The following is a 144,179-nucleotide window of genomic DNA, read 5'->3' as shown; positions in this document are numbered from 1 at the left end:
ATTCTATTGGTTAAAAGTAGGTCACAGGTCTCAATAACATCCAAGGGAGGGCATTGAATAGCAGAAGGAAGGGATCACTGGAGGTCACCTTAGGGTCTAGCCACCACTATTGTCATCTGGGTACAAACATTCTATGTTGCCACATCTCAAAGAGTATCTGCCAAGAAGTTTCTCACTAACTCCAGTCCAGAGTGCTGACTGCTGTACGTCTCACCTTTGGCATCCTGCTACTAAGATTAGCCCTATAACCACAGCTATGGTTGGGGAATGCAAGATACACACAAATTAATTTGTGTATTTTATGAAAGTATTCTATAGTTATGGAAATATTTCAAATAGTACACAAGTACAGATTCTCTATCATTCACAAACCCAACCCTACTCTTCAGAAATAATCTTTAGAAATAGTTTCTGGATAGTACATTTTTTTAAAAGACTATCATTATTTCAGTAAAATAAGAGTAACATCTGTCCAAAGAAAAGCAAAAATTGTCCTGAGGCAAGTAATGTATTTGGTTTTCTGAGGTACCCAAGATGAAGATGAAAGGAAAGAGAATGATTAAAGGATTAAAAAAAAAAAAGCAAAATCAGAATAGCTGTGTGAAGCCAGCCTGCCTGTTGTGCTATGGTTCACCAATAGGTTAAGAAGAGATTAAGAGCAAAGGATAATTTTAAAGTAAGAAAAAGGGAATAAAATACACATATATGGAAAAATCCAACAGATTATTTAGGAGTAAAGAGGAAAAGTATCACCATGAAAAATATAAAAATAAATAAAAGTTAAAAGTTATAAAAGTCACATTGAAAGCTAAAATTAAATGTCAAAGCAAAAAACTACATTACCAATTAGGCTTTTTTTTTTTTATAAAATAAGATGGTGATGAGAGCTGACAATTCATAAGAAACAGGTGTTCTATATATATGAAAATACTATAGACAAAACACCCTTATAACTGAATAGATAAATGTAGATTTCACAAGATGCTGTCTTACCTATTAGTTTGACAAAGGCATCCAGGATAAATATGAGGAAAATAGTCTCATGGATTGTTAGCAGGAATATAAATTTCTCTAGCCTGTTTAAATGACAATTTGACAATATCTATAAAAATTTTATAAGCTACTTGAACTAGTCATTCCCTTTTAAAGAATGTGTCTTATATTTGCATAGTGTATGCATGTGTATATAAATGTGCCATATATCTTTATATGTGAGCTAGCCAACTACATAGATATATAAATCAGAACTGATTGTAACAGAAAATGTAGAATAACCAACATGTTCATCATTTGGGAACTGGTTACATAAATGATGGTATTTCCAGTAAATATGACTTATTCCCAGAATTTCTTTCTCTCACTTAAGATTGCTTTCCCTTCATTTTCTTCCTTCAGGAATCTTTTTGGGATATTCTATATCTACATGAATATTTCTTTAGTAGTTGCTAAGCTATTCCCACCATATCAATTTTCACTCACTTGCAGTGGTAGATTGATCCATATTTGGTTTTAGTTAATGACCTCTCTATCTGAATATGGGCTTGGCCACGTGCCTTTGGCCAATAGAAAAATAGCAAACTACACACACACACACACATTAACACACACGCTTGAAGAAAGAGTTTGCAACTCTACTTCCTTTTTCATACCTCTGCGATTGCCACAAGAACATGCCTATGCTAGCCTCCTGGAAGACGAGATTGTGGAGTGGAGCTCAGGCACCCCAGCTGAAGCCACAACTGTCAGCTAGTCATCAAGCTGTGAGTGAGCCCAGCTAAGACCAAAGCACTACCCCGTCAAACCCAGTGAACATCAGCAGACCACCCAAACGACATGTAAATTCATGAGAAATTATAGGTAGTTGTTTTTAAGATACCACATTTTAGAGTAGCTTGCTGCATAACTATTGCTAACTCACATACCTTCCAATTTACTTTTTTCAAAATATGCACATACTTTTCAGCAACTTCTTTTTATTAATTGCACTATCTTCAAAATATGTAAAAAAAAATACAACCTACCATTAAGTACAGGATACTCTACTGTTTTTACACTGGTTTAATTATTATATTTTCTATAGACCTGATGTGTTTTGGAAAGGGATTTTTCATTTTTTTAACCTATTCCCACATTTGCAGCTGAGAATCAAATATATTTTTATACATGCAAATATATATATTTTTGAAATTTTTCTTCTTCAGAATGATACATATGACATATATTATATATATATATATTATATAATATATGATGATATATATAATTTTATATATATGATATATATATATATATCATTCTGAAGAAGAAAAAATTCAAAAATTACATGTTTCATGAAATGACTGTTTTGAGAATTTGATGTTTTTAAAGTCAAGCTACATATTTTTCAACAGTATGGCAAACCAGAGGATAGTGATTATCAGCAAAGTAAAGAAAAAACCTTTATTGAGAGGGTTTCCTAAAGTCAATTGTAAATCGTTTTTTCTCCTATCCTATTCTAGTTTCTTCAGTGTCTCAGATTTCAGTTGACATATAACTGCTTTAAAGGGAGAGTGTGTACCCTCAATTATCCATAGTAAAATATTTTTTAATGGTATAATATTTTTTAGATGTAGATGAATATGCCTTTTTAATCTTGGAAAAAAAACTTCAGGCATTTTCAGAGTGCTGTAAGAGGCAAATTAAGTTAATGCATTGTCCTCACACATTTTAAAGGCCTATGGAAAATATATATTTAAAAGGAGGAAATACAAATATCAATACTTGAAATCCTTAACTTCTAAATCCTGCAGCTTTTCTTTTTGCTTAGTGCTTCTTCTAGAAACTGTCTTCTCCTTGTATTTCTTTCCTTTTTAAAACAGTCTTCAAATTTCCAAAACAAAGGGATGAATTAAGACCTCACCCATGCTTCAGTTACTCCATTTTTGGAAGATAGAAGGCTTCTTCAAAAATCCTTTGCAAACAAACTGTCAAATCAGTTACTCTCTTATTTTTGGTAATGCAAAACAAATTGTACCATTAGTCATTTAACTCATCTCCGTTTGTGGAATTCACCAAGCCATTTGGTTAAAAATAAAGGATAAAAAACATTTACCTAATAGATGGAACTTGATAATTTTTCCATATGTTTTCATTAAAGTTGACATGGCAGAAGTTGCCAAGAGGAAGCACTAAGCAAATAAATAAAGAAAAGTAGTTCTTAAACCCTCATTAAATGAGAGTTTTAAAGTTTTTTTTTAAAAAAAACTTTTAAAAATTTTAAAATTTGGTTTTGTTTCCACCAAGAAATTAATTGCCATTGTCACTTATGTCTTTGCCTAAAATTAAACAACTTCAAGAGAACTGCCTTCAGAATTACTATTTCCAAAGTCAGTCTATGGAAAAGGCAACATCCCTAAGTAAATTTTTATGATACTTAGGACACTAATGAATGTAATGTGAGTATGACTTTTTTATGCTGAACAAAGCAATAAAAAGATACTCATATCTTCCAGGCATGGTGGTACACACCTGTGATCCCAGCAACTTGGGTGTTTAAGGCAGGAGGATTGCAAGTTCAAGGCCAGCCTCAGCAACTTAAAGAGACCCTCCTTTAGTGAGACCCTGTTTCAAAATAAAAAATAAAAAGGACTGGGGATGTGGCTCAGTGGTGAAATATCCCTGAGTTCAATCCTCAGTACCAAAAAGCAAAACAAAAAAACAAAAAGTTAATCACATTCTCATCACTTTTTTTCTAAGACTTTGACACTGTCACCATTAGTTGGTTTAGAAATTGGAAACTTCTAGAGCAAAATGATCTAAGTTGAAATTACTTTCTTTAAATCCAACCTGGATTTCCTATGGTCATACCCCATGTTCTAAATCTATACTCAAACCTCCTGGCAATTATACTGTATACCAAAGGAGTTTCCAGTAAGAAGACAAAAATATACTAATTTCACTCAATTTCCTTTTTTTTTTTTTTTTTTTTGATAATAGTTTCCCCCCAAAAATTAACTGGACAGTGCAATAATGGCAGCCAAAAATCACATTACTCAAGGGCAGAATGCCACTATTAATATATGAATTTCTGTCTCACTAGACTCCTTTGTTTTAATTTTAAAATAGTTATTCTTACTGTCTTGGCATGTCATGGCAAGAGACTTGTTTCTTTTATAATAAAATTACGTTCATGTTGTGATTCTTTTAATTGTTAAAAATGTCTCTTTCCATATCTGTTAAAGAGAGGAAGGATTCAAAGAGAGGGAAATATAAGTTAATTTACTATGAGCCAAGTGTTGTACATGTGTTACCTTATTTAGCTGTCATGACCACTCTGTAATTCAGATATTACAACCCCAGTTTTATAGCTGAGGACATCAAGGCTCTAAAAAACGATTAAGTAACTTGCCTAAGGCCACATGTGAAAACAGAATATGGTGTCACATAGGTCTTCTGATGTATCCACTTCTTACCTAAGTTTAATAAAACCCATTTGAATAACATTTAAAATTTACCAAGATTTATCTAATTTAATTTCTGTATTTAGGATTATTTCCTCATCTTTTCTATTTAGTCTACAAGTTGCTTATTTTTTGCCCTTTTTAGTTGCCCCAAATGCCAAGTAATACCAGTAAAATATGGTCTCCTATTAGCAGAAAAAGCTTCTGTGGCCAACAGTGTGGCAAACCAGAGGATAGTGATTATCAGCAAAGTAAAGAAAAAAAAATCTTTGGAGAGGGTTTCCTAAAGTCAATTTTAAGTTGTTTTTTCTCCCAACCTATTCCAGTTTCTTCAGTGTCTCAGACCTCAGTTGACACATAACTGCCTTCAAACATAGGCAAAGGCAGTGTGTGCTCCCTCCATGGTAATATATATATATATATATATAAAATGGTAGGATATTTTTAGACATAGATGAATATAGGGAAGACAAGTTCTTTGCACATGTGCAGGGGAAGCACTGTCAATGAAATTCCTGACTCTGTCATCAGGCAGACCAGGGTTCAAACCTCAGGGGATTGTTTGAGAACTAAATAAGGTTGTGTATGTAAACAGCCGATACATGGTACAATAAGCAGTAGCTTAATTTAACAAATGTTTACAAAGTGGCGGGGAAAGCTGACCCGATTCCTGCCCCAGTCAATGACTGGACCCTGGAAGAAGAGAGAGGGAATGAAAAGTGAAGGGCAGGGTAAAGGTTAAAAGAAAGGTTGCAAAATGAAACTAAAAGCACACAGATCCTAAACCCTCCACTGTACAAAATCAAGGGCTGTGGCTTTTCATTGTATCTGGGGCTCCATAAAGCTTTCTCCTCCTGTTAGAGAACCTCCTGATTTCCACTTGAGAGGGAAACAATCAAGCTTGGCAGATAACAAGCAGCTCTGTGATGCCAACAATGCTCAGACATCACGCCTGTTGACAGAACATGCTGACAGGTTCATACCCTCCGTTCAGGATTACGAATTCTCAAACGTGTTTTGCCACCTTTAAGTGTGGACAGATGTATTTGGAAGAAAGTGATCTTATTGCAAATTAGATTTTTCATATGTTGCCGAGCAGCCCCTGCAGTTTTGACAGGTGCAAGAGAGGCGGTGGAGGTAGGTTTGCAAATGTAGCCACGATGCCTCCCCCAACTGTGAGAGGTGGGTGATCAGCAGGATGTGCGGATTCAGTTTCTGTTGGCATTTGTTCCATCAGGATGTAAATGACAAGTGCTGCTTGGAGGAAGCTTCCTAACAAAGCACACCCCATCTCCATGCTTCCTTCATGGGGAATTCCTTTAGGGAGCTAACTGTGTGCTGAGCCCCGTTTTAAGTGCTGTATGTGTAATAAGTCACCTTATCTTCATATCAGCCAATGAGGTAGCCACTAAATTATCCCCATTCACAAAGGAAGACCCAAGGCACAGAGCCGTCAAGTAACGTGCCCATGGTCATGCTTGTACGTAAGTGACTAAGCCATGTTTGTAACCTAAGCAAAGAATCTCTGGATTCCATATGACATGAAGGGTCTTGTAATTTCCAGGCAGGAGACTCCAGAAAGGACTGTGTTCATTGAGTGAACTGTTTTCTCAGCCCTGTGCTAAATACCTTCAATACATTTCTCATTTAATGCAATACCTGGAGGAAGTAAATATCACTTTTCTCCTGGCAAATGGGGAAAACAAGGCTTAAAAGGAGTAATAAACTTGCTAGAGTTTACAGTATAAATATTATTTGGAGCCAAAATTTTAAAACTGACCCTAGAGCCCACGTTCTTAACTGTTAAAGGGTCCTGCTCCTGCTTCTTACTAGCTGCACTGGGTATTTGATGTCTCTTAGTTTTCTGATCTATACAATGGGGATGATATCAATACCTAGTCCAAAGACCCATGTGAAAAAAGAAAGGTATGTGAAATGATCTACAATGCTCCATACAATCTGAGTTACTATTATTTTTTTTTCACTAAATTGCTTTAAATTTGCATCTTAGTTCTCTCCCTTTTTCATAGATGAGGGAATTAAGGCATTTAAAGAGATTAAATGCCCAAGACAGCTAGTAAGGAGCAGAAGCAGGACCCCAGAGTAGTTAAGAGCATGGACTCTGGGCCCGACAGAGTTTTAAAATTATTCCTACCTAAATGCAAGTTTCTCAAGGGTAGAAACAACAATTTCTCTGCTTTATAATTTTATCTCCTGTAGAATATAGCCTTTTATGGATACATAGACAGTGCTTGGTAAATCCTTCTTAAATAAGCCCAGACATGAGGCACAGCAATCCCAGAGGAAACTTTGTTAAACCATTGTACAAAATTTAATTTAGGCTTTTATCCAATAGTTGTTCTATTTATAATAATCATGAAGTGCATATACATTCTTTTAGTTTAAAATAATACACAGACTAATGTAAATCAACCTGAAATCAATATAAGAAAAGACTCAAAGAAGAAAGCAATTATCATGTCACTAAACCCCTTAACCTGAGGTGTCCTCCACTGCACCTGTGTTCTAAAGGATGTGCTGATTCAGTTCCTGTCAGGACAAGAAAAGTCCTCTTCATGGAAAATCTGTGATCTACGATTTGTGCATCAAGACTCATGGAAATGACTCCCCTTTTCTTGGATTTTCTAACCTATTCTCTACAAAAATAAAATCTCTAAGTTTTGTTAAAAATATTATCCCTATTACCAGTTTGCTGATGTGTGACCATTATATTATCAATAGACAATTTCTACAGTACATGTTGTAAGTTCATATTCTTCTCTAAGAGAATTCATTGAATTCTTCACAAAGCTGAAGGTTTGGGCCCCTTGCTGACTTACTGGCACAAGACAGTAAGCGGGTGGAGGGGAGAAAAAAGAAGGCAAATCACTCATTTCTATTTCTCCCACCAACTGGGTTTGTGCAGAAAAACTGATCCCCAGTCACTGAACCATACTTTTCCTCCCAACATGGTGGGTCCTTATATATCAGAGTCTTTGCATTTGTTCCTTCCCCTGTCTGGGATGCTTGTCCCCATACTTTCCCATAGCTGCCTCCTTTCCATTTTTCAGGTCCTTTTCTTAGATGAGTTTCCATTCCTGGCTAGAGTAGCTCCCTCACTCAGTCCAACCTAGCCACCTTCTTTAAGCATCTCCACAGCATTTCGCTGGGCCTGAAGTTATCTTATTTGTTTATGTGTTGACTTCCTGCCTCCTTCCACTTGACTATAAGCTCCTTGAGAGGAGGGAACTCAGTTTTGTTTATTGTTGCATCCCCAGATTCTTGTCACAGAGTAGGTGCTTGTTATATATTTGTGGACTCTGTTACAGGATGACAAGCCAACATCTCCAAGCCAGGAAATCTGTATTGAGGTCAAATCCAAGGAAGCAATACTTCCATGTCCTTGGTGGTGCCCTGCAGCTTCACAGTGATTGGAGCACCACATCTTTGCCTGTGGCAACTGCATCTCAAAACCTAATCCACATATTCAGTGTATTATTTCAAAACATCTATGTGATGGCTTCTAGGATTCAAATCCCTGCTCTGGCTTTCTAGATGGGTGACCTTGGACTGGTTATTTAAGCCCATGGTGCCAAGTTTCTTTTTCCTTACCAGTAGGGTTATTTAGCCCCTATCCTGTAGAGCTGAAAAATTAGCTGAATTATTGCAGTTTCCAGTCTTAGCCCAATTCCTGGCACAATGTAAGTTTGCTATAAATTGTAACTCTGAATTTATTACTGATGAAACATACGTTTATGCTTCTGCCATTAGTCCTTCTTCCATGGCAGACCTCACTAATTGATTATGGCACTCTTTCTTTAAAAAGAAAAAAAAATGGTCTTACAACCTTCTCAAGACTGACCTTGCCTAGACAGTCACGACAAATCAATCATTTGGAGTTGGCTTGCAAATGGAAACCTATTAGCTCTTCCTGACTCAGAGCCCCTTAACAGGCTGTCAAGCAGGATTATTAACATTGAGCATGGTGTCCAAAAGTAAATTAGTAGTTAATTTTGTCTCTGGACAAATGACAAATTCAGCAGTGTGCACCCATGGACAAACTTACTGGCACTGGAAAAGAAAATGTATCAAAAGAAATGGCCTTTTGATAGATGAGGATGGAGGGAAGGTCCTGCTTCCTCCATTAGTTTTGGCTCCCAAGAGATTGTAGAAATAAGGACTCTCAGAAGGCAGGATATGAACAGTTCTCTGATTTTCTTGCTGATGTACTCCTTTAGATGGAACAGCCATGATGGAAATTGGGAGTTCACCAGAAAAAAAAAAATCATCCCTGATGTTGATTGGCCTCCTGTGAATTCTTGATAAACATTCCAATACCCTCTGGCAATTTTTGGATTTCATTCTATATCAAAAGAGGTCTATAATTTTTTAACAATTTATTTTTAAATGGGAGAGAACCTAGCAGGTTACTTTTTTCTTTCTTCCTCTTTTTTTTTTTTTTTTTTGTTATTTAGAATTGACAATGGGATTTTGCTAAGGAGCTTTTCCAAGAGCTGAGGAGCCTGCCAGTTTGGTTGGATAGCAATGATGCTTTCAGAACAAAAATGAAAAGAAGCTAGAAAAGATGAAATATAGAAGCAAAAATAGAAGGACACTTGTGTTGAATTTAGTTCCAGAAATTTGACTGTATCAAAAATAGCAAATTAGGAGATTCTGGTCCTAAGCATCCACAGGTTCTCTTTCTTGTTTCCAACTTTGATGGCTTCTCTTCATTCCTTAAATAACCCAAAGCTTCCAACATTCTTCATCAGTTTCATCACCAAACTTTTCCTGCAGAAAATGTGTTGGGAAAAAATTAATTTATACCAGGGTGGAAATGGCTAGATGACCTGGTATTTCCTCTTATTGGCAATACACAAATTTCATGGTTTAAGGACTATTAAATTGTGTCTGAATTGTGTCACTCCAAACCCTGCCCCCAATTCATATGTCAATATCATAACTCCCAGTACCTCAGAATATGACTGTTTATAGAGTCAGGGTCTTTAAAGAGGTAATTGGGATTAAATGAGTTCATGGAGCTAGGCCTTAATCAATATGACTGGTGTTATTATAATAAAAGGAGATTAAGACACAGCCAGGCAGTGGGAAGACCATGTGAAGACAGCCATCTACAAGCTAAGGAGAGAGCCCCTTCAAAAGGAACCAATTATACCTTGATCTTGGACTGTTAACCTCCAGAATCGTAAGGAAATAAATTTCTGTTTTTTAAGCCTCCCAGTGTATGGAATTTTATTATGGCAGCCTGAGAAAACTAATGCAAGTAGAATCAGTCAAACTTATGTTAGAATCTCAACTCTTCCATTTAGTAACCATGAAACCCACATAGTTAACCAACCCTCAGTGTTTCAGTTTCCTCTACTATATTTCATGAGGTGGCTGTGAGGATAAAATGAGATGGTGCACATTATTAGTTAGCATGGTGCCTGGAACTTAGCATCTCATAAAATAATATTATCACCACTATGATTGTTATTATGTTGGAATTTTAACTGGATACAATTGGGTGAAATAAGTACTTATGGACTATCATTTCTTCAAAAGATATTCATTAAGAGAACATACTGTACTGATGTCTTCTTACTCCTAAAGAGACTTCAATTCCCATAAAGGTGCCATCAGAGGCCACAAGCACGGCTTTGGTCTTCAAAATGCAGGTAAGAATTGTGGAAAATAAACCAGGTGCAGTGCACCCACTTAGATACCAGCAACACAGGAGAGAATCAGGAAGATCACAAGTTCAAGGCCTGCCTGAGCAACTTAGTAAGACCCTGACTCAAAATAAAATTAAAAAGGTTGAGGATGTAGTTAAATGGTAGAGTTATGTCTAACATGTACAAGACCCTGAGCGAATCCCCAGTACTGAAAAAGAAAAAAAAAAGAACGTGGAAAATAAAGCAGAGTCTATCCTATAGTAGACAGAGATAAGACTGATCTGTGAGAATATAAATTCTAAACTCATAGAACTATGAGTGGCTGTGGTTAGACAAATCGTTTATTAAAGCATTAAGACTAATAATAAGCAACTTGTTTCTAATTAATTTCCTAGGAAGTTGAATCATTTAAGCATATATCAAAATATAAAACTGAAGGTAGACTTCTTTCTGAATCTTGTCCCTGATGTGCAGTCTGTGCCTGGTCATTCCTTCCCAGCAGCATTGGGCTCACTCCTCTGTCACTTTACCCAAACCTTAGCACAAGATCTCTTTATTCACTAATCCTGAGGGTGTAATGTTACCCATCCTACAGCTTTGTGTTCTATTCTCCCCCTTGTTCCCCTAGCTAGGCCCCCCACCATTCTTTGGTACTCAAAGTCTACTAAACCCTTCTTCTGAAGAATCTCTTACCTATTTCCCTGTGCAATACAACTAGGATCATTGTGCAACAGACTCAAGAAATCCGAAGCAGAGAGGCTGAGAGGAAAGGAGAACTGGATCCCATTCACTTATCAGGCTTCTGAAAGTTCCTAGAACATAACTATTAAGAGTATACCATTAACTTAATTGTTTAATATCTCCCCAGATTCAGAATTGACACAAACATTAGAAATGGTTTAACAAAATAAACAAAGGTAATGTTTTCTAGACTTATAGTTTTTTCTTCAAGAAGAGTGTGAACAAGACAAATTTCTTTGAACTGAAATGAAATCTTCCATTGTAAATGGTTATTTACATGAGCCTTACAGAAAATCATTTCTCAATATCTCTACCAGAAAAATGACAAACATGACATGTTCACAAAGCGTCTGTTAGTCTGACATTCCCACTCCCACCCCACTGTCCAGCAGAAGGGAATAAAGACAGACTAGTGTTTCTAAATGATGTAACTAAATTTTTATTGCACATATATCTTTGCTCATTAAATTTCTAAACTTAGTAAAGATGTTAGCTTTGTTTTCCACTTTTCTTAACTAATGACAAATCAATTAATTTATTCGCCTTAGCCTCTCAACTTTTAGACCTCATGGTAAATAATGAGAGCAGAAAAAAGGGCCTTACTTAAATTCCTTTGTATTGCATCCAAGAACCTTCTTTGACTGTTCATGTGGACTCACTCCCTTAGCTCCTTAGCTAGTCACAGGTAGACTTGGTTTGCAAGTGCACATCCAATGTCTTCCATGCACTGATTGCCAACATCACTGATTTGATTTTGCATCTGACCTGACTATGCTGTATCTTTTTCATCTCCTTGTAATGTTTCAGTCTTAATGACAAGTCAGTGTGTTCTGACTTTTTAAATTGTTTTAGTCTATACTGATGAAAGAAAACAAGTGTTGATAATGTTGTAATCCTCTGATTTTTTTTCTTCCCCTAAGTTCATGGAGGAATTTGGATTAATACCTCTGGATGTAATAGTTTCTGTGAACGATTTGTGATATCTCTTGAAGGCCTGATAAAATCTTCATGTCTTCTTACAAGCAGATCTACATATTATACAGACAAAAGAACATACCAGAGCATGCAATTATGACTAGCTTAATCACAGGCTTCCCTAAGAATAGTAAAGGAATAAAAATAGTCATTAAAAATGAAATTAAAAGCAGCAAATATAATGCAGTGTTCCCCATAAGCATTAAGTAGATACTCATTAGCAAACTAAAAGACAAAGAAGATACCAAAATGTGACTCAGGTCTGCACTGTCAGAGATGTGCAGTCACTGACACGATGGTCTCAGCAGTCCTGCAACAGGTGATGGGGAGGCTTGGATAGGGGAAGTATCACTTAAAAGTGAAGTTGTTCATAATAAGGCAGGGGGCACTAGGGAAGAACAGTGTTACCTTAGATTAGGTAGAGGGAAGTGATGGGAGGCAAGGGGAAGGGATGTGGGAATAGGAAAGATAGTAGAATGAAACAGACATTATTACTGTATGTATATATGTGACTACATGACCAATATAATTCTGTCACATTTACATTCAGAAAAATGAGAAATTATATCCCATCTATGTATGATATATCAAAGTGCATAAATGCATTCTACTGTCATGTATAACTAATTAAAACAAATTTAAAAAATTATTTTAAAGTGAAGTTGTTTTGTTTTTAGTAATGATGGCATCAATAGAAGAGTTTTCATTTGTTTAGTGAAACTCGTCTGACTAAGCAAATTCTCACCTATTGTTTAGCAGAAAAACTGTCTGGTCAGCATCATCCAGAATACACATGCTTCCAATTGAGATAGTCAGTGTTCTGTTTCATAATTTATTGGATCTTTGCCCTTAGTAGAAGAAAATTTTAAACTAAGTTTATCTCCAGAATGTACTGTCTTTGAAAAGTGTATTTTATTCTATTATCTGTTAAAAACTAAATAAGCCATATTTTTAGGGAAGATATCATCAACTATCTGGACTATATAGACCAGACCAGAAGTTCTGATATGAATTCACTCTTGACAGGAATGTCAACTTCTGGGGACAGGAAAGGACAGCCCACTGCTTATCATTTCCAAATAAGAATTGAGGTGGATCTCACAAGGAAAATGAAGGAGAAGCTTTCCCTTTCTCTAGTGCCAGATATATAAGCCATCTAAGTTATACAAATGCTTAGATATTTTTATTTATTTATTTGTTTGTTTGTTTGTTTATTGGTGGTGCTGTGTATTGAACCCAGGGAATTTGTGCATGCTAGGTAAGCACTCTACCAACTGAGCTATATCCACAGCTCCCTAAAGATTTTATTTCTTGAGGTTGAGCTGACCTGTACTACTTAGAGGCCTAGGCAGTTATCAATGCCTAGGATAAGAGTAATCATTTTTCATAGCATATCTAAGATATTCTCAAAGACCAAGTGATCTATGCAAGGCAAAGCCTCAAAATATTTTCATTATTCCTTGCAAATATTATCCTAAATCTGAAAACGGAATGAAGTTTCTTACTTGTCTTTGTATCTTTAGCATCTAGCATAGGTCTTGGCACATTTTATTGGATTGGACTTTTATAAAATTCAACAGATAACTAAATACATTGAATAAAGATAACTAGCCCTTAGATGACTTTTGTCTAACTCAAAATGCATCTATAGACAATCTAGTTCAACTGCCTTGCTTCACTTTGTAAAACTGAATAGGTTGGTCAAGTCACTGAGAACAGGTGAAATCACAGGTGTCCCTTGACAGACCCAAGGGAGAGTCACTGATTCATCTCACTGTTCATTCCCTGTTTCCATTTCACTCAGGCCAGACTTTCACTGAGTCAGCAAAAAGCATCAAAGCTAATGTTGGTTTGTTTTTCCAATCCATGTGTTCACACTTTCATAGTGTCCTTGAACCTATAGATATTAGATCACATGTTTTTTGAAAGCCTAATGTATAGTCATAAAACTAAAAAAGTAACGTATTGCTAAAACACATAGCATAGTTAAGTAAAATCTTGATCTAAGAATGAAAAGAAAGGCATGTTTTTAGAAACCTATGTGAAAGGTATTGTGTTCAGACACTTTCGCTGACATTTTTAAAAATTTCTTAACACACTCTTTGAACTGAGTATTAGATTTCCCTCTTTATTAAGGAGAAAATCGGGGTTCAAAATGGAGCGTTAATATTTAATTTCATTAAACAAATATTTATTCATTATGTGTTAGTTGTGTTTCAAGCACTGTTCTAGAGGCTAAGAACACAGCAGCAAATAGAACAAAACTTTCATGGGCTGTGTGCCTGTGTTCATGTGACCAGTAGGTGGGTTTCCCTCCAGATTTGTCAAATCCCTATATTCATGCTCTTTTCACTACACATGGTGGTTGGAATGGAGGAACTTGGAGAGAGAAGGCTGCAGTATTTGAGTAGCCTAAATAAGTGCCATGAAGTCCTGCCTGAAGTCCCCTCTGTACTAGACACAACATCCCAAAATTAAAAGGCTTCAATTGACTCTAAAATTGTCTTAAAAAACAATGAATGTGTGTGTGTATACACACACACACACACACACACATATACATATATATATATATATCACTAGAAAGTATATTGCTAGAGATTCTTTTCCCTATTTAAATTCTGGAAAGTATCATTTTCACCAGTTAGCAAGGAGTGATTCTGAGATTTTTCAGCAGATACTAAGGTTCATTGACCTATTTCTGACCTTTTGGGAAAAAAATCCAGTTCCTTCATCCATTCATTCCTATGTTCTCATGTCTTGCATGACCAAAATAATAACTCAGGACTGACTCCTCTTCATTATAAGCTATATCTTCAAAAGCTCTGCATGCTAACTTCTCTGCTTACTGTGTTTTTCTAAACATTCTTCCCCTACCTGTGTTACAGTTGGGTTTTTTTGTTGTTGTTGTTGCTGTGACCAAAAGACCTGAAAAGAACCACTTAAGAGTAGGAAAAATTTATTTTGGCTAGAGATTTCAAGGGGTTAGTCCATGGTAGGCAGACTCCATTGCTCTGGGCCCAAGCTGAGGCAGAACACCAGAGATGAAGGGCATGGATGAGGAGAAGATATTCATTTTCACCTTAAGGTAGCCAGGAAGCAAAGAGAGGGAATGGGACTGAAGAAAAGATGCTCCCTTCCAGGGCACATCCCCAGTGACCCATCTCTTCCAGCCATGTCTCACCTGCCTACAGTTACCACCCAGTACGTCCATTCAAACTAGGATGGGCTTATTAGCTTATAGCTCTCATAATCCAATCATTTTACCTCTGAATATTCCTATATTAACACAGGAGCATTGGGCGGGGGGCAACTCATATCCAAACCTTAATACTACCCTAGCTCTTTCTTTTGAAATCTGACCCATAAAAGCTTCATAACTTCACTCATGAGTCTTGCTTATGACCCCAAAACACTCAGGATCCTTTTCCTAGAATTTCAAAGACTCTGATCACAGTGGCTTTGGTCTTTTCCTCACAAATAAAACATTGAAAGGGTAAGGGTGGCTTTCTCAAGTATCTCATGATCAATAAGGGAGGAATAAATATTTTTAATCAAATCATGTAATTGAATTTGTGAAGAATTATAAAATAATTTAATAGCTAATTTAGAAAGAAATTAAGAGAAATTTAAACTGGTTTGGGGGCAAGAAAAACAAACTGGTTCATTCAGTCTCTTGTCAGAAGTAAAAATGCTAGGGCTTACAAACCAGCAATGAAGTGAAATTGTTCAAAACATCCACGTAAGGCTTTTTAATATAGAGTCCATTACAAACATGAAGGAAAAGAAACATGGAACAGTAAATATTCACCATCTTATAAAATTTGGCATCTTGATTTACTATTTAACTACCCAATAAATATCAATGAACCTACATCATAGCATGCTACTTCCAAAATTATGACAACAAAATGTTCCCTTGCACAGTTGATTTGGCTACCCCTGTGTATGACCTGAGCTCTACTTCACCCGACCAGGGATGACCCTGGACACACCATGCCACTTTTCAGAGCCTTCATTTCTCTAGAGTCACCTACTCACTAGGGTTGTGAAAACTAAATGAGACCAAATACATAAAAGAGGTAGAGACAAATAAGGTACTATATCAAAGGTTATTATGTTTTTTCTCTGCTTAAATTATCAAATTAATATTATATTACATTAAATTTGGATTGTATTTAAGGTATGAGTAGATATTTTCTGCTTGACAAGCTGGACAAAAATTCATAGCAAGGAGAATAAATTAATAGAACGGCTAGTAATTCTACAACCATGTCTCAGAAATTTTTCTCCTCTGAATTAGCTTAGCTCTATTTTATCCTGTTAGATGTCATTTAGCAAGTAGTTCTGACCTTCCATTTATTGTAAGAACGTGTACAGGATGCTTTAAGCCCTAATGGACTCCAGAGCCCATCTTCTTTCTCAGTATGCTGGGAGAAAAATAACCTGAAACATTTTCTCCTTGGAAACCACAAGGCAGAATCTCTTCCTCCTTCTCCTCCCCTTCATTCTCTCTTGTTCCTCATATTTCTCAGACTGTATTTCTAAAAAGGAAATACACTTTATGTACTAAAGTCAGAGATTGGCAGAACTACAGGGGACTAAAGAAGCTATCTTGGAATTCTCAGGTTTTGGAAACTTAGGCCCATGTGAGGTACCTGCACAAGAATATAAATCATGAAAGCCTGAGAAACCTAATTCTGGAACTGTAGTCTATACTTTCTCTCTTTAAGGAACAATCAAGTATGAAGAATCTGTCTATTGAAGATCTTATATTGAGGTCCAGGGCCTTTTCAAAATCTCTTACCTTGTCCTTTCCCTCATAAATATTTTTTAAAAATTAAAACATGATAATCTTATGGGGGGGGGCTGGGGATTGAACCCAGAAGGGTTTTACTGAGCCACATTCCCAGCCCTTTTAATTTTGACATAGTGTCTCACTAAGTTGCTTTGGGTTTTGCTTAGTTGCAGAGGCTGACCTCCTTGTAACCCTCCTGCCTCAGCCTTCCAAGTTGCAGGGATTACAGGTGTGCACCACCACACCCAGATTATTCTTGCTTTTTCCTCTCAGTGGAAAGAGAACTGAATTACATGTTAGAACTCATATTTTAAAGTGCTGGATCTGCTCATTGCTATGTCACCTTAGAGAGGTCACAAGATTTGAGTTCTAGGTCTTGTACGTAAAACACTAACATGCCTACCCTGATTACCTGCCAGAGTTGAAGCAGATAAGATGATAAATGTGAATATTTCCATACATTATAAAACCCCCAATACAGGGATTATTGTTAAATATCTTGTGACTACCAGAAAAGCTTTTAAAGATTAAATTGAAAAAATTATATTATATGGGGTAGAAATACAAATTAACTAATTCTATTTTGAAATGAAAGATAAGAGTGACATCAGAGCCAGGCATGGTGGTGCATGCTTGTAATCCCAGCAGCTCTGGAGGCTGAGACAGAAGGATAGCAAGTTCAAAGCCAGCCTCAGCAATGGCAAGGTGCTAATCAACTCAGTGAGACCCTGTCTCTAAATAAAATACATAATAGAAGGATAGTAGAATGAATCAGACATTATTACCCTATGTACATATACAAATACATGACTGGTGTGATTCTACATCATAAATAACCAGAAGAATGAGAATTTATACTCCATTATATATGATGTATCGAAGTGCATTCTACTGTCATGTATAACTAATTAAAACAAATAAAAAAATTTTAAAAATAAAATACAAAATAGGGCTGGGGATGTGGCTTAGTGGTTGAGTGCCTATGAGTTCAATCCCTAATACCAAAAAAAAAAAAAAAGAGTGATATCAGCAAGTTAGTGCAATTGGAGTCTTTAGTCCTCACAGAGACACAACCTTAACAACAACAAGTGGGCCAAAATGCCCTGTGGGAATTCAAGAAAATAGTTAGAAAGTTGCAGTGCTACAGGTGAACAAGCTGAAAAAAGTCACACTAAAACAAAACAAAACAAAAAGTCATTGTTCTCCACCTGCAATTTCCCCTCACCCAAGTTGGCACGGCTCAGCACAGGAAGAAAACACCCAACTCTTGACTTGAAAGGGAAGAGAGGAGTTCCAGTGAGGGGCTGAGTTGGGGCACTGCTTGAGGGACTAATTTCTGTCTGAGCTGCTAAGAGTCTTGAAGAACTAGTATTCCCTGCACGGCTGAGGGCTGTGGAAAGCAAAAGGGAGCTTAGCAATATCACTATGCCAAGAACCTGCAGTACAACAAACATAAGAAAGAGCAGTTGATTGTAAACTCCTAAAAAAGAAACAGATAACCCTTATGCACACAGGCTCAAAGAGGACATATAGACCTAAAATTTTGATCCAGACTGATTTGGGATGGTCTCCCAGGTACAAAGCCTGCTCACTCAGGACAGTGAGAAGTAGCTATTTTTTCAAGTGCCTAAGTTTTGACAATCAGGAAGCATATGAAGAAACAGGGAAACATGGCTCAAATAAAGGAAGAAAATTAATCTCCAGAAACCGATCATAGGGAAACAGAGATCTATAAATTATCTGACAAAGGATTCAAATTAGCTGATTTAAATAAGGCCAGTAAGCATAAACACAACACAGAGAGACAACCAGATTAAATTGGGAAAACAATATATAAATAAAGTGAGAATATCAACAAAGAGAAACTACTAAAATGAAACACAGAAATTCTGGAACCGAAAAATAGAATAACTGAATTGAAAAATTCACTATAGGGGTACAACAGCAGACTTAACCAAACTAAACAAGTGATCAGCATACTGAAAGATAGGTGATTGAAATGATCAAGACAAAGAAGTAAAAAGAAAAATGTGTTATAACTATAAAATATCTTATATAAGCCTCATGATAACCACAAAGAAAGTATTTACAGATACCAAAAGAAAAAAATTAAAACAGGAATCAAAACATCACTATACAAAAATCAACAAAATACAAAGAAATACAAGAAAGGAAAGAGGAACAAAATGACTACAACACAGAAAACAATCAACAAAATTACAATAGTAAATTCTTCCCTGTCAATAATTACTTGAAATGTAAAGGATTAAACTACTCAATCAATTGAGAGAGAGTAGCTAAATTGATACAAAACAAGACTCAACTATATGCTGTCTACAGAGACTCACTTTACACTTAAGGACATACATAGGTTAATAGTGAAGGGTTAGAAAAATATATTCCATGTAAATGGTAAACAAAAGAGAGCAAACTGGCTATATCATATTAAATAGATTTTAAGTCAGAAACTCACAATGAACAAGGATTTTTATATTGATCAAAGGGGCAATTCATTAAGAAGATATAATGTTATAAATATGTATTTCACTCAACATCAAAGCACTTAAATATGTAAATCAAACATTAAGAAGTCTGAAAGAATAGATTGTAATTCAATAATAGTAAGAGGCTTCAATACTCCCACTATCAATAAAATAGAGATCATCCAGACAGAAATAAGAAAATAAATAAGGAATTAGAACATCAAACATTATAGAATAAATGGACCTAACATAAAAACATAGAATCATCTTGACCACATAGGAGAATACTCATTATTTTTAAGCACATAGGGAACATTTTCCAAAAGAAATCACATTAAGTCACAAAAAAGTCTTAATAGTTTTACAAAGACTGAATTCCACCAAACATATTTTCCAACAACAATGAAATGAAATTACAAATAAAATCAAAAGGAAGACTGGAAAATTCAAAAATATATTTTAACACACTCTTGAACAAACAATGGGCCAAAGAACCAGTCATAAGGAAAGTCATAAAATAATTTGAGACAAATGAAATTGAAAACATGCTAAAATTTATTAAATGCAACAAATCAACATTAAAAAGGAAGTTTAATCCTACATTTAAAGAGAAAAAGTTGCAAATAAAAAACCTAATTCTATACCTCAATGAACTAGAAAATTTAAAAAGGAGCAAACTGAATCCATAGTTAGCATGAAGTAATAAGATAAGGAAGATTAAAACAGAAATAACACAGAGAACAGAAAAACAACTCACTCAAAAAAAAAAAACAAGAAAACTAAAGAGTAGTTTTTAAGAATATGATCTACAATATTGACAAAACTTTAGCTAGACCAACTTTATACACATTAACACTCCCTTTTACTAACAAGTTTAAGAAACTGAAACCATATATGTATCCCTATCTTATAGAAAGATAAAATGAATCTGAATTAATTCAAGCAACTTGCTCAAGGCCCCATACAACTCATTAAGAGAAGAACTAAGACTGCAATCTATGTTTGTCTGGCACCAAAACCAGTGGACATAATGTTGTATAGTTGCAATCATAGTCTTTGTAGCCTTTTTAGAATGGCTACGTTCACTTAGCAATATGCACCGAAAAGGTTCCTTCATATATTCCTATGGTTTGATAGTTCATTTCTTTTGAATCAATGAATAATATTCTGTTGTATGATCCATTCACCTATTGAAGGATATACAATTATAAATAAAGCAGCTAAAAACATTTATACTGTGGTCTGAATGTTTGTGGCCTCCCAATATTTTAGGGTTGATCTAACCCAAAGGTGATGATATTAAGAGGTGAACCTTGGGAAATGATTAGGACATAGGATTGGAGCCCTCATAAATGGGACTAGTAACCTTATGTAAAAGACTTAAGAGTTTTCATTTTTCTCTTCCACTACATTAGAACACTGCTAGAAGGTACTATCTATAAACTGCAAAGCAAACCCCCACCAAACACTGAATCCACTATGTTATAGCAAGGCACACCCTTACATCTCTGGCTTTATTACACCAAAAGTTAATTTCTCCTCTGTTCTTCTTTAGACAGTGACTCGATGATTCTGATAATTGCTTTCTATGTGGAGATTTGACTATCTAAGCAGCTTTGGCATCATGGGTCAGGAGAATCTCAATATATTCTCCATAACAGTGTGTTGGGGCTTTTTACTAACTCAGTTTGGAACAATACCCATCACTTCTAAATGTATCTTTTAATATAACTTGTTAGAAAATCTTGCTTTAAAATAATGGATTGGGATGTGATGTCTCTCCCATATGCCCAGGAAATAAATTAGATATTGCTAAGCATGGGTAATGTCTACCATCTTTCAAACTTTACCTTCCATATAATGATCTTGGCTAAGTTGATCTCCAGTATATTCATGAATTATTTGTCTAGCCCCCTAACTAACATATTCAATCTTTCAGTTTCTAATTTCAAAACTCAAGAGAAGAGTTCCTATACTCATTGTCTTCTAGCATTACCCAAAGCAGGAATATCTCAATTTAAAAGAAACTGTGGTATGAATAACTTCTGACTTTGAGACTTGAATATTACAGAAGACCTGGGGCAGCATTTACTAAACACCTAAAGAAAAGGGATTCTGCTAACCAATTTATTTTTCTAGCAGACTCTTCATTTTAAAATCAGGAGAGAATATTTGAAAATTTGCAGAATGTAGAGAAATTTACCAAGCATCATGGGAACATTATAAGGAATAATGGCCTTGGATTTGTATTGGAAATCTTAAGAAGAAAAGGACTATAATTTCTGAGGACACAGTTGGTAGAGCATTTTGCCTAGTGTTATGGTTTGGATGTGAGGTGTCCCCTAGAAGCTCATGAGTGAGACAATGCAAAATGGTTCAGAGAGGAAACGATTGAGTTGTGAGAGCCTTAACACAATCAGTGAATTAACCGCTTCATGGGATTAACTGATTGGTACTTGGAGGCAGGTGGGGTATGGCTGAAGAAGGTGGAGCATTGGGAGTATGGCTTTGGGGTACATATGTTGTATCTGGCCAGTGGTATTTCTCTCTCTGTTTTCTGATCATTGTGAGCTGCTTCTCTCGGCTGCACTCTTCTACCATGATGTTCAGTCTCAACTGGTGCCCTGAGAATGGAGCTGGCTGGACTGAGAACTCTGAAATCCCTTCTTAAAGCACTGTCTTCATTCTCCCTCTCTCTATATACGTATGATTTGCATATGATTATATGAACATGTAGAAACTTACAAAAGCATGAAAAGCAATTTGTAAATCATGGCTACCTGGAAAGGCCAGGAATTGGAGGCCTTTAGGTGGAGATGGAGGAAGACAGTGGAAGCCTATTGTATGTTTCCAGCATACAGAATTTAAGATACTCTACTTAAGTAAACTCAGTTTATGAGTGGCAATGTTTTATACACGCGCGCGCGGTAAAAGGAAAATACCTAGATCTACAGATACTTACACTTACTTGCATGGTTATCTTAAAATTCTGTCAAATGAAAATATTTAAGTCAGCCTACTAAAAACAAAATTATCTTGTATATACTCATATGTATCTTATTTTTCTCAGTGACTTCATCATATTCTATGGTATGGATGCAATATAATTTATTCAACGATGACAGTTTCAGTGAAAGCTATTGGATTTCTTTTAATCTAGCTTGAAGACAACATAAACATCTTTCTACAGTTATTCTTACATGTTGATATTTTTAATAACATAGTTTCCTATCAATAAAACTGCTGAATTGAAAGCAGGTATATTTTAAACTTTAATAATTGTATCCATATAGCTCAGAATTTTCTGAGGTCATCTTCAATTTCTTCCTTCATTGTTGTATACTTTTCATTATAGAGGTCTTTCACTTCCTGGGATAGATTTATTCCTAGGTATTTTTTTAAAGCTATCGTGAATGATTGTTTTCCTGATTTCTTTTTTCAGCAGATTTTTTGTCTGTATCTAGGAAAGCTATTGATTTTTGTATGTTGACTTTATAGTCTACTATTTTGCTGAATTTGTTTATTAGCTCTGAGCAGTCTTTTGCTGGGCTTTTGGATCTTCCAAGTATAGGATCATATTATCTGCAAATGGTGATAATTTGACTTCTTTGTTTCCTATTTTATCCTTTCTATTTCCTTCTCTTGCCTAATTACTCTGGTTAGAATTCTAGTACTATATTAAATGGAAGCAGTGAGAACAGACATCATTGTCTTATTCCAGATTTTAAAGGGAATGCTTTCAGTTTTTCCCCATTCATTCTGAAGTTGGCTTTGGGTTTTTGTAGATAGCCTTTCTTATGTTAAGGTAAGTGCCCCCTATACCTAGTTTTTTCAATGACTTTATCATAAATGGATGCTAAATTTTGTTGAAGGCTTTCTCTGTATCTTTTGAAATGACTAAGAGATTTTTGTCTTTAATTCTATTTATGTGATGAATTGCATTTTTTTGACTTGTGTATGTTAAACCTTCCTTGCATTCCTGGAATAAAACCAACTTGGTCATGGTGTACAATCTTCTTAATATGTTGTTGAACGTGATTTGCTAATATTTTATTAAGGATTTTTGCATCTAAGTTTATCAGGGATATTGGTCTGTAGTTTTCTTTCCTTGATGACCTTTTCCTAATGACCTTATCTGGTTTTGGTATGAGTGTGATACTGGCTTCATAGTATGAATTTTCAAGTATTCCCTCCCTTTCTATTTCATTAAATAATCTGAGGAGTATTGGCATTAGTTCTTCTTTAAAAGTCTGATAGAATTCAACTGAGAATCCATCTGATCCCAGACATTTTTTTTGTTGGATGAATTTTTATTATTGCATCTGATTACTAGTTATTGATTTGTTTAGGTTTTCTGTATCCTCTTGATTCAATTTTGGAAGATCCTATGTGTTTAGAAATGTATCCATTTCTTCTGGGTTGTCCAATTTATTGTATAAGTTTTCAATATATTCTTAATGACCCTTTGGATTTCTATGATGAATGTGATGATTTCCCTTTTTCATCTCTAATTATTGTAATTTGGTCTTATCTCTTTTTCTTTGGTCAGTTTAGATAAGGGCTTGTCAATCTTGTTTGTCTTTTCAAAACAACAATTCTTTATGTTATCAATCCTTTGTATTTTTTTGTCTTAATTTCATTAATTTTGGTTCTGATTTTACCTCCTTTCTTCTACTGGTTTTAGAATAGATTTTTTTTCTTCTTTTTCAAAGGGCTTGAGATATATCATTAGTTTGTTTTGTAGGCTCTTTCTTTTTTCTTTATGTAAGCACTCACAGCTATAAGCTTTTCTCTTAGAACTGCCTTCATCATGTCCAAAAGGTTCTGGGATATTGTATTACTATTCTCCTTTGAATCTAAGAATTTTTAAATTTCTCCTGATTATTCTATTGCCCATTCATCATTCAAAATATTTTGTTCAATTTCCATCTGTTTATACAGTTTCTGTAGGGTTTCTTGGTTTTGATTTCCAATTTCATTCCATTATGATCTGATAAGATGCAAGAAATTATATCATGCTTGCTAAGAGTTGCTTTGTGGCCTAAAATGTGGTCTCTTTTGGAGAATGTTCCATGAGCCTTTATTAGGTGAAATATTCTATAGCTCTTATTGGGTGAAATATTCTATAGATGTCTGTTAAGATCACTTGATTTATAATATTTTTAGGTACAAAGAGTCTTCACCGAATCACTCCTGCAAGGTAGGCGGGTCTGCGACCCACCGGCAGAAGAGGAGCAGCGGCCTGCTGAGAGGCAGAGCCGCCCCCTCCCCCTGCACCGGCAAGGTAGAGGGAACTGTGACTACGCACAGAGCAGGCCCAGCAGCCTGCTGAGGGGCAGAGCCGCCCCCCACCCCCCGCGCCTGCCAGGTAGGTGGAACGGTGACCACCGACAGAAAAGGCTCAGTGACCCGCGGCGGGACAGAGCTTCCAATCACTCCTGCAAGGTAGGCGGGCCTGCGACCCACCGGCAGAAGAGGAGCAGCGGCCTGCTGAGAGGCTGAGCCGCCCCCTCCCCCTGCGCCGGCAAAGTAGAGGGAACTGTGACCACCCACAGAGCAGGCCCAGCGGCCTGCTGAGGGGCAGAGCCGCCCCCCACCCCCAGCGCCTGCCAGGTAGGGGAACTGTGACCACCGACAGAAAAGGCCCAGTGGCCCGCGGCGGGACAGAGCTTCCAATCACTCCTGCAAGGTAGGTGGGCCTGCGACCCACCGGCAGAAGAGGAGCAGCGGCCTGCTGAGAGGCAGAGCCGCCCCCTCCCCCTGCACCGGCAAGGTAGAGGGAACTGTGACCACGCACAGAGCAGGCCCAGCGGCCTGCTGAGGGGCAGAGCTGCCCCCCACCCCCCGCGCCTGCCAGGTAGGTGGAACTGTGACCACCGACAGAAAAGGCCCAGTAGCCCGCGGCGGGACAGAACTTCCAATCACTCCTGCAAGGTAGGCGGGCCTGCGACCCACCGGCAGAAGAGGAGCAGCGGCCTGCTGAGAGGCAGAGCCGCCCCCTCCCACTGCGCCGGCAAGGTAGAGGGAACTGTGACCACCCACAGAACAGGCCCAGCGGCCTGCTGAGGGGCAGAGCTACCCCCCACCCCCCGCGCCTGCCAGGTAGGCGGAACTGTGACCACTGACAGAAAAGGCCCAGTGGCCCGCGGCGGGACAGAGCTTCCAATCACTCCTGCAAGGTAGGCGGGCCTGCGACCCACCGGCAGAAGAGGAGCAGCGGCCTGCTGAGAGGCAGAGCCGCCCCCTCCCCCCCGCGCCTGCAAGGTAGACGGAACTGTGACCACCATCAGAACAGGCCAGACCTGCAACTGAGAGACAGAACAGGCCCAGTGGCCTGAGGAAGGGTAGAGCCGCCCCCCCCCGCGCTTGCAAGGTAGGCGGACCTGCGACCCACTGGCACTACAGCCCCAGAGGCCTGCAGAGGGGCAGTGCCGCTGCCTGCGCCTGCAAAGTAGACAGAACTGCGACCACCGACAGAACAAGCCTAGCGGCCCGCAGAGGGACAGAGCCGCCGCCCGCGCCTGCAAGGTCGGCGGACCTGCTACCGACCGGCAGAGCAGGCCCAGCGGCCTGCCAGCGTGGTAGGCACATTGCCCCAATTGGAGGAGGGGCAGAGCTGCCGCCCGCGCCTGCGAGGGAGACTTTGCAACTATACAAGACCAATATAAATATATAGGGGGAAAATTCAATAGCACAACAGTTTCACCAAGTAGAAAGGAACGCGAACAGTATGAAGAGACAAGGAAAGAAAGGACCACAAGCATTGCAGGTCAACTCAACGTTAGAAGAGGTAATAGCTGCAGCAGATGGAATGTCAGATAAAGAATTCAGGATATACATCCTTCAGATGATCTGGAGTCTCAAGGAAGACATCAGACAGCAAAATCAGACAATGAAAGATCACTTCAACAATGAATTACATAAACAAATCCAAGAAGCAAAAGATCAACTATACAGGGAAATAGAGGTTATAAAAAACAAACAAACAGAAATCCTAGAAATGCAGGAAGCAATAAGCCAACTTAAAAACTCAATAGAGAATACTACCAGCAGAGTAGAACACTTAGAAGACAGAACATCAGACAATGAAGATAAAGTATTTCAACTTGAAAAGAACATAGACAGCTCAGCAAGACTGTTAAGAAACCATGAGCAGAACATCCAAGAAATATGGGATAACATCAAGAGACCAAATTTAAGAGTCATTGGGATACAGGAAGGGACAGAGTTTCAAACCAAAGGAATGAGCAATCTATTCAATGAAATAATACGAGAAAACTTCCCAGACTTGAAGAATGAGACAGAACCCCAAATCCTAGAAGCCTACAGGACGCCGAATGTGCAAAATCATAAGAGACCCACACCTAGACACATTATAATGAAGATGCCCAACATACAGAATAAGGAGAGAATTTTAAAAGCTACAAGAGAAAGGAAGCAGATCACATTTAGGGGTAAGCCAATCAGGATAACAGCTGATCTTTCAACACAGACTCTGAAAGCTAGAAGATCCTGGAATAACATATTTCAAACACTGAAAGAAAATGGGTTCCAACCAAGAATTGTGTTTCCAGCGAAATTAAGCTTCAGGATGGAAGATGAAATTAAAACCTTCCACGATAAACAAAAGTTAAAAGAATTTGCAGCTAGAAAACCATCTCTTCAAAACATCCTTGGCAAAACATTACAGGAAGAGGAAATGGAAAATAACAATGAAAACCAACAGTGGGAGGTAGGACACTAAAGGGGGGAAAATAATCAAAGAGGAAAACAAACCATGTTTAGTAACATAAATAAACAAATATGGCTGGAAGAACAACCCATATCTCAATAATAACCCTAAATGTTAATGGCTTAAACTCACCAATCAAGAGACACAGGCTAGTAGAATGGATCACAAAACAAGACCCAACAATATGCTGCCTACAGGAGACGCATTTGATAGGAAAAGACATACATAGGCTGAAGGTGAAAGGTTGGGAAAAATCATATCACTCATATGGACTTCGGAAACAAGCAGGAGTATCCATACTCATATCAAATAAAATAGATTTCAAGCCAAAGTTAATCAAAAGGGATAAAGAGGGACACTACATACTGCTCAAGGGAACCATACACCAACAAGACATAACAATCATAAATATATATGCCCCAAACAATGGTGCAGCTATGTTCATCAAACAAACTCTTCTCAAGTTCAAGAGTCTAATAGACCACCATACAATAATCATGGGAGACTTCAACACACCTCTATCACCACTGGACAGATCTTCCAAACAAAAGTTGAATAAGGAAACTATAGAACTCAATAACACAATTAATAACCTAGACTTAATTGACATATATAGAATATACCACCCAACATCAAGCAGTTACACTTTTTTCTCAGCAGCACATGGATCCTTCTCAAAAATAGATCATATATTATGTCACAGGGAAACTCTTAGACAATATAAAGGAGTAGAGATAATACCATGCATCCTATCTGATCATAATGGAATGGAACTGAAAATCAACGATAAAAGAAGGAAGGGAAAAGAATACATCACTTGGAGAATGGACAATAGGTTACTGAATGATCAATGGGTTATAGAAGACATCAAGGAAGAAATTAAAAAATTCTTAGAGATTAATGAAAACACAGACACAACATATCGGAATCTATGGGACACATTGAAAGCAGTTCTAAGAGGAAAATTCATTGCTTGGAGTTCATTCCTTAAAAAAAGAAAAAACCAACAAATAAATGATCTCATACTTCATCTCAAAATCCTAGAAAAAGAAGAGCAAAACAACAGCAAAAGAAGTAGAAGGCAAGAAATAATTAAAATCAGAGCTGAAATTAATGAAATCGAAACAAAAGAAACAATTGAAAAAATTGACAAAACTAAAAGTTGGTTCTTTGAAAAAATAAACAAAATCGACAGACCCTTAGCCATGCTAGCGAAGAGAAGAAGAGAGAGAACTCAAATTACTAACATACAGGATGAAAGAGGCAATATCACAACAGACACTTCAGAAATACAGAAGATAATCAAAAATTATTTTGAATCCTTATACTCCAATAAATTAGAAGATAGTGAAGGCATAGATAAATTTCTTAAGTCATATGATCTGCCCAGATTGAGTCAGGAGGATATAGACAACGTAAACAGACCAATATCAATTGAGGAAATAGAAGAAACCATCAAAAGACTACCAACTAAGAAAAGCCCAGGACCGGATGGGTATACAGCAGAGTTTTACAAAACCTTTAAAGAGGAACTAATACCAATACTTTTCAAGCTACTTCGGGAAATAGAAAAAGAGGGAGAACTTCCAAATTCATTCTACGAGGCCAACATCACCCTGATACCTAAACCAGACAAAGACACTTCAAAGAAAGAAAACTACAGACCAATATCTCTAATGAACCTAGATGCAAAAATCCTCAATAAAATTCTGGCCACTTGGATACAAAAACATATCAAAAAAATTGTGCACTATGATCAAGTAGGATTCATCCCTGGGATGCAAGGCTGGTTCAATATACGGAAATCAATAAATGTTATTCACCACATCAATAGACTTAAAATTAAGAACCATATGATCATCTTGATAGATGCGGAAAAAGCATTCGACAAAGTACAGCATCCCTTTATGTTCAAAACTCTAGAAAAACTAGGGATAACAGGAACATACCTCAATATTGTAAAAGCAATCTATGCTAAGCCTCAGGCTAGCATCATTCTGAATGGAGAAAAATTGAAGGCATTCCCTCTAAAATCTGGAACAAGACAGGGATGCCCTCTCTCACCACTTCTGTTCAACATAGTTCTGGAAACACTGGCCAGAGCAATTAGACAGACGAAAGAAATTAAAGGCATCAAAATAGGAAAAGAAGAACTTAAATTATCACTATTTGCAGATGACATGATTCTATACCTAGCAGACCCAAAAGGGTCTACAAAGAAACTATTAGAGCTAATAAATGAATTCAGCAAAGTGGCAGCATATAAAATCAACACGCATAAATCAAAGGCATTCCTGTATATCAGCGACAAATCCTCTGAAATGGAAATGAGGACAAACACTCCATTCACAATATCTTCAAAAAAAATAAAATACTTGGGAATCAACCTAACAAAAGAGGTGAAAGACTTATACAATGAAAACTACAGAACCCTAAAGAGAGAAATAGAAGAAGATCTTAGAAGATGGAAAAATATACCCTGTTCATGGATAGGCAGAACTAACATCATCAAAATGGCGATATTACCAAAAGTTCTCTATAGGTTTAATGCAATGCCAATCAAAATCCCAACGGCATTTCTTGTAGAAATAGAGAAAGCAATCATGAAATTCATATGGAAAAATAAAAGACCCAGAATAGCAAAAACAATGCTAAGCAGGAAGTGTGAATCAGGCGGTATAGCGATACCAGACTTCAAACTATACTACAGAGCAATAGTAACAAAAACAGCATGGTACTGGTACCAAAACAGGCGGGTGGACCAATGGTACAGAATAGAGGACACAGAAACCAATCCACAAAACTACAACTACCTTATATTTGATAAAGGGGCTAAAAGCATGCAATGGAGGAAGGATAGCATCTTCAACAAATGGTGCTGGGAAAACTGGAAATCCATATGCAACAAAATGAAACTGAATCCCTTTCTCTCGCCATGCACAAAAGTGAATTCAAAATGGATCAAGAAGCTTGATATCAAATCAGAGACACGCCGTCTGATAGAAGAAAAAGTTGGCTACGATCTACATTCGGTGGGGTCGGGCTCCAAATTCCTCAATAGGACGCCCATAGCACAAAAGTTAATAACTAGAATCAACAAATGGGACTTACTCAAACTAAAAAGTTTTTTCTCAGCAAAAGATACAATAAGAGAGGTAAATAGAGAGCCTACATCCTGGGAACAAATCTTTACTCCTCACACTTCAGATAGAGCCCTAATATCCAGAGTATACAAAGAACTCAAAAAATTAGACAATAAGAGAACAAACAACCCAATCAACAAATGGGCCAAGGACCTGAACAGACACTTCTCAGAGGAGGACATACAATCAATCAACAAGTACATGAGAAAATGCTCACCGTCTCTAGCAGTCAGAGAAATGCAAATCAAAACCACCCTAAGATACCATCTCACTCCAGTTAGATTGGCAGCCATTATGAAGTCAAACAACAACAAGTGCTGGCGAGGATGTGGGGAAAAGGGTACACTTGTACATTGCTGGTGGGACTGCAAATTGGTGCAGCCAATTTGGAAAGCAGTACGGAGATTTCTTGGAAAGCTGGGAATGGAGCCACCATTTGACCCAGCTATTCCCCTTCTCGGTCTATTCCCTAAAGACCTAAAAAGAGCATGCTACAGGGACACTGCTACATCGATGTTCATAGCAGCACAATTCACAATAGCTAGACTGTGGAACCAACCTAGATGCCCTTCAATGGATGAATGGATTAAAAAAATGTGGCATTTATACACAATGGAGTATTACTCTGCATTAAAAAATGACAAAATCATAGAATTTACAGGGAAATGGATGGCATTAGAGCAGATTATGCTAAGTGAAGCTAGCCAATCCCTAAAAAACAAATGCCAAATGTCTTCTTTGATATAAGGAGAGTAACTAAGAACAGAGTAGGGTCGAAGAGCATGAGAAGAAGATTAACATTAAACAGGGATGAGAGGTGGGAGGGAAAGGGAGAGAGAAGGGAAATTGCATGGAAATGGAAGGAGACCCTCAGGGTTATACAAAAGTACATACAAGAGGAAGTGAGGGGAAAGGGAAAAATAACATAAGGGGGACAAACCAATGTCAGTAGAGGGGGCAGAGAGAGAAGAGGGGAGGGGAGGGGAGGGGAGGGGAGGGGAGGAGAGGGGAGGGGAGGGGAGGGGAGGGGGGATAGTAGAGGATAGGAAAGGCAGCAGAATACAACAGACACTAGTATGGCAATATGTAAATCAATGGATGTGTAACTGATGTGATTCTGCAATCTGTATATGGGGTAAAAATGGGAGCTCATAACCCACTTGAATCAAATTGTGAAATATGATATATCAAGAACTATGTAATGTTTTGAACAGCCAACAATAAAAAATTAAAAAAAAAAAAAGAAACCCCCCCCCAAAAAAAACCAGTGGGAACCTTTAATGAAGTCAAGAGGAGCTCTTCATAAATAATCCTTAAGATTCTTAATGAATGCTCTTATAATTATCCTCATTTCTTCTTCTTATGTATTTGCATCTTTTTTCTTCCCGTGTTCAGGGTTATAAGAAGAATTTCTCTCGCCATTTCTGTTTCCTGCTCTGTTGTATCCATGGCATTTTAGCAGTTGAGGAATATTCATTAAAGTTCAAATCACATCTTAGGAAATGTGCAAAGATAAAACCAATTGAAAGGCATATGTAAAGAATGTTCCTATTCATATGGTCAAATTGCTACAAATAGAACACAGAACTAACATTATATTTGCCAGGAAACTAGAACCAGCATTATATTTGCGAGAACCTTTGGTTCCAGCCTGGGGGGGTCTGATATTTTGGAGCTTTGTTACTGACTGAGTAACAATTCTGAAGTCCAGGTGACAGTGATGCTCAACAGAAATGGGAAGGATATACATCAGAATGTAATACATTTCTCCTCTGCTTGTTTCTTGTTGATTTGCTGCTGTAGATCACATCTTTTCTGGAAAGAAATATTCATTAAAATAAAAATTAGACTGACAAAAAAAAAAAGAGTCTTCACCAAGTTTATATCTGGTAACCTGTCTATTGATGAGACATGTATGTTGAAATCACACACTATTATTGTAGTGGGGTCTATCTGAGGTTTTGAGTAGTGTCTGTTTTATGAAATTAGATGCACTAATGTTTGGGGCATAAATATTTATTATTGTTATATCTTATTGTTGGATTGTTCCCTTTACCAGTATGAAATGATTGCTTTTGTCTCTTCTGATTTTGGCTTGAATTCTTCTTTGTCAGCTATAAGAGTAGCTACTCCTGCTTTTTTTCCTTTTTTTTTTTTCTTGGATCCACTTACATGTTACATCAATTTTTATCCTTTCACTTTCAGTCTATAGCTGCCTCTGCCTGTAAGGTGAGTCACTTGCAAACAAAATACAGTTGGGTCTTATTTTTTTAATCCATTCTGCCAGACTATATCTTTTAATTGGAGAGTTGAGACCATTTACATTCAATGTTATCATGGAGGGGATGTTTATTAATTCCTGCCATTTTGATTTATCGTGTTTAATTGGTCCTGTTGCTAATTTTCTTTAGCTACTCTTCAAATGAGATTTGTTCATTTAGAACTCTGAGACTTGTTTTTTAATTCTTCTATACAGAGTATTTCTTTAAGTAGGTTCTATAGTGTTGGATTAGTAGTCATATTTTTTTAGTTTCTGCTTCTCTTGGAAGGTTTTTATTTATTCTTTGGCTTTGAAGAACAGCTTTGCTGGATTCAACAATCTTGGTTGATAGTTATTTTCTTTCAGGACTAGTAACATATTCCAAGCCCTCCTGGATTTTATAGTTTGTGCTGAGAAATTGGAAGTGATTCTCTTTGACTCACCTCTAAATGTGACTTGATGTTTTGCTTATGAGGCCTTTACTATTATATCTTTGTTCTGTATGTTAAGCATTCTAATAATAATGTGCCATGGGAAGGTTCTTTTCTGATCTTGAACATCCACCTCATTCTCAAGGTTTGGAAATTTTTGTTATCATGTCTCTGAAAATGTTATCCATGCTATTATCCTGCATCTCACAACCCTCTTCAATTCCATTGATTCTTAAATTTGATCTCTTAATGTTGTTAGAGAATTCTTGTATATTCTGATCCCACTTACTTCTTTTCTTTTATTTAGTACTATCATAATGTTCTAGACTGGCCACTTTGTCTTCTAGCTCTGAGATTCTGTCTTCAGCATAGTCTACTCAATAATAGATACTTTCAACAGAACATTTTATTTGATTTATTGTGTCTTTCATTTCCAGGATTTCTGTTTGGACTTTAGCTCCTCATTGAATTTCTCATTCATGTCCTGTATTGATTTTCTTAATTCATTCAGTTGCTTCTCTGTGTTCTCTTGAAATTCATTGATCATTTCTATAATCATTCTTTTGAATGATTGTATTTGTATTTCATACAATCATTTATATGAAATAACTTTAATATATTTGGAATTAGTTACTGGTGAATTATGAATCTTAGGAGGTGACCTGTTACCTTATTTTTTCATATTTCTTATATATCTGTGTTGCATTTTATGCATCATTTGGGATGGATTTCTCTTCCACTCTACATGTAGATCTTTATCAGGCATAGCCTTCTCTTGCCAAAGTGTCCTAGCATGATCTAGACTGAGACTTCCTCATAGTTGTGGTATCCAGTCTTTGTGTTAATTTCATTTTTGCTATATGAGTAGATAAGCATGAATAGTACCTAAGAGCCCACTCCTCACTATTTCTACTTGGGGCCTGGTCATTAGTTTGGTTTTTTGTCTTTTCTATTTTTATATTAAAGTATACCTAAAATTTCAGTGTTATTAACTTTGTGGAGCAGGGTGCTGTCTGTTGGCTGAGATTATCTCAACAGCAGAGTCTCTACTCTGTGAACTTGTAGTGTCACTGTAGATTCCCAGCATCTCACTAAAAAGGAAGAAACAAACAATAGCAACAACTAATGCAAACAATGTACAGCATTAAAATAAATACTCAGTGCCTATGATGGCATCTATAACACTAGATGTACCACAAAAACAGGAAAGGTGTGGTCATCAATTGCCATTAGCAAAAGCAATAACTGTGAACTATATTTGGCATTAAAGTAAACATCATGTATCAACTATGTCATCAACAGCAGTAATAACCACAACATAAATGGGTAGGAGTTATTTAAACCAAACAGTTCTAAAAGATGATAAAAACTCAGTTCATTAACAGAAAAGAAAATGTAATGGGAAGGTAAAAGAGAGTTCAGAATGTTTAAAATGTGAACAGAGTTAATCCAGAAGAAATGTAATGAGTGATCATTATAAAGAAGAGAAAATAGGAAAAACAAAGTAAAAGGAGTAAGAAAGAACAGAGAATTTGGCTATTAGCATGAGAAGAAAGGAGAGAAAGAGAAATAAACAAAACAAAATCAAAATAACCCCAAAATCCTAATTCTCAAATGACAAGGAAAAGTAACTGTATTTTTTAAAATGTTAAAAATGAAGGGCAGGGAGAACAAATATCTATATGTATATATGTCCACAAACCAATCAGCATAGCAAGAATAAACAAAGAAATAAAGAAAGAAGAAAGAACGAATGATGCTTAATGAAAAATGAAAGGCTGGTTTCCACTGAGGTTGTTAAAACAGTCGATGAGAATGGATGATCACTGCCTATGCCCAACTGTTCTTTCATATTTCATTTTGGACTATATACTGGGGCAAGGGAAGGGGGTACTGAGGGAAGAAACATGTAAACATTCAAGGGCTGAGGATTATTAACACCTTCCTTTTTTGGTGTTGCTCACTGAGCTGCCAGTTAGAGTGACCTAAAACTCCACAAATAACTGAAATAACTCTCAGCATCCTTTATCACCAGTGTGAGGCAAGATGGAATGGAAAGTACTGACAGTTGGAGTTTTATCTAAATAGACCATATTGATGCACTACCAGGGTGGGGCTGGGACTTAGGTTTAATCAGACCTTAGGGGCTTTGTTGGATGGTATCTTCTCTGAAGAAATTAGATTAAGGTACCCCTGGGGCCTAGCAGATGCTGATCTCTTCTGGGAGCCGCTCTCGGGCCTCCCAAGAATTCTACTCATGGGGCAGAAGAGTCAATCCTCCACAGACTCTGCTGCCTAGGAACATAGCCTTCAAAGCCTTAGTCCCTGTGTATATTTTTACCTCCCTGTTTAGATGCCTGTTTAGATTTTCAGTCCTCTTTACATGGTCATATAAGCCATCAGACTCAAAGGCAAATCAAGTTGGACTCCTCTTCATTTTTCTGACTTGATCCCCCCTGAGTTTTCTGTGCCTGTTTCACTCACATTCTGCTAGGTACACCCTAGGCCACATGGCAGACAAGCATGGCAATGTTGGCTATGATATTCTGGGCTCTGCAGCCACAAGCTGCAGTGTGGTCTTCTCAAAATGGTTCCTGCCTCAGTTCTCCATTTGTCAGTTGAGAAACACAGAGCATTTTTTAAACACTAGAGCTTACCATGCAGTCTCTGGATCAGATAAGATCAGGTTTCTTTTCTGCTCTACAGGTTTTTCTGTGCCAAATATTTCCATTTTGTTTCTCTCTGTGTGCCAACCCTCCCTTCTACAGTGAACCAGTGCCACTCTGCTGCTGCTGCCACTGCCACTGCCAGCACCAGCTTGGCTCCAACGTACTTTTTCTTATTTGTTTGATGCACCCAAATTTCTAAGTCTCTAAGACACTCTGATTGTTCAGCAGTAAATTTTAGTGAAATCTCTCTTTTACCCACCTTGCTGAGAAGCAATACTCCCACTTCTTGAGTTCCAAGACATGGAGCAACTGGAAATGTAGTCTTCCTCAAATCTGCCACTTAGAATGTGTACTTGCAATTAAGTGACCTTAGATGTATGAATCTATTTCTGGATTCTATTCTGTTTCTTTGATCTATATGTCCATCCTTAAGACACTAAAACAATACCTTATTGTGGCTTTATAGTAAGTCTTCAAATCTGCAAATCCTTCAATTATAATCTTTTTCAAAATAATTTTGGATGGTTAGCTTCTTTATACCTTCTTATAAATACTATAATGTTTGCCTATTTCTGAAAAAAAAAAACCCTTAAATTATGATTGAAATTGCAATGAGGGGGCTGGGGATGTGGCTCCAGCAGTAGTGCGCTCACCTGGCATGCGTGGGGCGCTGGGTTTAATTCTCAGCACCACATAAAAATAAAATAAATGTTGTGTCCACCAAGAACTAAAAAATAAATATTGAAAAATTCTCTCTCTCTCTCTCTCTCTTTAAAAAAAAGAAATTGCAATGAGTATGTTGATCAACTTGGGGAAAACTGGCATCTTAGCCATTTTAAGCCTACCGAGCTATGATCACAGTGTATCTTTCCACTTATTAAGGTCATCTTTAATCTATTTCTGGAATGCTTTGTAGTTTTCAGTGTATTTGATTTCATTGTTTTTAGCAGTATTCTAAAGGTTAGGTTCTAAATATCAGTTGCTAATTATACATGACTAGTATAAATAGATACAATTGATTTTTGTATATTGAATGAGTTCTCTTTATTCTGGCTGAAGGGAACAAGAAACATTCCTGGTCCTGTATTGCTCTGAGAATTGTTTGTATTAGAATTTCACTAATTGCTCTTTCCTCAGAATTTGTTACTGCAATTCACCCTACATTCAAACATTGTGTTCCAAGACTCAAGCAAATCACCATATAGATATCTGAAAAATTTTCCCTCTTTATCTCTTTCCTCTGCAAATTCTTGCCTCTTTGGTCTTCTCATAATTCAATCTCTGTCTCTTCAACTCAGGGAGATTTGGGGCTTTGTTTGGGTTCTTCTTCTGTATACCAAAATCTAGAAATGGTCATCTGGTAGACATTGGCTCATAGCTATGATTTCTAAGGACAGAGTTGGTAAAGTGCTTGCCTACCAACCTCTTTGTCTGCCTATAGCTGTTTCCAATAGATAATCCTGCTTTATAGTAATTTATGAATGGGAAATTACTCACACTTCGCCAAAAGAGGGAATTCTGTCTCTTGCATTTTTTTGTAATAAATTATGTTCATAGTTTTCCTGACAGCTAGCTATACTACCATTTCTGAGAAAATCCCTACTTGGTCATAGTTATTGGTCATTTAATTCAATGCTTAAATCAATTGGCTGATATACTATTTAATATTTTGGCATCTAATACTTAGTTTTTTGTTTTGCTTTGTTTTTTAATTTTAGGTGGACACAATATCTTTATTTTATATTTATGTGGTGCTGAGGATTGAACCCAGTGCCTCTCACACTGGCGGTGAGTACACTACCACTGAGCTACAACCCTATGCCCTAATACTTAGTTTTAATTCATAGTTTTTTACTTATTGTGTTCTCTATTAAATATATAATAATATTTTTGTTATTAAAGTCATGATGGTTTTATAAAGTGAACTTGGGAACATTCTGTTTTTCTTTAAATTATTTCAATAAAGCCAAAATTGCTTGTTTTTACACAGAACTCATCTATTCAAACATCCTGTCCTTTTTAGTAATAAACCTCAAATGATCTTTCAAATCCCTTTTATAGAGTTTAGTTTATTATTCAGTCTTCTACTTTGAAGGGTTAATTCAGTTACATTTTGCGGGGACATATCCATTCTTCTAGTTTTAAAAATTTTTTGTTATAAAATTTCACACAATATCTTGCTAATGTTTGTTAATTTGCAAGTTCTATTGTGCTTTTCATAGTCCTAGTATTTATGTCCTTTCACAGGCCTAATGATACAAGTATTTACTTACTATTATGTGAGGTGGGAAAAGAAGATATCAAGCAATCCCTTCAACTGAAACATTTCTTATCTTTTCTTTCCCATTTCTTCTTTCTCCCCAATACTAGGTCCTTAGAATTTTTTACTTCCCATTCATTCCTAACCCATCTTGAGACCCTGCTAAGATTCATTTCATTTGGTTCAAATGAAATTTCTTTAATATTTTTCTCATATATGTTATTGCTATGTTGCAAATATCTTTCTTTTACCTGAATAGCAAATGATCTCTTGGTTGGCTATAAAATACTTAGGATGTGCTATGATTTGAAAGTGTTGCCCAAAGTTCATGTGTTGGGAAACTTGATTCTCAATATAGAGAAGTTGTGAGGTAGAACCTTTAAAAGGTGTTTGGAACATGGGGCCACTATCCTCATAGATTGATACCATTAAGGCCGACAAGAGTTCATATAAATGGATAAATTCTGGCCCTTCTTGCCCTCTCTCTTTGCCTTTTCCCCATGAGATGATATAGCAAGCAGGTCTGTACAGATGCTAGTGTCTTCAACTTAGACTTCCCAGTCTTCAGAACTGTGAGGCAATAAATTTCTATTTATTATCAATTAGCCAGTCCATGGTATTCTATTACAGCAGTACAAATGGACTAAGATAGGGTGCCTTCTTTTACATTTAATAGACCTTAGAATTTATTTCATATTCTTTTTGACTTCCAGGTTGCATAAAGAAGTCAAATCCTGATTCTATTTTTTTTTTTTTATAATTAACTTGTTTTTGTCTGATTAGGGGCTTGTAAGATGTACTCTGTTTTTTCATCAGAGTTCAAGAATCATATTCATATATGCCTGAATCTTTTTAAGTCAATGCCATCTATAATTCTAAAATCCTTTCACTCTATAATCTCATATGTCTTCAGTTCAAGGATATTATTTTTTTAATGGTGGCTTTTTGCCTCCATGTGTGCTTTTTCCTCATTCCCATGACTCATAAATTAGGTCTCCTGGATTATCCTCTACTTCTTAGTTTAGCATAGGATTCCTTAAATCTCCATTTTCTCAGATCCTCCAGCTACTGATCCCAAAGCATCAATAATACATTTCTTACAATTACCAATGCTATAGAATTTGAAAAAAATCATCTTCTAGTAGTAGTACTAAACAGCAAAAACCTCATATTTCACCATAATAATCATGAGATTTAAAATACCAAAGAACATCAGTAATAAATGAATGTTATTAAAAATGGTATAAAACATTACAAATATAAAATTAAATACTAATGGATTAATTTTTTCATAAAAAGTAGATTTCTCAGAATTTCATTTAAAGAAAAAAAATGAAACAAAATTTGAAACCAATTTGGCAAATGCCTTGAACCACCAATACAAAATATTTTTATATGTGTGTCAAAGAATATTAAAAGTATCAGAGGATATGACCATCTTCTTACACTGATCCCCCCACCCTTCCCCACAGCCTCTACAACTAAGCATAGATAGATCTAGGAGGAAATGTAGAAAGAAAATCCTTTCTTCTCTACATTCATTCTTTAGACTCAAAGAGACTATTGTGTTAATAATCAAGCATTGTAGTCAAAACAAACAGGAAATCAACCCTATTTTTCATTGGAAACATTCATATATTTTTAAAAATAGAAAAGCTGTTCAAATAACTGCTAAAGAACACCATTAGGGTGAATAGTAAGTTTCAGAAGATAATCAGCACTTTACACAAATGAGAACATCTGCAGTCACCCCAGGACTGATGAAATTACAGGGTTATCAATCCTCATGCTTCAGGGAATGGACTAATCACCAGCTGGAAGAAAGAAGATATTCCCCCAATGGTATAATATTTCTGCAATATCATCAATTACATTCAGATTTTTATTCCCCTTTAAACATAATTCATTGGGAGGTTTTAAAGAACACCATGGCCAAATAGTGTAACCTGAGAGGAAACTCTTTAAAGGTTATGAAAATATATTTTAGAGAAATGAACTCAAGAAAAAAAAAAAGAAACTCTCACAGAAGGTAAGCAGAATATTATATTAGTTAACAATGATCCACCATTTGGGGTATTTATCACACAGAACATAACATCTAACACAAAGTAAAATTCAGCATTTATTAGACAAATGAATGAACAAAGGAACAAATTTTCACATGCCTGGCTGGGTTCAAATATACCAGTCTTAGTCTTACTAGTATTTGGCCTTGAGTTACTAACTCATGTGTCTTTTTTTTTTTTTTTTTTTTTTTTGTACTGGGGATTGAAACCAGAGCCACTTTACCACTGATTTACATCTTTAGCCCTTTGTTATTTTTGACACAGGGTCAAGCTAAATTCCTGAGGCTGGCCTTGAAATTGGGATCCTCCTGACTTAGCCTCAGAAGTTGCTTTGATTATAGGCATGGGCCACAGAGCCAGGCCTCAAGTGTCTTCTTATCTTCAGCTTATTAATCTGTAAAATAGAGATAATTGTAACTAATTCTTCTTATTACAGAGAGTGAGCCAAGTAATGTATATAAACAAAACTGCTATAGACAATGAATTGATTTTAAATTATAAATGTAGCAGCATTATAATCAAGTTATATTTTCTGGAAGGTGGGAATTTGAAAGATTTCTTAGAAACTGAAAAGAACTTTTTCATTTCTTTCATGAGTCACTCAGCAAAAATCACCCATATGCTATTTCAAGTTAGTTATTACCTGGGAATGTCATTTGATTCAAAGATTTTCTTTTCTCTCCGTCTCATGTTTTTGCTCTCTCTTTTGCCTTTTAAATCACCAAAACAACAGTTCTACAGGCATGGGGCAGGAACCATTATCTCCAGAAATGTTTGGGGAGAAGAAAGAGAAGGCTGCTTAATATTTAAGAACTAACATTAGAATCACTCTCTCGTCCCCACCCCACCCACTCCATCCCACTCATGTCACTATCACCATTACCTTACAGAACAAAAAGAAACCCCGTGCTGGAAGCGGTGGTAGATGCTCATGGCATGTGACATTGAATAATATTGTTTGGAGTCAAACATTCAGACTCCTCTGTCACACTGTGATTCATTCACAGAGCTAGTTACTAAACCACAGGCACTCAGAAATAGACAAACTATTCCTGCCTCAAATGAACCAACGTTCCTGCTGGTCTTGTGAAAGCTCAAGCCAGATGCTGAGCGAGATGAAGCCATGGCTTTGGGATGCAGGGAGGGTGACAAACGATGGAGACACGTTCACATCAAAGCACGGCGGCCTCCAGCAGAGACAGAATTTAAAACCAGAAATGAAGACGGGCATAGATCTAAACTGATGCTGATGTTCCCCCAAGAACACTGGGTACCTAGTTAAACCTCTCCTTATGGAGACTAGGGATTGAGGGAGAAAGAAGCTAGGAGACTCCTGCCCTGGCTCACAGCTGCGCCACCAGGCTCCCGGAATGAGGGGTTCTGTGGCTTCTCGGAGCGGGCTTAAAGCCAAAAAGCCCCGTGGAAACCCAGGCTTGGAGAGGCGCCCACTCAGGCTGCCAGCAGCGGAAAAAGGGGTGTCCTCCGCTCTGCGCAGCACTTGCCCCTGGTGGGTCGGCGCCGGGATCTGAGCTGGAAGCCAAACGCCTCTTAGCAAGAGGCTCACTCGCGGCGGGAGGGGTTTCTCACGCCCCCCTGCTCCTGGGCGACTGCACCGGAGGTCTGAAGGAAGCAGGGCGAGGGATGAGTCATCCCGCCTAATTTCTCCTTCCCGGTCCCTAGCCTCCGCACTCCGGCCCCCTCCTGAGATCGTGCAGCCGCGAGCGAACACTCCCCTCACCCTCACAGTTCACCACCAAACCCCCAGTGGCCTGCGGAGGAGAGGAGATAGACAGGGCATTTGGCCAATGATAGCCCTGCTCTCTCGCCCACTGTCCAATGAGCATTGACTCACAGGCGGGGCGGGACTAGGAGGGCAGCTGGGGGCGGTCCTGGGCTGGCGCGCGGCACAGCGGCTCCGCGGCTCACAGAGCTAGAGCATCGCAGGGAGTCGGCGCCAAGGCGACGCGGGAAGGCGCCACCACCACCGCGGTCGCCGCCGCTGTCGCCGCTGGCCAAGGTGCTGGACACGACAGGCCCGTCGGCCATCTCACCAGCTGAGGAACCCGTTGCTGCAGCTGCTGCTGCCTCGTTTCCAGCCAGGACCCCATGGAAGAGATGGAAGAAGAGTTAAAATGCCCCGTGTGTGGCTCCTTCTACCGGGAGCCCATCATCCTGCCCTGCTCTCACAATCTATGTCAGGCGTGCGCCCGCAACATCCTGGTGCAGACCCCGGAATCTGAGTCCCCCCAGAGCCGTCGGGCCTCCGGCTCTGGGGTCTCCGACTATGACTACCTGGACCTGGACAAGATGAGCCTATATAGCGAGGCGGACAGCGGCTATGGCTCCTACGGAGGTTTCGCTAGCGCCCCGACTACCCCGTGTCAGAAGTCCCCCAACGGCGTCCGTGTGTTTCCCCCGGCTATGCCGCCACCACCCACCCACCTGTCACCGGCCCTGGCCCCGGTGCCCCGCAACTCCTGTATCACCTGCCCGCAGTGTCACCGCAGCCTCATCCTAGATGACCGGGGTCTACGCGGCTTCCCCAAGAACCGCGTCTTGGAAGGGGTAATTGACCGCTACCAACAGAGCAAAGCTGCGGCCCTCAAGTGCCAGCTCTGTGAGAAGGTGCCCAAGGAGGCCACCGTCATGTGCGAACAGTGCGACGTCTTCTACTGCGATCCGTGCCGTCTGCGCTGCCACCCGCCCCGGGGGCCGCTAGCCAAGCACCGCCTGGTACCCCCGGCCCAGGGCCGCGTGAGTCGGCGACTGAGCCCTCGAAAGGTCTCCACCTGCACAGACCATGAGCTAGAGAACCACAGCATGTACTGCGTGCAGTGCAAGATGCCCGTGTGCTACCAGTGCTTGGAAGAGGGCAAACACTCCAGCCACGAAGTCAAGGCTCTCGGGGCCATGTGGAAACTGCACAAGGTGAGCCCTAGGAGAACCCACCCCCTAGCTCCCCGCTCCTTGGATCTTCCAGTTTTGCTGCAGACCGTTTCCTCTATTGCTCACAGCGCGTCCCAGTGGGGGCGCAATGCAGGTGCCTTCGATGTCTGCCTTCCCGGTCTGGTGCATTGCAGGAGACTCGGGGGACATCATACAGCACACAGGGAAGTTGAATATCCCCAGAGAGTTGCGGGGATGCCTTAGAGTGGGTCTCCCGAGGCGCGCTGCTTGTGAGCTGGATGCAGGGCGCCCCCTCTCCGTCGCGGGCCTGCAGCCTGTGGCCGTGGCCAGAATGTGAAAAGTGCTGCGTAGCTAGACAGAGCCCCTCCAGTGCTGAAAGCCTCCAGGCAAGCTACAGCGCAGGTTGAGCTGAGAGCCTTGGGGGAGGAGGCAGTTTGAGGCAGTGGGGTGGCGGGGACCCTGGGGGCTGTAGCTGCTGGATTCGCTGACGCCTCGAGGCGCGGCGCGGGCCGGGTAGAAGTCGCCCGCGGAATATTGATGAGCCGCCCAGAGCCAGACTGGGTGCACCAGCCGGGAGGGGTAGCTAGTGCCTAGTGCTGGAGACGGGAAAGGAAATACTGTGGTCGCCATGGCAACGCGGTGCTCAGGTCCAGACCTCTGATGCTCTGCGAGGGGGATCTGAAGCTAGAGTGACAGGACCAGAGTTGCAGTTGTGGCCTGAAAGCCAGGCAGGTGCATCTCCCAGCGGAAACCCCCACCTCCCAACACCACACTTCATTTCTCCAGGGTTCAAACCTTTTCCTCTTCCAGTAGTTGTGTGTACAAACTTTGGGGCATCTCCTAACAGATTTCTATCTCTGGACTCTTTTGATGGTGCCTTTACTATGGCTAGACAATAAGACTGCCTTTAACAACATACTAGGTCACACCATTCCTCTAGTCACAATCCTCAGATGGCTCTCCGCTTTTCTCAGGCTGTCCTTAGAATGGTCTGTCAGGACCTGCAGACCCTGATCTTCAGTCTCAGTCTCAACTTCCTTGTCCCTCACACTCATTCCCTTTGCATCAGCCACACTGTGCCTTTTTCTGTTCCTCAGCTATTGCCAGGTGCCCTACCAACCTAAAGCCCTTACATTCAGTGATCCACCAGCCTTGAAAGTGTCCAATACCTAGGTCTGGATGGTTCACTCATTTGCCTTCTTTTCATCTTTGCTCACAAGTCACCATTAGAGTGAGATCTTCCTATGACAGTGCTTGCCACTTCCTCAAGAACCCCATAATTCCCTTCCTGCCTTATTTTTCTTGGTAGTACTTGTTACTCTCTGGTGTGCTAATCATGCTATTTATGTTAACGATTGTATTAGTTTTGTGTTCACACACACACACATATACAGGAAAATAAGCTTCATAGAAAAGAGGTGATTATAATAATATGCCCATACCACTTAGAAGAAAAGCAACCACTTTGCTAAGATGTACTTATATTGGCTTTTTCTTTTTAAATAACCTACTTAGTTGGGGGTGTGGAGGACAGGGCAGAGACTCAGGATTATTAGAGGGGAGTTTTCTTTACATCAGTCACCAAGTTGCATGACCAAGGAAGAAGCAGGACAGTGAAGATGATGTGCAGGCCTGCACTGTAGCCCCATGCAGAGTTCCCCACATTCTTGGAAACTAGAAAAGATAGCCTTTGAGAGATGTCAACTCTGGGCTGGAACAATAATCACAGCAAAAATCTGGGAGCAAATATCACCATTTCCAGCAATCATTGGAGGTTTCTTAACCCTGTATCCCAACTGAATGTAATCCATGTTTACAGTCATTTGTAGTCTCACATGTAACCTATTGAATCATATTAGCACTGATGAAAATTTATTTTGGCACAGATTTGATCCCCACTGGCACATGCCACTGTTTTTAAAACACTTCAATTTATATTTCTTAATGACATTTAATTTAGAAAGTTTTCAAAATCTTAATTCACAGCCAATTTGTTCTTCATATTACAATTTCACTGTTCGACTGCTAACTATATTCTATGTTGAAATGCCCTACAGAGGGTCTAAGAAATTAATCACCCTGTCTTGTCAAAGAGTTAATCCATATGCTAATTAGGATGGTCAACCCACTGTATTACTTTTCTATGAAGAAGAGTCTATACTTTATGCATTAAGACCAAAAAGAACCTTGAAATCTTTATCAAGCCTAATGTCAAGCCTAAATAAACCATTTGTTTTATTGATAATGGAAGTTGTGAGTAGACACTGTGATCCTGACTGGATTAAAATTTGGAGACAGGATTTTTAAAAAATGTTGAAACCCTTGAGACAAGGGCTAAAAGACCATTTGTTCTTTGATCTTTTACACATGTATTTCAACATAATAAGTAGGTATCGTTTTTATTCAGTCAGTGTCAAGATGATTAAACTACCTAGAAAAAATAAGGCAGAAGGAGGACAGGTTTTAACTTTCAGTTGTCATCTACTAGATGAACAGCATATCTACTCCAACCTTATTTCCTTAAAAGGTAGTTAATGTGTTAATACTCACTTTTCTCATATAGTCTATGTTCTAGTTAATAATACCTCTGTCCCCACAAAACCTTATGGGTCAGAATTTCTATGCCCTACAAAACATACAAAAGCAAAGAATTATACTTAGTTCTCCCAAAGTTGGGGAATTAGTTATCAGTAGAAGTTATTATGAGACCTGAAAGTTTTCATTAATATTCAAATATATTAGCCATCCATTTCTACTGATAAAGAAAATGTTGTGAATATGTATTCCCTCAAGTATAAGTCATCATCTTACATATTAAAGATAAAATGAATGAAGTTTATTTTTAATTAGTTTCAAAAACAATTAGTTAAAATGTATTAGTTGTCAGATAACCAAATTAAATATATTTCATACATTTATGACCTTCAAAATCCATTAAAAATATTAATACAAGAAGTAGACTGATAAGCTATATCTGGTAGCAATTTTTAGTAGTCCTTTCACTTACTTTACTTGCTGTAGCCCTTTATTCAATTCAGGCTGACAAAAAAAACCTGCAATACAAAAAATGACTTTGTAAATGTTTAAAAACAGGCAAATGGAACATCTATTATTACTTTTTAATTTCAAGTAGTTCACCTTTCTAAATCCTGACTTTATTCCACAGGTGACACTGCTACTTACTCCTCCAGACTTTAAGCAAGTCTCATACCTCCCATCCACAAGGATATAAAGGAGTTAAAACTGTATTTGTGAAAGTATTTTGGAAAAAATAGTTTAAATATTTATAATTTATAATTTCAGTTTAGTACAACTGTGAACTGTAGTGCAAAACAGAAGTCAGTGTTTCACTGGTCAACAAGGACTGCATAGAAATCTCATCCCTAATTGGGGTTTGCTTGCTTCTTTCAGAGCACAAGTTTATAGTCCAAAACTGCTCTGAAGGTGGCCTAAAAGGGTTAGTCTTATCGTCCTGGGTCCAGAGAAAAATACTCATTTGATTAAACTCAAGGAAAATGAATATTACACAAAGATATAGTACCCAAAGGTATTTTGTTTTTCCATAACAAAGCTAAAATGATAACTGATGACTCCATTGTTTTCAGATTCTCCAATAAAAATATTGTATCCAGTTTGAAGTAGCTGAATTTTTTCCTGTATATGATATGAAAAGATGCTATTAATTGGAACATCATATCAAATCACATTTTGCATAAATAAGAGAAAATTACACAGTCATCTATTATTAAAATACTAAGAATTAAGGACAGGCAGAAATTTTACATACCCATCAGTAAATAAATTGTACTTTCCTCCCTGAAATAAGTTAATGGGCTTTTCAGTATGTATGCATATCTGTGTTTCAGTATACCTTATCTGAAATGTTTAGTACCAAAAATGCTTAAGGTTTTTTTTTTAAACTTTGGAATATTCTCATATACATAATAAGATATCTTAGAGATAGAACCCAAATCTAAACATGAAATTCATTTATGTTTCATATATACCTTATTCACGTGGGTGAATAAGGGAATTTTATACAATATTTTTAGTGCGCTGCTGGTGTTTTGACTGAGACTCATAATACAAGGTCAGGTGTGGAATTTTCCACTTTCAAAAAATTTTGTATTTTGAAGTATTTGAGGTTTTTAATTTTCAGGTTAGAGATTTTCAACCTGAAACTTAACTTTGGAATCTGGAGGAGAATAGAAGGCTATTACATGATAAATGTTTAAGAACAAAATGGTTCTAAATAATATCATTTTTAAATCAGTTTTATCAAGTACTATTGGTTCTAAGGAACAGAAATTCACTTGGGTGATGTCAGAGGCTTTTGTGAGAAATGAACCAAAATATATGTATCAGGAGAGTAGAATTTGAAAGCCAGAATCTTAGTTTACACTCTGTATCAGTCAGCTTGGACAAGTGATGCTGCAGTAACAAATAATCTTCAAATCTCAGTGAATCATAACAGTAGCATCTAATTTTGTACTCTTATCACTGAGTCCACGCCCCCGTCCCCGCTTTTTTGCTTTAGCTGGTTTGTGTTAGTTTTCTATCACTCTCAACTGAGAAATTCAGACTTATTCTAGCAATGAGTGATCTCATGTAAACATTTGTATATGAATATTCTAATTACTATTAATTCTAGATATTGTTATTCTGATGCTGTAAATATAAATGGAAAGGCAGTTTTGGTTCAATGAAATCATATAGTATTTAATGCTATCTGCCCACTTACCACTGGTAGCCTTAACTGGCCTATTGGCTGATTTCTTAAACTATTTTTATTGTGACGTTATCTAAAAAGAGGCCTAAGGGAATATTTATTTAAACTAACTCTGAATTACACAATGAATGTAGTGATGGTACCTTTAAGGGAAATAGACTTTACAGGGAGGTTCTGGAGTCAAATTGCTGCCTATAATCAATTCTGTCTGTTTTCAAAGTCAAGAAATCTCTGAATATGTGTATGAAACCTCTCATTTTCATTTTATTTTAACCTATACTCTACAAATTAGATTTTTTCAAACTATTCTTACAAATTTTCCATTGTTGAATAAATTTGAGACTTTCTAAACACATTCCTGTTAGTTCACCTTGTGCATTTTTACATCATAATAATAGTATATGGTAGTCCTCTTTAACTATCATTTTATTTTCTGTGTTTTTAGTTACACAATGTCAATCATGCTCCAAAAATATTAAATGGAATTTTCTAGAAATAACTGATTTTCAAGTTTTAAATTGCTTGCATATTTAAAACTTACGAAATCTTGCTATCATCCTGCTCTGTCTTGCCCAGAATGTGAATCATTATTTTCTCCACATTGTATATGCTTCCTACTTGTTAATTACTGAGTAGCTATCCCAGTTAACAAATCTAATGTTGTGGTACCACAGCGCTTATGTTCAAGGAACCCTTATGTAGTTGCCCAATGTGTCACAATGTCAACATCATTCACCTAAATTTGTCTCATTGGGAAGAAAAGGGTAAGTACAGTACAATGTTTTGAGAGACACATGCATTCATATAACTTTTATTACAGTGTAACTATTCTATTATTAATTTTTAATAGTGCCTAATTTACAAATTCAGCTTTATCATATATATTTATCATATATATTTATCATATATATAGGCATATATATGATACATATATCCAAAATCTGGATGTATAATATGCTTTATCATACATATGATAAAGCATATTATACACAGTTTTAGGTATCCACTGTGTGGGGGGTGGGGTCTTAGAATATATCCTCTGAGGATAAGAGAGAACATATGTCAATATATTCTGCAGCAAACCAGCTACTTGATTCAACCTAGCATTTTCAAAACTTATTCAACTTTGGAAACACCTTTTGAGTGGCACACATGTTTGAGAAACCCTAGTCTAGGCAATGATTAGTTAATAAGCTAGTAAGGAGGTAATTGTTATCATTTCTGTCTAGGCAGAATAGAATACCCTAAAATTACATACACATGTCCACAGTAAGCCTATCCTTAAATCTTATGTTAATTCCTAAGGCATATATTAAAGTTAAATTTGTTATTCTTTAAATATTAAAAGTAGAAGATAAGACAGCCTCATTTTATGGCATTTATATATAAGGACCTGAATACAAATTGCCTCTCTTTCTATTATAAATAATTTACTCTTTAAAAATGATTTTAGATTTCAGGAGTACAAATATAATATAATAAAAAGTAACTGATCTATTTTTTTTTACTGCTTTTAGGCTTTGTATACATGATTCCAAATAACTGGTTTAATTGAGTTTTTATTAAACTGTGTTAATAATCTTATTTTTTAAAATATGTTTGATAAAAAGATATTAAAAAGTTAAAACTCCTAATGTTGGCTCCATGACAACATAGCACAGCAATTTATAAAAGCTAAATGAATAGCACATTGCCTTTTATATTCCAGGCTTTACTAATATTTTCATTTTGACAGTTGGGGTCAATTTCCAAACTTAGAAAAAGAGTTAGCTATAAAATGGCCACCAGCAGTGTACCTAGATGCTCAGATTTGGGTTTGTCTCTATCATATGTGATTTGTCCCAAACCCAAAAACACTTCCTGAGAGAGTGCTCACAGAAGTTTCATCCTGAACCCTAATGGCTCAGGAAGGCTCAAGAAATATTCACTTTCTGGTTGTCTTTCTGTTTTCTGTGCATCTGCCTCAGAGAAGTCATCATATCATCTCACTGTTGTTTTCCCTTGGCTTTGCCATTGTGTTAAAGTGGAGTATGTTGGTCTAGTCACAATCCCATCTGCCTAAATTGCCTCCTCCCTCCAGATACCATCTAGCCTTACAGCTCCCCACTGGGTGCTGCTGTCCTGTCTTCCAGGCTTGCCCTCCATCTTTCTCAAACCAGATCTTGAGATCCCCTGACTATCTAATTTTGCCAAGATCAGCTCAGATAAGCCAGCATTGACAGACTTCTAGCAGACCAGCCTGCCAACCAGGAACCTGGTGCTACCCTGACCTTATCAGGGTTACACCTGCAGCCTCCCCATCCTCAGCTGGGTTTAATTGCAGACACTTTTTTAACTGAGGAGAGGGACTTTTTTTTTTTTTTTTTTTTTCATTTAGATTGATTCATTTTAACCTAAAAAAGGCAAGATAACTCTTCTTGAATTTCGAGTCTTGAGTAAATGAACATCATTGACTTTCCCTCCTTTCTCATGCCTGACTTTAGAGACTCATCTCCATGGTTTCAACTCCTGCTGTAACTGAATTTCTAAAACAGACCTATTTATCTCAGTACCATTCCTTTTCACAATGTAGTCCCAGACTATCTTTCTAGCCCTATCTTCTATCCTTCTGCTTCCCACAACTGCTATATCTGTGTTCTAACACTGAATGTCCTCTACTGTAGGGTAAATGTTTATGATAAAATCTTCCAATGGACCACTTGATGTGTTGGACTATTTCTTTGTTCTCCCCATTTCTGCACTTAGTAGATGTTAGGTAAAGGTTGATTTAATGAAGAAAAGCACCAGAAAGAGAGTATTAAATTAGTAATATAACCCAATAGTTTAAGTTTCATATATTAGCCTGACAATTATCATTAAATAATTAGAAAACTTTAATTTTATATTTTTTGTTAAAATGTATTGGGCATTTATTACATGCCAGACAGTGTGTTCTAAGCCTTTAGCAACATTTTCTCATTTAATCTCCCTAAGTTATAAGTTCTCCTATGAGAAAATTGTGGCACAAAAAGATTATAAAGTCATGTCAGTTATAAGTAGCAGAGCCAAAGTTTGAATCCAGGCTGTATGTGACTTCAGGGCTCAGGCATTTAACTATTCTGCTCTACTTCCTGATGATCCCTGGAAATATATGATCCATAAGGCACTGTTTGATGGTCTTATAAATTACAGTGACATAAATAGCTGGGGTCCTTTTGTTCTCAGGTATAAAAATTGCTGAGAAATTAAGTCGTTTTTCTCCAAAGTTTCCTGCTAATCCTCCTCAGCAGGATTAGCTTGTGAGGGATCCAGCCTAACTCCCTGAAAGATCTAAGTCACATGGAGGGAAAAGGGTCTATTAGCGCAGCAATGGAATCACTGTGCTCTTTTAACAAACAATGCGTCTTAAAACTTGCAGAAAAAAACAGCATAATAGAATCACTGGACTTTTGAAATAAACGTAGCACATAAACATTGTAAGTCTTTATTTCTGCAGACCTAGAACATTTATAAGCTCATTTTTTAAAATACAAAAATATGTTTTAACCTGTAAGCACATATTTCTTCAATGTTTACTGTCAGTTGTTTGCTTGTACCTTTGCTTATGTGGCTTGAAGAAAACATGCATAATCCAGTTCATGAATAAAATACCTGACTCACTTTTCACCATAAATATAAAAAAGAAATTTGTGAACTAGGAAAGCTATTGTTTAGGAATGGATTTAAGAACGTGCTAAATAATTTTTTTATATGCCTGGCTGCTGTGGTTTGAATGTGTCCCCTAAAGTTCTTGTGTTGAAAAATTAATCCCCAGTGCAATTGTGTTGAGCAGTGGGACCTTTAAAAGCAGATTAGGTCATGATGACTCTGCCCTCATGAATGGATTAATGCCATTATAGATGGAATGGGCCAATTAATGAAGGATTAGGTTCCTGATAAAAGGATGAGTTTGGCCCCTTTTCTCACTCCCTCTCACCCATTGATGCTTTCTATCATGTTATGATGCAACAGAAGGTCCTCACCAGATGCAACCCCAAACCTTGGACTTTCCAGGCTCCAGAACTGTTAGCCAAACAAATTTCTGTTTGTTTTTAAATTACTCAGTCTGTGGTATTCTTTTATAGCACAAAAAAAATGGACTGCCTGTTTTCAAGAACTGCCTGTTTTTCACTAACAGCTCTGATCAAGGAAGAAATTGTTCCTTAAGGAATTAGCTTTAGAAATAGAATGTTAAACATTGTTCTTTGGTTCTTTGGTTTGGCAGAGCCAACTTCTGCCAGTAGCCAGTACATGTAGATCGTTAATTCTCCTCTACCGTTTACTTATTCAGGTGAAGCTAACTTTGTAGCCTGATAGCAATAATCCAGCTTTATTGAGATTTTTTGTTCATCCCTCTAGTATTACTTTGCGTGCAGCCTACATTTAAAGAATTAACAGTTTGACACCAAATATTCATCTCTCCATGTTTCAGGAAAAGCCTGAGAGAGGATAACCCTGTTCTGACCTGTCATGTGTATCAGTCTAAGAGATTATCTGTTCTCTGAACAAAACAGCTTGCAGACAGGAATAAATGTGAATATGGGGAATTAAGCAGTTTCTACTAAAAGCAGGTCTTCATAATAACCTTCATGATTTTGTAGGGAGGAATATTTTGCAAAGTCAAGCATACAGAGGCTCAACTTCAAGTATAACTGTCTCAAAAACAAATAGAAATGACTCTATAATATAATCTATATTCTTTGATTATCTGTGTTTTAGTTTCTTTTATCAGTGCAAATAACCAGCAACCGATTTTACCACAAATACACACAGTCTGTTACTTGGTACTACTGATGACATTTATGCAGTTTTCACAGAGCAATTCATGAAACCAATAAAACAATTTTGCTTATGCTTTGCCATCCTCCCTTTCACACCTTCAAGTGTTATCCCAAGAGCATTAGTCACATAAAATCGAATGTATAATTGGACTTCTTTCCAGTCTGATAAATCCATGGTGCTTTTAACAAGCACTTGTTGTTGATTTTATTGACCATCAATCATCCAGCCAAGACTTAGCAAGAAAATATACTAAACAGCTTTCAGCCACTAATCAACGCAGTATGAAGAAGTGTGTTCTTTGGCTACCTTTTGCCATTACAGAAGTGAATCCACCACTGGTGAAACTAAAACATTATTCAGTATTAAATAAAAATTTCTCCACTTTCTATTTCAAGGACCAAGAAATATGAAATGTTGAAGCTTATATGGAACATAAGACACTGAATTTTTAGGCTGACTTCAATAAGCTCAATAAGCTAGGGTCCCAGAATGTGGCTACCATTCCCTTAAAGTTCAAAGATAGCACATTTGCACCTCGTCTAAGACATGGATTTTGGATTGTTCTGATCACTATATATTTTAAAGTATGGAAAAGTTTAAAATGAATAGTAAGCTCCTGCTATGATATAAAACATATTACTTAAACTGTTGGTATTAATTGTTAAGGGGTATGACGTTTCTTTGGGGGTGATTAGTATTAGTATTAGTATTAATTGGCAAATTGGCATACAAATCTTTCATGTGAATTTTTAAAGCTTATTCATAGAGAAAATGGAACTGTGAATATCCCCAATTCTTGTTTGTGTTGCATTCATTATTTGACTTGATTCTAGCATAACATATTGAGAAACTGCTATTATTATTTCAGAGTCACTGAGAGATTACCTAGAATCACACTACTGATGAAGACAGAGCTTGATCCTAGGCCTAAATGTATTTCAGATTGTCAAGATTTCACATTTTTTGTAACTGATCTCATATTTGGCTATTAAACATTTTGCATTGAACCCCAGACCTAAAGCTCAGTGGTATCCCCACTTGGATATTCCACAGATCTCACACTTAGCACACGCAGAGCTGAATTCATCCTCTCTTTCCAATTTGCAACTCATAGATTTCTTTCTCTTACTTTTTGAACAGGAACCAAAGAATGCAGGTATCTTCATTCTATAGTGGAGTCAAGTGAAGAGTATTCATTCAAAGTATTTCAAGACTAGAAATCTTATTAAATACTTAAGACCCACAGATATTTCAGAACATCAGCATTGGAAAACTAAACAAAAATTCATTTAATGGAGGAAAGCATTAAGTTTGAGAATATTATAGAAGGAAGTAAGACTTATAAGGAATTTATCAAAGTTTTCTTTAATAATCTTTCACCATTTATTATACTCAAAGTATGACAGTATTCTAGGCATGGATCCAATGACTTTCTATGCATTAAAAGATAGAATTCCTACAACTATATAAGGCAAGTACTATTATTATCCTCATATTACAGATGAGAAAACTGAGGTTAAGAAACCATGGCACCCAAAGTCACAGCTAATAAGTGCCAGATCCAAGTTTTTCTTTTAAAGAGTCTGATTCTAGATTCTGTATTTTCAGCAGGATAACTACCAGCTTTGTGCAGAAGAGATCCTAAAAATGACTTTGCTCACTTTCATCTTGACAGCTGTATAAGGTTTCTGGCTCTTATGTGGATACAGCAGGTCACTCATTGATTTTTTTGTTTTTGTTTTGAGAGATAACTCACGTTCCATAAACTTCATCCTTTTAAAGTATATAATTCATTAGTGTTTCATATATTTACTCACAGAATTGTATAATCAGCACCACAAATTCTAGAACATTTTCATCACCCAAAAAGAAACCTCATACCCATTAACAGTCACTCGCCACACATCCTCTCCTCAACTCCCGGCAATTACCAACATACTTTCTACCTCTGTGGATTTTCCTAATCTAGATATTTCATATAAATTGAATTATACAATATGTATCTTGTGTGTCTGGTTTCTTTCACTTAGCATGATGTTTTCAAACCTCATCTAACCTTATATCATGTATCAGGACTTCATTCCTCTTTATGATAAAGTAATATTCCATTGTTACACAGCAGTTGAAAGGCTTGGTTGCTTCCACTCTGGCTGTTATGAATAATGCTGCTAGAATATTCATGTACAAGTTTTTGTGTAGAGATTTTTTTCAGTTATTTTTAGTATTGTGGTATAACAAACATATTTAGTTTTGTCCTTAGTTCCTATCCCAGAGCTTTCAAAAACCTTTGAGATTTCTTGAATGATAGAATGTCTGATTTTATGCTGCTAAGGTGACTGGTTGGGACCCCCACATAACTTCAGAATGGGAGTTCAGAAAGACCAAATGTGAAACTTTCAGCCTTCTTAGCTTCTGACCTCTGACCCCTAAGGAGAAGAAGGAGTTGGATATTGAGTTCTATAAAAATGGTGGAATGGAAAAAATTGGAGAGCTCTCAGTGAGTGAGAACACAGAGGCAATGAGTGTGGCACACTCTGAGGGGGAGTCCAAGTTCTACTCTTTTCCTTACTTTTCCCTATGCATCTCTTCCACTTGGCTATTCCTGAATAGGGTTCCCTATAATATACCAGCAAATATAAGTGAGGTGTTCTCTAGAGTTCTGAGTCATTCTGGAGATACAGAACCTGAAATGGGGTGCCCCAAATTTGAAATCAAGTCAGACAGAAGGGCATGCAGCCTAGGGACCCAGAACTTGTGACTGTAATTTGCAGTGAGTGCAGTCTCAGAACAGGATTGAATTATAGGACACGCATTGGTGTCAGAGAATTGGGAAGTCACAAAAGTATACACCTAGGAATGTAATTGTTGGGCCATATGATAACTCTATGTTTAACATTTAAGAAATTATCAAACTGTTTTTCAAAGATGCTGCACCATTTACATTCCCACGCGCAGTATGTGAGGGGCCCATTCTCTGCATCCTCAGACACTTGTTGTCAAACTTTGATTAATTATCCTAGAAAACTATGAAGTAGTGTCTCACTGTGTATTTGATTTGCTTTTCTCTGATAACTGTTAATGTTGAAAATCTTTTCATATGCTTATGGGCTACATCTTTTTTATTTTTAAGAGAGATGTCTATTCAAATCATTTGACCATTTTAAATTGGGTTATTTGTCTTTTATTGTTGAATAATAAGAGGGCTTTTTTCTATATATGATGACTGCTTAATCACTTTTAAAATGGAAAGTCAGAGATGTCAGCCTCTTATCTCTCAGAGACACAGGAGGAAAAGCATAGACTTAGAGCTGAGTCTTGGTCAGAGAGAACTTGTTAAGTCTGGCCCGTTAGAATCTACTGCAAATTCCTTGTCCAATAAACCCTAATAAATCAATTCTGAGACAGAGCTTAGATACTCTCTATCAGGATTAGCTCTGACAAATAGGAGACATGGAAAAGCCCAGAAGCAGGAAGAGGAAACATTTTAATTATCAAGACACTGGATATTGCAGCCGTTCTGCCTCTTACTCCAAGTTGCACTCCTGACTTTGGTAATGGAGTTCACTTCTTCATAATATCATAAAGTTCCAGTGGTACTCTGGTGTCTGTTACGTAAGTTTACCATTATGATATTCACAAAGTTACTTTGTGACGTCAAAATAGTAGGTTTCCCCCCTACATTTGAGAGGTTAAAAGTGGATAGAATTGGAATACGGGAATCTTAGACATCATTTACCTATCCCTCTTCCAAGGTGGAAAAAAAGTTGAGTATTTCATTAAGTTACTAAAATCATTCAGTAAAAATAAGAATTTGTAAATTTTTGTAGAATTTATACTAAGAATTCAGAACATAGAAGGGTTTATTTTTTATTGCTTCTCTGTGGGTATGCATGTACATGTTATGTACATATCTGTCTGGTGAAGCTCACTGAAACACCTATGCTACCCTTGGGGGGCTTTTGCATGCCCCCCCCCCACCCATAATCAAAGGTGTTCTTTTTCTTCCCTATATACCATGACATGACTACCAAAGTTTACCTTATATGTTTTCTCTCTTTAAGGGGAAATGATGTGTGTCTGTATATTTAGATTGATATTTCTTCATTATAAGTAATATATTCTTTTTGTCGTTGTTGTTAACATTGGCTTTCAATAATACAGTACTTTGCCCAAAGGTTCAATCTAGTGGTAGAAGATTCCACACGAAGCTGGAACAGAAAATATTCATAGGCTTTAATTTTGCTGTGCCTCTCACACAGAATCATGCAGTTGCTGACTAATTCTGACTAATGACTGACCCCTTCGATTGACTGGTTCAGTTGGTTCCTGCCCTAGTAAAAAAGCACAAAAGAAGTTTCTGGATGAAGCAAAAGGGTGTTCCCTCACTCCCCTCCCCATTTTTTGCACTACTTGTCACCTTTCTTGGCATCTTACCGGCCACCATTCTCCACTCTCCCTTGTTTCCTCTGTGGTCCCCTGTGAGTCTTTTGATTTCTGCATACCTGTCTACAAGCCCAGCTTGCTTCCAAATCATGTGCCTTCTTTCCTAGGTACTTTTACTTTCTGTGCTTAGGATCCAACCCAGGGCTTTGCACATGTGCTCTACCACTGTACCTTCCTCAGTTATCTCCATGACTTGCTTTCATCAGTGTGTGTGATCTCAGCCAGCTCCTGATTCTTGACCAGGAACTTTGGGGAGTCTCTGCCCAGCCGGTTCAGCTTATGAACACTCTTCCTTCAGCCTTACACTGGTTTTTTAAGCCCTGGCTTCATGCCCACTAAAGGTCCTGGAGTCGAGAGCTCCTGAAATCTTTCCTTATGTGTGACAGCTTTAGGACTGGCACTGATCCCAACAATAGATTATTGTAATGTACTTGGCCAATTACCTGTAATGTTAATATAAGATTACAACATATACATCTGGGCCATATAAAAATAAACTCATGTAACTCTCTTCTTTTTGAAAGATGACATATAAAATGATTTAACTAAGTGCAGCACAGAATCCATTAACATATAACCACCTCTGCAATGAAATAAGACAGATATTTAGTAAAACCTGGATGTTCTGCTTACGCTAAAGACAGGAAATAAAGAATAATTTATTAATTTCATCTGCGAAATGGAAATGAAGAGATTGGTAGGAAGAGGATTATTACCTAAATTTTAAGACTAGAAAAACTGGTCAATTACACTTTTGAATGAAGCCAAACAGTTCAAAGATATTATAATCTTGTACCATTAAATGCTCTGTTTACTTTTACAAGAACAAAGTCATAAATATATTATTTAAAATTTAAATAGCATATTATGCTGGTTTGGGTTGTTGATTATTAAGTTTTCTAAAACTCTGTATGTACAAAAGATTATTATGAAATAGCCATTGAAAAATTAACCGAGAGTATTCTGTTTCTCAAGTTTTCTTGTGTATATTTGAGGTCTCCAGCATGATGCTATGGGATATATAGAGATGGTAAATGGTTAGTATAGTGCAACAGACTAGTAGACCTATCATCTCAGATAGTTATAGTTTTGGTGACAAGAGCAACTGAAATGTACTTATTGAACAACAATAACTTAAAGCAATACAATTTTATTACCCATAGCCATCACATTTTACTTTAGATCTCTAGACTTGTTCATCCTATATATTTGCTGCCTTGGGTCATTTGACATATAGCTTCTCATTTCCCTTACCGTGGTAACCACTATTTCATTCTCCCGCATGGTGTATTTGACTTTTTGTTTTGATTCCACTTATTTTTCCTTCTGTATCTAGCTTATTTCATTTCACACAATGCCCTCCATGTCCATCTATGTCACACCAAATGGCAGAATATAGTCTTATTTTTTTTAAAGCCAAGTAATCTCTCTTTCTCTCTCTCTCCCCCCCCTCTTTGTGTGTGTATCACATTTTACTTATCTGTTCATCCATTGATAGATACAGATATTTCCATATGTTGGCTATTATGAATCCCAGAGTGTTTTTAGAGAAATTCCTTTAATTGGTATAACATTTTGCAAGAATTCTGGATTTGAAAGTTAACTCCCTTTAGTATTTATTCACATCTCATGATATTCTTCAAAAATAAGTCATATTTATCACTGTTACACTGTATTCACTCCATCCTTTCAAACTATGATAAGGAATTTAGATAAACCTGCATTCAGGCTCCATCCTCATAAATATCTCAAGACCCCATGTAGTCTGAGTAAGGCTTTTATATTGGTGATTCAGTTTCAGGGTACTGATGATAAGACCACTGGTTGTTTAGTAGGTATTGAGCTCTGGATTTATTTGGTTATTCATTTGAGAAGTTCATACAATGAAGGAGATTTCAAGTTTGATTACAAAAGCCAAGCACTTTTTTATGTCCAGAAGGAGGAATGGATAATGCTTATACAGATGGTATGTGACCACTGCCTTCCTGGAAGTCTCTAAGAAGAACTGATTCTTACAATGTGTCAAAACCAAACAACTGTCATGGAAGAGTTGTTGCTGGAATAGATTTGCTAGGTGAACTATGCTGTGTGATGTGATTTCATCTCAGTGTCTTTTCCACCATGAGCTTTTCTTTCATTTACAGGGCAACTCATTAGAATTGGATTAAGAGAGCTTTGTGCATGTTAAAGCTAAGACTGAGGGCCAGAACTGAAGTTAAACAGGTTATAACCACCTTACCTCAAACCTTAAAACATCCAATATTGGCCACTGTATCAATTACAGGAAACATGAGATTCCATCCTCCAACTCCTAACTGCAGTTGCTCATTTACACTATTGTGTAGTGGCCAAATCCATGCTCTATTGACGGAGCACAAATTACAACAAACATTTTGATACTATACATAAGCTAGGAGAATCTGAGATGCAGGAGGAATTCAGGCTAACAGATAAGAAAACAAGAGAAGTGGAAAATAGGATGAGCATAGAAGAATTGCAAAAATTAAGCTCTGGTTAATCCCTTTTATGGAAAGTGCTAAAATTAGAGTTAAGGCCAAAGTACTTAGCCCAACTGAAAAGTGGGGACTACCCATGAGATATCAGTCAGTTAAATAGTATACAGCCAGAAACACTAGGTTCTGTTCCTGGGTCTACTGCTATTCAGAAGCACAATGGAGGGATTAAGAATATGGCCTTGGGGCTGGGGTTGTGGCTCAGTGGTAGAGACCTTGCCTAGCACAGATGAGGCCCTAGGTTCAATCCTCAGCACCACATAAAAAATAAAAATAAATAATAAATAAAGGTTAAATTCTTAAAAAAAAAAAAAAAAAAGAATATGGCCTTGTAGTTTGTGGGCAGGGATGGTGTTTAACTGTGCATGAGCTTGAGTAAGTTACTTGATCTCTCTATGCTTCAGTTTTCTCATCAGTGAAATAGAGATGATAAAAAGTACCTACCTCCTGGGATTTTTGTGAGGATGAAAAGAAGACACAAAGCCCCCAGAATGAATTGAACCTAACCAGAATAAGTTCTGATTAATGGGAGCTATTGTTACCTGTTAAGTGGAACTGTTTATTTCTGCCTTGACCCGTGGAGATGAGGACCAGATGAGAGTATGAAAGATGAGAGAGCCTGTTGTAATAAATCCAACTTGTCGTTATGGCTGTGTATCTATACAGATAGGGGGTTACACAAAATATGGAGGGAGTGGTCACAATGCTTCCTGCACAGATGGGTCCCTACCCTGGGACTGAAGGAAAGTCAAGCAGCCAAACTCACAGAGCAGGCACAAGATGAAGAAAAGGAGGGTGAAGAAATCGGGAGACAAAATCTTTAGCAGGATACTATATCAGTCCCTGAGGGTCAGGCCTGACCCTCATAGAGCATATCATTCCTTGGAAAAGGGGAACTAGTACATCCTGATAAGAAAGGTGGACTTTGGAGTCAGAAAGCCTCACTATTCTTTATTTACTTAACTATCTGGTAAATCATTTAAATCATCTATGCCACGTTTCCTCATCTGTGAAAAAGACAACACACCAACACCTAGAGTTGTAGGACAGGCTCGATGACCTTGTCTTTGACAAGTGCAGGACATTAACATGTCTTTAAGAAATAGTATTTTATTATTATTAATTTTATTATTCAAAGATCATTCAACAACTACATCTGTGCTAGGGTGCTCTTCCTGTATGTATTGGGATTATAGCAATGGGAAAATAAAAGGAAACTTAAAAAATGCTTGTTCGCCAAATAATAGGCTCTATTTAATAGAACATATTTTGAATACCTGCCATAATCCCCTTCTAGGTTGTGTGTTCTCTAACAAGACAGCTGACGATTTTTTTTTTGTATTCAATGACTTCCACACCAAATAAAGGTAAAGGTGTGTTAGCTGAGAACAGTGAGATCAGACCCACTTACCAGCTCCATAATTCTTGCGAGTTAGGGCAGCTCAGCCATCCCCATTACCAATTTCCCTCCTCAGGGTCTGTTTCAAGGCTCCCTAACTCACACTAACCAATGGATATTTGCGAAGAATTTAGTCCATGACACTAAGAAGAGCAACAAAATGGAAAAAAAGGATGGACAGGCCATAAGCTGCTAAGGAGTGCTTCCAAAATGCAGGTCCACATGGATATCTGTTTCTGAAAATTCTGTGTAAACTAAGTCAGATTTTAAATGAACCCAAGACTTTTTCAATAAGAATGAATCTTTGTTGTATATTTTCAAATGTCAATACGTGTAAAACTACATTGGCTAGATTTCAGGACACCAACAAGTTAATAACAGGCTTTTAATTTTTTTTCCTAGGAAGAAAACAATAAATAAGAAAAGAAAATTACAATAAGAATTATAAGGCACATCCCAATTTTAGAAACATTAACATGGAGTAGGAGTCGGGGTTAGTGGGGAGGTTTATCAAGGAATCTAGATTTGTGTTGGCCAAGTAGAGAACAAAAAACAGGAGACTCAGAATTGGAAGCCACTATTGGGATCCTGATTCTACCTCCTTGAAAAACTCACTTCACTCCTCGGACTCCAGCTTCTCATGCATAAAATACAGATGCAGAATCAGATGAGAGTTAGGTCTCAGTTAGTGGCAAATTTAATTGGGACCTAGATTGATTGATGTTTCTATGACTCAGTTCCTGACAGGAGACTCTTGGATAAAACTGTCTGCTGTCTGCTGCATGTGATTTTATGAAGAAGCACTTTATATTTCCTCCTGTTTTAAGTTTCTCAGTTGGGGCTTCAACATTTTGGAATCAAAGGATGATGGGCTAGGTAGCTGCAGCATGTTCCATTCCTCTCATTTTATCTGGGCCTTGGAAGTGCCCAAGGGAATCCACAGCCCTGTTAGATTCCTGTAGGATAGAGGCAGAATAGTACAGACAGAATGACAGCTGAGGGCAGAGAGGAGATCCCATGGTGACCAGGTTTGAACTCCGCTTCCCTATTCTGGGGAAACAACCCACTGGATAATCTGTTAAGAAGCCTGGTCTATGGACCCCACCCACTGTTGTTTCTTTGAGGGAAAGAGTGCCCTAGGGAGTCAAAGGGAACACAAAACAGTATTTGACTATCACTTCCTAAAATGAGAAGTAAGATTTGACTGAGAGAAGTAAAAATGAAAACAAAATGGATAAATATGCTTATGCCTCTTTACTTCTCATCAGGGAGATTTTGAGGACTGAGTTGGGATTTGAACCCATCCTGGAGTTCTTAAACTCAGGAAAAGAGCCACTGTTTGGTGCCGAATTTCTAAGGGAAGTAATGTGTTGCTCATTTTAAATGCCAGTTCCTTCTATTCCATTACATTCCTTTTCATGCAGGAGAAACAGATGTTTGAGTTTTGTAGTTTTCATTGCTGATATCAGCGGTATGCTGGAAAGCCCTGATTTAGAGCATCTGCTGTGGCTGCCTTCAGGCTACCTACCTGAGATCACTGACCTTGGAGTTGGAAGACTCCACCAGCCAGCTCTAGCATAACACAGCTGGTTAGTTTTTAGCTTTATACCAGATAGGAGGAACTGCCAGATTGCAAGTTTTCTACAATTAATTCTAAAATTGTTTCTAAAATTATTTAAGCTTATAGCTGCAAAAAATAAAGGGAAACGGATATGTTACAGAAATGTTCAGTATAGAAATTATGAATGTATAGCTCCAAGAATTTTCACAAATTGACCACCATTGTGTAATTAGCACTAAATCAAGAAACAGAATCATCAGCCCCTGGAAGCCCTCTTCATGCTCCCTTCCAGTCAACAGTTTCCCCCAACCCCGTAACCAACGCTAACCAGTATCTTGCTTTCTAGTGGACCATAACTTTGTTTTTTTGTACATTATATAAATGTAATCATACAGCATGCATTCTTATGCATGGATTCTTTTGCTTAACTTTATCTCTGTTGGATTCATTCATATTTTGCATGTAGTTTTAGATCATTCATTTTCATAGTTGTATAGTATTCCATTTTACAAATAGTCCATTGACAAATATTCCACAACTTATCCATTCTACCTTTGAATAGTTTAAGGTCTGGGCTATTCTGAGTCGAGTAAGCTATAAACATTATAGTACCTATCTTTTGTGCACAAATGTAAGCATTTCTAGTTGGCATATCCCTAGAACAGGAATTGCTGGGTGATGAGGTACGCACATGCTCTGCATTAGCACACATTGCAAAACTTTGTTAATATGCATTGGTGCCCTCATACATGCCCACCAGCAGTCCTCTTCATTCTCACCAATACTAACTATTATTTGTCTTTCATTTCAGCCATTCTTGTGGAATTGTATCAAAATTTATAACAACCAATGGAATTAAGCATATTTTCATGTTTTCTGGTCATTTGAGTATCCTCTTTTGTGTTGTATCTGCTACATTTGTCACCTTTTTATTGGTTGTCTGCCTTTTCATTACTCTCCTTAATATCTTTTTAAAAATATTTTTTAGTTGTAGTTGAGCATGATACCTTTATTTTATTCATTTACTTATTTTTGTGTGGTGCTGCGGTTTGAACCCAGCGTCTCTCACATGCCAGGCGAGTGCTCTACTGCTGAGCCACAGCCCCAGCCCCTCTCCTTAATATGTTTTTAAACCACAAATACTTTAAAAAATCAAAATGAAACAAAACCTGATTCTGAAATACACTTCTTTTTTTCTTGTAATTTTGACTTGTGAGCCAAAGTACCAATCAGAAAAACTTTACCACTTCTGCCTTTTTTGTTGTTGTTAATATTTATTTTTTAGTTTTCAGTGAACACAACATCTTTGTTTGTATGTGGTGCTGAGGATCGAACCCGGGCCACACGCATGCCAGGCGAGCACGCTACCACTTGAGCCACATCCCCAGCCCCTCTTATGGCCTTTCTCATGATGCAGATCATTTCCAACACTAATTGTGGCTCTCTATCAAATTGATAGTAGATTTGTGCATATTCTTAGCTTTACTTAGAAATATCATAAGGCAATTTAGGGTGAGGAGTTCTTAAGAGCAAACAGTGAAAATGCAAATACATTTAAAAGAACAATTCTTTTTTAATTGAAAGTAAAAACTGTATCAAATAGTTGCTAAAAAAGCAAGGAAGTAAAACCTCAATAACCTTGAAAAAGTCATTCTGATTTCATATTAAATATGAATTGTAGGAAGTTTCCAGGGTGAGTCTACTTTTTTCTTTCTATAATTCCATAGAAGTACTTTGTTTCTTATCTGTAAGTCTTTTTTAGAAAAACTTTACTCCAACTGAATTCCTTCTATGCGTTGTATGGAATATCTTATTTTTTTTTAAATCCATGTTTAAATACCTGGGTGCAATATATTAACTCACAACTTATTGTATGGCAATAATCTAGACAATTTTTAAATAGTTCGCCATTTCAGTGGGCAGGAAACTCCATGGAGGGCTGGATGTGTCCAACATACCAAGTAGCATTCCTGCTTGATTTTTCTCCGGAGGTTTTATCCTAAATGAAAGAGAAAGGTGAAGTATTAGTACTATGATTTCAGGAAAAGATTAATTTTTCCTATGAAGAAGAAGAAGAAAGAAATTTCCTGAAGTGTTCCAGAGAGAACCAAGGATACTCCCAGAACCTCCTGAAGGCCCAGACATATTTCCCAAAGCCAGGCCTGCCCAGCCCTGTCAAGCATGCTTTCCATTGCACAACATGGACAGCCCAGGGCAAATCAGGGAAGAAGGGGATGTTCCCCTCCTGTGCATTCTACCTCTCTTGTCATTGTGCCACCGCTTCATGGTGCTGAGACCAGGACTGGTAAGTCGACAGCACCTTGCTGCTCCTCTCTTCTGGGCCAAAGCAACCATCACTGCCAGTCATGACACTTTCTCCACCAAGTCCAGGGGCAATCTGAATGCAGCTTGGAATCCCTCACACAGCACACTGGAGTTAAAGTCTTAATTTGCCATCATTTCTTAGGTGATGTGCTTTTTATTCAGTCTTCCGTATCAGTGTACCAAAGCCCCAGAGGATAAATACATTCCCTTTGCATTCCCAAGATTATTCACACTGTCTTACATGGTAGTCTGCTTTCTGAATCTCTGACTGGTTTTCTTCACCAGTCCTGGATGCTTCCCACCTACAGTAAGAAATAGAAGAGGAGAGGAGAGGGAAGGAGACGAGAGGAGGGAAGGAGAAAGGAATAGAAGGAAGGAAGGAAAGAGGGAGGGAAGAAAGACGGGAGGGAAAGAGGGAGGGGAAAGAGAGGGAGAGCCAATCTAGAAATATAAGTCAAATTCCTGTGGGGCCCAAATAATACAAGCAAGGTTTGCATACTTAGTCCACAGGAATAGTTTTCACCTTCAGAAAGAAATACACTGTCCTATTTTTCTGGAACTGTATGGCCTTCATTCTATCTTTTATTTATCCATTTTTGAAAAAGACATACTGTAAGTTCTCAGCAGAGAAAGAGAAACTGTAAAAAAGAACTAATATAAACACTAGAAATCAAGCACTATGTAGTAAATGAAGAATGTGTTCATTAGCTTAGAAACAGATAAGATAGCAGAGGAAAGAAAAGAATCAGTAAACCCCAAATAAAAAATCCTCTAAACCAAAACACTAAGAGGAATAACATGAAAACAAAAACACAGAACAGAGGATCTGAAACTTGCAGGATGATATTATATGACCTAACATATATATCAATGAAGTCCAGAATGGTGGAGATGGGGATGGAACAGAATAACTATTTGAAGACACGAGGCCTATGAATTTTTCCAAAGTTGAATCATAACTTTAACCCACAGATCCCAAAAGCTAATAGAGCCCCACATGGAATAAATGATCTTAAAACAATAATACTGTATGTTTTCTAGAAGGAAACATAGGCAAATATATTTTCAGTTTGCAATAAGCAAAAACTTCATACAGAAGACAACCACAGAAGAAGAATATATACATTGATTGTATTAAAATCTACAGATAAAAAAGGCATGAAGACACAGACTAGACAAGATGACATGTATCAACAGACTTGAATTTATTCCTGTAATGAAAATAAACAATCCAATTAAAGAATGACAAAAGACTTGAGCAGACACTTTAACAAAAACAGTGTAGGAATGGTCATTAAGCACATGAACAGGCACCCAACTTCATTCATCAAGTTAATGTGAATCAGAACCACAAGAAGACCATTTTATATTACTTATTAAAATTACAAAGACTGGCAATACTAAATGTTAGGATATGGAAAAACTAGAACTTTCTACTGTTACTAATGAGAGAACAACAATTTTTGGAAAATTGATAGTTTCTTATAAAGTTAAATATATACTTACACTATGAATCAATAATACCACTGTTAGGAATTTACCCAAAAGAAATGAAAACATACACCCATGGAAGACCATGCTGGAATGTCCACTGTAGTTATATTAATAATAGCTTAACACTGGAGAAAACCCAAGTGTCTCTGGTAGGAGCATGAATAAACAAATTGTGGAATGATCACATGGTAGATACTACTCCGCAGTTCAAAGGATGAACTCAAGATACATGCAATAATATGACTGAGTTGCAAAAAACATGTTGAGTGAAAGAAAGCAACAGACTCTATATACCTATCATGTAGTTCTGTAAAAAATAAGAAAAGTATAATATATGCCGAGAATGTGAGGCTGCTGATGTAAGAAATACTGAGGTATTAAGGAGGTCGGCAAGATGGCAACAGGAAGGTGGGCTGATGAAAGACTTTGAAGGCCTGGCAAAGGGGGTGGGAATTGACCAGACACAAAATGACAATAGATTCTCCACAGGTAAATAATATAGTGAAAATGGATTTTATCCTAAAATTCAAGTACAGTTTGATTTGTGAAAGGGGGAAACAGAAAGCTGGAAAATCCATTACAAATTCTCAAGTGTTCCAGGCAGAAGGTGATTTATCTGTGTTTTCTGGTTTGAAGGAATTCTACTTGTTTAAATGAAAGCCGTTCAAAAATCTTAAAATGAGGGTAAAACACTCAAAGTATTTGCTCCATATTTTCCACTGAATACTTCATTTGGAACTTGTCATCTGGCTAGTGAGCAGTATTCTAAAGCTTCCCCTATGGTTAGATATCCCCATTAGAAGAATAGGGCAGTATTTTTGTTGTTTTTACATTCTCTTCACTGCGCTCCCAATCCTGTGCCTCCAATTTGAATACTGGTGAACAAATGGGGAAAAAAGTAAATGTTGAAAGAAAACGCAACCTCATTATGTGCATTTTTAACAGATGGCCTGAATTTCTCATTATTAACGAAGGCACCTGAGTAAATGCTATGCTTATCAGCTTCCACAATTGCTGCTTCTGTAGAAACCAATTCAGAAGTCATGTGGTAACCATAGTAACATGAGGGCAAGTTGTAAAAGTGGCGTTTAGGGGAGATGAAAAACCTCTGCCACTTCTCTGCTCTCTGATCCTTTGTATTCTGCTCTCCCCATCCCTGTAGGAAAGAGCTGATTTCCCAGGACAACTGCAAGGGTTGGTTGTGCTGGCAGAAAGGAGGATATATTGGGGCTAGTCATGGCCTGGAAGACTCAGCCTCCATTTCATCAGATCTTTCTTTACAAACAGATTCTAGCCTGCCCTGGAGAAGTCAGAATACCATGGAACCAGTTCAGAGGTTCCACCATCCTTGTTTCTGAAGAAAATGCAAAACATTGCATGAGCATTCTTACTTGCATGTAGAGAGCTAAGAATATAACCTATTATGCTTAAGAATCGGCCATATTTTTTCTTATTCTTCAAACATCTCATAAAAAATGCCTTCCATCATCTTCAGGACATTTGTCATTTTGAATTAGTGTGATAGAGATACTGAATATATGGCTTAAAAGAGCTTACACAAAATAGAAATTTCTTTCTTGTAAAAATCAATGTATCTGCAATTGGCTGAAGTCTGTCCCTGCATGTATCTGTCCATCATTGGGGTCTAGGCACATTTGGTTTTGCAGTCATCTGCATGGCCAAAGGTGGCTCACTGTAACACCTGCATTCTCACAAGCACAATGGGAAAAGGGGAAGGGAGTGTATGTCCTGGAGCATGCACCTACCACTTTTTCCTCACACCTTTTTAGTCAGAAATTAATTCTAGGGCCACACGTAGCTGAAGAGAGGCCAAGAAATGCAGTCTTTATTATGGGTGAAGAGAATTCACATGCAGCTGAACCAATAGCCTGGTTTCCCCAACCAATAACATTGGTACTGGCAGAAATAACTTCCCATTCTGTGAATGTGAGGCTCACAACACCCAAGTAACTAGTTCAAGGGCATTAAGGTACTAAGTGGTGTGTCCGGGCTAGACTTCAGTTTTGGCTCTGAGTTCTAGTGCATGATCAAGGGTGATATAGTGCAGGGATGCCTTCTGGCCACTGTAGGAGGTTGCCCTGTTCTAGCCTAGGCTCCTAGATTGTCAGGGGACTTTTCCCCCCCATTTTCACTTGTTTTTCAATCTCTTTTCTGATAGGCTATCAGTTATCTCTTCTTGCTGTAATCTGTTTATGAAAGCACTACTATCAAGCAATTATAGACTTAGAAACTAAATAAATCAAGGTTGTTAGAATTTAATTTAAAACCAGGGTAAATTGGTTTTGATTCAGGGCAGACATCCCTCCCAGTTATCTCCTGTTTCTTATTCAAATGTTTTAGTATCAAAACATTTTTTAAACATATGGATTTTGTAAGTGTGGCTCATTTTTTTAGTCAGGAGGATACATTACTAGAAGAACAGATTAAATGATTATTTCGCAACAAAAATAGAGGAAAACAAAACATGATTTTCCTGCCTTCTGAAATTTCTAATGTGTAGTGTTATTTCTGTCTATATTTTGAATGTCTCATAAATAGTTGGTGAATAGATTTTAAAATTTAAAAAATTCAAGAGTGATTTTTCAACTATTACAAATCAGTACCTTACATTTTAAACTTAAAATGAATAAATTTTAAAGTTTATTTTATTTTTGCAGATAGATTATTATCATTATTAATAGTAGTAGTAGTAGTAGCAGCAGCAGCACCAGGGACTGAACCCAGGGGCACTTAACCACTGAGCCAAATCCCTATCCCTTTTTTAAATTTGTATTTTGAGGCAGGGTCCCACTAAGTTGCACAGGGCCTTGCTAAGTTGCTGAGGCTGTCCTTTAACTTGCAATCTTCCTATCTTGGCCTCCTGAGCCACTGGGGTTATAAGAGTGAGCCACCATGCACAGCCAGAAAGAATATTATTATAAAAGATACAAGACTTAAATTTTAATAATACTAATTATGGTGATTTACAGAAAAACAGATCTCTTCATCTTTAAGAGGAAATCATATTACTTATACCCTTGAAGAGAATTCAGGGAATATCTATAATTACTTTAGATTATTTTAGAAGAAAAAAAAGAACACAACATTTTAATTTTGTAAAAAGAGCAGCACTAATAGTGATAGTAGACAATTCATTTGCTCAGTCATTTGCTGTGTGGCCACTTGAGTAAATTTGCTTTTCAGTGAAAAAATGGGCAGCAATTTCTACCAAAGTGCTGTGGGGTGGTGGAGGCTTGAAGCAAAGCATCAGTGGCCATCCAGACAATATTTCTGAGTCCCTGTGCTAGCTACCCAAAAAGTTATATTATTGAAAGCTCAAAAAAAACAAGGCTTCAAAATGATTTTGTTAATGAATGGGAGGTAGGTTCATTTATTCATTCTTTTGTCTGATGGGCAGAAACTAAGCCAAGCCAGATGAATATTAACAGGTACAAGATGTGGCCTTAAATCCCTATTTCACCTTTATAAATATTTGCTCCTTGATACAAAAAGCTGAAAAAATTGACCTTTGATTTGAAGAGAGAAAAGAGCAAGGCTTCAGCAAATTGCATTATGTATGAGAAGACAGCAATGATGGAGGAAACAAAGAAAGGGAGGGAGGAAGGAGTGATAGAAAAATCAAGATCTTGGACCCGCTGCAGTTAAGATAGTGAAATTGTGAAACAGCGATGAAGGATAATGGCATGAGAATACCAAAATAATGGCTGGATTGTAGTTCAGTGATAGAGCACTTTCCTAGCATGCATGAGGCCCTGGGTTTGAACCCCATCACCATAAAAGGAAAAAGAAAAAAAAGAATAGCAAAATAAGAATTCTCCTAGTTTGCTGAGCTGTTGATGTAAACCAACTGTCTGGGTCATTTATTTTGTATTCAGAGTGGGTGCTCTCTGATGGATAGCTCACTGTGCATATGTGAAGTGACATTTCCAAACCGCTTGGAAAATGTTGGACTCATTTGTTGAATGTCAGGTTTTACATGGGAGATTATGAGATCTGGGATCGAGAGAATAGCGTATCTGGCATGGGGCATTGTTTCGTGATGAGTTTCCTTGTTTTGTTTTGGGGAATTCAGCTTTGGATATAAAATTATTACAGTTGCAAATTACACATTGGTATAAAATTAATGTTGAATGTGCTGGAGCCAGGGCTATGAATTTGGTTATTTTTAATTTGAAAAAAAAATTACTGTAATATTTTTCATTCCCTTGTGGGATAAAGAATTATTGATTGCCAATTAATTTATGTCTGATTAGAGAGATTTTTAAGCTTCTGCAATACTCTGATTTCTTGTGTGGATCAAAGGTTTTTAAACCCCAAGTATAATTGTGGTCCCTTGTGAAGGTTTACTTCGCCATGTCTGTAATAAACAGACTCGAGGAGAGTGTTGAATACTGATCATACTTATCTGAATTCATAAATCTTAATGAAGGTTGTCCCTCATGGCAGAGGAGTGCATTATGAAACTTTCCAGGGTTATCTAAAATATTTGTTGAATAAATCTCATGAATTTAAGTGTCATGTAAAATACAAATATTGTAACTTCAAATTTGTGCAAGTTAAGTTGCATTTATGGGTTCTAAGATCTACGTTGTATTAACAAATCACAGAAACAAAGTGGCTTGAACAAACACAAATTGGTTCTTTCATAAACCTGTAGGTTAGAAATTCAATATGTTCTGGGCTGAAATAGAGGTGTCATCAGGGATGCTTTTCCTTCCAGTAACTCCAGGTAATAGTTCATTTCCTCACCTTTCTGGCTTCTAGAGGCCACCTCATGCTCATCTCCAAGACCCCCTCTTCCATCTTCAAACCCAGCCTGTTTTCCTTTGACCATTCTCCCCCTGAATGTCTTCTCTCTCTTCCACTTTCAAGGCCCATGAGAGTACACTGTGGTTAGAAGCCTGAATAACCTCCCCAATTGCTCATTAGCAACCTAAATTTTCCACCTGAAACTTTAATTTCCTTTTGCCATGTGGCCCCATACATTCTTGGATCTGGGGATTAGGATGTGGACATGTTTGGGGAGTCATTATTCTGACTAGTACACATACTTTTTTCACATTTCTTAATCTCTGCAAACAAGGTTTATAGTCAATGTGATAAGAAATCATTGTTTCATGGTTTAATTGACAGTGCTCTTCTTCCTTATTGGAACAGTAAACAAGGGTATATTTTTACAATTGACAGCTTTTAAATTTAATGAAATAATATCATAACTTCAAAATAATAAGCCAAGTAAGTATAAATAAGATCCAATTCTTTCTCTTCTACGTGAATCATAAAACATGCTTTCAAAATGATGTCAGAATTATTTCCACAGATGGATTATTTTTGTGATAGTCTCTGAACTTCAGTTACTAAATTTTAAGATAATCAGTTTTTAAAGTTTAGGTTATCACTCATCTTTTTTTCAAGATGGTAGCTGATTAAGTTGATAATGTATTTCATTAAAGAACTTTAAGACAGCAGATCCCTTGTAAATTTACTCTTATCCATAACATGCTTCCTTTATATTTTATACTCAATTAGTCTTTACCTTTGGATAATAATCTGTAATGTTTCCCATCTATATGAACACTGTTCTGATCAATTTTAAAGCTGAGCCTGTGGGTCTGAGACATATTCAGTAAAGTGTGAACTGCAAACTGAGGACAGAATGAACTTTCCTGCATTTGAATTGAAGCATCCCTAATGGTCAGTGTGCACTGTGCATAGACCTCCATGAAGATCCAGATCTTTATTTTTTTTAATTAGTGCATATTAATTATACAGAATAATGGGTTTCATTGTGGCATATTTATACTCTGATTATATTCACCCTCCAGTACTCTCCCTCACCCTCCTCCTTTCTCCTTCCTCTTCTCTAATAAGACTCAGTTCTTTTAAAGAAGATGCAGTCATGTACTGCATATTGATGTTTCAGTCAACAGTGGACCTAATGCATGACAGTGGTCCTATAAAATTGTATTGCCTAGTGATGCTGGAGCCATCTTAGCTTGTGTAAGTACACACTCTATGATGCTCATACAATGACACAATTTTCAGAATGCACCTCCGTCATTAAGTGATGCATGTCTGTACCAGGAAGGCTATCCCTCAGCACACTGGGAGGACATGGGCATTTGAAAAGCTAACTCCTTTCAGGACTCTTGAGGATCTGATAAGTGCTGTTAGAAGGCCTAAAATAAAGCTCATTCTGTTGCCATTAATAAAACATTTCATAAATATGAAATAAAAGTGCTCTGTGCCAGGCATTTTTTTCAAGATACTTTTTTGTTTCTGAGGTTTTGGAGAGGTTTTTTGTTGTTTTTTTGTTTGTTTGTTTTGTTTTGTTTGTTTGTTTACAGACATTAAACTGACAAGTTTGTTCCATGAGCACCAGCCACATGAGATATGGTGCTCCAATTAAATTATATGACCCACTGAACTGTAACTCTTAGTGATTTATGGGCCATGATGTCTGAATATGGAATCAAAACAGGAGCTAAGGAGGAACCTGCTTAGCTAATGGAGTTTGACTACACAATGGCAGCAACTAAAACGAATGTTAGGAAGTCTTGGCAACCTTTGTACCTATGTCAAAACTCCTACTTTGAAATGAAGGACATGTATCACCGAAGAGATATGTCACAGAGGCTGTGTAGCTTTAGGCTATCAAAATCATTTTCTGCTTTTCTTTCAAAATCAAATCCATAGGGATTAAATGTAAATTTAATGTTGCTAATAGCAACAAAGGCCAAAAATAAATAAGGGCTGGGGCTGTTAATCATCAAATTCAATTCCCAGGAAAGGAGGAGTTCCAGCAGACACACAATAGGAGGTAAAAAGGTTTTGAAGAGGTGTTATTAACTAAGAAGTTAATTCTTAATTATGTTCACAGACCTTGGTTCTTGTCATTTTTAAGGGGTTTCCTTATTGGGGAGTTTGTAGTTTACATTTGAATAGCTACAGGTTTGGGTTTTGTTTTGTTCTGTTTTTAACCATATTAATGATTTGGGGAAAATATATTTTGAGAAAAGTAATCAAATGCCAAGCCAAATAAGAATATTAATGGAAGTAAGTAGCTGCAATATTGTGCCTTTTATATCAGAGACCTTAAATATGGATGGTTTGGCTATTCCATCTTTTTCTTTGGGAAGCCTTTTATAGCTCATTAACAATTCCAGATTCGGAAAATTTAGCTATTTGTGTTACACTCCTCTCTGCTAATTACACCCACACTAGCAAGTTACATAAATACATCTCTTCCTGGGTGTTTTGTAAAAACCTCCCATCCTCAATGTGCTGCAGATGCTTGCCAGGTAAGACTTGCCTGCCCTCACCCGACCTGGCCCAAATTTGCCCTTCAGTCCTTTCCCCACTGTGGTACTTTTGGCTAAGAAAATCACAGGTCCCCCGAGGGCCCTTGTGCAGGCCAAGGAGGGAGGGAATAAAGAATAAATGCAAGAAAGGAAGGGGAAAATAAAGAAGGGTAAATAGAAACAAAGCTAGAGAGACAAAGACAGAAATGGGGAGAGAGAAAGAGGGCCCTGCAGAAGCCTTTCAGCCCTTCATGACCTAACCTCAGATAGCACTTCACTTTGAACTCCTCTTTTACCCACTTTCATACCTTCACCCATCTCTCCACTCCAGGCCCTCTACCAAGCTCATTCCCTCTGCCTGTATTATTATGTGTGACAATATAAGTATGTATGTTTATATTTTGTAGTGTTACACACACACACACACACACTTGTAGTTTGAATAAATGAAAAAACAAATGGATAGTAACTCTAAGGCCATTCCTAAGTTGCCCTGACCCATTGTGGCAGCACTGTAACAAATGTGCCCTGGAGGGTTAGGAAGGACCGGACTCCACTGCCTGTTACTCCAAGTCATGGTGTAGAATTTGTGAACTCCGAATCTAAGTCAGCTATTTGCTTACAAATCTGCTGATTATTCAGGCCAAACTCAAAATTCTTTGAGGCTTTTGAAATGCTGGGGTGGTTATCTTTAATATCAATATATCAAAAAATTAAACATTCAGTATTTTAAAGGCAAGCTTGCCTTATGGATCACTGATCACAAGACAAATTGTTCTGCTGATGAGAAGATAGTTTAGACCTTTCCTGAAAGCTAACAGAATAAAACCAAGCACAATGTCTATGGTTCCTAATTTTAAAAATTTAGCAACAAGTTGGTCAGTAATGATAATACCACAGGAAACAGGAACATCGAGACACCTCTGGATCCATGGCAGTCTGACAGTCTGTGCCTCTCTGCTTGTGGTTTTTCCTCTTCTGGGAATGCTTCTACTCTTGAGCTTCAGCTCTCTCCGAGGCCTCTTTCAAACCCCACTACTCAAATTTGAACCTGTGTTTCCTTCTGGTGACTCCACAGTATTCTGTGTGCACATAGACCTTATACATACACCATAACAATTTTTTTGTGTTTATTTATGTTTTCAGTCCCATCATGAAACACCAACTTCTTAATAGCCAAGTCTGCATCATGTTGAACTTTATGCCCCTAGTAACCAATCAATGATTTTCACCTGGGACACACAAAAGGGAAGGGTCTGATGAATGAACAGGCAAGAAAATAAATGTATGAACTTTCTTAACTGTGCTTCATCAAAAAGAAAGCATGTGAGGACATTTACTCAGCATCCTGCTACTGTGTTCACTGAAGAAAGGATTGATGCCTCTCTTTTTAGACTGTCACAGTGAATATGGTTCCTGTCTGAAAGGTTTGTTAGATGCGAATTCTCAGGACTGGTGTTTGGGGACAGAATTGCATGATATTCTGCACAGCCTGTTATGACATGTGCAGATAAATATTCAAAAGGCCGATATTGCCCATGCAGTGCAATGATTTCCCTAAGCTGCTAAAAAATCATTTAACCTGAAAATTTCTACACTGTAAAACAATTGGGAATTCAATTTGGTATAGCTCTACACGCATGGTTCTAACATTAAAAAGACACTCTTATATGAGTAAAATTTAGGAAAAGGCATCTTGAAGAAGGTACTAATGAGGAAAGAAAATATCACCTTGGGGCACCTAAATGAAGGCATGTCCTAGATACAGTTAAAGATATGTTACAGGGTATTTTTTTGTTTTTTTGTTTTGTTTTGCTTTCAGGTACTGAAGATTGAACTCAGAGGCACTTTTCCACTGAGCCCTTTTTTAAAATTTTTTTATTTTGAGACTGGGTCTTGCCAAGTTGCTTAGGGTATCAAACTTGAGATCCTCCTCCTCACCCTCCCTAGTTACTGGGATTACAGGCATGCACTACCGCACCCAGCTACAAGGATTATTTTTAAAGTATAAATTACATAAAGATTTACATTCTTAAAATAGGTTGTTCTTTAATGTGAATGAAATAGAACTTTGTGTTAAAAGCTACATATCATCACCCAATTGAAAGCTTTCTCCTTTTTCTTTTAAGATGTGTTGCATTTTCTCACTGGCATACTCTATGGTCATTAAGGAAGACTTAATTTGCTTATTCCAGAATTGATATTTTTTCACACCCTTCTTTCTCTTCTGTATTAGGCAGAGTTCAACCAAAGAAGTAAAACCATTAGGGGATATAATGGGTGGATAGATGTATGTATGGATGGATGGACGGATATATAGGTATTTTTATTACCAGAATTTGACCTTACATGATTGTGGGAGGAACTGATTAAGCAGTCTCAATAAGACTATTGACTTCACATCTGATTCTAGAGGGTGAAGTCCACAGAGCAGGCAGCCACACAGGCTGGGAAGATGAATGGAAGGGGAGAAGAGCGAGAGGAGGCTAAACCCCGCAAGCACAAGCTGGAGTCCATGAGGATGAACAGAAACCCATATCAGTTCTGGCTTCTGCCCTTGGTAATATGATGAAACTGTTTTGCAGAGCCTGGGGTGTTTTGTCATGGAACTAAACACACGCACATGTGCCTGGCTAGGGAAACTGGAGAAGCTGAGGGAAAATCCAAGGGAATGTGGGACAGTTGCAGGTACAGTTGCTGCCTCTTGCCACCTACTTGAGCCAGCAGCAGATGCGACATCATGTATCAACCACAAAGTGGCTGATAACTCATTTCCCACTTCCCGGTCTCCCACAAGAATCTTTCTTGTGTCCCACTCAAACTGGACATACAGGACAAGGAGTTCTGGGAAATACAGTTCTGCCTACCCTGACAATTTCAAAGCCACCAACTCTTCTCAGTTCCATTCTACTGCCAAGAACTGAAGTGCACCCACGTAATTAGTGAGCCACCTGGTTGTATGAAGTCTGTATGCATGTCCTATAGAACTGGTTAAGTGCTCTTATCAGATCAATAAGCACTTCAGTGCCACCCCAGATGATCTAACTTTGATTCTAATTTGTTCTCCATCTCCACAATCTCTTTTCTCCATTGTTCCCACTATTCCTGCCTTCCTCCTTTGGATGTTTCCTCCTAGCTCAGTGTCTCAGCTGCTCTCTGCTCACAAGACCAAGTATTATACACACTCTGGCTTATTTCTTCCCCCTCATCTCTCCTCCTTCCATACTTAACTCATCAATTAGCCATTAGCATGTAAAAGTTCTTTTTATTTTTTTTTTTTTGAGGTGTTGGGGATGGAATCCAAGACCTTGTGCCTGCTATGCAAGTGCTCTACCACTGAGCTACATACCCAACCCCTATCATTTGAGGGACGAGGAAAGAAACCTTTAAAAATTTTCACAATATGCCCCTAGAATCAAGAGTAGCTATCAACCTTGGAAGATATATTTTAAAGTTGAGGCCAATTGCAAGCTTTATAAACAGTGCATCATTTGCTCCTAAGATTCTTTTTTTTAATTTTTTTTTTAGTTGTAGATGGACACATATCTATCTTTATTTATTTTTATGTGGTGCTGAGCATCTAATCTAGTGCCTCACACATGTAAGGCAGGCACCCTACCACTGAGCTATAACTCCAGCCCCCTGAGATTCTTGATAAGTGACAGCTCAACTAAGATAAGGTTTCCTTTCTGTCTGATTTTTTTTTTTTACTGTGCTCAGACACACATACCTGGCATCAGCATAGTTTTGATTCCCCTTACATCATGAGGGTCTATATATTGTTCCTTTGTGTGTATTTGTTCATCTCTATCATGTAATGTAATGAACACCCTTTAGCCCACCATTCAACCCAAGGACCAGGGCACTGCAGATAACTTGCTTCTATATGCATTCTCCCACACAGCAATTAATCTCTTTTCCCAGACCCAGCCCTTATCTTTTAAATCAACAATTATAAATGGGCAGAAGACAATAATTCTAAATATAAGACATTTGGAAAGACAAGTTCTGAGGAATACATTTCTGCCTACTTTGACAATTTCAAAGCCACCAACTCATAAAAAATGATGTGCCCAGTAGCAATGTTCTTAGAAAAATCACAGGAAGAAGATATAGTATAGACATTTGTGGGCAAGATATGCCATTAATGAACACTGTTGACTACTGGATGAAGTTTTATGGAAAATAGAGAGCAGAGATAGAGATGAGCATTCTTGGAACCAAGGACAACTAAGATTAAGAGAGGAAGAGGAGGAGGCCAGCTTTGTGATCACTCAAAAAAAGGTTGGAAACAGTTCTGGAGTAAGAATAGCCTGCAGCAGCAGGTCTGTACAGATTAGTCTCAGGGTCCTGGGAAACGCCCATGTGGAAGGTACACCAATCCCTCCACCCCCACTACCAATAAAACTGGGCCCTTGGTCACCTCCTAGGGTGAGTTATCGCCCCTTGGAAGAAGATGCCTGATAAATGGGAGGAGAGAAACTTCATCCTGTCCTGATAAGGTCAGGTTTGCCTTTGTAGCCAGCAGGTAAAATTAATGTGATTTCAAGGTCTTCTTTCCTTCCCCAAATTGTTCCCACTCTTCTCAACATTACCAAAAATTCTTTTAGCTACAGTCTTTCATTTGACAATGAGGAATAAAAGATTTAAAAGGGAAATCTTTGTTTTACATAAAAATTTAATGTAAGTGAATTTCAATAGAAGGATAATGGGTTTCTGGTTCTTTCTAGCATTGAGAGAAGGGTCAAGGAGGGGAGTTGTCACCAGAGAATGAGCCCAGGAGTCAAGGAGAGTACAGAACACAGAAATGCACACTTTGCCCACATTGTCTTCTACTGGGTGGGGATGATGACAGTCTGGGTAGTGAGGGATTTCTGTCACATACTTGCATTGGCTTTGAAAAACTAGCTCACTTAGCATAATGCTCACTTAGCAAAGTGCACTCATCACAGTTTTGAATGTTTTCATCTTTATTCAAAGCTGTACATTCATCTCCTCCTCAGACCTGTGCTGAGGACAACCACCTGTCTCCAATAGAACTTGCTGCTCCAGCAAGAATACCAACATTCAGAAGAAACCCCAGGCTTAAGAGATTCAGGGATACAGGGTCACTTTGAATTCAGTTTGTTAATTATGTTGCTAGATTATTAGAACTGTTTTCTTACTTGTACAAATTAATGTTATGATTTATATAATTGTCATTAGGAAAACATTTATGTTATTTGAAATGCTAGATTTTCAAATGTTAGATTTTAAAATAAAAAACAATAGATTTTAAGGTAGTAAGAGATTTCAAAGAAGTAGAAATGTAGTAAAGTGAAGAGCATTACTCTTATACAATAGCATCTTGTAATCTTAACCAAGAAATAGATCTAAGAAAATAAATTCCTACCTTACTGGATGCCTTAAGAACTGCTCTAGGAATCTGATCTTATCAAAGAACTAGAAGTTGCTGGAAATAAGAGGAAAATTTGCTCTAAGGTGCTTTCAAATCTATTCCCCCCACCTTGGATTAAAACATCACTGCAGTTCAAGAGAGGGCAGCGCTGAGCAGACCCACAACTGCAGCTCACAACAGTATCCTGAACATTGTTCTGAACATTGTTCCATGTGTGACTTCAGTGGCGGGTTCTGTGGTCACCTAGAGTAACATGCCCTTGCTTGTGCAAGCTTACCACAAGATTTTCTTCAAAATGACTGAAGAGTTATTCAGTCATTTACAAAATCAGCCAATTCCCACGGTGAGATTTATTTCCGTGGGAGTCAAATCTTAGACTCTAACCAGCAGAAAGAAAACTGTTGCCATGGAAACCATTCCTATTTTCACCAAGCTGTAGCTACAGTTCACTTACATGGAAATGAATTGACAAAGATGCTCAGGGAAAGGATGAAAAATATCAGACAGAGCTTAAATTCACTCTTTTGAATAACATTAATGATCATTTCTAGTTGTATTGCAAATGGAAATTAGTCCATAAATACTGGATCCTAACAAACCTTTCAATACTACTAAGGAAAAACTTTAATCTAATGTAAGTACTATTTAAGATATGCCAAAGAATTTCCTTTTGCCAACAAAGATGGTCAATTATTAGAATAAAATTCTTTTTTAATTAGTTCTTGGAATAATTGAAGCAGTGGCAGTAAGAGGGTGAGTTATGTTAAGGGTAATTATTTTCCTTGTACTCACACTCTGTAAATGTAATGTTAGGACTATCAGGGAAGGAATTTGTTGTTCATCATCATTATGAAAGGACTGCATGCCTCTCAAACCCGTAGTCAAATAGAAGGAACAAAGCACATCTGCACTCAGATTTTGCTTGTTACAAATAGAGCCTTTCTGAGTTGGCTGCAAAGGGCACCTGCCTGCATATGACAAGCCTTGTGGTGTTTGTGCCTCTCTAAAGATGAGACCCTGAAGGGTGAAGGTAAGAACAGAGGTGGTATGTGTCATCCAATTCTGTACTCCATGGCTTCAACTACTCCTGTTTCCCTGAAGAATTGCCGCTTTTCATATTAGGCATAAATAAAATCACGTCATGTGGGAGGGCACACAGACCCACAGAGTTAGCAGTTGCTATGTCATTAGATTTTACATGTTTCTGGGTATCTGTAGCAGAAGAAGAGCTGGCAGCATGATGTGGGGAAGCTTTCATCAAAGGCAGCAGGGGCCTCCAGGGAGAGGACTCCCAATATCCAGTATTAAAGATAATTGAGTGAAATATTTCTATTGGTTAATTTTAAGTGGCTTGAGGGGCTTGTGGATATCTATTTAAATTAAGAGATCCATTTGGAAATATTAAGGTTATCTGAGGAACCAACTAACAAGTTCAATTGTGTTTAAGAATATATTACAATTTTACATTACGTATACTCTCATTTTATGTATGTTCTCTTCTATGCCCGCGGAGTGTTTACCAGACATTATCATGAACATGCATCTATCCACAAAATGATGATTGTAAATTTTAAAGAATAGATATTCTGTGAACTAGACACTCTGACCACCAAAAGCAGTAACCATGAATTTTTACTTCTTCTCCATGAAATCACTGAATTTTCCAGTTTGACCCCAAGGTCATTCTTGGTGTTGACAGAAGCCATGACAATAGTCATTAGCAATAGGAAAAAAACTAACTCATCTAACAAAAACTTAGACTGGTGGCTGGGGTTGTGGCTCAGTGTTAAGGTGCTTGTACAGCATGTGTGAGGCACTGGGTTCGATTCTCACCACTACATATAAGTAAATGAATAAAATAAAGCCCATCAACATCTAAAAATACATATGAAGATACATATTTAAAAAAAAAAAGTCAGACTACACTCTATGTGCCAGGACCTTTTCCAAGGGCTTTACATATAACACCAATGTGAATTTATACCTTTGCTAGGAAAAGATTATTAAGATGCTTTTGAAAAAATTGGGCTCCTCCCCCAAACCTGGTAAATTTTAAATGTAAGTTATTAAAAATGAGGTTCCATTCTTTGCCCATCCAGTTACAAAAAAATAAATATGTATCACTGATAATATTTGAAGTGAGGTACACAGGAAAGATTTATTCTTACCAGCCTCAGCAGGCATGTAAACTGGGTAACTCCTCAGAAGGACATTTTGATAATGTGATTTTTAAAACCCACTGAATATAAAGTTTGTTGAACAAATAGTTTCACTTTCAGAAACATGAATAATCAAGAATATATTCAAATACTTTACAACATGAATTTCAATTCAACTCTTTTCAACAAAATTAAAACAAATTAATATTCTAAAATAGAGCTCAATTAAATAAATCATGATGTCCTGTATAATGTACCATTGGTTTATTTAATTAATTTTCTATTTTATCAGTTAATAGCGTGAATTATGGATCTAGACTGCTTGTTTTGTATCATTGCTCTGCTCTTTAACAGCTTTGTGACTATGGGACTGCTTAAATTTTCATATCCTATCCTATCACCTGTAAAAATTATTTTGAGAAAAAAAATGAGATAATATATTTAAAGCATTGCAAGCAGTTCCTCGTACATAGTGAATGTAATCAAAACATGTTATAGCTATTAAAAGGTGGTTGTAAAAAGGGTGGGGGATAGTAGCATATTTAGATAGATGGAAAATATTTATAGCCTACAAAATGAAAAGGGTAGTTTTCAAGACAACAAACAACATAAGCCCAATTTTGTTGATGTACAGAAACTGACTATCTGTATATAAATATATAGAGAGTTTCTATTTTTCAAAAAGATGGAAAATAGGGTTTATTATCAAAGCTATTCATAGTGTGTCTCTGGTGAAATTGAATCTTTTTTTCTTCTTCTACATCTTTTTGATTATCTGATTTTCCTGAAACAAACAGTTCTACTTTTGAAATAAAAAATAAGTTATTTCTCAAATAAAAAATCTTACCCCAGTTAGCTATGTAGATCTCATTGGACATTTGCAGGGTAAGTGATAAGTCTATTCTGTTTTAACATTTAATACTCAAGTCTTCAGAAGAGCACAAAGCATTGCTATATGAAATATATTTCTGTGATCTTTTTACTTTATCACATATATTTCTAATAATATGTTTTTAATTAGTTAGCAAAAAGCCTTTATTTGTGTAACTGAAATTTTCTATCTGGGGAACTGAAAAGTCATGGATCTCAAATCTGTTTTGTTTATCCCAGAGCTGTTCCCTGGCAGTATGAAACAGAGCAGAATGCTGTACCACCTGGAAGAACATGGTGGCCCAGTGTGACATGAAGGCAGTCAAAGGGGACTGCAGAGAAAACTGTTTTCTGGGAAAGGACTCAGAGCCTGTTTGTTAGGACCCTCCAAAAGAGAAGATAGCATATGTAAAGAAACAGTCTATTCTGTAGCCCATCTCCAGTGTGTAAAATCCAATATTTACCAAAGGCTTAGTTAGCCCAAGGAAGGCATTGTTTTGATCCCCAGTTGTTACATACTTAGTAACTGCCTAACAACATACATATCAGGATTTAGAATATCCATAAAAAGGCATGCTCTCTGCAGAGCCTTGGGCAGAGAGGTGGTGACCTCACAGTCTGCACCCCTGCTGCTTTATTAAAGTTTCATGCCTTCAATCACAACAATCACTGCATGAATTCTTTAGCTGTTTTCAGCTCTCTGATAGCCACAGACACAGCCAATCAATTTTCACCCAGGACACTGCGTGAGGTGACAGTTTCTTTTTGCTGTGCCCAAAGGCCAGAAATAGCTCCCTCCATCTCATTGCAGGAAAAAACTACCATGTTGGTGTGTATCTCCAGCTTGAGAGATCACTGTCTAAGGCATAGAAATATATTATGTTTGGTGGGTCATGTCTGTGCAGAGTATCTGGCTGTGAATTCAAATTCTGACCAGAATTAGCATTGTCTTGCTGGAAAGGAGCTACTTTTCTTTTTTCCCTGAGAGGTAGAAAAGCTGCATTTCTGTGTTCAAATATTAGAATATCCTAGATTTGTGCTTTGTTAGAGAGAGAGAACTTTTTTTATTAGAGCTTTATAGTTATACATAATAGTTGGGTTGAGAGAGAGAACTTTTAAATAGACATTATCAAGCTCAGAATGGTGGCCATTTCATAGATATTATGGTTCCTTGGGGATTGTGTCTTTTTGCTTTACCATTGTTTTCCAAGCATGAATCACTGTGTCTCATGGTCATAATCCATAAATATTGGTTAAACTGATAAATCATGAGACAGATCATAGTTTTTGTCTGTATTAGTCAGTTTTGCTGCAGTAATAAACAATCCCCAACATCTCAGTGGTTTATCAAACTAAAGTTCATTTCTTCCTCATGAAGTATGATTAGAGGCAATCTGAGGTTTTGTTCCATGTATCTTTTGATTCTGAGGCCCTCAGCTGCTCTTTGGGATGTGCTCAATGGTATGCTGAGTTGGCTTACCTCAAAAGAGCTGATATCTCTTACTAAGTGTAAGTTCAGTAATGTCATGTTGGTATGCTAAAATCAACTCATGTCATAAAAATTGGCAAATACTAGAAACCAAAATTAGGTGGTTTTTGTTTCATTTTGTTTGGCTTGGTTTGGTTTTTTGTTTGTTTGTTTGTTTGATTGTTTGGAGAGTTTGTCAGTACACCACTGACTTGTATGAAAAATAGGAAGAGAAAAAGAGCCGCCAAAAAATAACAATTTCCCTTAAGGTTAACAAAAGTCATGTGGCCAGAGATGACAGTGAGGCAGAACACATGATCCATCTTCAGGAGGCACAGCAGGAACTGACAGAAGTGCAGAAGGAGCAAGTAGTTGTGAACAATACCACAACCTACCTCAATGTTTGAATAATTATTCAAAGTTTATTAACTAAACCCCCAAATCAGGACATATGGTATGACAAAGCATTTCAATGATTTATGTGAGTATATTTTAATATTATTCTTACAGAAATAGCCCACATTTTGAGTTCTTACAACAGGCCCCACATTCTGTAGAAGTTTCTATATGATTTTATATAATCCTGATCATCCTATGATGCAGGTACTGTTATCATCCATATGTTGCAAATGAGGCAACTGAAGCTTAGTGTATTAAATAAGTTGCATAAGAATGAGTAATTGTTTAGTGCTCTTGTTAGACACACCTGTAAGAATGGGAAGAAACCAAGATTAAGTAGAGGGTAAAGCTGACATGTAGTTTCCTGAGCCAATCTACAGGGAGTTCTGCAACTAGGATGGTCCTTCAACACTGCCCCTTCAATCAAGGAGAGGGCCATGGGATACCCCTATACATGGGTATAGCCTTCAGCAAGACAATTCCCAGTGGCCAAGAACAATTCCTAGTGTGCTCTAGCAGCAATTGATATTCCCAGCAGCTGGGAGAAGGATGAATAACCTTTAGGAGAGGATTCTGGGCAGAATACCACAGTATCTAGTACAATTAGGTAATGTGCCCATGATCACACAACTAGTAAAATGCTGAGATTTAAACCCAAGTCTGTCTGACTTTAGCCTGTCCTCTTAATTTTGATGCTATATTCATCCCCATTGCCCTATCTATCTGATCTAGTTGCTAGTATCTGACAGAATAATGACATTTATAATACATTTTTATGGTTTAAAAATGAGTAAAACAGCTTATTTCAGTTGAAATTGTTGTGAAAAAGTAAGCAAATGACGCTATGCATTAGCTTTTGCTGTGAATGTTTGTGTGCTTGTGTATACAGGTCTAGCAATGAAGTGTGGGAAAGGGGATTATATATAACAGTGTGTTAGTAAAAGTCCTCCTTTCTCCTTCCAAATGGCTCAGAGCCAAGTTTACAATCAACATGGCGAGATTCATTTGCTAAATGAGAGATGTGCCAGCTTAAGCAGGGGACTTGGCATCCCTAGAAGTACTCCCTCACTTGTCCTTCAATTTAACAACTGTGGAGGCTAGCTCATTGCCCAAGATTGGCCCAGTTCTCCCTGGGTCAGAGCCAGGGTTAGCAACTGTCCAATCAAAACAAGCCAGACATTAGTGAAGGAGTAATAGTAGATCTTAATAAAAAATATACTGTTGCAATAGAGAAAAGAGTCCAGCATGAACTGAACCCAACTTTCATTTATAGAGATAACTCAGCATTTTGTTTGTTGTGGGTTTTTATGTTTTTGTTGTTTGTTGTTTATGTTTGTGCTTTGTCATCAGGGATTGAACCCAGGGCATTTAACCACTGAGCCACACCCCCAGCCCTTTTTTTAAAATAAATTTATTTTTTTATTTTAATTAGGCATATACAACAGCAGAATGCATTTTGATTCATTGTACACAATTGCAGCACAACTTTTCATTTCTCTGGTTGTACACAATGTAGTAACGTAGCGTCACACCATATGTGTAGTCATACATGTAGCTAGGGTAATGATGTCCATCTCATTCCACCATCTTTCCTGCCCCCATGCCTCCTCTGTACCCCTCCCTCTCCTTTGCCCAGTCAAAGTTCCTCCATTTTTCCCATGCCCTTCCCCTCCATTATGGATCAGCATTCACTTATCAGAGAGAACACTCAGCCTTGGGTTTTTTGGGATTGGCTTACTTTGCTTAGCATGATATTCTCCAATTCCATCCATTTACCTGCAAAGGCCATAATTTTATTCTCTTTTAATGCTGAGTCATAGTCAATTGTGTATATAGACACAGTCTTGCCAAGTTTCCTAGGGTCTAGCTAAGTTGCTGAGGCTGACTTTGAACTTGCAACACTCCTGTCTCAGCCTCCAAAGTCACTGGGATTATAGGTATGCTCGCCGGGCTGACTGGGCATTTTAAAGGGAGAATGTGGGAGTATGAAGTGGGGTGATCGGGGCTCAGTAGAGTTAGGGAGGTGAAAAATTACAAGAAGTAGGAAAGTGGAGGTTGGTCCATGTAAAGCTCATCTGCATTTGCTGACTGATGCTTATTGAAAAGGTTCCCACCCTCCCTATCTTCAGGTGTTGGCTGGACCAAACAGTAAACTTTTTTGACAACCTCTAGTTTTCTCAGACAGGCACTTTAAGTGGAGTTGGGTTCAGCCTTGGAATGTAGCCTTGAGCTATTAGAAACTATGTTAGTGTTTATTCAAGTCTTTATAGGTCAAGGTTGAGGCTTAGTCAAGAAGAGGGCTCCAAGGAGCCTGGCTAAGTTTGGGGCAAGAAGAGCATCTTTGTTATAACCAACTAGCAATAAGTAGCAGTTTAATGGACAAAATCCCTACTTATAAGACCCCTTTAACACCATTCTAACCCAAAGCCAAGAGCCTCCCTGTACTCCACCAATAAGATCTCACACATATGCACACATCTATACTCTTAAACTCACATTCCTGTGCACTATACACATCCACATTTACATATATTCACACAACCACTTTCTCACATGCATATGCCCACATGCATATATACACTTCCATACTCATACATACACAAACTAACACACACACACACACACACACACACACACACACACACACACCACGTCCCTAGATTATGTACTTCAATTCTCAGGCCCAGCTTCTCAGTCTGCTGATCACAATCCTGCTGCTGCTGGGCTTAGAGACAGTTTAGTATCCTCCGAGCGACTGATCTCTGGGAATTCCTGTCCATCCACTACTCGGTGAGGGGGGGTTGGAGTAGATCCCTTCATGGGGCAGGAAACGTACAAGCAGAAAGAATGAAAATTTTAGCTAGAAGGAGAATCAGATCCCATGGACAGTTCATCTGGAATGTTCCCAAACACTAGCCACTTGGTTCTTATTCCTTTACCTCACTCCCCACTCACCCCAGTCTCTGTTCAAGTTCTCAGGCCAGTAGGTGATAAAGCCAGCTCTGGACCCCAATCCCAAGCTTCTTCCTTATTGCCATGATACCCTTCTCTTTTTATAGGATTCTTTTTCAAATTCACCAAAACAAAAACAAAACCAAAAACTTCATGCAGGAAAGGAAGCTGAACATTTCACAGGGTAACTAGGCATGCCATGGCTTATATATTAACTGATGATTGAGCATGACCAGGTCCTTTCATAATCATTAATGAGCCCTCATCAGCTCACCTTCTCTGCTTTTACATGCTTATACCATGGGTTGCTCCGCCCCCCTCTCCATTTCTTTGGGGTAGTGGAGCAAAAGGCATGATTTGGGGATCCCACTAAGGTTCGTTGTGTTCCATGTGAGTAGAAACACCTTAACTCAGGCATATCTTCTCCAAGCCTCTACAATTGACAGATTGGTGATTGGGATTAAGTAGAATGTACATTTAAAGCACCCATTAGAGTTCCCAGGTCATAACAAATGACCATTATAACTATTAGAGTTTCTTGCTTTTACTTTTTACTTGTATAACATTGGTAATGTTGTGAGAGTCAAAAAAAAAAAAATCAGCATTTCTTCAGAAAAAAAAAAAGTTATTCTCTTGGGCACCTTTTTTCAGAATCTCATTGCACCAGTGGCCACTTTATTCCTGTGTTTGGTGTTTACCTTGGTACCTGCAAAGGAGGCAGAGTGGGCTGTGGCTCACCTGCAGTACCTGAACAGCGTGCACTGTGATGGAGAAGGTGCCCCACACCTTCTGGGCCATTGAGCAGCTGTTGTGTATTTGCTGTCTCACCTGTTTCATACCAACTCTTTCGTTGATCCTTTTTGACTTGCTCTTTACTTGTATCTTCAGATCTCAGACAACCGGGGAATTTCACCCAATATTAGTAGTAAATTGAGGGGAAAATGACAAGTGTATGATATTTACAGTGGAGTAAGGGAAAGAGCCAGTCTTCTTTCTGGGGTGTGCTCAGCAGCATGGCTGCATGCACATAAAGTAAGAAATTGGTCAGGATGGATTGAATTCCTTTCCCCTTTGCTGAGCCTAAGAAATGGGTTCTGAAACATCCTCTGCGGTTGCTCTAGGGTTGAACTCTTAAAATTTCTCCTAGAAATACTCCTTTTGGAGGCAAGGAAAGCCTCCAAAAGGAGTATTTCTAGGTGTGGAGTTAAAGGGAGAGGCATGCATGGAGGGGAGGAAGAGTTGGAGTTCTTTGTTTCTCTTCTTCAGCAGCTTGCCATCTTTCTGTAGACCTTGGTTATTCTGATCATGCTCTGAGCCGAGAACAACTTAACCAGAAAACCGTCTGTGCTTCTGTGGGTGCATCATTTTTCCACTCTCATTCACTTTCAGACACTTTCATTAGAAAATGAATCTCCAAGAACTCTGAAAGCCACTTCATAGGCATTATAAACAGCCTGTAGAACCTTCCTCCCTCTAATGACTATATGTTCAGCCAAAGATACTGCAATAAAAACACACACTGCATATTTGCATTTTCAGTGCTCTGGTGGTAAATCTACAATGCTGCTCTGTGGTCCTGAATACAGAATGTCTCTGCTAGCACAGATCAGGAATTTAAAGGTTTCTAGGAAACCAGATCAATCAATAATAAGGTTCTTCTATATCAGATATAGCTTACAAATGTTCTCAAAGGACTACACTATAAAAACAATGCACATATAAGCCCTTACCACAAAGGGCATTTTCTAGTGATAAATAGCTTTCCAGGATTTCTCATTGTCTCCTGCTCAATTTCTACAAGTAGACAAAGCTTAAAAGAAAGGTTTCTAGACCTTTATCTTATAATGCAATTGTTTATCAAATACCAGAACAATCATTAGCCAGGTGAGGGCACTAGGACTGAGCATAGACACAAAGAAAAGAAACGTGGGAAAAATTGTCTTTTGCAATTCACTTATTGCTTTGCCATATAAAATCCTTGATGAAACCAGCACTCTTTGTCTACTACTAAATGTTTTTTTCTAAGAATATGCAACTCTTGGTTAACAAAACTTCATGGGTGTCAGCTTTGACTTAGATACACAGACAAAATTAATCCCAAGTTTAGAATGTAAGAAATCAGATAGCTCCACTTCTGTGTAGCCAAATGAATTTACTTTCTGTACTCACACTTCCAAGGGTGGTTACTAACTCATAGGTTATAATAAAAAGGGAATAAAGCTGTGATTGCTCAACAAACCTTTAGCCATTCAGAAAAAAAATAAAGAAACATGAGTTCTAAAAGAAACATTTCCTCCTAAATGAGACACTTTTTTCTCCTTTATCTATTGGGTTCCTGGAAATAGTTCTTGAGGAGACATTTAACCTCTTATGATGGTGTAACTAAGACCCAGTGTTGTGGTTTATATGTAAGGTGTCCCCAAACAGCTCACATGTGAGGCAATGCAAGAAGGTTCCAAGGAGAAATTATTGGGTTATAGCCTTAAACTAATCAGTGGATTAAACCCTAATGGGATTAACTGAGTGGTAACTGGAGGCAGGTAGGGTATAGCTAAAGGAAATAGTTAATTAGGGGCGTGGCAATGGGGTATTTATTTTGTATCTTGAGAGCACTCTCTCTCTCTCTCTCTCTCTCTCTCTCTCTCTCTCTCTGCTTTCTGATTATCATGTGAGCTGTCTTCCTCTGCCACACTCTTCTGCCATGATGTTCTGCCTCACCCTGAACCCCAAGGAATGGAGCCTGCTGTCTGTGGATTGAGACCTCTGAAACTATGAGCCCTTAAATAAACCTTTCCTCCTCTCCAGTTGTTTTTGTCAGGTCTTTCAGTGCAGCAGAAAAAAGCTGACTGAAACGCCCAGTAAAGAATTGAGTCGGCTTTTTTCAACTCTAGGCTCAATGTGTGATTTTTCTTACTCAGTTGTGTTGGTCTACCCTCTGGCAGTGTAAGTGATGGAGAATATTCTCCAACAGATCCTGTTCCAGGAATCTGTGCTTTGGATCTCTCCAGTCAGCAGGTGTTTGTGTAAGCAGTAATAAAGAAAGCAGTTAACAATTAATAGCAGCCAACATTTATTAAGCATGTACCCTGTGGCTGTGCTCCAGCAGGGTTCTGGGCTTTAGACATAGTATCTCATACAATGTCCACAACACCCAAGAATAGTAGTAGTATTCTTCTCATTTTATGGAGGAGGTAAAACTATGTATAAAAAGTTGAATAGCCAGTAACTGGCAGCATTTATGAGATCTGAATAGTTGCCTTAATCACTAACCTGTATTAGCAGAAGGTTTCAAAGAGATGAATGCATTCAACCCTCACAAACCCACCGACAAAGTATTATTACTATTCCCATTTTTTCCATTGGAGTAATTCAGGCACAGCTAACTTTATCAAGGCACACTTAGTAAAGGACAAAGCCAGAATTTTAACTCTTTCAAAATCTGTTCTTTTTACCATCCCACATTGCTTCCTCCCAGCATTTGGCATACATATTTTTAATAGTCAGTACCCATTCTGTTTTACAGTTATTAAAAAAAAGAGTCAATAGCCTGTTTTATTTAATAAGGCAAATATAAGAGAACATTCACAGGACCAAGAGATTTAATTTTAAGATTCTGTCCTTTTATTAAAGAAAAAAATGGGTAGATAATACATTACATTGGCAAGGAGGAGAACAGAGTTTAGTTTATCCAAGGAGGCATTTTGGGAAATGGAGTCTGTCACAATGTGAGAGACAGAAGGATATGACCAAGCTCCTTGGAGGTGGAATTTTGTATCAAATACAATGCTCATGGCTGGAAGTGGGGAAAACTCCTGTAGAGGGGACTGGAGTTTTACAAGAAATCTAGTTAGTGGTGGGAGGCTCCACTGCTCCAAGATGCCATCGGATCCAGGCTCCTTTTTTCCCCATCCTTCCACCAGATATTTATAAATATGATTGAAAGACTATCCTATAAAAGCAATGCACACAAATCTTTACCAACAAGGACATTTTCTAGTAATGAAGAGCCTTCCAGGATTTTTTCATTGTCTTCCCAACTGATCTTACTTGATTCATCACTGCTCCACATGCCAGTGAGAAGACATCACAGCCATCGTAAAGTCAGGAGCCGAGGGAAGAGGCTGCACCAGCCACACCAGTCACATGTCAGCCAAAAAGCTCTCTCAGACCATTCCAGCCCCCAGCAGACTTCCACTTACATTGATCAGCAATGTGTGTCAAGGCCACCCTAGCAGACAGTGAGGCTGGGAGAGCAAGTGTTTACCTGGACACATTGCCTTTTCAAGGGAACAGCACCCCTGTAGGGACAGGGTGGTGAAGAAAGTCAGAAAGGGAGCAAGACTTGGTTAGGAGGCTGGTGTGGAGAGGTGTTAGGGCAACAGGGCCATCATGGGAAGAGGAGGGGGACATTGATTGGATGAAAGGGGGAATGAAATCCTGCTGTTTATCTTTGTCACCACATGTAAGTGGCCCCCAGGGTATTGCACAAGAACCTAAACCTTTCTTCTTTATTCTGTTCTTGTCTCTCTTCATTCTTTCTGACCCAATCCCAGATAATAGCTCTTTGAACTAAATAATGTCAATAATAATCATATCATCCGATTCACTGTTTTGTTTGTTTATCCTTAGCAAATAATAGGTATTACATAAATAATCACCTAATTGGAGATGAGGAAAGTCTAGATATATGTCAGCTCGTGAGGCAAAGGCCAGAAGTTTTCACTGCTTTTGAGAAGAAACTCCTCAGGAGCCCCTGGAAGGGAGTGTGGACACCATTGTTGATGGAATCTGTATGAATCAATGTCAGTTCAATGACCTGACCTCAGACAAGCAGGTTGACAACTCCTGGTCCCGGGGTCTTCCTCTCTGAAACAACTCTGTGTGGCCTTGTGTGATTAGAACTCCATGCTTTCCCCGCTTTCTCTTCTCAGAGCCAGCTCTCCCAGGCACTGAATGGATTGTCAGACCGGGCCAAGGAAGCCAAGGAGTTTCTGGTGCAGCTCCGCAACATGGTCCAGCAGATCCAGGTATCAGCGTCACCTGGGACGGAAAGCAAACCCCATGGGCTAATGTGAAATTGTGGGGGTGTTTGTGTCTTCTCCTTTATTTTTGTGTTCTGGGAAAATTCCTATTTTTTGTTTCCTGCCCTGTCTCTTTTATACATACAAACACACAGAGAGCAGCTTCCAACCTGCCCCTTTTTGAGGTGCTTGCCTTTTGCCCACAAGCAAGAGACAGCCTGGGTTTCCAAGTGGTTCCTGTCTTTTACACTGTAGTCCTAATTCCCTAGTAGCATGTGTGTAAAAAGAGGACTATTTCTTTGTAAATTCTAGTTGTTCATTTCTGAGTTTTAAAGCCCTATACATTCCCAAAACACCTATAGTAAATACATCTTATTTAATATTAACAAGCCACATTTTCTCTAGTTTTTTCTTCCTTTCCTTCCTTTTTTTTTTACTTATTTACCTTCCTTCTTTCTGTTCTTTTTCTTCTTTCTTTCATTTCTTCCTTTCCCATAGAAATGCTTCTCCTCTAGTTAGATACTTGGATATTTTCCAGCCATGATCTCTTGGTGACTATAATTTCAGATATCTTTATCTGGACACAATGACCAGCAAGCAGGTCATTCATCATTTGAGAACTCATAAATTATCTACAGTAGTAAAAGGGATAACCTATAAAAGGCATGAGACACTAAAATAATGAACCTTTTCACTGTTTGCCATTCTGATGTTTTGAGGTTTGCCTCATAGAAATAACCTAAACTCTGGCTTTCAATATATTGGCTTTCTGAGTTAACATTGAACCCATATCAAGGCAGAAATGGCTTTTTTAAAAAACATAACCCACCCTTTCAAAGCATTACACACTGATTTTGCCCTTTTTTGGCATGCATGCCTATGTTAAAACGTTTGATTCCCTAACAACCCAACGGTTTTGTACACTTCCTTCTGTTTTTCAAAGCCATGGAGCTTATCAATCAGTCCTTTCTTTGCTTTTGCTGGCATAAAATGTGCAGACCCAGGCTTGCCTCTTTCTTGCCTCTTCATCAGAGCAAAGCTTTCTTTCTGCAAGAAAAAAGTAACAGAGACTTCCAGGGGAAAGCTCCCTCCCTCCCAACCTCCTTCCACCATTTCCCTGCATGGGGCATAGAGAGTTCTTAAATTATGTTTTCAATGGGTGTTCCCTGAAAACTCAAAAAAAAAAAAAAAATGATTGCCATGAAAGCCAGAATTAGCATCTATAGATACATTACTCAAGCAATTACTAAAGCATACCTTATATGAAGATCTTGTGTTTGAAAAAAAGTTACCAAATACCTATCAGTGGATTATTATATAGATATAGTTCTTCATGACTTTGGGAATAAAGTGTGTTATGCTAAACTGTTCCTTCCTTGCTATTCCCAAAACATTTACAATTTACTTAACACTGGGCTATTTTTTTAAAAAAAGATGTTTATTTTTTTAAAAACTTTATTTTATTTATTTGTTTTTATATGGTGCTGAGGCTCAAATCCAGCATGCTAGGCAAGTGCTCTACCACTGATCCACACTCCCAGCCCTCAACTGGGTGCTATTTTTAAGAGCTATTAATACATATGTGAGTATTTAGTTTTCATTTGCTATAAATTCTAATTGTGTTCAGATTATAGTTTAAGAATCAAAATTGCGTATGTAACTTATTGCAAGATTATTTTGCCTAAATGCCTATTATTCAGTGAATTGCTTAAATGAAAGACATGTATGGATTTAAGTCAAGTAAAAATTTGATATCCTGCATTTAACTTAAACATCATAAGGAAGCTCTAATTCATTTAGCACAAAGTTACCTTTCCACATATATTGCTTTATACCTGATGTTTACAGCAAAGTGACCCTGTTACAAACATTGATTATTCTTCACTATTACTTTCCCTAATGAAAGGGACAAGATCTTTTGCTGATCATTCTTATTTCTTATAAACTTCTGTTGTCATTAGAGTATTGTTTAATGTTGAAGACCACTGTAACCCTGTCTTCTTCCTTCTGTTGAATTTAATGATTCTGTCTCCTACATTGACCATCTACCACTCCACTTTGTTGCCACCCTCCACCACACAGAGCTGAACACATGTGACTCACTGTGGGACTCATGTGCCACTCTACAAGTTAAAGTTTGTTTTTTGGTTTTTTTTTTGGTACTCGGGATTGAACCCAGGGGCACTTGACCACTGGGCCACATCCCCATCCCTATTTTTCATTTTATTTAGAGACAGGGTCTCACTGAGTTGCTTAGTGCCTCACTTTTCACTGAGGCTGGCTTTGAATTTGCAATTCTCCTGCCTCAGCCTCCCAAGCTGCTGGGCTTACATGTGTATGCCACTGTCTTAAAGATTTATTTTACTGACTATAATCCAACTTGTGGAAATGGTTTCCTTTTGATAAAAATGTAAGCAATAAAAACTTTTTGATCTAAATTAAACACTATAGAATGAAGTTTATCCAGTTATTTTAAAAATACCAAATGTGCTCTGTGAACAGAGTCCATTTCCACTCCCTTTGTCAGAGATGCCCTGTCCACATGTGAATGAGGGAGCTGTGTTTTCTCTGGCAGCTCAAGTCCTGAGAAATGTGCTTTCTCACACAGGAGAACAGTGTGGAGTTTGAGGCCTGTCTGGTGGCCCAGTGTGATGCCCTCATCGATGCCCTCAACAGAAGGAAAGCTCAGCTGCTGGCCCGTGTCAACAAGGAGCATGAGCACAAACTGAAGGTGAGCCCTGCGCTGTGGCGAGAGCGGAAAGCCCAGGAGCCAGGCTTCCAGGGGCCATGATGGACAAGCTGGGAGAACTCCCTGCCCTGGTGAGGAGGGCATGATACCCTCAGCCCTGTGGCCTGGCCCGATAGCAAGCAATCCTGCCATTCACTACTAACTCCTTCATTTTCCTAATCAGTGTTTGTTGAATGACAGCTTTGAGTACAGAAATAATAAAATTAGTTAAAATCCCTACCTTCATGGAGCTTGAATTCTACCAGGAAGGGCAAACAGTAAGCAAGATAAGTAAGATATGCATTATATAAGTAAAAAGTGCTAAGAGGGAATAAAAAGCAGGAAAAGGAGGTGGTGAGTATTAGGGATGGGGGTTGAAACTTTAGATAAGGTGGCCAGGGTGGTCATACCAAGGCAAAAATGTATTTTTGAATAGGGAAATTGTATCTGTACTTTCTAGAAAACAAACAAACTTGTCTGGATTTCTAAAGTGAACTTTGCAATTGGGCAGGTGTGCAGACTTATATCACCACACAGTGAACTTGATTGATGACAGTCTGGAACCCTAACGGCAGGTTTGGTCCTCCTGGAGACAACTTATGGTCTATCGATTGCCCCACTGGAGCAAAACAACAAGATGTGAGAGCAAGGGTTAGATGGCAAGAGTGAAGCAGAAGGGAATCCAGCAGTGGGCAGTCAGTTGAGGACTTTACATGTGGTCAGCAAACTCAGGGTGTTTCTCAGAGAATGAGTGGCAGGCAGGTGGTGTAAGATATTGTCCTGGGATTGGGGTGGAAAGAACAATAAAGTCTGACCAAAGTTTCTCTATTGAAGCCAGGCATCAGGAGGTTCAATCATGGACAACAGGGAGTGGACACAGCCTCAGAAGGGCTAGTGATTGGTCAATGACCCAGTAAGGGGCAGATATCACCTAGCAGGTCTGGAACAGGTGCTAGTCACTGGAGAACAAGAGAAGACCCATTTCTAAAGAATGGGATTCCAAGAGGTAAATCTTTGTCCGTGGCTAGTGCAAACGGTTAATTGTTTGGTCATGCAGGGAAATTCTCAGGGAGTTACAAATTTTACCTTTAAACCAAGCTCCGGGACGGCTCCTCACACTCGGTGCCTCAAGCTCCCCACGGGGGAAGCGAGGTTCCATGAGAGAGGCTAGCAAGAGAGTGCTATCACGCTTGGGAGTGGGCTTTTATTGGGGAACTCTAAATTCTGGGGAAAATCCTGTCCAATGAAGATCAAGGGGAGCAGTGTTGCAAGGTCAAATGAGGTGATTGGGTCCCTGAGGTAGTGGAGAGACACGCCTCTGCCCGGATACCGTTCTGGAACCCAAGAAGGACAGGGAAGTCCTGCCACATCTGCTACTGGACACCTCAAAACACCCAGCCAGGGAGTAACTCAGTCACGTGCGAGGTTGGTCTCCCACAGTAAATCAAGGAAGAGTTTCAAGAGTGAAGAAATAAGTGACCACAGCTTACAAGATCTGGGATTGAAGCTTGGTGGCAGAGAAGCTTTGAGCAGGACAGTACCCCATTGGTAATTACTAGAAACAAGGCAAGAAACCAGTTACTATCTGGAGCATGAGACCTGGGCAAAGCCTGCAACAAGACTGGCAGTGCCAAGCCCTGAGCAGGAGAACTGCCAATCATTAATGTGTGCCCCACCCTTGTACCAGGACCCTGAGCCCCAGAGAGCTCTGTTTTGAAGACAGGGAGCCACATAGCATAATAAAGAAAAATGTTTCCCTGAGGAAGCTTCACAATTCATTACAAAGGTGAACAACGGTAAACAAACCCCAAACTCCAGCTTCCTCCTCCAAGGCTCCTCTTCTACTTCCCATCTGCATTTTATCAAGATGCATTTAGAGCCACACACCTGTTTCTTCCTTCCCCAATGTCAGGGAGTAATGTGGTGGGAACACAAATCTTTCTTCCCTGCCTTTGAGAGTTGCCTGGCTTACACTCTGGGGGTGAGGGGCTTGTGGAATTAAGGCAGGCAGGAGGATAAGATTCCTGATGAAGTTTGCCAGCCTGACCTCCAGCTAGTGCCTCCTTGAGTGCTGATTACAACTGCACACTTTTATCAAGGAGAGGAAACAATGGGTTGCTGGATAAAGGAAATTGCATACCATGGAATTAGAATCTGAACCTTAAGTTTAGAAAGAAAATGACCAGGGCTCTAATGTTGAAAGAGCCCTGGCCTGTTGGTTTGGACAGCAAACAAAAGCTGGTGATCCTAACACTGCTTCCAGAATGACCATTAATGTTTCCTGATTGTGGGTCTAACTAGAAGACCTTCTTAAGTTCATTTTAAAATGAACTTGGATAAAAAAAATGTGGCATTTATACACCATGGAGTATTACGCAGCACTAAAAAATGACAAAATCATAGAATTTGCAGGGAAATGGATGGCACTAGAGCAGATTATGCTTAGTGAAGCTAGCCAATCCCTAAAAAACAAATACCAAATGTCTTCTTTGATATAATGAGAGCAACTAAGAACAGAGCAGGGAGGAAGAGCAGGAAGAAAAGATTAACATTAAACAGATACATGAGGTGGGATGGAAAGGGAGAGAAAAGGGAAATTGCATGGTAATGGAGGGAGACCCTCATTGTTATACAAAATTACATATAAGAGGTTGTGAGGGGAATGGGAAAATAAACAAGGAGAGATATGAATTACAGTGGATGGGGTAGAGAGAGAAGATGGGAGGGGAGGGAGGGGGGATGGTAGAGGATAGGAAAGGTAGCAGAATACAACAGTTACTAATAGGGCATTATGTAAAAATGTGGATGTGTAACCGATGTGATTCTGCAAGCTATATTTGGGGTAAAATTGGGAGTTCATAACCAACTTGAATCTAATGTATGAAATATGATATGTCAAGAGCTTTATAATGTTTTGAACAACCAATAAAAAAAAATTAAAAAAAAAATAAATAAAATAAAATAAAATGAACTCAAGTTTCTGAGCAGAACCACACTCACTCCAGTTGCATGGAGACTTCAATAAGGACTGAAAGTCACAAGAAGGGGTTGGATTTCCTAGGGAGGAATCCTCCTCATGGCCTGTACATGCCTAATCCATAAGGTGTCTAGCAATGAGGAGTTTTACTTAGATGGCTCTTGGTGCCTCAGTTTCCAGTCTCATCTCCCAATGTCTATGATTAAGTTATTTGCTTTTGAATTCCTTAAAAGGCCCACCAAACTGTGATTCATGACAATATGTGTACTGATTCCTAAAATGGGGGGGAGGAAAGATACAAATGCTTTTTTACCCAAAGAGTTCCTGAAAGTTTTGTCATGTAGATCTCAATCTTATAGATTTATCTGGAACAATCTTGAAAATAGTTCTGTTCCATAAATTTTTTCATTCAAGATAGTCAGATTAGGTCTGAACAAAATTATTTTTTCCATAATTACCATTTTAAAAGTCTGAATTAAAATCTGGAAATGTTATGACGTGTGATTCTGCAGTTGCCCAAACAGTAACACAGAATAGATATTCTCCATAACCAAGTCTCAGCTTTAATAATAGCAATAGCTAAACACTTTCTTTGAGGCAACACTATATAAATTGTGCAGTAGGGATCAATTCAGTCATTCCCACAACAGCTCTATAAGGTCATTATTATCATTGTCTCCATTCTAGAGATGAGGAAACAACAACACCATGATATTAAAAATAGGTCCAGAGTTTGATTGCTGGTAACCTGACCTCAGAGCCAGAACCAGAACCACAGCATTATATGGTATCTGGCCAAAGTCTCTGGTAGAAGTACAAAGCAGAGAGTCAGACTTTCCATCAGTCAGCCAGGACCTAATTCACATCTGCAAGGAGACAGATGCTGTGTAGGAACACAGGTAGGGGAAGGGACCCAGGTGACTGACTATGGATGAATTCTGCCCTTACAGAGGTTACAGTTCAGTGGAAGAGATAAGTCACAAAGGACTCCAGCATAGGTAGTGAACAAGCTTCCAGGAGAGGTGGCCAGTGCCATAGAAGTTGTGAGCAAAAAAGTTGGAGCTAAAAGCGTCACAGAGCAGCTCATGGAAATGCTGGCAGTCTGACTTGTAGGAGGAGTATGTTTATAATCAACCACTGCATTCTTGCCTGCAGAGCCACAAAGCTTCCAGAGAAAGAGAGTGAGTAGCACAGTGTGTCCTGTGGTCTTGCTCCATCCAGTTAGACTTGAGGACCGATGGACATTTTCCGTTTCCATTACCTGTTTCAACATGATTAAAAATTGTCAAGATAGTCCTTCATTTTGGCCTCCTTCTGAAAAGCAAAATTTTATTGTAATGACAATTCTCAAAATATTATTGGAATCACACAGCACTGTGTAAAATAAAACTATAAATGTCTTTGGGAATTGAACTGGACAGCTAGAGATTTCACTGCTAAGTAGCAAAGTAACCATTATCCAGCCATACAATTTTAACTTCTCCTCAATGGAAATATCTTTTTATAAAACATAGCAAATGCTTTCTAGCTCCATTACACAGAAAATGGTGAATGGATTGTGATAAGTCATGTGGCAACTCTAGTGGCAGCTCCAGGTTTTCTATATAGGAAAGACAGACAGAAGGGCAGCAATGTGAATGTAAGAGGAAGTCAAAGATTGAAAAAGCAAAGTTTATCCATGTCAAAGAATGGCAGAGGGATATGAAAAGCTCCCAGTAACCCCCATTTGGTGCCACCTGTGCAGGACAACACCGTGAGAATATCAGTTATGAACTGTGCTGTGTGTACAGATGTAGATGGCACCAGAATGGCTTTAACTCATCACTGGGACTCCATGTGTCCTGTAACTGTGCTCTTTCCCTCCCCTGATAGTCCACCTGTGCTGGGTGGGCTGCCCTGACAGAGCACATCAATGTGCATGGGCAGAGGCAGCTGCCTGCCCTCATTCCACCCTACCCCTTCTGGAGTTCCCTGCCCCAGACCTAAAACGACTGCAGAAATGAGAGACAGGTGGCTGGTTTTCCCCAGGGCAGCAAAGCTGTCCTGTCTTCTGTCTGGAGCGATTTGTTTCAGGGCTGTTTTCAGCTGATTGTATCTGTCACTGCATCTAGAAACAGCCATCAATGCTGCTGCCGTCATGAAGACTGATACGGGCCTCTACATCTCCCTTCCTCTTCTTTGTCCTCCTGCCTTTTCCCTCTCTTGTCCCTTTTGTTGCTACTGAGATTCATGAGAAAAGACTGGCCTTTTATAGACACCACTTGCTGAGCACAGTACTTCTTTCTGTCTTTGCGGGCCGACCCATCCTTCACTTTACTGGGGGATAATCTTATGTTCTTCCGCTTCCTGTTGGCTGTGTTCTCTGAGGGCTGCTTTTTTTGCTAACAAAGAGAGAACTGAGTTGTGGGTGTCTTTTTCTGGCAAGTTTCTCTCCTTGAGCAATTCAAAAGGCCAGGGATGCTGGAAAGAGAGTGTGTATTTACACAGTCTTTGTAATCTGCTCATGTCCTTCTCTGAAAGCACTGACTTTAACAGGTTTATAATGATCTTGGTCCTGATTCCCAGCAAGATGGAGCTGAGTGGGTAGGAGCCTGGTGTCTGTGCATAGAGACTCCCTTGACAGGTCACACTCTTACTAGATCTCTTACTCTGGGCAATTCTATCACTTGTTTCTTTTATCTGTTTGTAAAATACTGTTAAAAATAGTACTGTTCTCACCTCATAGGTCATTGTAAAGCATTTATCACAATATTCAATAGGTAAGAACTGTTAACTGTTGCTACCACTGAGAAAGAATAATTGGAAACAAAGTTTCATCCAACAAACTGAAAAAGTGTTTCCAGGGCTTATTTTCCATAATACCATAGTTCAAAGAATACAATTTTCCTATACAATGGTGGTATTATCTCTGAAAGTGGGGAATTCTTTAATGACCTTGAGTTATAGTTGATCTTTCTATGAAAGACTTCACAAAGTTTGGTGAGCTATTATAAACTAAAAAAGGCAAAAAGGCTTTGAGACATATGCACATGTGGCCATATTTTAGGAATCTTTTTTGATATGTAAATTATAGTTAATATTATCCAGCAGTTTGAAAAAAAAAATTGCTGGGAGCAAATTGTCTATTTCTAGGATGCGATAAACTAAAGCAAATGGAAGGAAAGAATATTTTTGAACTTCCAAGAAATAGTAACTAGCTTATATTCAGAATTAGTTGGCCAGTATCTCAATGATTTGTAGAGTAAGCTGGATCCCCAGATTCTCATCCTATCTATAACACCATGTTAACATCCTCTCAGGTCTTCCTTAGCTGTGTAAGGTTCAAAATTTCCTCACAGAGAATTTGTGACAATCTAAAAATAGGTCATGAGTGACATCTATTTTTTTTCAGAAACTTTTCATATGTAATTTTCTTTTTGTAAGCTTCAGGTAATATGTGGGAATTATTTTTGCTTGTTGCATTCAGAATTTAAAATAATTCTAAAATCATCATAAATGTGTTCTCTCCAATATTTTAGAATAAACTGATGATGGATTGAGGAGCACAAGGTAATATATGTCTTCTTGATTGCCTTTCAACTCTGAGATCCTCTGAAAGAAAAAGATGTTATAGATATTCATAGTTATTCTGGGGAAGATCTAATCTTTAATTTCTATGTGTGGCTGGTAAATTTAACATACCAATAAAATTACTCAATCAGGATGCTAAGAGATAATGCTCAAGTTCACTGATTTACAGAGCTTCCACATTTACAGAGGGCCTCTGTGTGCCAACTGCAGGTATGAATGCTTCATTCTGAGGCCTAGTATACTGTTGGGTTTTGTTAGAATCATTTTAATTATTTTCATCATTATCTTTGTCATCACTCTCCATGTATCACCTGTCACGTTCCCACTATGTTTGCAAATAATTAATTATATATCCATATCACTAAGAGTACAAATTTCTATTATGAATACTATTGTCTTGCAAAACTGTTTGCCTCAGCTATTTTGCCGTTGCTTCCTATGAGGCAGATAACTCTTTGCTTCAGGAATGAGAGGGAGAGAAATCCTGACCAAACTCACAAAAAATCTTAAAATGATTAGATATGATTTAACTGGCTACAGCCATTGCTAGCAAGAAAAAGTAGCTTATTCAAGCCAAACACCAGCCTGAACCCAATAAAACTAATGGCAAAGAGTCCAGATAGTCCATTAAAAAGAAGAAATTTGGAAAAATTAGACACCTGGAACAACTCAAAACCTCCAGCTACACTTAGCAAAAGTTGGTAGGGGCTAACTCTAATAATTCAACTACAGTAATGACTGATTCGAGTCCCTTAGTAATGAGGAACTCCTTTCCATGTTTCACATGGCAAATTCTGTTGTCCTCTGCTTCCTATTCTGTGGGAGCAAAGGTCACAGGGTCTGTGTGGATAGAGCAACCAGAGTTCCTATGGAATCACCAGAAAGCCACCACACACAGCTGGGACTCCCCCAGGTTACAGGGCACACCCTTCAATATCTTCAAACCACACTGGCAGCATCAATGAAGGATAATCTCAGAATGTTTTTTATACCCTTAGCCTGCACCCAGATATGAGTGATACTCCTAACTTCCAGCAGGCACCTGACTATACTTTGAAGATGATGGAATAATCCACCATGGTTTACTGCATCTCACATCCTACAAAACAACATACTGCATAGCCTTAATGGCAGCCCATCGCTGATGGTGACTGTTGTGTGGGGGTGGCACTTCACCAATGTGCTCACCTCTCCCACTGACTTTTATTTCTTCCCTCATTAACTTCTCTGTACAATTGTACAGCATTCTGTACACTAACATCACTCTTTGCAAGTTCCTTTAAGTTTTTGTTGATAAGGCCTCTGGTGGAATAGAAAGTTCACCCTCTGGAACTGAAAGTTCACAGCTTTACTGTTAAAATCTTGAGCCTTCCTTGAAACAAGTGCATGTTTTATTTATTTAATATAATCCTTTTCTTAATAAAAACTCAAAGCTTCAAACTTGCCTTTGAAATGATTGGTTGCCAATGTAGGTAAAACATGTGTAGAGACGACAGTATCAAGAGAATGGGAAAAAATATTTGCCTTAAATCTTTTGAATGAATAATAATGTATGAGAAACTTATAATGTTTTTCCTGAATTTAAGTTCTTTTGTGTTTCAGTGATTACAATAACATAATAGATAATATTATACTCAAGGAAAAAACAATTCCATATTTTACTAAATGAATCTAACACCCAAAGCTCTTCACCTTGAACTCACACGTGAGTCAGTTCAAAGCATCAGTTGGTCATAGTGCCTCAGAACATTATGGAACACATGGAAACTCTCAGATCCACACACACACACACACACACACACCAAAAAAAATGTGGAGAACAAATCCTTCAAGCTTGCATCTTAAAAGCATGTGTGCATTAGTGCATTAAGTAGAAACAAACAAACACAAAGGATCAAAGGATTACCCTATGCTCAGAGGGAATCATTTCAAACTGTGATCCAAAGGCATAGGTTATATTATGGAAGGAGTTTTTGAAACAGGAAAGAGAATGTTAGCATTTACTTAGACTAACAACTTACAAGTGGCATCCCTTCTGATTCCATGTTGAGATCTAATATTATGATTAAAAATATTTATTCAAAAGAATAAATAAAGAAAAAATTTTAAAGAGCTACACATTGTCAAGGTCAAATTTAACCTCAAGTCTTCCTGCCAGTTGTGTCATGAGAGCTGACTGGAGGAAGGAGACTGGCCTGTGAGTGGGGATGTAGCTGTGGACAGGCAGAACCAATTCTACCTTTGTATTGTACAGCTCCTCTGGGTTGCTCCACTACTGAAGTGGTGTGAAAATTCAAGGGACACAACAGTCCATTCTCAAACTCTCCTTTTCTGAATGGGTGCCAGCATCGTATCCTGATACAAGAACTGAACTTTGTAAGTGTGCCATTTAACAAAGTAAATCTATTCTAATGGTCACTAGACACCTGCCATCCAGAACAGATGGTGACCCTGCTGAGAAAATTTTGAAAATTTTCTCTGAAATTATGGACTACAGATTAATTCATTGTCCTGTGAGAGCTAGCTTAGGCTGTATGTAGTGCAGATAAAAGCAGAAAGAGTGTTTTCCTAGTGCCTATTTATTATGCCTTTCTGGTTACTTGCACAGTTCCTAAGAAAAGAAACTCTTGAGTCCAGCCAACTGCAACCATGGTGCCAAAGCATAGAAATGAAAAAGAAAAAAGGAGATGGCCTGGCTTCCTGTGAATTATTTGACATAAAAACACACCAGTGTAAAAATACATAGTAATAAAAAGTGATATGAATAAAAGTTGGGAAGGTCACAAGTAAAAGAACTGATAAAAGACTTGGCTAGAGGAAAAAAATATTTATACTTTTAAAAGATCTAATTATTCATCTGATTTCCATAAGATGGGAACTCTTGTTCAATTTTTTTCAGAAACTATAAGTCAATTACAGTGCACCCAAATTTCTGCTCCGAGAAACCCAGTTTAAGCTTTAGCAGTGATTTTATCACAGGCTGCTGTGATCATTGTGGAATGGTTGATTAAAACATAAAAAGAGCCAAACCACTTGTAGCAGCAATGGCTCTTGAGAGAGAGAAACTCAGAATAGTGAATCCTCCCATGAAGCTTGAGCCATCGAATAGAGGGCCCACTGGCAACTGCCTGCTGAAACTCAGAGACTCTCCGGCTGTGCAACAATTAAGCTTCTCAATGGGAGGCAGAGAACCCCTTACTCAGAAACTCAAAATAAACCTTGATCCAGAACGAAATTTATAGAAGCAGGCATGGAATTTCATAAAGACTGAGTAATGTTCTCATTTCAGTACTTGTGTGTCATAAAATTATCATCGAGCTAAATCTCCTGGAAGGTAAACACAACATTTTAGTCTATCTTATCTCAAAAGCAGATTCCTGTTGGGTTCCTGTGTTCTGATCCACTCTGTACTTGTTGTTTGGACATTCAGGACCACTAGGCACAGGGCAGATGCCACTCAGATAATGAAATGGCTACTGTTGAGGTCTCTGCTACCTACCAGCAGTGATGGCCTGGCTACCAAAATATAAAAATATCTTCTGAGATCAACTGAATTAATCCTCATATAGCTGAGGGAAGTGGAGTATTAGTTTTAGGTCAACAGTATTTAATTTTTTAATGTTTAATTCATGAAACATTTTTTTGGAGACCCCCTCCCCCACAAGAAACAGAAGTCTAAACTTCCTGTTTGTTTTATGAATAAAAAATAGAATGATTTGTATTCCTTGAGCTCCAACCAACACAGAGATAGTGTCATAGAGGTTGCTAGAAACATACTGAATGTTGGAAGAAAATAAGCCCCCCAAAAAAATCACACAAAAAAACTTCACATCAAAGTTGTTGTATTTCACCAATTGTGATAGATTTTTAAAACCTATATTTTGTTTTTTATTTCAATTATTATTAAGTTAAAAAGCAAAATGACCAGCCTCAGCAACTTAGTGAGGCCCTAAGAAACTTAGTGAGAACTTGTCTCAAAATAAAAATAGATAGATAGAAAGACAGATAGAAAGATAGATAAATGGTCTGGGGATGTGGCTCAGTTGTAAAGCACCCCTGAGTTCAATCCCTGGTACAAAAAAAAGCAAAAAAGCAAAATTAAATCATCATTCAGAAAGTAGGAGATCCAAACAAAACAATCTTGAAAAAGACAAATGGAATTGAAATCCAGGTACTTCTGAATTTCAAAACTAACCTCAAAGTTACAATTTCAAAGCAGTGGGGACTGGCTTAACAGAGACAGACCATTGGGATAGAATAGTCCAAATATAAATTCTTGCATATATAATTAAGTGATTTTCCAGAGATGTGGTTAGATCATCCAATGGAGAAAAGACAGTCTATTCAACAAATGGTGTGGGGAAAACCTAATGTCCATGTACCAAAAAATAAAGTTAGACACTTACCTAATACCACGTGCAAAAAAAAAAAAAAACTCTCAAAATGAATCAAATACCTAAATGTAAGTCCTAAAATTATAAGACTTAGAAGAAACTAAAAGAGAAATTTGGCAATGACTTCTTAGATATGATGCCAAAAACATAAATAATGAAAGGAAAAAATAGGTCAATTAGACCTCATCAAAATTAAAAATATAAAAGGAATAAAAGGAACAGGAGGAGATATTTTTAAATTATATATCTGATAAGGGATTGATATCCAGAATATATAAAATATTTTTACAAATTTGTAACAGGAACAACAAAACACCCTAACTAAAATAATGGTGAAAGGCTTGAGTAGACTTCTTTCCAATGAAGATCAATTAATAAGCACATGAAAAGAAGCTCAATGTCCCTAGTCATTACAGAAATGTAAACCAAAATTATGATGATAATACTTCTCACCCATTAGGTTATTTTTTTAAAACAGTAAATAATAAGTGTTGATGAGGCTGTGGAAAAATTTAAACCCTTTCCATTGCTGGTGGGAATGTAAAATGGTATGGCTATTGTGGAAAATCCTATGATAATTCTTCAAAAAATTAAACAGAGAATTACCATATGATTCACTAATTCCACTCTAGGGAAGACTAACACATATTTGAACACATTTTTGGATAGCACTTTTATTCACAAGGTTAGAAGGTGGAAACAAGACCAGTCTCCATGGATGTATGAATGGATAAACAAAATGTGGTATATACATTTATGCATTAGAATATTATTCAGTCTTCAAAAGATCAGTAATTTTGACACATTCTATGAACATTAATGAACCTTGAAGACATTATTCTAAGTGAAATAAACCTGTCATGAAAGAGCAAGCTGTAGTATGATTCCACTTCTGTGGGGTTCCTAGCATAGTCAGATTCATAGAGACAGAAGGTAAAATGGTGGTTACCTGGGGCTGAAAGGAGGGGGCAATGTGGAGTTATTATTTAATGGGTATAGAATTTCAATTTGGGAAGGGAAAAAAAGTTCTCTTGATGGATGGTGGTGATAGTTATACAACAGTGTGAATATAGTTAATGCTACAGAACTGTATACTTTAAAATGGTTAAACCAGAAACATTTGTATGTTATGCACATTTTATTATAATTTCAAAAGTGAGAACAAAAAACAGAAATAATAAGTGAATAAGTTGTTGAAAATTGGGAAGAAGTTAAATGTATAGTAATAGGGGAACTGGAATGATTAAATAAATTATTATTACCCACTCAGTGGATATTTATGTAGACACCAATATTTATTAATGGTGGCAACATGGAAAAATGCCTATAGGGTATTAAGTGTATGAGGGGGTAAAATTGTCATATAATTTGATTGTAAGTATAAATAACTCTGGTTCCAGGAAAACAAAAAACTAAAAAGAAATATCAAAGTGCTTTAAAATTTTTTAATTTGGATGGTGAAATTATTTGCTTTGTTTTCATTTATTTTCCAATTGTTTTGGAAAACAGATGTAATAATCTTTAATGGAAAATGAATTTATAATTAAAAAATGAAAAGAAGTAACAAAGCAACATCTTAAAATAATTATTACAATCCTTTTTAGTTATCTATAATATCAAAAATACTGGCTATCTTTGAAGCTTTTGCCAATAACGAAACTATCAAGGAAGCGAGTGATTAAGGTTCCTGGAAATTCTTGTTCAATTTTCTGCTTCAAATACCACTCAGGATTCAGGTCACTGAGCAGAGGATACAAAGTTGAACATCTCTGAAGGAAGAAAGAAACTCGTCATGCATTTGTCACTGGGCAAAGAGAACTTCCCAGAGGCGAAAACGGCATGCATGGAGAGATGCCTATCTAGGTTAAAGCAGACTCACAGCTTGGCAAATAGGGCAGTCTTTAAAACTGCTTTCCAAATTGAGGCAATGATTCTAAGTAGGTTATTCTTAAAACTTAATTCTACATCCATCTTTCTCCAACTGACTTGTTGACTCCATCTCATTGTCTCTCACAAGTTCCACCTTGGCCCTCCAGCCTCCTACCACCCACTCAAGGGACCATAATGCACAGAAGACTGTGGGGAAGGGCAGCAAGGGAAAGGCACGGGCTTCAGATGGTGATGTCTGCTCTTTGGAACAGGCAGGCAGGCAGTAGGCAAAGAAAGTGGGCAACAGTGTCACAAAGCAGAGCTGCAACCACCCATCAGGAAGGGGTAGCTGTCTTCAAACTCCTAGGGCCTCATACTCACAGTAGCTCACAGGTATATTTGATGGTCAAGGTCACCAGATTCACAGGGTTCCAACCTCCATGTTCCTTTCTGATGGATCCTGTTACCAATTTCCTACAAGAGCCTTATCTAACCTGTCTTCCAGAGCCATTGTTCATGTGGATGTTGCCATAAAGTATTCTCATAAATTTAGTTTCATTCCATTGATGCTCTTGGATTCTGGTCTGAAGAAACCTTCCAAGGTCCCAGTTGATGTCTCTTCTATCCTCTGCCATTTTGGACCATTCTGTCTCTCATCAATTCTAGGTGGTTCGAGATCAGATCTCTCACTGTACGGTGAAATTACGCCAGACCACAGGTCTCATGGAGTATTGCTTGGAGGTGATTAAGGAAAATGATCCTAGTGGCTTTTTGCAGGTAAGTGTTAACTAGTTCTGCTTCAGATTCCACATCAGATTCCATGGGGCTGAGTCTAGGATGCCTAGGTAGGGTGTCCAGAAACCCTGGCTGAGCATGGGTCCCACAATAACAGAACCCACCTTCACACTGCAGTGAGTGTGTGGGTGCCTGCTAAACTCACTGACATATACTGGAAGTTCTGTTTTCACCATGTATTAGAAGACTGAAAAGTGTTTGGGATTTTTTGTTTATTTTTGTTTATAGATTTAGTCATAAAAACGTAACTCCTTATAAGTTCTCCCAAAATGGAGTCACTGCCTTGCCTAAGAATTGGGCCTTCTTTATTACTGTCTCTTGGACAGTTTTGTTATCTGGAAATGTCTGAGTGTGCAAGGTTTCTACCTCCCGGTCACTAGCCATAAGTCAGTGATTTCTCAAATATAGCAAAGCCTTTTCTATTTTTTCAGTGTTATTTTAGTGAATTGCCATAAGATAATCTGACTTTTACTTAAGTTTTGATTCCGAAGATAAGGAACCCTTTGTTAAGGGATGTGTAGATGGTTTCCAACTCATATTCTACTGAACTGGCCAAGAGTAAAAGAAGGAGACTGAATGAAAGAATTCTCTGTCAGAGAATACGGTATTAAATACACAAAGTTGGTGAGCCTAAAATATAATAAATTCTATATGCAGCCTCTTTAAACCAGTTCCCAAGTCTTTATAGACTACTCACACCTCAAAGTAGAAACTTAGATCTGTTGGTTCTAATAGGACTAACTAATCACCAACATCATCTCGTCCTTTACAGTCGTTGGCTTTGAGGATCATGGAGTATTGCTTGTCTCTCACAAGTTCCACCTTGGCTCTCCATACCCATAGCACCCACCCAAGCGACAATAATCAGAACAAATGCCCATGGGTCTGTGGGGGAGAGGCAGCAACAGAAAGGAACAGGCTTCTCCCTCTCTCACTCTTGGCCAATATAGAATGATCCAGGCATGTCTATTAGATCAATTAACACCTGATAATTACTTCCAGTGCCTTCCCTACAACTCACCAAAATGTTCAGATTTGCTTGATAAACCATAGCTTATCGTAGTCATAACAGGTCCTTCTCACCAGATGCATTGAGACAGGACAGGTGTGAGTCCCAAGGCGGTTTGGTGGTAATACTCTTGGAGTCGAGGGGCAGTGTGGCATTGTATTTCTTAGGCTGTGGTCTTTGATGTGATTAGATTTCTGACGCCCTCATAAGGAGAGTGCACCTGACTGAGGATCAGTGGGGGAAAGGCACGCTCACTCCCAGGATGACCACGGACTTTGACTTGAGTCTGGACAACAGCCCTCTGCTGCAGTCCATTCACCAGCTCGACTTCGTGCAGGTGAAAGGTACGTGATTGCGTCTCCCGAGTCAGAGAGCAACCTCTGGAACAGATGCTGGTGCTTTGGGCAGGATCAATATCCCTCTGATGAATGTTATAAAAATCTGTAGTGTCTTCTATCTTACTGGGTAATGAAAACATCCCCTGTAGCTGTGTAACTCACCTCTGAGCAAACCAGATAAATTCTGATAAACTGTTTGAGAGTCAGAGATTTCACATGCTCAGCATCAGAGAATAGCTGACATAAAATGAGATAGGGAGAAAGAGAAAACATCCCTGCACATAACTAAAGCCTTGTTACAGAAATACTGATATAAATCAAGGGAGCCCAGAATTTAAATGACTGCTTCCACCTGGATAGTGATATCGAGTAAACAGTTCAGCCTGGACCAGTGGGAACTTGGGAAGATCATAGTCAGCCTGACAGTACTGACAAGAAAATAACAAATGTAGAAGGAAAATGAAAATTCAACCTAAACTTTAAAATTAATTTATGTAACTAAAGCAAGTTCTCTTTGAGATTTGGGGTAGGGTGTGAAGGGAAGTACAAATATATAGAATTATTTTAAGGAAAAGAACTTTCAAAGAAAAATAAACAATTCAAGCCAACTATGCAAAAACACTTTATGGCACATTAAATAATATCCATTTAAAGAATATTTCTGTTTTATTTTTTACTCTTTTGCTTTGAAACATATATACATTTTCAGGAAGGTGCAAACATAGTATGAAGAGGTCCTTCAAATTCTTCATCTAGTTGTCCTCAATGGTTACATTTTTGCATAACTATAATATGTGCTTCTTCATGGAATATCTGTATTCTTACACTTAATAAATCCAACTTTTTGTGTTGCAGCAATTCTTTCTTGCTGTTTAACATTTTTCTTTTAACACCCACATGGTAGCCTGTGAAATAAACCTATCCCTAGATGAATATAGAACCCCAGGTAAATCTTCCATCAGCCTCTCTCTGTCCCCAAAGGAAAGGTTCTGTCACAAGTAGCTTGGAAGAGAAAATATGTCACAAAAGACCAAAATAAAGGCTTGATGGAAGAGGAAAAAGGAGCCAACCCAGTTAAGCCTTGGTGAGAGGGCAAAGGGTGGGAGGCTCGGGGGTAGAAGCCTCGGGGCTTTGAAATGTTTTAATCAGCTGTCAGAGCCCTTCCCTTGCCCATTCACTGCCCTTCTGAGTCCTGTCCATCTGCCCATGGTGGAGTCCAGGCCAGTTGGCAGGATGGCAACAATTATGTGAACTGAGCAGGCCTTTCAGCTGCTATGAGAACTGCAGGTCCACGTGCCTGGCATCACAGAACACATTTCCAAAGCATTGTCACTTGGCCACTTAGCACTGCACACAGAAATAAGGGTGAACACAGCTGTGTGTACAGTCTGTTCAAGTCTGTACCCACAGCAGAGAATGGACAAAATGTAGAACACCCTCACAGCAAGAGTTCATCTGGACCACAAAATATCCAGAACAGTCATTTATGAAGTTAATATGACAGACCAGTTAGTATGAGAGGTAGGTATTCCATTTACCTTTTAACTTTTCATCTTCATTTACTTCTGGTTAATATCACTCTGCCTTGTTACTTTATATGCTTTGTTTTGTGCTCATTAATTTAATTAATTCAGTGAAAACTCAGTCCTTTTTAGAATCTGAATAATTTTTATCTGTCAGATGCTTGTTATGGAAAGAAAACCCAAAAGGTCATGATGTGATAGAACTTGATTGACTAGTTAAAACTTCTCCTACTGGACTGCGTCATTTCTCTTAACACATGTACAACTGTTCCTGGCATAGTACTAGTCTTTGTTTTTAAAAGAAATACTTAGTTTAATGAAAAACTCGTTTGCAACTTGTTGATAAAAATATCACAAGAAACTATACTCTAAAATGCATATACAAATGGCCCCAAAATTAAATAACTTTTGGAATAGTGTTAATGTAATCTGATAATTGTGAAAGTAACAATATATGTCATTTACGTGTTTTCTAATCATGCTAAGTAGATTACAAGTAGAAAGTTAAATTTTTTTTCAAAATTACTGAAAGTATGTATTTAAAATTATGATAATGAAAATATCTGTTTCCTTCTTGACTGAAAACTTGAGCAGCCATCTCTCTGGTTTTATAATCTCATCACAAATGCCTTTGCTGTTGTTGTTGATACTAAAGAAGATAGTTCTGCTGTTAGTTTCTACACATTTCTACTCAGCCAGCTACTACTCAGCAATAATGCACTGCCTGAAGTTATTCTCTTAATAACTAAAGACTTAACTGGTCTTTTTTCTCTGATTACACATCACCCTAAGCAATTGAAATCCATCTGAAGAAAGCTGATATATTCTTTGTTCAAACATTCCTAAATTGAAATATTTTCTGGTTGTATCTTGATTAGAAAATCATATTACACTCTTTACAGATGATTAGGAGTGGTATTGGGTATTTCAGACTTATTGGAAGCAATATATTAAGCTCTCTTACGTTTTTATTAGAGAATAGTAAAAATAACATTTTTTCCTTTAATTCTAAGTTGCTATCATCTACTATTCTCTAGGTCATGACAAAGAAATTTTAAGAGTCTTTTCCTAGTCTGCCAAGGGTTCCACTGCAGAAAAATATTAATCTGGAATTGAGCAAGTACACAGAATATGCCGAGATTTGTGAGTCATGGTGCTGAAAGGAAATGTGACTGTATTCATTATGAACCAGGATGAAACCATGACCTGAAACTCCACTGATGCTTTTTAGCACATAGACCAAATGGCTGTTAATTTCTTTAAGTGCCTCTGCCCCTCTAAAGATATATTTATCTTCATTAATTCATCTTGAATGTGAAAGCCCTGAGTATGCACCAAGGTCATGGGCAAGGACAGTGTGATCTGAACAGACTCTCTTATAAATCATAGAGAAGAAGCAGCCAGGTTGACAGCAAGGGGGTGAGCATACCCACGTGTGCATGTAATCTATACCTGCATGGTGGTATGGGGACCTGAAATGCATGTCCTCAGAATATGCATTCACATTTATGCTTAATAGTGTACCAGCAACAGTTTTCTAGAAATGGCCTATAGCTCCTCTAAAGTCTGAAAGCCATTTTTTTGTCAGCCACCATAAAGAGAAATGACAGTCTACATACCAACCTTTAGAGAAGATGTAGTAAATTGGCATTCACAACCGTCATAGCTCTGCAGGTGAAATAGATCGTTAATATCTACCAGCAGTTCTTAGGAATGTTTGTCATTCACATCAGAGAAAACAGAAAGAAGCCTTCAGATTCAGGCATGGAGACTCTGCTCCAGTGCACTTCCCTGGAGAAGCAGCTGAGCCAAACACAGCCCCAGAGCCAGCCTCCTGGGCTTCAGATCCTAGCCTGCCCTTTCCCCACTGGAAATCCTCTCTGGGCTTTAGTTCTTAGTTTTAGTTTTCAGTCTGAAAAGCAGATATGATAACAGGCCCTACCTTGTGGGGTTGTTGTGAAAATTCAGAGTGTAATACACATAAGCCTCCCGTACACTGGCTGTCAGTGAGAGATCAGGAGGCATCATTTATGATTCATGTTCTCTGTGGAGGGCGGGAGGTCAGCTTCCTTTCTCCCTCAGTCTTACCACTCCTGTTGGTTTCACAGAGGAATTCTGAAGAGTTGTCATTGTTCACATCTGAAGGATTTAAGAAGTAAACAAAGAAGGAAAATGTGAGATGTAACACCAAGACATTTTAAAACATTGGTAGAAGAAGCCCCTGTTGCAGAACATAACTTTAAACCACAACTCCTCCAGACTCTTAAGGAAGTCAGGAAGAGTAGCTCCCCTGGTATCTAAGAGGAAAATTTGTAGCCTGAAGCTTGGTTTTACAGGCTAAAAGAAAATTTACATGCTAGAATTCTGATCAGGTGAGGAAAAACTAGTTGTTAAAGAAAAGCATGAAATGAGCTTGGAAGTGTAAAGATCAAGATAGCTACAGTAGCCCAGTGCAAGGAGTTTAAATAAAACACTCTTTCTTAGACATCAGTCCAGGAACTATAGTGTTCTGCATTTCCAAACCATAAAAAATAGATAAACTTGAAAATACTTGGATTTTTATAGACCATTTATTCTATACCTAATCAAATGAAATAGGGTAACATAAAAATCTTCTATAAAGTCTATTTTTCTAAATGTCAGCCTGAGTATTTACTAATGAGGCTGTGATTTTGTCACATTTGCCTTTTATGTATACCATCATTTTGGGGTAAATCAGGAATAGATAAATAAGGAAAAAGAAAAAAATAATTTTTAGCACATGGGGAAATAAATTTAGATGCATGCAGATGTCTCTGGGTAAGTTCTTTCCCCTCCCTTTGCATTTTTGTCCATTTGCTTATTTGTTTAAATCTGGAGTGATATCAAGATTTGAAGATTAGTAAGAGGTTAGTTTTATTTCTATCCTTTCATTCTTTTTAAGTGTAACCACTGAAGACTTATAAATCCAGTTCTAACATCTTAATTACACATGGCATCATGTATTTCAATTAATCTTCTAATTATACCTATGTCTGACAGGGAAATTTGAGTACCTTATCAGAGACATTGCAAGCATTTGCAGGATTCAAGTTGAAACCACCTTGTAATTTTATTCTTTGATTTTTAAATTGATGAAATGTAGACTTGTCCAAAACATAAACAAAGGGAAAACAAAAGAAGAATATAGAGCTAATGAAATAAGAGAGTCCAGGGAATTATTTTATGGTGGGGTCTAACTAATAAGAACATTTCAGAACAAACATCACAAGGACAATCAGTCATGTTTCTAGAAGCCCTTTAGAGAAAGATCTGCTTAAACTTCTCATATTTTACTTCCACAGTAAATATGATAAAATGTATTTCTCTTATAAAGGAAACAAATTTTCAATAACAAAATAAGTCACCAATACTTACAATGACCTAAAGTCAGTCCTCAGTTAAAACTCTTGGGTGTTTCCTATATCTATGTGGATGCTCATTAGAATCCTTAGAAGGCGTTGTGTTTTCTGTCTCCTCCTCCTACCATCTAGTCCTGGAGTTTATTTATTGAACAAGATAATGAATTTATCTCCCTTCCTCCAAATCTAAATGTTCTGGGGACTTCTGAGGTTGTAATAGCTACAATTATCTGGTAAGATTCCATCCTATACCATTGAAACTCAAAACATGATTTCCTTTCCTAAACTGATTACCTCCAATTAGTGAGTCATGAAATTTAATTTACTTTTGTTGACTTAGTAGCTCAGACATGATTTTATTATAATGTATCACAGTCTAAAGTGATCTGGTTGACCTTCACATCTCATATGTTATAGTTACTGCTTTTGTTTTCTAGGTTATCCAATATGGAACCTGTATCCTAAACTGCTGTTAAGTCAAACATCTCCTTGGTTGGGGTGACTGATAGGGAACACAGTTAATTCAGTGTAAGATAAACAAAGTCCAGTTTGGGTTCAGCATATCAGGTGTTCCACAATTAACATTTGTTCATCTAAATGTCACTCAATGTGATCCAAACTGTTCTTTCTAGTTATTAAAGTGTGAAAAATAATAATAATAAATCAACACTTTGATGCTTAAACATAAGCTTTTGCATAAACACTGCTCCATCCTGCCTACATACATTGAGTTCATCTGTTAGGAACTTGGACCACTTCTTAACTAACATTTCTAAGTCTGTGCATCTGCAGTCCCAACCACTCTATAGTTCTAATATAAGATCTCAGTATAAAATGTGGATGAGGAGGTATTGTTGATAATCACACTGAGACAGTTCTTACAAGTCCATGAGGATACCTGGTGCCTTCTATCATGCTTCTATCTGTTCCCAAATACTCCTAATGGACTTGACTTCATGCTATTTCCAAGATACAGCTGTCTTGAGGATATAATGTCAGGTTCCCCTGAATTTTTGAAACTGAGAAATCTGTATTTGTATCACTTGCTACCGAATTTCAAAAGCCCACTGCTTTAGCTATTTATGAGCACAAGATATGGAATAGAATTACTGACTTTTAAAAAACAGGATCACATATATGTACATAGAAACATAGAGGTTTCAGTGACATTTAATGAAATAGGCAGTTAGTAGCTGATAAACTGAGGCTTAAATCTCCATGAATGCTGTGATAATTGGCTTCAGCTCTGATATGAATTAAATAAGTCTTAATGGGCTGGACTGGAACTCTGCACCCCTGTAAGTCATTCCTCTTGAGGATGATAATCTTCCCTGCCCAAGAGATGAGAACAAATCAGTTCTGTGGACATACCTGCCACCCCTCTTTCCATCACAGTGCAGGTGGGAAGTGAGTTCCTATGCTTAGAACAAGGTCTCAAGATAGCTAAGGAACTAGCCCCACCTGGGGACTCAGGGCAGATCCAGGTCAGGTTCCCATGCACCCCAGGCTGGCTCCTTCTAACCACATGTTTATCAGGGGGTTGTTTATCATTCCAAGATACTCAACAGAAGCCAGAGGTACACTGATTTTTGTTTAGCTTCCTCTCCAGTCCCAGCAACACCCATCCTACAGCTGGAAGAGTGTTGCACCCACAACAACAGCGCTACCCTGTCCTGGAAACAGCCACCTCTGTCCACGGTGCCCGCCGAGGGATACATTCTGGAGCTGGATGATGGCAGTGGTGGTCAGTTCCGAGTAAGTAGACAACCTACGACTTTTATCTCAAACCAGTGACTCCTTCAGAGAACCTGCCATGGAGTCTCTGGCCTGGCTTCCCCAACTCTTCTGGAGGCGGGCCATCCTGATAGGGCCTACTGGCCCTTCAGCTGTGGCCTCCCTTCTCCTAATACCATTAAAGACAGAGGAATCTCTGGAATTTTTCTACTCTTCCTGAAAGACAGTACTAGCAGAGCTGCAAGCTCTGAATCAGATGGCCTGTTATAATCTGCTCACCTCCACTGACCTGTGTGACTGGGTCTGTTTCTCACCTCTCTGCACTTTCAGGTCCTTGTCTGTAAACCAGGGGGATGATAACAATAACATGTATCTCATGACTTGTTCCTAGGACTTCACTGGATAATCATGTAAGATTCTTAGCATGCTGCCCAGCACATGGCGAGGCTGCAGTAGTAGCTATTATTATTACCATTATTATTTATTGCTAGTAACATCATTAACCACTGTCTAAGATGTGTTTCTGCAGTCATAGCTTGCAATGTCATTGATTGGCATTCCTCTTACTTGACATGCTGTCCAGGTATGGCCTCCCTATATTCAAAAGCTTTCCTAACAAAAGTTCCCCTGGTTCCAAGTTTTTTTCTGAGCCTTTCACCAGATAGAACTGATGTCAGCAGATTATTATCACCACAACACAAGGGAGTTCTAATCCCTGTGGGAAGCTCATGGTCCCCTCTGAAGGTAGCACTGGCTGGCCTTTTGGCAAGACATACCCACGTTGCCTACAAGTTGGTAGTCCATGTGTGACTGCCAGTCTGCAAATGTCTGCTTCTCTGTCATATACAGACAAGCTCGTTCTCATTCATTCTCTTTTCCTACTTTGCTTTTCACCTACTCCAACTCAGTCTTGCCTGAGATTTCTTTCTTGGGAGCTCTGATGCCTAGGACCTCCTAATGGAGCAGCCCTTCTGGATACTGAGTTCAATCCCTGCCCTGAAGAAAAGGGACCTTGTCCCTGAAGAGGAAACTTTCCTACTCTTCTGGCCATCGATGGCCAAACCTGGGTCACCAGTACTGTAGAGCAAAGTCTACCAGTGACTCCTTTCCTGAATGTCTTTGATCCTCCCTAGGTTTGAATGCTTTCAAACAGGAACCATGTCTCCTCAAGGCAAAGGCTCTTTCTCTTCTAATAAGAAAATCTTTGTTTACATATGTGTTGGTTTACTGGTATGGCAGAATCAAGTTTCTACCTTTCCAAAATAAGGGTCTTGGGTTGCATCCCAATCCATATCTTTGTGTGTGTGTGTGTGTGTGTGTGTGTGTGCCTATAAAATCCTGCTATTGGTCAGTTTCTCACCTTTGACCTTGCCTTTCAGGTCTCATTTCATTTCTAGGGCCTTTCTTTTCCCTTTTATTTTTCTCCTGAGAAACTAATGCTCATGGTTTTCCCTGTTCTCTACATAAATATTTATTTTATCCTGACTCTTTCCACCTAATTGCTACCTACCGGCAGTGTTTCAGGCATCCTGCCAGGTCTCGCCTTCTCTTACAGTCCCAGTGTCTCATGTTCATCCCGCTTCCTCATCTCGTCCCTCCTGAACCCATCTCTCACCCACACTTCTCTTCCAAGAATCAAGCCCAGATTTCTCCTTTTGCAGAAATGTCCATGTCTGTATCATAAAACCCCCTTAAACTCAGCATGCTTTAAAACAAACCCATAATTTTCTTTCAAAACAGCTGTGTTCCTTTCTCATTCCCATTGTTTCTTCTTATATATCAGATTCAGAATCTCAACACCAACTGCTCCTCCTTCCTGGTTGAGACCCAGTAACATTAACGAAGTCATTGAATCCCCAGATCCTTCCTAGTCAGCCCGTTGCTCTCCCCACAGGGTCCCTCCCTTTCACTCCACAGACTACCTTGAAAAGGTGCGGCCAAGTCAGGCTCCACAAAGGTTCCAGCCGAGTCTGCAGGCTGTTCCTTTCTTACTCTTCAAACACAGTTCTTGCTGGCAGCACTGGTTTCACCTGGGCATTTGTTAAAAATGAAAAATCTTAGACTGCACCCCAGAGACCTGCTGGATCAGAAACTGCATTTTAATCAGATTCACAGTTATTCCTATGCACATAAAATTTGAGGAGCCTGAAAGAGAAGGAACAATATTCAAATTTGTGTTACTGCTGCAGTAGAATGAATTGTAGGGCTATCCAAGACCCCAGTCTTCTTAGGAGCCCACCGGAGAGCTGTCATTTTAAGGCTGTGCCTCGAATGCAAATTATTTTTACTCATTACACCGAATAATTTTGCAAAGTATATAGCTGAAGAGGGAAGCAAATGCCTAACCTATGCTAAAGATGTATTATGCTAGGATTTATTTTAAGCCTTTGAAATGTCATTCTTCCTCCCCCTTCCCTCTGTCCTGTGGTACAAACCTTTACTTCTGAAGCTTTGAGCCTTTGTGACAGTTCCTAAAGTTATCAGTGGAGTTATAAACACAGCACAGAGACCACCCTCATGTTTTCATACATGCTTTAAAAAAAATGCTTCTAAAAAATAAATAAAGAAGACTCATTCTTATAAACAAAGAGCTCCGCAGGTGTAATATACTATGTAAATGCCAAGTTAATATTAATAAGTATAGTTCTAAGTATAAGCATTTAATTTTAATTTCTTAAGCCCTACTAGTTGCTAAAAACTACGACTCATTAAGCTGCTGGGCCTATGATAAATACAAGGATCCATGTTCTCCATCTGCACATAAAACCTTCTATGGTCCTCAAATCAACTTTGGAAGGGGTGTATTATTTTGCACCACATTTCACAGATTAAGTACTGAGGTTTAAAGGGATATATTAAACTGCCCAATATCACACAGGGGATTCAAGTTCACATCAGGCTTTCAGAAGAGTTCTTACTCCTAACCATTCAGCAATTTTGTCTTCCTTGCTCCTGGCAGGGTTCACATTAAGTGGTGTCCTCTTATTTGTTGACCCTCAGGAAGTGTATGTCGGAAAAGAGACAATGTGCACTGTGGATGGTCTTCACTTCAACAGCACATACAACGCCCGAGTCAAGGCCTTCAACAAAACAGGAGTCAGCCCATACAGCAAGACCCTGGTCCTCCAGACGTCCGAGGGTAAGGCCCTTCAGCAGTACCCCTCAGAGCGAGAACTGCGTGGCATCTAAAATGGCTGGCACGCCCGGAGGTAACCCCACCACTGCCCACATTCCTGAAGTGTTTCCATGACTTGCTCTGCATTCTGGCACAGAGCCGCTGTTCCTCTCCTGCCTTTAGAGAGCCCATGGTATGTGGATGTGATCAAACCAAAGATTCCACATCGGCAGTTCCAACGGCTTGGGCCGTCGGCTTCCTTTGATAACACTCTAAATAAGCTGCAGTTGAAGAAACTGAAAATGAAGTCCTGAATGTGCCCCTGGTGTCTAAGACGAATGTATCTAGGCTGTAGAGCAGGTCTCCATTCTCCACCAATACACATCAGTTGCCAGTTATGCCCAGATGGTTCTCAGTTCCTGTGTAGTGCTTGCTTGTTCCTGAGGGTGGGACCTAGGTTCTTTCCAGCTGTGGATTTGTATGACTGCACATGTTTCCAATGGGCATGGGGTGCTAAAGCCGTCCAGAGAGGGCCTTTTGGCCACTCCTGGCTTAACCAGTTCTGATCACTTCCATTTCCTACTCAAAGCTCAGGCTGTGGGCACCAGGACAGAGACTTCCTGTGGGCACCAAACAGGAAGAGACCAGCCTCTCTGCATTACCTCACCATTCTCACCTTTGCCAGTCCCTCTAGTCTTGGTCCAGCTGCCTAGGGCCACTATACAATGTTAATCTCTAGAGAACTTGTGCTTCTTGGCTATACTGTAAATATTTTGGTCATCAAAGACAAAATAATCTGCCTCAGAAGAGAGGCTTAAATGTGATGACCGGGTATAACCTCTGAGGCTTTTCACATTTTCATTTTAAGAGCAATCGCAACACATGATATTGAACCTATGAGAGGTGTTTGTAGCCAGTGCCAAAGTATTTTGAGACCTTGGGGTGTCATTTTAATCATAGAAGTCGCCTCCCACCCCATTGGCATTCTCAATAACTTCCCTTCACAGAACCAATTATGTTGATTTTGTTCACGTTCAAGATGTTAACTAAAAGAACTGTGGAGGTGGTTTTTTTTTTTTTCCCCACTTCCCACAAATCACAGCATGTTCCAGTCACCCTCTAAAATGGTTCACATGGTTAAAAACAAGCACAACTTTGAATCCTATAGCAAGGGTGAACGACCCCTAGCTATGAAAACAGTGCTTTGGGGAGCAGTTTTAAGTCTGAGTGATGCTATTCAAACAGAGGATTTGTTGACAGGACAATGTCCACATGACCTATTTTATTTGGATTACAGTGACATGATAACTAGAACTTTCCCCAAGATTATCATTTTAGAAACTCCTCTCTGGGATGACCTATCAACCTGAGAGCAGTTGCCTTTTTTTCCCAAAATACCATGATAGATGCTAACACCCTCCAAAAGTTTTTCCTACATACAATGCAAAGGGCCCTCGATGTGCTGGCCTGGTTTCCCATGTATGCACACAGCAGATTCAGTGAAGTGCATGCCAACAGAGCAGAGAGAAAATTGTAGTAGTTTTGCTAGTATTTGTCCTCAGACCTATAAGAAAACTATTTCTACTCATAATACATCGTGGGAATTCTATTCTGCTAAAATCAGTTATTAGCATAACAGCCTGAGTGCTTCTTTCATCCTGCAGAAGGATGTAATTTCATAGTTTCTTTTAATGTTCATGAGATTATGGTGTCTAATTTAATAAATTACAGGATTTGGAACTGCGATCCTTGGTACCACAGTCACAGAATCGGGGTTCAATTTCTAAATGAAACTAATGGAACCAGTTCTCTTCAAACAAAGAAACTGTACTGTAGAAATTAATTTCCTCCATGAATTTTATATATTGTATACAAATATAAGGTATGTATCTGAATACAAAGCAGACGCTATCATCATGTAGATATCAGTGTTCTCTGTTACTGCACAGAAGTGACTTTCTCATGATGAAATAAAGTTCACACACATACTTTCTCCATAACTTTGGTTTGTTCTATTTGTTTCTCCCTCTCTCTAATTCATTCAAATAGTAAGACAAGACTTAGAAAGCAAGAAAAATATAGTGGAGAGTTCAATTTAAAAAAAAATATTGTTCAATCTGTTACAATAGATAAAGCCTATAGAGTTAATTATGTCATTTTTGTTTTCTAGAAACAATGAGAAAAAAATGCTATCAACAAATTTTTGATACATTCATTGCACTTGTACTTTATTTATGTTATTTCCTACTTTTCCTGGAAAGTTTGCTTTAGAGATTCATCATGTTTGCTGGTATTGGGGGAGGTGGTATGGTTCATTTTGGCTTTCTACTATAACAAAATCTTTCACATTCTTCTTAGCAAGAATCAACCCTTTTCCAAAGTTCAAAACACAAAGTTTGAATGTGAAAAGAATACAATTACATTTGTGATAGCAAGCATAATTTGAGATTACATGTATTTAGTCTGAGGTTTAAATCACTTGTCTCTAAAACCCTGAACTGTCACAAAACCTTCTGCTGTCCTAAAGGTAACATTACACAGAGGAGATCAAATGTCTACATTACTATGTATTCTTACCATTTTTTTTTCCTCAAAAGCAAATTTACCTATCTATCTGTCTGTTTCTCTATCTCTCTGTGTTGGGCATGATTGTTAAGTGCCCACTGTGTGCTACACTGTGGTATAGAGTCTTTAGCAGATGGTACTCCTGCTCTGTGGAGCTTACAGACTAGTAAGAGAGACAGACCTTAAGGAAATAAACACACAAATAGGTCACAAGCTTACAAATTTTGATGAGCATTGTAAAAAAGAAAAGGAAGGCATGATTTTTTATTTTTTATTTTTATACTGGCCAAAAACCAATGTAATTCAGTAGAAATGAAATGTGCTATTATAAGATAAAAGGAAAGGAAAATGTGTTATTGTGTGAGTTCAAGTTTGGCTGGTTCCTGAAAGCAAATTCCTGGGGAAGTATCTAAGACAGCCATTAAAATATGGCCAGTCCCAGATCTAAACCAAATCACTTTGACGTAAGAAGAAATATAACTGCAAGCAATTTAGAATTTTAAAGCAATTTTAAAATAAGGCCCACAAACTAGGTTGTGTAGAATTTTACAGTAATTCATTTGATACCGTCATGGCTGTGTCACAGTCCTTGAAACCATCTGCAAAATAGTGCCTGCTAAAAACCTTGTGTACTGGAGGCCTTCTTGATACACAGTGTTCTGAGGCTCATTCGGTGTGACAGACTACACTGAGTGCAGGATAGGACACTTTCTGTTTATTTTTCTCTAATTGCCTTCTGCCTATCTAAACAGACTGACTGAACCTTTTTCTTGTTTTAATCTGGAGACAAGAAACAAAGGGATGGTAATATTCATGGGACTCAAATAACTCACTGAGCCTATTAACTGGCTGAAAAAAATTAAGTCCCTGAGCTTTCACTCCACTCAGCCCCTCAAAACTGGGGAATTGCTTCTGGCAGCCTCCTCCCCAGAATTAAAGAATTTACCCTCCCTAGTCCTTTAAGGAAAGTAAAACATGGAGGATTGCAATATGTGTACTTCAACACTGACTTCTCTGTAGAGATTTTCCTTGGACAGATTCTTTGAAGGTGGAATTACTAGATTAGAGAGTCTGAACATTTTTGAAGCCCTTGATCTGTATTTCCAAATCGCTTTCCAAACAGTTTTACTCTAGGAATGTGTGAAACATTCCATTTTAATATATCACCTTAATTTTACTAATTGGGGTTTAATTTCAACTAACAAACTCCTCTAAAAATAAAAAAAATGTTTCTAAAAGTGCTTTTACTATATATTTTCATAGAAGTACTATTCTGATTGTTTTACAACTAATAGCTACATGAAATAAGTCACAACCTACTGCAGGGCAAATTAACGTGATCTAAAGGGAAAGAGAGTTCCCAGAGAATGAGTTGGGAAGAAAGCAAGTGGGGTGGAGATAGAGGGAGAGATAAAGAGATATCCAGGTAGAGGGGATAACAGTATGCAAAGCAAAGCTTCAAAAATCTGCCTTGCACTGACACAAGATGATATTTGGTCATTCAGAACTTTAATGGAGCACCTCTGTTATGTCAGGTAAATAAGCTGGGCCCCAGGATCACAGGAAAGCATGAAGCAGGGCATGTGCCTTAGAATTCAGGAGCCTTACTGTTCCTCCAAATTCTGTGACACCATACCTTACTCAGATCAGGGGAGGGATTCAGATATTAGCTACACAGAAGTGTAGGCATATCTACTGAAGATAGAAAAAAGAAATCACTGTTGTTGTTGTGGTTGTTGTTGTTTCCTGTTGGACCTGATAGTAAAACATGTAATTAATAGTTTTTATATAATTCCACTACTGTATCTCAGTCTCCCAAAAATATTTGAGGCTTTCACATCCTTGTAATTTTTCATAGAGTCTTTCCACGGACAATGAAGTTCTCAGAACTACCATACCATTCACCTTGCTTAGAACTAAGATCTTCACCCTACAATTTAGTTGTCATCCTGCAATCAAACAGTAAAAACAGTGTCTCCAAAATTGGAGAAGAAAAGAAAAAAGGACACAAAGTTCAGGTTTATTTATTCTTAGTTTATGCACAATTTTACTGAGCTTATTGGTCGATTTGTTAAGACCACAGAAAACTAAAAGCTTCACATTGGAACAGAGATAGGGAGTTGTTATAGAAGTTAATTTAGTCTTTTGGCAGCATTGATCGAGGAAGGCGACTGGAAAAAACTTAGAAAAGACCCCCCAAAAAAAATCAAAAGAGAGCATTCTGTGCCAAATGTTCTGATTAAGAAAGTCAGAAATATTTCTATCTAAAACATTTAAAAGCTAGTATGTTCTCTGGAACCCTCAGTAGTGGATATAGGGCATATCACAGAAGGTCTTATGGAATTACAACATGAAATAAGCTGAAAAAACTATTACCTTAAACCCTTCTTCATTTTGCATCAAGCTGCTGAGAATTTCTTCATTGTTCATCTGAAGATTCCATGAAGAATGATAGCTATGTAAGAGTCAGAAAATATTTTTAGTATGCTGAAACTCAATGGAATGACTATATAAAAAGTATTCATTCCATATTTCACTGTAAGATCCAACAGAAAAAAGTGTGGGGGGATTTTTTTCATCCACCATAATGCAGTTAAATAGACTACAGACTACACTTCCACACGCATTGCTAATATCTGAACCTTTCCCCTGCTCTGTTACTACAACATTCCAGATCTACCCTATGTATTGTCTTCTGCTATAACAAATTACCCCCAAACTTAATGGCTTTAAAACAACACAAATTTATTAGCTGGAAGTCAGATTCCTATGGGGCCAAAAGTGAGGTGTGAGCCAGATTGTGTTCCTTGGGAAGTTCTAGGGGAGCCTTTGTTTTCTTGCCTTTTGCAGCTTCTAGAAGCCATTGCCTTTCTTGGCTCTTTTCCCTTTCCCTATCTTAAGAACCAGCATCATAACATCTTCCAATCACTCCCTTACTCTGACCCTCCTGCTTTCTTTATAGAAGGAAACTTGTGATTCCTTGGGCCCACCTGGCTAACCCAGCATACTCCCCTTATCTCAAGATCCTTAATTCAGGCACACCTGAAAATTTTTTTTGCTATGAAAGATAATACTTTCAGAGGTTTCTGGGGACTAGGATGTGGACATTTGGGGGTGGGCCATTATTCTGTCCGCTATACCCTATGAAGGAGCTATCATGATTATTATTATCCTACTCTCCATATGGACAAACTGAGCTTTGGTAAGGTTAGGTAACATTTCACACCCACTTCTTTTAGCCTCCAATGCCTGTCTCAGTGTGCTGTGGTGCTGACATTAGAAACGTGCTATTTTCATTTAACCAAAAGGGGGGAAAAAAGAGGGGGGTGGAAACTACCCTAACTCTGTCTGTTAGGTATCTAAAAACATCCTGTCAAAGCAAAGCCACCCTGAGTAGCTGCCTTGTGTACTTATCCAGGAAGCCAGAAATAGGATTTGAATATTTTCAAAAAGTTATGTTAGGCTTTTGTCAAAAGAATAACATTTCCTGATTTAAGACAGAGACACGGAATGGGCCATTATTCTCAGCATAACATCTGGACTCCTCCTTAGCCCCTGTGCCTGTTTCCATGTCTCTGTTCTTTTCTGTTCCCCTTCTACTCCAGGTGAACAGTTCACCTTAGAGAGGCTCTTCTCCCCAAGTGGTACCATGGATGCTCCTGGCTAGCAGTGATGAGTCACTGTTTTAGAAGGAAAGGGAATGTCAGAGCCACATCTTTGAGGCCTTTGAAAGCTACAACCAGATGAGATCTGGGGCTTGGAGCCCTGCTCAGGTTGAAAACACAGAGCTATTTATTCATAGAAGGCTTCTGACCCTCAGATCTCAACTGAGAGAAAAGCAGATAGAAGGAAATCAGTGAGAATCATGCTTTAGATAAGGCTATAAACTCTAGCATTAACCAGCAAATACATGCCTAGGACACTGAAGAGTGCCCTCAAGCATCCTTAGTCAAATGTCCACAGTAGCCATCACCCAACATTTTCCAGGATTGTTTTATTCAACAACAATAAGTAGGTTGGGATTCTTGAAGTTGCATCTTAGAAATTGCTTCCTAAAAAATGGGCATAGAAGGTGTTATTCATGAAGATTAAAATGTCTTTTTCCTTGATTAGACTCTCCCATCAAAGGAAACCAGTCAGAAAATACTTAATGATATAGGCAGAATATAGATTGCTGCTTCCATTTTTTTGGAATGCCTAATGGCTTCATCTGACCAGTATCTCTTTGCAGGTATAATTTTATAGTGATTTTAATCCAACGTAAGTACCACTCTTTTAAACTCTAATGTACTGAGGCCTCCTCTCCCCCAAGAAGTTGTAATCTTGTGAGGGAAGAAGAGCCTCCCAGAAGATCAACAACAAGGAACACCTCAGCCCACTTACTCCTGTGGCCAGAATTCTAAAGGGAGGGGGTGATGCATTTGTTTAAAGGGGGGGTGGTGCTGCATTTGTCCTTTGTCCCTAACCACACTAGTTCACTGAATACTTTTTAGAGAAAAAAAGATTCATCCTTAATATATTCAGGTGTGTAGCTGCTATCAGATAATCTACACAAACCTTGGTTACCTTGAGACCATTGAAATGTACCCTATGGTCTGTGGCATAAACTTTACCTTTTGTGAACTTCCAAGTCACAGAAGAGCAACAACAGGGTTTTTTCAACCCAAATTTTATCCACCACAAATTGATCCTGCTGTAGTCTAAATTCCATCCCACCACAACTACCAGTGTGAACTGGATATTCCCTTGGCCTCTCTGGACATCAATTTTCTCATCTGTAAAATTAGGAACTTGGAACAGATGACCTCTAAATTCTTTGCAATTAGTACCTTTGTGGCTTGTCTCTTTAAATTTGCTGTGGAAAGCTGTTAACTATTCCAGAGAATACTATGAAGAGATATTAGATACCTCCAAGGATCTGTGAATCTTACAGTTCTGCCTATGATACCAGAAGTTCAACACTATAGCAGATAGTGAATAAAGAATCATATAAGGAAAAGTAAATGGCTCACTGAGCATCTGGGCCTCTCCAAAAATAATTAAGTTAAGGGACGGGGTTGTGGCTCAGCGGTACAGCGCTTGCCTAGCACGTGGAGGGTGCTGGGTTTGATCCTCAGCACCACATAAAAATAAAATAAAGCTATGGCGTCCAACTACAACTTAAACAAAATATTAAAAATATTAAGTTAAAAGAACATTAATTTCTAGAACAAAAGCCTAAAGGTAGATCAATCATACCTGACCAAATTTGGGTAAATTTTGCAAAATGAAAGTCATAATGATAGGTTTCACACACAGAGAGAGATTTTGTTCCTTTTAGTTTTGACAACATACATGATATCCCAAGAAATTTCCTGAAATTTTTCCACAGGACTGTATTGGATCCAGACTCTATATTTGGTTCTAGGGCATATGCTTGACAGTCGACATTCTGAGGAACAGTGGAGTCCTTTGGAATCTTGGATATCTAATTGAAATATAGGAATTTTCAGTTCTCCTAATGATAGTTCCTGATAAATAATGCCATGGCATTCTAAATTAGAGTGATGAGGTACACAACCATCCTAGGCATAGCAAAGGCTGTTTTATTCTTTTAAAAGGAGGCTTTCAAAACAGATTTGTTTTTCACTTCTCAACTGCAATTAATGCCACAATTAAGAAAGCTTAAAATACCACCTTTTGTTATAAATTATGTACCACTTGGACATAAATTGTGACTTTGGTTGCTTATTAGATCATTGAAGAAAACTCAACCTCCTTCTTCATTCATTTCTTTTGTCTCTTAGAATCTTCCCAACAAAAGGAAATTATTTTACAGCTGGCTTATAATTGAACTGAAACTCATCTTTAACACCATTTGTACAATTCTTAGTGACATGTCTTGCTTTACTGTGCTCTAAAATACAACCACCATGTTGAACCAGGGCCCAAGGGCTGCTTGGTTATGAAGCTGTTCACTATCAGACAGGACACCTTGGGGATTCCACTAGAACCCAAAGAAACCTGAATTAGCATACACTGTCATAAGAAACCTCTGTCAGTGTGCTTTTCCTCTTTGAGTCCCAAAAATAATACCTTAAAGACTGTACTTTACATTTTTATATTATTCTACACCTGTAGAAATCTTTCATACTCTGTACAGGTTGGTCTAGAAATGCCACCCCTAGAAGTATAAAAACCAATCAATAATAAATAACACAGATTCTCTATATTATTATTCTTATAATCAGCTCTTCTGCCAGCTTCATGTACACCAATTGCTCAATTCTAATACAATGTCTAGCACATGATATGTGTTCAATAAGTGTCAGCTAATGAACAATTCAAAGAACTATACAAGCCAGGCACAGTGGCACATGACTGTAATCCCAATGATTTGGGAGGCTGAAATAAGAGAATCACAAATTCAAGGCCAACTTCAACAATTTAGTGAGGCCTTATGTAACTTAGTAAGATCCTGTCTCAAAATAAAAAATAAAAAGTGCTAGGGATGCAGCTCAGTGGTAAAACATCACTGGGTTCAACCCCCAGTACAATCAATCAACCAATAAGTAAACAGAAGAACTAACTACACAGTGAGCCAAGCAGAGTACACCACCTAGATATTCTTTTTTCTCCTTGAACCAAAGCCAGTAAAGAGTACACGTGGTCCCCCAGCTGATCTTTATTTTCATAATTCTCGAATGCTTCTTTTAAGCAGAAGCCTCTGCCATTAGCTAGGTCTCTGCTCCAGAATCCAGCCAACCCCAGGTGAGAAGGGAAAGAAGTCCAGAGAACAGCAAGAGAAAAATGATGGTCATTGTCAGAGTAGAGGAAAGCACGTCTTGAAACATTTTCAGTCCCCATCTGAGAATTATAGACATGCATGGAGTCTCTACATTCAGTCACTGGCATACTGTTTTCCACTCTACTTTCCCACTACACTGCTTTCACTCAGCATAGCTCTTCAGCCCGGCAGGATCACTGCATGTAATGATAAGATATTAGCAATCTATTAGGGAGTTACTTGTCTTTCTCTGGAGATCCTATAAGCCAAAAAATCATCATCATCATCATCATCATCATCATCATCCTGGATAATTCAGCTGTGACCTGAAACATAGCTTCATATTCTACAAAAAATAACCTCATTCTTCTTTGTCTTGACTAATAAAATATTAATGACTAAGAAACATTTTCCATATCTCACTAGTTGTATTTTGAAGGGGAAGTGAGAATGTGAGATATACTTTCTTCTTGCATCCCATGGGGATAACAGAATACACACTAGAGTAGTTCTGCATATGTTAAATATGACTTATCTGTGATTTGGCTAAGCCAGGTTGTGGCAATACCATTCTCAATATTATCATATTGTCTTTGGTTCATGCCTATCCACATGTTCAGAGAGGTATGACCAGGCGCGTGAAGGATCTGAAATCCATACATAAAAGAACAGTTGGAAATTGACCACGCTTTACTCAGAAAAGGGAAAATTTAAAGAGGAGTGGTGGCTTGCCTCAAATACTTGAAGAACTATTAATCTGTTCCATAAGGCCCCAGATGGTAGTGCTACAACTGGGGGGGGCAGAGTTTCCCAAGGAATACATCCACGCAATACAAGCACTAACTACAGATTAGAGAAAGCTGGCTGGAGGTCATTTCAAGGGAAGCATGATGGTTCCTCCTCAAATGTTGAGATAAGGGTCTTCCTTCTGAGACTTGCAATCTAAGATAACATGAAGTGGCATAGGTGACCTGAAGACAACTGATCAAACACTTGCACATGTGCCCATGTCCATGAGGAGCAGTGTGAAGGGAGAAGTGCCTGTCTAGTCTGGCTGGAATCAGGTGGACAGTGTTCTTCTAATTCATTTGGAAAGTTCTCATGGCAAGGCAGAATGATGATGATGATGGTGGTGGTGGTAGTGGTGGTGGTGGTGATATAGAAGCAACTTAGAAGAAATGGGTAAGAATGAAGATGTCAGGAATGGGAAGCCCTAGTTGGGGAGAATTTAAAAACCTCAAAAAATAAAAATGGAATGTTTAGATAACATGGATATTAAATGTTTTCCTGAGCAGAGGGCAGAGTCCAAACGTCAGAGGAGTCAAGAAAATTGGGTCATTGATAAACAATGGATCCACAAAAAAGGATAAGACAATAATCATTTGAGTATCAAGTTGTTAATCCCAGGAGTAACCATAGCTACCGTCAGCCCCCATCCCACAAAGTGGTGCCCTTGCCAATCCTTAAGCCCTCCTTCCTGGTGCTGAAAGTAGAAAAGGTGAGTATGACTCAGGATGGTCATATGCTTCCCCAGTTCTAGATTCTGTACCCATCTCGTCTTGGGTTTACAGATAATTGCTTGAGGATTCAAAATGCTCCAAAATTCATCTTACCACGTATGCATTTTCCCTTAATTTTGAAGCAAGAAGTATTTTCAATATAATGAATTGAGAGTCATTTCAAGGAAATTCTTTTTAATACAAAATATTTTACAGGCTGGGGTTGTGGCTCAGTGTAGAGAGCTTACCTAGCATGGGTAAAGCACTGGGTTGGATTATCACCAATGCATACAAGTAAATAAAATAAAAATAAAGTTCATCCACAACTAATATATATATATATATATATATATATATATATATATATATATTACTGATAAAATTATAGCTGTAAAGGCCCTATCTCATTAAAAGCCCATGTCTGTTGTTGGTGCTATATTATAGTTCAAATCTTTCCCATTAAACTTAGAGGATAATTTCCCCCTTAAGTTGATTATAACATAATTGATTTTTATAGATAATAATTTTTGATGTATCATATCTGAACAAAGAAAGGATTTTATATGCCAATTCATCCGAATCATATGAAGTCTAGGTAGAAGTTTTGGAAGCATAAAGCCTTAACTCCATAAATAGCAATTCCTTTTCTCTGGTATCTGGTTTATACTTAGAAAAAAAAAAAATCTTGCCCTAAGGATAATTCTAAAGTATGGAAAGCTAACTTTAATATTGTGAGTTCAGAAATGAAAATGAAACTGCTTCTTGGCAGTATTAGAACTTGCCAACACCCTTGTTCTGAGCTCCTCAAATAGGATCACGTTGGTCCCACACACACTGCAGTTATTTTTGCCTAAACATGCACAGAGTAGCATTTTGACAGGAAAAGGGCGTGCCCAAAGAGGAGCTGCTAACAGACTCAAGCCAGAAAAGCATTCCCAGTAACACCTGCTGGCCACCAAAACAAAATTATTTTTTCAAAAGATGAAAGTTCCCTTGGGGTTTTGGACACAGTGTGTAACTTTCATGTCCTGAATTTTTTCTATTAAACTGAGTGTTAAGAAGGCTCCAATTGGTGAATGATTCATTTTTGACAAAACCATATCACTGCATAGATAGCTATTGTTTGACAAGTGAAAGAAGTCGTTTTTACTTAGTAGAGAAGCTAACTCACAACCATCTAAAGTCAGACCAAGTAATTGATTAAGTTCTTACTCTGGTATAATGATCTTCAATACCAGACAGGACTATTTGAAAAGAAACAGAGACGCTTTACACCAATGCACCTCCCCACTGCCCATAGGCTATTTATAATTAGAGAACCAGAGAAGGTCACTGATGTTCCTAGGGTCTGAATAGAATTCGGAAGCAAAGATAAAACTCCTCCCAGGTTACTTGTTGGGCCCTCTCTTAGGTCACCCCACATTTCCTCTCCTATTCAAAGCTCAAGCCTTCATTGTGCTATTATAGAAATCATCTCATCCATCCAGAAATGGAAAAAGACACATTAGCAGAGAAAGGGGGAAATACGAAACAGTTTGTAAAACTTATTGTCTCCTAAGTTAGAAACACTTTAAGAGGTTGTTATTGAATACCCAGTAATCTGTTGGGGTAGCTGAAGCTGGTAAGGTAATAATCTCCTCTTGGTCAACAATGGGTAAAATTGACCTCTGAAGTTTCTGAATTCAACTCTAAAAATATTTAATTTAAAGGAAACCTTCCAAAAGACTTTTTCTACCACCAAAAATTGGGGGAAATGAAAATAATTTTTAGTGATGTGAGAGGGCCTTGAGTCTAGGTCTTGGGTCCTGACTTGCTGAGAATTTCCTGCCAGCCTGCAGATACCTCAGCTTTGTTAATGTCTGCATGTGGCACCCTGCAGGACAGATGAGGCTTGTATGAATGCATTGTTAAGGCAGGTCTTGGGGAACCACAGGGAGCAGATTTCTGATCTCTAGTTTGCATTGATCTTACATTTAGACACAGACTCAGAAGAACAGACCCTCCCTTTTCCAGTGCCTTCGGAAAGATTGCCGCTCCGTAGAATGAGTCCTTTCTCCTCCACCCTTAATCTACAACCCAGCTTCCCCGGGAGATCCTACTTTGATTTCCGATCCTCACCCCACCAGCTGAGTTTGCATTCTTCTTTACAGTCTCTCAATACATCGGGTGAGCTGAGCTGTCAGACCTTTCCTCTTGATTTCTGTGCCTTGAAGGCATCTCTGAAATACCTGTTTTGTTCTTGCCATTCATGTGCGTGGTGAGGGGGATGAGCTAGTCTCTGTGTCTGTGGCCTGCTTCCAGTGTGAGGATCATTTGGATGATGGAGCTTTGTGGCTTTCTTGTTTGTGTGGCGAAAGGACCAACCATGGAGCTGTGATCCGTGTGTGATGGCATTGGAAAGTGATGAGTGAAGTTGTTCTTTTTGCACAAGCTGGTAGCACCATGGATAACTTGCTGTCATCACATGCAGTAGCATAGCACCGCACAGGCGCTGGCTGAGTGGAGGCCGCAGTAGTAGCTGGGAGGTTTGCAGCCCTTCTGTATCCAGGAAACCAGCTGTGTCTGGGAGACTGGATCAGTGCATCCAGCCTGGAGTGGTCTGATTAAACATAGACTCAAGAGATCTTTATTGACAAAATCAAATAAAAAGTGAAAACATGCCCACAGCAGAATGCATCGTACAAAGCAGGCAAACCAGAGAGCAGAGAGTGAAAGTATTTTCTGCAAAAGCCTGTATTCACTGGCAAGACAGCGGGCTCATGGCTGTTTTCCTAGCAAAGGGCAGGGACCACCACTGGCTGAATTAGAAATCCTTAACTCCTAATGCCCGATGCCCAAAGACCCAAAGCAATTCAAAAGTTCAGCCTCTGGGGAGTTTCCCTGGTTGTGACACAGGGCTTATGGTTGATTTCAGGGAAGCTAGACTTGTGTTACTTTGCAATGAGCTACGTCTAGCAAATAGAATCTTAAAATATCTACAAATGCAGACCTATTTGATCTCTTCAGGACTATATTGTAATCATGGATACACATGATGCACATTTCACATTTCCAAAGGTTTCTTTTGGCTTTTATTTTTATCCTTTTGGCTCATCCCACATCCTGGAATGAAGAAGGCCACAGCATGACAGTGCAAAAAGGATGCAGGGACTTCAAGCTCTCTTGAAAATGATGTTTTTCTTTGTGCTTTTGCGTTTCTTATTGTTTCTCTGTGCACTACTGGCTTTCCGACATGCTTTGTTATGGAACTCTCTTCACTTGTGTCTAATGTAATGAAATATTGTTATAGTCTTTGTAATGTATATTGTCTCAAGAATAAAATGAAATGTGGGTTTGGGGATATTTGACAGGTGTATTTAACAGCATTGTTCTAGTTGTATTGTGGAATCTTGAATGTATGTGTCTAAAGTAGTGTAAAAAGATTTCAGAATGTTCGTTTCAAAAAATGACTTGCAAAAGGCATGATTCATTTAAAAATCGGTAAAGCCCTGGTCAGATTCTACAAATTTATTTCCAAAGCTGGAAATAAAATTCCATTTTAAAACTCTGAATGTTCCACACTCACTGTGCTCTAACCCAGGAGTAGGAATCGAAGTGACAGTCAGTGGAAACCAAACATAAAAACCAGGCTGAGTGAAGTTTAGCTAACCCAAAGTTTAGGTCATAATCTTTACATTTTGTTTTTTAATTCAGCCTTTTCTTCAGTAAGTTGCTTTTCTAATTGTTGTAAATTCTTGTAAGTCAGTGAATTATCCTTTAGTTGTTTTAGAAAGTGGCATGTAAAGACCTTACTAAATTGGAAAAATAAAATTACATGATCCTTTTTCCTGTGGTGCTCATCAAGACTACATTTTCTAAATTAGTCCCTAACACCACTGGAAATTATAAGTCACACACCTTTGAACACTTTAAGACTAAACAGCCTTCCTCTGTCTCCACACAACTTCTCATGTTGTGGGGGTTTGCAAACCTTTGGGAAGCGGACAGTTGAAAAAATTCCCCAGGTGACTCCACTGTCTGAGATCACTCCCACTCCCCCGTCCCTGCTCCTCTCCCTCAGGGACAACTACCGATGTAACAAAACAATCTACAAAAAGAGCATTAAATGTGAGTATTGCTACCAGTCAGACCAGCTGTTTGTAGTATATGTAACATTTTCAGATTTTTGTTTTTAAAACATTCAGTTCACACCATTATTACTTATCAGATGCATTAACATATGGATTACATTACACATTTAGTTATAGACGTATCATTGAACTTGGGCCTAAGTCAAAAGAAAGACTTTGGGGCATATCCAGAGTTAGAAATGCACACAATAATGCTAAGAGAGCACAGCTTCGATAAGATCCAATAATTTCTCCATTTTGATTGGGCATATTTTTCTCAGTCAACCTTCTTAGTATGAAAATTCAGTGGACAAGATTGAACTTGAAAGATGATGAAAATTTAAGCTCCAGGATTTAGAATCAATTGGAGAAGACTTTATTAAAGAGTAAAAAGATGTACTTCTCATTTGAAAGAGCAGAGAAGCAATTTTTACCCAGCAAAGACAACCAACACAAAAAGGGCTTTGTTTTTTCATGAATCAGGCCTCTGGTGACTCCATGCAGTCGGTGCTTTTTAAATGTGTACAAATATTTTTTATCAACCTGGCTGTTGTTTCATAGCTTTGATGTGTAGTATCTCTTTATAGGATGCAATTTTGAGACACAGTCTGCACCTTACTCTCAATTAGGCAAGTATACCTATTGTAATTGTTATCTTTGACTTATGTGACTGGTATGCTCAATTTCCTTCACAAAATAAATGGCAGCAGCTTATTTTATGTCAATAAAATTGTCTAATTGTCTTCTCACCCCTTTATGAGTTTTTCAAATTCTTAGCAAAGTGGAAAAAAAATCTGTATTTTTAATGTTATATCTCAAAGCTTACTTCCCCCCAGTTCTCTTATGCATCAGTACAAAGCACCCTTTATGAGCATTAAATGTGGGTACTGCTACAAGTCAGACCAGCTGTTTGTAGTATTTGTAACATTTTCAGTGGATCCCTTTGTGGTATTAGTCTATCAAAAGAGACATGTTTTCTTATCAATGTCAATTTTGCTTCCTATTTTTCTCCCCCATGCCTTTCATTGGAATGACAACAGTTGACATTAAAAAGCTGTTGGCAGGTATGGAATGACCTTGTTCTATTACCAGTAGCAAAGACTGAAATGCATGTGAGGTGGCTCACAGGTTTAATAAGTCAGCAATTTCATCTCGCTATAGTGTATTATTTGTAGGCAGCATTTAGAATGGGGGGTACAGCAATGTATACAAAGACGTCCTTCTATCTGTGCTTAATGTCCAAACTGCCTACTGCTCCAGCAGAACAGAGTACATATTAGTTTTAGGAGTAGCACATTTTCTAGTTAGGAAGGAAGAAACCTGTCCTATATTCAAATCACAATCATCCGTGGAAATTAGTTGATGTTGCTTATAGCCTCACAGCTTCTGAGCGGGCAGGAAAACCAAGAAAATTTTCAAAACAATTAGACATTAGCACTTCTGCCTAAGGGCTATTTCCTGATTTCATTCAGTGTGTTTTATCCCTCCTCCATCCAGGACTCTAGATCTAGCCTCCCCGCCTCAGGGGTTACACAGGTACCTTAGTGCATCCCCTCTCCCTTTATGTCTCTGGTGCACTGTTCTGCCAGTCACCAGAGAAAGGGACTTGCACCTTCCAAACTCGATGCTACTTCACTCCCGGATCACCCAGTTGGGAGTGCAGTCTGCGCCAGGTAACCCCTGCTGAATCGGTCGTGTGTCCTCCATCTGCTTCTGGTGCAGAGTACCAACTCCCAGGATGTGCCCCTGTCTGCTCACTTATGGCCCCTCTGGCCCCGGACACCTCCTTCCTGCATGGCAGCATGAAAACTTGACACGATGCTCCTCACCCACCCAGGGGTGTGTTTCAGCCTGTTGGATCTGCCTTAATAACCCAATTCCTTTCTGTTGTTCTCAGTGGCCTGGTTTGCTTTCGACCCTGGCTCTGCACACTCGGACATCATCTTCTCCAATGACAACCTGACAGTGACCTGTAGTAGCTATGATGACCGGGTGGTCCTGGGGAAGACTGGCTTCTCCAAGGGAGTTCACTATTGGGAGCTAACGATAGATCGCTATGACAACCACCCGGATCCTGCTTTTGGCGTAGCTCGCATGGATGTGATGAAGGATGTGATGTTAGGAAAGGACGACAAAGCTTGGGCAATGTATGTGGACAATAACCGGAGCTGGTTCATGCACAACAACTCGCACACCAACAGGTACCCTGCAGCCCCAAACCAAGCCTTCTTCACGTTGGCTTCTGGTCACTGATGAGAACCCTGGTCCAAAGACCTGTTACATAGGTGACATTAAGAAAGGGATGGTAGTTTTCATTAAGTCACAGAAGAGATCCATTACTCTAAGCTGTGTCCATCTTGCAGGTGGACCTTTTTTGCATAATAACAATAATAGACATGTGCACTTTTCTTAGCCCTTTATTGCTATGTTACACCCAGGACTAGGAACTAGAGTCCCTAGGGAGATCCATTGTAGAAAAACAATGCAGGATTCTAAAACCCAGGCCTATGACTTACCAGAAAAGTGCTTCCAGACAAAGTAATATTTGTTTTTCCCTATGTGGGTTTGCATATGCTCCAAGTTAGTAAAAAAAAAAAAAATCCATACAGGAGTATTTAATCTGAAGATTAAATGAGATATAAAAAATTGCCTAACGGTGCAGGCACCAGAAAATAAAAGCCATTGTTCTTATTATAACAATACTACTCCAAATAGAAGCAATGCATTGTACAAAATCTTCTTGATGCCAATTTGGGGAGCTTTGTTCTAAGACTCTCTTATTATTGTATGAATTCAGAGCACCCAGTTGCTAAAGAAGGAGAAGGTAGTGAGCTCCTTAAGGTTTTCCTCTATTACCAAAATATAGATAACTAGAAATCCAGAAACCCCTGGGTTTCTTTTTTCATTTGTTTGTGTTCTCTTCAAATGTAGTTTATCAGAAATTTCTGAGGCGAGAAGTGTATTTCATGAACACTGGTTCACCTTAGTCTTAAAGATTCCTCAAGATACATTTGCATTGGTGTCTCTGAAAAAAAAAAAAAATCCAGTTGCATTTGGTCAGACCAAAGGAAAATCAGGTCAGGCAGTGGTGGGATGACCAGTCTCTACCGTTTTAGCTTTTTCCTATATGTGCATCCCTGGCCCTTGTATTATAAACAGTAGATTCCTAGGGCCTCCTGTTCCCTGGGATATTTTCAATATATCTCCATTTGGGTGTGTATCTTTCACTATCACTTGAAGTGAGCACATACACCATTTCAACTTGATATCAAATCCTACGGATGTACGCAGTTGTCTTCAATGATTTACCTTTAAGAGAACTCTAACACTAGATTCCTGATGATGTTACCTCTGTACCATGATTAGCATCTTTTTTTTTTAAGTGAAGGACTGAATAAGAACACAACCAACACCTATGCAGAGAAACACATTCTGAACACATGTGCCTGCATGCAAACTGCATGTCACTTGTGCTGTCTGTGTTAAACCTGTGAATAACGAGATGCAGCTTGTAAACCTGGCTTTTAATGGCTGTGTACAGTCTGTATTGTGCATGCAAGAGGAAATGAATTGTGTTTTTAAATTTCTGTGCTCTGCTGAGATGAGGATGAAGTTCAGTATTGCTAGGTTTCAAAAAGGAAGGGAAGACAAATCTGATCACCCCTGTTTAATGGCGTTTGGTGAAACCATTAATTGAAGCGAAGACACAATTCTTTGTAAAAATGGCATTTATATGCAGGTTCCATAAAATCACTGCATTTCCTGTAGTATAATTACCTCTCTTTGCATGGAAGAATATTCTTAGATGTTGTCATTTTTCAGAGACCCTATACCTTTGTAACTCAAATTCAGCATGCCAAAAAATTTTCATCTTTCTGGAAAGAGTTTTACTATTTAATGGGAAGCAGAAGGCCCCAAATTCAACTTCCCATGCATATGTTTTAGGTTCAACCTAACTGCATCTTTATTTAGGCTTTCAAATTAAGTCATTTTGTATTTAATGATGTTTAATTTCCACCATTTATGCAAAGTGTGCAATATAGCCAGAATCTGAGCTCCGGCAGCCAAAAGACTATTGTTTTCCAGACCTTAGTGTTTTGTTTTATACTGCTTCAGCTCATGGTAGAGACCCTGATGAACAAGTTCACTCTCAGCAATGCAGAGCAACTCACATACTCCCATCAGGAGCTGATTCCTCCCCCAAGGGAGTGGACGTTGGTGGAAGGCAAAAAGATCTTACCCCTTATACAGCACAGATATATGTACTGTACAATGATAGGTATACAGTATATCTGTGATATTTAAATTTTATGTGAAAGGAGGTGCTTACAGGAAAACTTGCTTTAAAAAGTTGGGGGGAAGGAGGCAAAACATTTAAACAGGTGGCAACAGATTGGCTTAACCATACAAAAGGGGAGCTTTTAGAATGATAACAAGCAAGTAAAACCTCATTTCTTTCTTTTCCCACAGAACGGAGGGAGGAATCACAAAAGGGGCCACCATTGGTGTCCTCCTCGACTTAAATAGAAAGACCTTGACATTTTTTATCAACGATGAACAGCAGGGTCCCATAGCATTTGAGAATGTGGAGGGCCTTTTCTTCCCTGCTGTCAGCCTAAACAGGAATGTGCAGGTAAGCTCCAAGCCCCTCTGATGTAAGAACAGCTTCTTCTGGTTTCAAAGGCTGTCCCTGGGCTCAAGTCAAACCCTCAGAGCACAGAGCACAGGCATGGAGGAAAGGGGGAGAGAAGGGATCAGCACCACTAGTGGTGGAATTTCATACCAGCATAATCCTTCCTTATATTTTCAGTTTAGTTAACAATGTGTGGGAAACTGAAATCTGTTTTGTTCTACACGTGGTTTGTTCTAGTTTCATCTCTAAGTAGAAGTGAAAGCCTTTCACAACTAACAGAAAACCAGATGAGATGACTTACACAGAGCTCCGAGAAGAAGTGAAGATGTATGATTGAAGTACTCCTACACTGAGCAGAAAACACGAGTACTCTCTCTGCACTCCAGCTTGCTAGGTGCTGTAGGAATAGAAACATTGAGGCTGCCTGGAACTCAGTTACTTAAGGTTTATTGTAGACATAAAACAACAGGTTCTTCTCATTCAGTCATTCAGTAAAAATATATGGAGTGCTTTTAACATACCAGGCACTATTATACATATTTGGTATACATCAGTGGGGGAAAAGAGCAGATAATAAGCTTAACCTCCTAGAGCTTCTGTTCCAGTTATAGAAAACAAACAGTAAACAATAAGCACAATGACATTAATTACATGGTGGTTAGAAAGTAAAAAGTGTGATGGAGAAAAGGGTGGGTCAGGGGATCCAGAGTACTGGGATTGGTGGGGAGGGGAGCAGGGGGGTTTACAGTCTTAATGAGGATGGCCAGTGTAGGCTGGCCCTATTGCAATAACAGGTGAAGTGACCCTTACAGGGGTGGAGTGAGCTATGTGGAGAGTTCCATGGAGAAGAAACAGCCTTTGCAAAATTTCCATGGCATGAAGAGCCCAGATGGACAGAGAAGCGCAAAGAGCCTAGTGGGTTGGGGCAGCAGGCAGCAGGAGAGGAGGATCAGAGCCATGCAGGGGTGGAGGCTGTGCACTGCCAGCCACTGTTGGGACTTGTGATCTCACGGTCCTCCTGAGCTGGGCCTCTCATTAACAACCGTGAACCTCTGTCAGCAAATAGCTCCTTAAGATAGGACTTGAGAATCCTATCTTAAGATATTTTTAAAAATCAGTGTTGTCTATCAATATGAGCAGTAAAACTGATTGGGAGGCTAGAATCTAATCTTTCAGAATTTATCTTCTACATAGGAAGAAAGAAAACTACAAATTTCCCTATAAGAAAATCTCAGAAGAAGAAAAAAAAGACACTCAACGTTTTCAAATTTTCAGCCATTTTCCTTCCAAAGAAGATCATACTACATGCTCTATAGGGGTTTCCAGGATGTTCTGAGTATCTTTAGATTAAAGACTCTTGGGTGGGGAAGCCAAGGACAAAAAGGAGGAAAATGATAGTACTGCATGAAATAGTTCCAGTCTTGCCCATGGAGGTTTGAGGCTGAACAGAAACTAAGGCCATGTTTCTTCATAACTGGCAAACAACTGTCCATGCAATCTCTGAGAGGTTTATCCCCACCTGGAATAACTAGTAGGCTAGCAGTAAGGGAGGAGTCGTCTCTGCTGATCTGTCCTCTATCCATGGATTCAACAGTGCTCACTGAGGTGAAGCCAGTGGGTTTACTACCTGCAAATCAGTGCCTGCCTGTGTCTTTGATCATAAGGTACACAGTCTCTCAGAATAAAAGAAGCAGATGGCTGAGAACCAGATTATTAAATATCGTCAGAATTTGAGAGCCCCCATGATAGCCAGGCTGTTGCCACAGCTAGAATTCTGCTAGAATCCTCCTTACTGTCTACTGGAATTGATTGGGAGAGAAACAGATAGACCCCTTTTTAAATTAATAGCACACCCACTGTGCACTGTGTTGGGGGGGGGAAGGGGTTAACCGATGTGTATTGCAGAACTCACAGTCTCGTCCCCACCAGGTCACACTTCACACTGGGCTCCCGGTCCCTGACTTCTACTCCAGCAGAGCATCCATAGCCTAAGGATGTGCTGTGGAGGCACCAGCTGCCTGTTTCCTCTGCCTGAGAGAGAGAGAGAGAGAGAGAGAGAGAGAGAGAGAGCAAGTCAGCAAGGAGCTCCGCCAGCTGCGGCCAAGTTCAGAGTTGGCAGAAGAGGGAGAAGGAGGAAAGAACAGCTGGTCCTCTAGAGCTCTGCCCCTTCCCCTCCAGCCTCTCCACCCTTGCCATGCCTGTGTGCGCTTCCACGTCTAGCAATCTAACCAACAAAGGACCTAGACAGCCCACCACCTCACTTCCTTTCTGCTCCCAGGTTTTGCTTTTATTTAACTTAGTTTTTTTATATAGGTGAATTCACACCATTTCTTTTCTGAACTTGATATTGGTGACTTACAGAACTGGTACTGCCGAGAAAAAAATTCTCCTAATAACTTTTTTCTTAAGCTTTCGGTCAAACAATGAGGTTGTAGAAGGAGGTAGAGAAGAATGAGCTGAATTTAGAACTTTGCAGTTTACCTCCTAGAACGTTCTTGCCCTCATACCTCTCATGCAGTGCTAGGTCTGCATAGCTAACCTTTGAGAGGTGGGCAGAGTGAGTCTATCATGGAGAAGTTTTACTACCCATTGAAGCACAAAAATATCAACTACACAGGTTCACAGCAGGGTAGGATCATTAGGATAGCCCAATCAGTAGGACAGGCCAGCAACCCTGGCCACTATACAAACCTGGAAAGTCTCTAGACAGAGGCAGACCAGGGGATTTCATGATTTGATTCATTTATTTAATGCAAGTTTTTAATTGAGAAACTACTATGGACCAGGCACTGTTCCAGACACTAGAACCCTAGGTTCTAGACACTGTGGAAACATGGGATGAACAGACAGGCATAGCCTCTGCTCCGTTGGAGCTTATATTCTAGTTGGCGAACAAGGCAAAAATTAAGTAATTACAAATTGTTTTAAGTACCAGAAAGGAATAGATAAAGGTCAAAGAGCCTTATCAGGAAGGTCTTTCAGGCTCCCTAGTTGATGCTAAAAACCCACACATTCTGGCCATCACACCAGAAATGTACCAACTCAATGCCTTTTCAACTGCCCTCTTTTAATTATGTCCTGCTGCTACTCATCACAGAGCCCTTCTTTGGTAGAAATGACATCATCATTCTTAGATACCAAGCCTTAAAAAACAGTTAAGAAATAAATGGTGAGCAGAGGGCAGAAGGCCCATGCTCAGTAATGGGGGAACTTAAGTTGCGGTCCACAGCATTCACACTCTCAGGATAAACATCTACCTGTGTGCTACCTGTGCCTATTACAAACGAAAACTCCATCCACTCTGCTGCCATCCACAGCCCGACTTTCTGGGGTAGTTCAAATAATGTTTGGATAAGATTTTTGTTACTAGTTGTTACTAAGACTGACGGCAGAATAATAAGGCTTATTACTTCTTTAGAGGGAGACGCTTACCCTTCAGATTCTTTAGTTTGACATGAAGTTGTAGAAAGTGTAGGACCTGGAGGAAAAAGGTCTAGTTCGTTGTCTAGATATTTTCCAGCGAGCCAAGAATATCACCATGAAAAAATTTAAAAACAAGAATAACAAACAGAAGGGGAAAAGGTAAGAAGGGAAAGCTAATAAAGTCTTGGCAAAAGGTGATATATGTAAATAGCTACTTTACTATTATTTACTTTTGTGCTTCTTTTACTTAGATTATTTCTATCAGTTATAATGTTTTTCTAATTGGAAGCTAATTTATTGAACGGGTGCTATCCTATCTGTCGGTCTTGGTTTTCCATGGCTACACAAACACTGTTGCAGGACAACACTGGTTTGATATTTGATTTGTGCTCCAATGAGACTCGATGGCTGGGCCGCTGTAGACTCATAGTTGTTCTCATTCTTTATTAAATTCATCCTGCTAATTAGATTTCTAGTGGCTCATAACACGTAGTTTACACTGAATTGCAATGATAGATGCATATGGCTACTGTACTAGAAAAAAAAAATCATTTCCTGTGCCAATAAATGATTTTTATGAAAGCACAAAATGTCTCTGTAGAATTTCTTAGTTTTTATTTATTTGGGTTATAATTCACCTTTGTTGGGACAATATTTCTTCAGTAAACTGTAACTGGAAAATCCGAAGTTCTTAAAAGCACATACTCTCCACTGTCTTCCCTCAAGAGCCTGCACCACCCCCAGGCTCACTCATTCCTGAACCTTAGTTGGATGTGACAGGTCCACAGTTCAGCTGTGTTGGGGGTCTGCCTCCCAGCACTGGGGACCTATTTTAACAAACCTGCTTCTAAAAGAGCCACAAGCTTGTGCTGCAAAACATCAAGTCACTAACTTGGTCAAATCTGGTTCCTGGAGCATGTTCTAGAAGAGCTAATTGTTTTTAAATGATGGTGCAATTGTTTTTGAATAATAACTTTTCAATCTCCCTTACATTGTTAGTCTCCCTCTTTGATAAACTGTTTCTTATTAAAAGAAAACATGACTTAAAAGTACATCATCTGGGGCTGGGGATGTGGCTCAAGCGGTAGCGCGCTCGCCTGGCATGCATGCGGCCCGGGTTCGATCCTCAGCACCACATACAAAGATGTTGTGTACGCCGAAAACTAAAAAATAAATATTAAAAAATTCTCATTCTCTCTCTCTCTCTCTCTCTCCCCTCCCTCTCCTCTCTCTCTCTCTTTAAAAACAAAAGTACATCATCTGGACTATAATCTCAGCAGACAGGACACATTGGTAACAGTACTCTCTGTCCATCCCAGTTTCTGCATATCCCTCTCTCCTTACACCCAACTGGGAGAGATTTTTCTTCTTCCTCTATTTGTCCTCTCTCCTCCCAGTTTTCTTCTCCTCCATTCACTACCTAATGGAACTCATCAGCCATTTTTTGTTTTATCATGGTCCTAATATTAATGAACATTCTGACCCTCAGAATTTCCTTATAGGAATGATTAAAGAGTGATTTGCAAAAAGAAAAATCCAATTTTATGGAAATGACCTCCTATTTTTTCTGCCTCTAAAGTGTGCATTCATCTTTCGCCTATCAATTTGACTCACAGATAAGAAAGAAGGGCTTGCTATTGAATCAAGACTTCCAGTTAGAATCAAGAGAACTATAATAATTAAAGATGTTCTCAGATCACACTACCTCACAATTTATAGGAACATGCTAAAGACACATTCATGCACATATTCTCAAATATATGTGCTAGTTACTTCCACCAACCCTGGTGTTTAGGGAGCCATGAATCTGATATAATACCTCACACACAACTAAGGCTACCTAAATCCTATATTTATTTAAAGAACCAGATTTTTAGATAAACATGGAATTGGGAGTACTAAATGTGAATGAACAACAAAAGCACCCAATTAAATAGAAACATCAGTGAGGACCTTTCAACTTCTTACTGCCCCACTCACCCTGCCGTAGCTGTGCTAACAAACACTGCATAACCATATATGTGGGAGAAAAGGGGCCAAAACTTAATACAATTAGCTATTGGCAATGGTTTGTATAAGCATTGAAACAGATACTTTCAGAGGTGAATATATGACATGTGAATTATATCTCAGTCAACATGAAAACAAACAAACAAAAAAACATCACAACACTCAAAGGTTCTCCTGAGCAAGAAAAAAAGTACATGAGGGCACTGTGGCCCTTCTTAGGCCCATCAGACCCCACAGCCTCCTTTCACCAAGGGTGTGCTATGACCTGGTCACTACTACATTATCATCCACACCCTCCATGGGCAATGGA

General features: G+C 38.4%; 1 protein-coding gene across 4 annotated transcripts; it reads left to right on the top strand.

Annotated features, from left to right (window-relative positions):
• The first annotated feature begins 41,594 nt into the window (after positions 1-41,594).
• Positions 41,595-142,464, top strand: Trim9 (tripartite motif containing 9). 4 transcript variants are annotated; one of them, XM_058584526.1, is made up of 13 exons: positions 41,595-42,600; positions 91,343-91,438; positions 94,041-94,163; positions 107,637-107,747; positions 108,965-109,118; positions 115,613-115,770; positions 118,750-118,888; positions 131,672-131,860; positions 134,391-134,432; positions 134,844-134,867; positions 135,701-135,950; positions 138,274-138,436; positions 140,366-142,464. In XM_058584526.1, the coding sequence occupies exons 1-13, from the start codon at positions 41,779-41,781 to the stop codon at positions 140,426-140,428; spliced, it is 2,334 nt and encodes a 777-aa protein (XP_058440509.1). In that variant the 5' UTR covers positions 41,595-41,778; the 3' UTR covers positions 140,429-142,464. The 4 variants fall into 4 exon arrangements, with proteins under 4 accessions (XP_058440509.1, XP_058440508.1, XP_058440510.1 ...); XM_058584525.1 differs by having other exon boundaries at positions 41,597-42,600; positions 135,701-136,004; XM_058584527.1 differs by lacking the exons at positions 131,672-131,860; positions 134,391-134,432; positions 134,844-134,867 and having other exon boundaries at positions 41,597-42,600.
• Positions 142,465-144,179: the final 1,715 nt, after the last annotated feature.

The sequence above is a fragment of the Marmota monax genome, unplaced genomic scaffold, assembly GCF_021218885.2.
Source record: "Marmota monax isolate L192 unplaced genomic scaffold, Marmota_monax_Labrador192_F-V1.1 WCK01_AAM20220418_F8-fsc00001, whole genome shotgun sequence".
NCBI lineage: Eukaryota > Metazoa > Chordata > Mammalia > Rodentia > Sciuridae > Marmota > Marmota monax.
This window is presented reverse-complemented; position numbering and strand designations above follow the sequence as displayed.

Bases quoted from the DNA above. Each gene is read 5' to 3' on its own strand.
- Trim9 (XM_058584525.1), top strand. From the start codon at position 41,779: ATGGAAGAGATGGAAGAAGAGTTAAAATGCCCCGTGTGTGGCTCCTTC. The intron at 109,119-115,612 runs GTACGTGATTGC...ATTTTTGTTTAG, and splicing joins CGACTTCGTGCAGGTGAAAG to CTTCCTCTCCAGTCCCAGCA. The intron at 131,861-134,390 runs GTGAGCTGAGCT...ATCTCTTTATAG, and splicing joins ACAGTCTCTCAATACATCGG to GATGCAATTTTGAGACACAG.